We start from the raw sequence: 137,305 nt of genomic DNA on the forward strand, positions 1-137,305 counted from the left end.
TGCGTACCAGTGGTTAGTAGTGACTGGCAAATATTAAGTACTTGATGCTTTTTCATTCATTCATTCTCCTTCTCCCAATGATATTGGAGCTGCATTAAAAAATCATAAATTTAAACACAGGTACATTTTGTAACAAAAAGAAGCAACTAAGGTATTTTCTCTAGTTGACTTCATTCCTTTCTCTTACCTATAAGGGAAAGTCCCAGATATAGTTTAGATTCCACTGCCCTGAACCAGACCAGACTTTTGGGCATGAAGCCAATATGCAGGTGGTGAGCAGTCTTTGGACCACACCTGCCTCATTCATATCTTGGCCACCTAATTAGTTTTCCCACCTATGGTCCCAAGGCTTCCTTCCTTGCTTTCCTGCCAGAATCTTTTCTTTCCCAATTAAATGCCAGGGCCAAATGCACTAAGAGGATGGACGTGCCTGTGTCAGGTGAAGCAAAGGTCTAATGATTTTCTGACAAAGCTGCTGGATGCATTCAGCTGCTAAGAAAAGCCTAATATCCCTTCTGTCTTGCCAATAAAACATTATTTTAATATTGTAGAGTTTTGCCTGTAGGGCTCTACTGCTTAAGAGTGATAAATTACCCAGGGAAACTTGAAAAGAGAGAAAATTAGACAAGGGAGAAAAAATGTTTTCAAACCATCTTTTATTTGTCTCTTCCTCTACTCCCACTGGCTCTGGCCCTTACTGACTCATTCTAGATTACTGCACTAGTTTTCTAGCTGATTCTCTCTGGTTCCAGGTTCTCTCTCCAGTCTGTCCCAAATGCTTCCTCCAGATCTTCTTCTTCTACCCCTCCCCCCTCATCCATCCCTTAAGCCCTGAAAAATTTATAATGGTCTCCCATTTCCTATTATGTGGTGCAATGAGTAGTGCTAGGTTCGGCCACCTACACCTGATACTAACTATATGACCACAGGCAAATCACTTAATCTGAGACTGTGTCCTCACCTGTCAATGGAGAAAATAATACCTACAGTAGCAACTGGAGAGGTTGCTGAGCCACTCAAATGAGAGAATGTGTGTAAAGTACTCTGTCAGCTTTAAAATGCTGATATAAATGCTGGTTGTTCAGTTAGTAAATAAGGAGTTATAATAGTGTCTGCTATCGTCAGAACTTTTCAACCTAACTTTCCAGACCTTCCATGATTTGACCTCATTCTACCTCAACTTATTTCCTATTGCTCTGCCATACTTACCCACTGCTCTGAATGGCTTGGCTTTCTCTTCTCCCTATCCAATCCTACCCACCCTTCAAGATTTAGCTCTAGGATGTTCTCCAACTACCCAAAGTTCTCCATGACCTTCCCTAAATCACCACATCTTGGCCTGGCACCTTGTAGGCACCCTTCTTGTTGAAGTGGATTGAAAAATGAATCGAGTCTTCAGAAAAATTTTTAAAACTATTCAGTAATATAATTCTTCAAAAAAAAAATGCAAGAAATAAAGAAACCTCAAGCCATCACCACACACAAAAAATATTTTTACTAATGAAACCAAGTGACCCCTGGAACTTTAGTAGACATCACAGTTTTTCCTCATTTTCAAACAGTATAATGCATTTAAAGCATTGGTGTTACACAGCTGTGAACCCCAGAAAAGCCATATCCTCACCAATGAAATGGAGATGCTGAAATTTTAGGAGTCAGTACACACTCCCATCACTAACTACTAAATTTAATTCTTTAAATGACCTGCCTACTTCGCTTTCAATTAATGTGTGGCAAGTTCTGAAAAATAGCCATGTTAGAAGACACAGGGAACTGGGAGTGAATGAAAAAAACAATGCAACTACTCACCACTTTACTATGTAGGAGTGTGAATGTTGGCAGCTTCCCTCCCCCCTCCTTCCCAAACGAAACCCTGAAAGCATATTAATTTTCCTAGGTTGATAACTTGTTTTCCACATCAGCTCTTTGGGGACAGTCATTCATTCAGCAAATATTTTTGTTAACTTGAAATAGACATAATTATTCTACCCCATCAGGTTAGCCCCTGATTTTTCAAACATAAATGGAAATGAACAAGCCTAAATACAAGGAAATCCAGTTAGACTGAACCTTCGGTGCTAGTCTGGAGATCTCTATCATAAATAACATCTTTAGGGGAGTGTCTCTTCATCTTGGCAAGGATCTCATTTTGGGTGCACCTAAAGTGATTCATTCTATTTGCCCCTTTCTCACTGGTCCACTAAGAGGACAGAAAGGTCATTCTAAAGATGGTTGGTCTTCTATTCAGATCCCAGCTATTACTATTGATGAAACTGGGCACAGAAAAGGTCATATGGGTGGTAGGAGATCACCAGCAAACCCTGCAATTTGTGGCCACTGATGGGCTGGTATTCTGTGGTGAACTGGATGAGATTCTACATGATGTATTTTGTTTTGCAAAACAACTCCTCTTACATCATTCATGACAGCAAATTATTAGTCTGAATCCTGATCAGACTGTACTTTGGTATATCGTTAAAAAAAAAAAGTCAATGACTTAGAAAAAATACTGCAATGGCAAGAAGAAAGAATGATAATTTGAAAGTTATGGGGCATCTTTCATCTCTGTGGATTTCTACAAATTTAATAAATTGATTTGTGAACTGAGGTCTATCTATTCAGCAATTACAATTGTGGCTTGTGATTCATATTAACAGGGCTCAGGAATTCTTCAGTAACAGTACATGAAAGGAAATTAAATTGAAACTGAAATGTAGGTTATTTTCCATTTACAAAAAGAAAATTCATAACTAGGGAAGTAAGCACTTGTATAGGTGGTTCCTGATAATGGTGTGGCTGATCACCAAAAAATTATATTGTTCTTTAAAAACCCAGAACATTCTGCCTTGGCAAATGTTATCAAGGTTACGTGATTTCTTTGTATTATCTGTGAGGATCTAGAATGGGTATCCAATGGATGGGAAATGGAAATTACCAAGTGGAATTAAGATATGTTAGCCAAATTAGTAGCAGATTAAAAAAAATAATAGTGCCTCCATTTTCAACTGGTAATATAAAGGCAATGATACTGTCAAAATAATCTACATCTGTATTATAGAAAAATCATAGAGAATTAGGTCTGTATGTGAATAAACAGAGTCATACTCCTATATTAAAATAGCTCATGAAATGAGAGCACTCAAAACTTCATCAAATACTTTTCATTGTAAGTCTACAAATGGATTATTGTTTCTGAAACATTTTAATTACAGGGTCACCACGATGGTTTAATTAATGTTTTCCTTTGAATACTCAAGTGAAATTCCATTCACCGCTCTCATCATTATAACAGGTTATGAAATTCATTAATTCTTGAGGCTCAAGTATAGCCTGCTTTAATAATGCCTATTTTCTGTACATGTTCCTGTTCCTGAATTACTGACAATCAGATGTCGGTACTAACTATACCGATGTTCTGGTCAGGCTCAGCGTAAGATACTGCCTTACACACCATACATCTGATTTAACTGAAGAGGGCCTTGGGAACTAGGATCACTGTTACTACTACAAATAACCTTTGAGAACTGCATCAAAGGCATGTGAACTCTCTACTAAAAACTGAGGCATGTCACTAGGGGTTATGGGGGGTGGGGACAGCCACAACTTAGTCCAAGGAATTACTAAGAATGCAGAGACATAAGTGCACACATGGGAAATTCTCAACTGTTTTATGAGCAGTTTCCAAGAACTCTTCACTACGGCCCACCCTCTACCTACTCGTGCTAATTTTAAATTCTTGGAGGTGCCTTTCTCTCACGATAGCCAGGAGAAAATACTGTTCAAATGAAACGTGCCCACAGAAAACATGAGGAAGGGGGAAGGAGGAAGGAAGTACAGTCACCATATTCATATAGTTCCAAGATTCTAAGCTAAATGGACTTCACACTGCATTTGCCATTTTCCTTTGACGTAAAGAGGGAAGAAGTGCCACTTTATTCACTAGAGATGCTGTGTGTGTTGCTGCTATTAACACTCATGCGAAGGCAGGATTGGGATTCACACAAACTGAACAGCTCTGTCTCCGAACAGAACAACAAACTCACACCTACGGACAACACCAAGAAACATGCAAACACCAGAAAGAGCCTGAAGGGAAGAATGGCAAATGAATTTAAGGAATTCATATTTCACACAACTGACAGTAGTGCTGCAACAAAACACCAATGTGGTGGCTTCCTTCGCTCATGCTTTTCATGGTCCTTTGGATAAAGGGGCAAGGGTGGATGCTGACTTCTTTAAGATCCAAAGTCGGTTCTGTCTCAGGCACTAAACAGTTGTGTTGCTTTTGAGACAAAGGGATGTGTTCAGCTGTCTCTTTCTACCTTTTTTTCCCTTTGTGGAGGGCCAAGTTCAAATGCCGGAAAGCGGGATGTCTCTGGAACCAGGATATCTGACAGAAAGTGAATAGTGCCGCCCATACCTGTAATACACAAAATATTATTCTCTTTGCAAGAAAAGGTGCTATGACACCTTCTAAAACACAACCTCAAAGCACATTCTTTAAAATTCATGAATCTCAAGCACTTAAAAATAAACATAAAACTAAAATTTAATAAGTGTAGCCTATAAAATGGAGAGCACCACTCAGAATAAAGATAAATGAAGGGAACAAAGAAAAGGAAATATTTTGAAAGGCAGTGCTAGGATAAAAAATTCTTAAAGTAAGAGGAAACACATTTTAATTGGACAGGAAAAGAGGAGGGTCAAATGATGTTGAGAAAGAGATTAAATACAAAAGAAATAAACAGAAGGAAAAAATGTGAATGGATTAAATGGCTTAATAAAATTAATGAGAGTGGCAGAATGGATAAAAAAATAAAATTTAAAATCTAATTCTTCAAAGTGAGTATTCATCTTTTTTTCCTTCAGAGCATGTTTTTCAAAGCAGAAATAATGTCTAGGCTCTAATGAGGATGTAATTTAACATACAATTACACATGCTGTCTCCATTTGAAGAATGACAATGTCTTTAACTTGAATCTTAAAGCTGTAAGATGAGGCTCTTCAGCTGGCAATGGTCTCCACACCCCTGCCTCCCCCTTGTGTCTATTTACTTTGTATACATTTTATATTTCCCCCATGAGAATGCAAGCTCCTTAGGGGCAGGAGCAGTTCTATTTCTGGCTTTGTTTACCAGAGCTCAGCACCATTACCTGGCACACTTAATAAAAACTTGCTGAATTGGATTGAATTGGGGACAGGTGATATTTGTACAACAAAGGAGGGCTCTCTAGTAACTACAGAATTCTGGGAAGAAAACAGAAATGAGAACAATGGTTAGCTGACATTTCTCTAGTGCTTTTCCTGTACAAAGAGCTTTACTTATCTCATTTGGTCTTCACAACAATACCATGTGGTAGCTACTATAGGCACTGATGTATCTTCATTTTAATACAGATGAGAAAACTTGAGCTCAGAGAGGGTTTAAATGACTTGTTCCTGGTCACAAAGATTTGGTCTAATTTCCTGCCTCCAGCACCAAACTAAGACCAATGGTAGAATTCATAGCCAGGTATATTTTCGCTCATTATGAGGAAGAGCCTCCTAACGAAGGGAGCTCTAAAAAGATGAAATCGGTGCCCTCCTCTGATACCAAGCTCCCTTTTACCGGAGTTACTGAAGCAAAGGCTGGAAGAACATTTACCAGGGACACTGTAAATGGGATTCATGAGTTAAGGTAGAGGGTCAGAATTATTCTGAAGGTCCCATTGTTGTAATTTTCAGGGAGCAAAATGCAAAACTTTCCCCAAATGCAAAAATTCAACCAGCTATGGATTTTATTATCTTATTCTAAGTAAACATGTTTCCGAACTGCACTTTCTATCCTTTTAAGGCTTGAAGAGGCCTGGAACATGTTAGATCCACTGAACTGAGATGATAAATAAACTTTTGCAAGAGAGTCAATCATTACAGGCAGCCAGTTCCTCTGTGCCAAACAAACCATGTGTCCAAGTAGCCCCATTAATTCTTCGCCAGCTTTCTGCACAGCAAGAACTCATTCGCGCTCAGGTGATTGACTAGGATGGCACACATTCAAGTTTCCCAATCAAAAGGGGGAAAAATATACTAAATTTATCAGATAGAGGCAGAGTTACATTTAGAGGCAGCTAGGTGGCCTGATACTAGGTCTGGAGTCAAGATACTTAATAGCTGTGTGACTCTGGGGCAAATCACTTAACCTGTTTGCCTCAGTTTCCTCAACTGTAAAATGAGGGTAATAACAGCATTTACCTTACAGGATATTTGTAAAGCACTCAGCCCAGCGCCTGGCACATAACAGGAGCTCTATAAATGCTATTCTGCTGCTGTTATTGTTGTTGTTAGTAGCACACTATTTCCTCCTAATCATATGAAGCCTTATGGCAATTCCACTTACTTACTAGAAAGCTCTAGGCTTTGCCTAAATAGCTAATCAGAGAACATTTCAAGGAAGAAATGGGTCACAAACTTTAGGCACATTCGAGGACATTCATGTTTAATAAATTCTTGTTCAAATGGAATGATTTCCTTACTAAATACCATCTTTGACAGAGACTTCAAATAATCATTAAAATTCACTCCCTTGGCAGAAGAAGGAGGCAACAAAATCACAGATTTAGACCTGGAAGGGACCTGATAGGTCATATATAGCCCAACTTCCTCATTTTATGGATAAGGCAAATGAAACCCACAGATGTTAAGTGACTCAACCAAGGTTACAAGGTAAGAAGTGTCAGAATGTGGATGTGAAGCCAGGTTCTCTAATTCCATGTCCAATGCTCTGATCTAGGATGCATACAGGTCCACTGTTTTAATTAAGATTTTCAAGCTCTTTCAAAATCTTATGTCAATTTCCCCTCACCTTCATATACATACAGAAAATGATCAAGTCATTACTAAGACTCCACTTTATCCAAATTAAACAACTCCAGTTCTTCATAGGAAGTGGGTTTTCTACCCACATGTTTATCTTTGCTACCCTCTTTTGGACCTTCTCTAGTTTTTTTTTTCATATTCTTTAAAAAATTTGGTGCCTGAAAAAATGGACTCCTTGCTCTAACTGAAGTCTCACAAAGAAAGAGTTTAGTAACATGATGGTTGTCTTTTTTCTGCAATAATATTCTATTGCTGATTCATATTCAACTCCAAGTTGCTCTCCAGGAAGCTAGGCAGGGGGCCTGTTAATGTCTTGCCGATTTAGGTCGTTGTAAATTGGTTATCTAATGATTTGTTTCATCAGTCTTATGATCTTTTCATTTCTCGCTCCTAATGTCAAGCTGATCTAACAGTAATTACCAGGGCTGTCTTTTTGTTTTTGCAACACGAGCACAAGACCAATAAAATTCATGTCCATTCACATACACAAGCAGTATGCTACAGAGCTAATGTGAAATGTTCACCATAAAACCCTTTTACTTTAATTTTCCCCTTTTTAAGTATACTATGTCTGGTTTTAAAAAATAATTTTGTCCACACTGCTTTGGGGTTCCAGTTAGTTCAGACACCAATAACGACTGTCCCATCTTACTGCCCAGGGCTCTGGTCACTATCCTCGATCACTTATCAATTGACCATTGAGTTACGTGCTAGGCACCGTGCTACCTACTGAGGAGACAAACAGGAGGAACAAAACACACCCTATTCTCAGGGAACTTCAATTCTAATGGCGGAAACAAGGACATAAACAAACACACACAGATCAAATGTAAAGAGAATGAATACAGGGTAGTTAACAACAAAGCAGTTGGGGTAAGAAACGCTTCATGTACAAGGTGGTGCCTGAGCACCCAAAGTGACAGGGTTGGACTGCCTGGCCTCTGAGGTCCCTTTCAGCTCTGAAGTCTGAAAGAAAGGAAAGACTTTAGGGGTGACACAGGGTATTGCTGTCCTGGAATGGAGGAGCAGATGTAGGGACTGGAATGACATCCAATGAACTTGTGAAGAGTGGCTGGGGCCAGGTGGTGTGTGGCCCAAGTCGTGATATGTCTATCACTTTCAGAAAGAGAAACCAAGAGAAAGAAACATAGGGAAGTGGGGCAGCTAGGTGGTGCAGTGGATAGAGTACTGGCCCTGGAGTCAGGAGGACCTGAGTTCAAATCCAGCCTCAGACACATAATACTCACTAGCTGTGTGACTCCAGGCAAGTCACTTAACCCCAACTGCCTCACCAAAAAAACCCAAAAAAACCCCCAAAACACACAGGAAAGTGAAGGGCCTATTTCCTCAACTATAAAATAACACTTATGTCTGTATACACATTTCACAAAATAATGGGAAACTGCAATTTGCTATAAGAAACGGCTAAGTTCACATGCTTGGGCACAAATTGCAGCAATAAACTCATTTATGTCACTACTTTATTTCTTAACATTCTTACTCATGCAAGAAAAATGTCCACACTACTCATTCTCAGAGAGAAGTAATGGATCTCACCTATTCACATTTTAAAGCATAAACGTTACCTCCTTTTCTCTTGGCAATCCTTACCTTCAAAGAGTGAGTAGGGTCTGTCAGGAATACGACACCCATGTGCTCCATAATCTAAACACCACTCTGCAAACTGCAGGGGAAACAACAAGGAAAAGGAACGTGTTATACTAGAAGAGATGGATTCAAAAATACTGGTTGGAAAGGCCAATACAATGGCCTAACATCTAGTAACTTCAATGAAGGAGCAGGAAACGGAACACTGCATACAGTAACAGTAACATAGTGTGATAATCAACTTTGATAGACTTAGCTCTTCTCAGCAACGCAACGATCTAAGACAATTCCAAAAGACTCATGATGGAAAATGCTATCCACATACAGAGAAAGAACTATGGAGTCCCAATGAAGATCAAAGAATACTATTTTCTCCCTTTTTGTTTTGTTTTTTCTTTCTTGTGGTTTTCCCCTTTTGTTCTGATTCTTCTTTCACAACATGACTAATGTGGAAATATGTTTAGTATGATTGTACTCCTACAGCCTATATCAGATTGCTTGCTTTCTTGGGAAGTGGGAAGGGGAGGCAGAAAAAAAATCTGGAAGTCAAAATCTTATAAAAGTGAATGTTGAAAACTATCTTTACACGTAATTGGAAAAATATTAAGGGGGAAAAATAACGGAGGGTAGGAATTTTGAGTCTGCTGTACAAAAGGAATGGAGTGGCTATGTTGAAGTACAGGTGACAAAGCTTTATGGCCATTTTCAAAGACAGAAGAAACACCATCCAGGAACAGTGTATTTGTGTAGGCAGGCCCGATCAACCCACAGTTCTCTAAGCAGCCACAGTCAGTGGCTGGAATGTGGAGTGTGACATACTTGATTTGGTCCAAGCTCCAGAACCACTCAGGGCTCACACTTATATAGTTTTTGACAAAGAGCTCACTAACCTACACCTCACCGGTAGACCTCTAGGATCCACGTATTATCTGAATTGACTAATAAGGAAATGAGGGCTAGGGATACAGGAAACTGAGCTCTTATTGTGCGATAGCAAGCAATCACCTGGGGAGGGGGAGAAGCTCTTAATCTCCAGGTCTGTTAAGCCTTAGCATACATACATCCTGAGACCAAATCAAGTTACAGAGTTAAAAATAACTATAAAAAGATGTAATTTAGGCTTTAATGCCTTTAAAACAAGAGGCTTTTTTTCAGTGATTTCTTAAAGTGTTTTTGTCTTATCCTTCCTGGAAATCATCCATTTTAAAATGTGATATAATTTACGTTTTCTTACTGAGACTGGTGATGGTTAATAAACCGTAGTCTTCATAACTATGAATGTGGAGGTTTAAAAAAAGAGAAACATAGTAACTATATATGAAATAAGATGATCAGAAGCACAAAAAAAAAGAAGCAGGGAAACAATTTTTTTAAAAAGTACCATATTAAATCTTCTAGATAGCTCCACTGAAATATGAACCACCATTAAGTATCCGTTTCTAGGGACTGGAACCTGTTACACTATACTTATATTACAGTGGCTATAGTACATTCTTGAGCTCAATAATTCTGTCCATTAATTGTATTTCATTTCTCTTTGGGCTGTTTCATGGTCTCTTGCAGGTTTAAAGATCAATTAAAATTGTTTTTTCTAACTATTCTGTTCATTCTTCCTCACCCTTTTCACACATACTGACAACAGAGTCAACTCTTAAGAAGCTAGGAACAGTAAGTGAAGAAGTACTTTATGGAATTACACAGCCTTGCCTTAACATTGCCAGCAGGGGAGTTCAGAGGAAGAAAAAGCAGTTGATGGGAGCAGAGGTTTCGACTACTGACAATAGAGGTTTTGAAAAAAAATTTTTTTTTAATGAACTTAAATGACCTATCTTAGTGTTGTAAAATTCCAGAAACACCTGCCTCAGAACTGCAGGGACTACGAGGACAGGGGTTTGCTGTGTAAAACATCACAATTTTCTGGGAATTAAGGTTAGCAGATGGGAGGGAAGCAGGGACGCAGGCCTGGAAGCAATGGTGCAGGGCAGGGGTCAGTAATGGGAATGGTGCCCTGGCCACAGGGAGTACTCACGCCCACAGAACTGAACTGGGAGGAGATGGCCTTCTTGACAAAAGCCAATCAAAAGTTCAAAAATGTCAAAAGAAGAGACCTTAGAGACTTTAAGACAGAGAAGTTTCAACTTTCTGAAGTAACTGAGGCAGTAAGAACACAAAGAGCCTCTGACTTATTCGTGGGCTGTGTTCCAAAAGTTTCTACACTGTTTGGAAGACATTTTCCCATTGAAGTAATGTTTATAAATTATGGTTTTATTCCTAGGTAGACACATAAACGTCTATTTAACCCATAGGGTAACAGTCACATTGTATTAAAGTACTATAAAACCATATTATCATTTATGACAATGTTTTCATAAGAGAATTGTGCAGTGCTGCAACTGGGGAGAGCAGGAAACTATTTGCCTCTAATCTAGTCCTGTAAATGGGGCTTGCCCTTGAAAGAACACCAGCTCTGGAGTCAGAGACTTGGCTTCAAGTCACATCTTTGATGCTTACTATTTGTAATCGTGGGCACATAGCTTCTCCTCCCTGGGCCATGGCTTCCTCATCTGGTTGCCCTAGATGGCCTCTGAAGGCCCTTCTAGCTCTAATGTTCAAGCCTGTGAATCTTCTAGGCAAGTAAGTGATTCCCCTCCCCCAAGTCCAAGTCACCAACAGCAGCTTCTGTGGCTTGAAATATAAAATTGGTAGAATGGGGTCAGAAAGGGGGTAGGAAAGGGGAATTAGAATTGGAGTACTGAGGAAATGAAATGAAATAGAGAATACTGGGTTCCTACTATGTCATTTATTTTCTTGATTTTTTTACTACTATTTTAATGGAAACATCAGTTTTAGGAAACTAAATGATACAACCAGAGGAATGACCAAGATATGCAATTTTTAAATTGAATTCAGGTTCACTATAATTCACAAGCAAAGAGAATGAGTAGACTGTCACATTTTAATATCCCATCATTATTTAAATATAGTAGAATATTTTTAATAAAATATTACAGTAAATTAATAATTTCTAGTGGTCCCCCCCCAAAAAAAATCAATTTTTAGCAAATGTCCTTAGTCCCACCTTACTCTGTAAAAACAAATTTTTACTATATAACATCACAAATGGGGATGGGCAGGTCCCCAATTAAAAGGAAAGCACCATTTACTTACATAATAAGCACTTAACTGTTTTTAAAAATGTTAAGAACTAAAATTTAAATAATTTCTGTCACAATAAAGTTAATGATAAAAGGAGATGGTTTTCTTTTTAGACCAGCCCTTCAAGTCTAACTTATTAAGTGTTCTGAGACATCTGCCTACCAGGACTGCAAAGAGTTTTTTCTACCGTCTTGAAGGTGTATCTCAAGTTGTAGTGAAAGCCTATGCAGTGCTGTTAAAGAGCTTTGCCTTCTTCATACTCTTAGATACAGCACTTATTTTCTTAATAAAGAACCTGAGAAGTAAAATATGAAATACGTCTGGAGTGCCACGGCAGCAGAGCTGAGTGAGAAAACCCCAGGGTGCTGGCTCTCAGCAGCAGCCCAGCTGGTCTTCCTTTCATTTCTAGAAAAGAGCATTAAGAGTGAGTCCCAGAGACAAAGCTCTCATAAAGAAAGATTTTGCGTCCCCATGTGCTCTTGCTTGGCTGAAGGCCACGGCACTGGTTTATCTTGCACTGTGGCAGTGTCTGGTTGATGCTGTCGAATGGAGCCTGGGCCTTTTTGAATTTGCAGAATTCACAGAAATCACTTTTGACAGAAAAGGAAAAGGAATATTTTGTTGGTAGGTCTTTTCAATAATTATGCATAGCATGTCCAATATGTATAACACCTTATACTAGGCACTGAGAGAGACACAAAGCTGTACTAAGTACCTCACTACAATACAGGAGAGGGAATGAGAAGCAACCTCAAACGGAGTGCAAAGAGGACTGATGAGGGAGGGGAGATGATCTCTTCTGACTGAGGGGTGAACAGAGAAGGGTCTGCAGTGATGGTAACACTGCAGTGATGGAGTCTGAAAGGCAGAGAGTATTTTGGAAGGAAGGAAGGAAGGAACAAAGAAAGATAGACAGAAAGGCATTGTAGGCCAAGAGGACCAAGGTGGACAATCTGAATCTCATCCCTACAATGGCAAAGAGCTTTGGAAAGTCAGCTAAGTGTAGGCCAGTAGTGGCAGATCACAGTGAAAAGGCAGGGCAAAGCCAAATTGCAGAGGGTCTTGAATGACAGCTGAGATTTTTTTTTTTTTAAATGTAAATTGGGAAACCACTCCAGGCCTCTGAATAGGGGAAGGGAGATGATCAAAACTGTGTTATTGGAAGAGTAATCTCGTTGCCTGTGAAGCTAAGAACAGTATGTGAGGAAATGGGGGAGCCTGGAGGCAGGGACACTGTTAGGGGCATGACTACCATCATTAGTGGGTAGCTGGGTGGCACAGTGGATAGAATGCTGAGTCTGCAGTCAGGAAGGCTCTTCCTCCAGAGTTCAATGTGGCCTCAGATACTTACTAGCTTACTTACTAGTAAGAGGGAAATGGCAAACCACTCCAGTATCTTTGCCAAGAAAACCCCAAGTAGGATCATAAAGAATTAGACACGACTAAAAACGCCTGAACAACAACACTACAGTCATTCATTCAATAAACCAGGCACTAAAGATCAGCCAGAAAGGAATCAGTCCCTGCCCTGAAGGACCTTACACATTTTAGGAGGAGGCAATGAGTGCCTAGTGATGGAGGCAGCAGGAGGAGATGGAGACGAGAGAAACAGCAGTGGAAAAAGCGATCCAACGTGGTGACTAACTGGTTGTGGGAGCTGTCGGCCCTGGGTGCCTGGGAGAATGATTAATAGCCGTAAGGGAAGGCAGGAGAAAACGGGAAGGGGCTGGGGGTGAAGGACGTGAGAAAAGGACAAGGAGCCTCTATGAGCTCTCCTGAAATCTGAGGTGCAAAGATGACACCCGGGTGAGGCAGCCTTACCTTACAGGCTCTGTAGAGGTACTTTTTATCCTGAGTAAGATGGTAGAGGGATAAGAAGGAGTAACCATTTCCTGCTGTCCCATGGCAGATTCCATATCCTTTCCGTAGTAAGCCTCTCTGCCAGATTACATCACTACATTCCATAGCATCCTTCAAATATTTGTCCTCCTTAAAGATCTGGAGAATTAAAAAAGAGAAACAGATTTTAAAGGAATTTTTTTGTATTCTGATTTAGAAAATGTTTCTCTTGACTAGCTAAAAAAATGTAGGAGTTATGCTGTGAACATGATGCATTTGAAATGGCATTCAGCAACATCAAGAACTTGCCTACAGTCTCCTACCTCAGCATCTCCCTCCTCCCCCAACTCCTGCCATTTAAGAGATTTTCTCAAAGTCATTCTCAGGTCTTATTTTGGCTATAAAAGTAAAAGGAAAAAAATCTGTCAGAATCGCCTAACTGAAAAGATGCCAGTGTCAGAGCCTAACTACCCGACATAGTTTGGAATGGGACCAAATATGCTTCTGTGCAATCCATTATAATTTCCCATTTTATGTAAGAGGGCTACTTTGATGTCCTGGCTGACAGGTCATATTAACATTACCTTGCTGATGGGAGTACAATGGTACCTACACAGTGAATCCTCTGGGGAGAAATCTGTCATAATGAAAGTTGGCCGTGTTTATTAAAAAACACCACCCACTCCTGAACTTCATAAATCATGTGTTGCCATGGATGGCATGGCTCGACAGCCACAGCTCTGCTAAGCATCCACAGACGCAGCAGAGAAGGACAAAAATACGCATGTCGCACAGATTTTTTGTGTTTGTTCATACACGACAAAAGTAGCCAAGGTTGGCCCAAGGCAACACTGTGACTCAGGAACTTCCTGCAAGGGTGGGCGTTCTAGCTCCTGGAGTTCTTTTCTCCCCTCCCAGCCCTCCAATACCAGGCACCCCATATTCTCCTGCCCTCTAATCTCAGCATATTCTCGCCTTTTTGATGCATCATTTACAACTGTTGACTGATTGATTCCATTTTGTCCAATTTAGTATCAGCCCACATATTGCTGCAAATCAGAGAATTTTAGAGCTCCAGGGGAACTCTGGGGCCTTCTAATCCAATGCCTTCATTTTACAGATGAGAAAACTAAAGCTGGGTCCCACAGCTACACAGTAGCAGAAGTGGGATGAGAACTCCAGGATTCTGACCCCCCATTTTCTGTCCTGTCCATTACATTACACAGTCACTATTAACATTTGCATTTTGTCTTTTACTTCCTACTCTGAAATCAAAGTCTGCATCCTTTGCCTCAGTAACCTGGGAGGGAGAATTCTTTTGGATGAACACATCCTAAAATCCCAAGGAAGTCTGGCCCTGGAAGTAGACACGGATTCTCAGCTTAAAGTTTTCTGTGTCAAACAGAGGTGGGGGTCAGAGAGGACAAATTCCCTCAGCTTTAGCTGAGGCAGGAGTCAAAGGTCTGGTCTAACTATGGCTGATAAAAGCCGATTTCTGGGACAAGGAGGTGGAGGGGGTGAGGAGGGCAGTGGACAAGAAAATCTGCTGTTGCCATCAGTCTGCTGCAGGGATGGGGTCTGCCCTGTCTTAGCACAGGTTCTGGACGACTGGACAAAAACTTCCTTCTTCCTTAAAAAGAGAAGGGTATGCTGTGGTCATAACAAATTCTACCAAGTGAAAAACCTCATGACAAAGAGATGCTTACAAATCCCAGCCAACTGAACAGTCAGTCAGTCTAATGAATTTGTTGTCCTTTTGGTACACATTCTGAATGTATAATCATTATGGCTGAATAAAATGCTAAAGACCCTTAATGACCTTTGACATGTTTTTCAAAATATGTTGGCATTTTTTAGGAGGAAGAAACACATTTAACTTACTCTGGGGTTAATTAAACTTGTTTATAAATGTAATAGAAACTGAGTTAGAAAGAAGAGAAAAGAACCATCTTGTCTTAGATGAGGTTAGGTAAGAAAATGAAATGCAGAACAGCTAGTAGCATCTCAGAAAAATATTAAGGACTTGCAATCAGGGTGGCTTTAGGACAGAAATACCAATCTGCATCTCGAGAGAAACAGGCTAACTACTCTAAGGGCAGTAGCAGCAACACTAATAAGTCAACATTATTTTGAAATTAGCATTTAACATAAATAATAGGCAATTATGCCAAATGGCTGATAAAAATCTCCTCCCTAGTCCCCTGACTCCTGATTAACACAAGATGCAGTGTGCCACTGAGCACAGAAGAATCTTTTGTTCTTCCAAATGGAAAGATGTTAACCTGCAGTATTTCTCTTTAGGCATAACTAAAGGGAAAGGTGAGAAATAATTCCAAGTATTTCAACAAAAAAGGCAAAAATCAGATTGAGAAATGAGTACATCTCACAACTATAAATACCACTTCCCCCAAAGACTAGGTGAGTTAGCAAAATTTTCAGCTTATTCACAAGAGCCTCAGGATTGGAATATCTAACATGCTGCCAACTTGGGGTGACATTCGAGGACAAGGCTGTGAAGTCTCCCTAAATCCTGCCAGCAACTGACTCCAGCCAATGTGAGCTCTCCTTTAGTTTCCCCAGCAACAACAAAAAACATTCACTTGCTCATGGAAAAAAAAAAAGCTTTGAAAAATCATCTCCTGAGCAGAGACGCTCCCAGTAACTGGGCGTTTAAGAACTTCAGAATTAGAGGAAACAAGCACATTTCAGCATTTATTCATCCTTTCTTATTTCTGGCCCAGAAAAACTGGACAGAACCATGTCTAATTTGTTGACAGGTAAGAGAAGGTGGCTGACTTATGAACAGGCCGCTTACGTGAATGTCTGTCTTGGCTAGAGACTCACCTCCCCACCACTGCTGGGGGAACCTGAGGTCACCATCCGTGTCCTGATGCTGCTAGGAATACTGAACCCTTCACTGCTCCCCCTTTCCCACGATCCGCCCACCCAATGATCCCCTTACAAGCCTAACTCCTGCTCCTGCAGCCTAATGCAGCAAGGGTGCGGCTGAGTGCTTATTCTAACATCAAACAAAAGGTGAATCTACTGGTTTGAAAACAAAAGTAACCAAGCGTCCTGCTTATTTCTACCTTCTTGTTTGTATCTGGCTTGGACTTGGGGCTGCATTTGCTGTTTTAACTGCACTGATTACCAGTGCAATTCTTGTGCAAGTACTCACATTTTTGTTTCAGACAAATTATACTGTTTCTCAGCTTAATATTTGCCCTACGTTTGTTTATAAAAGGTATTTGTATCCAAGGGGTAATCTCCTCTTCGGTGACCAAGTGCACTAGGCAGTTAATCTAAGTCATCCAGCAGCTGAGCATTGGGTGCATCTGTCTCACCATGGCCACTCGCTGGGTCACGGGTGATGGTACCAACTGCTCTGGTGACAGATGATTCGTTGGGCAGCATGATAGCCTGACTGCCTGTTACCTGCCTACTTTCTCTAGTCCACTGGGAGACTGAGATCAGTGACAGAAACAAGGTGGGAAGGAATGCCAGAGCCAGGGATTGCTTTTCAGCAGGGCAGAGCGCCCTGTTGATACACGCCATCCTTTAAAAGTGAATGTGAAATAAGGTTGCGGGCACACAGAAATCCATTTAGCAGTCAAGCTGCCTAGACTCTATGTATATGCTGCATATTGAAGGACATCTATACAGATAATATAAGGCTGAAATATATCTTTGGATGACTGTATCATGGTAGAAATACAGCTGCAGTTAAGCACAGGGTGGTATCTTTAGCTGGCGTGGCAGGACTAAGCAAAAGAATGAGTAAGATATTTACACACGTTAATACTGAGAAGGGATGGGCTGGGTTAGCATTTAAATAGAGGAATTTCAAGGGAAAAAGAAACCTGGGTAATGTGGATTCCCCAAATACTCCCTTAGCTATTTCTTCCTTATACTAAAAGCCAATGGCCACCCAAATACTCCTTCTGAGTTATGTGAAACCTTTTTCTTTTGTTTTATGAGGATTCTCTATTTAAGGCCCTTCAGTAAATGCCCTTTTCTCCTGATTATTCATGAAGACTTAAGAAAGGGAAAGGAGATGGATTCTGGTCTTCTTTGATGGCAGATGTTTTATTTTCTTTTACGTTATTCTCTTAATTACAGGAGAAAGAAAAGGAGGCAGGCAGTGGCGTACAGTGGGAGGGCCAGCATCAGGAAATTCTAAGTGGGTTCAAGGCCTGCCTGTAAAACAAGATAGCAAGCCCTGTGAACCTCCCAATGCCTCAGACCATTCTAAGACTGTCTAGGTTGTGAAGGAGGTCCAGTCCTGCATCAGTGGAGGGCATTTCCTCATAAGGAATTCCTAATGGCAATGAAATTGTAAAAAAAAAAAACTGAAAAAAGAAAAGATCTGAGAACATCAAGCTCCAGTTCTTTGCCAAGTTCACCAAACTTTTAGCACTTACCATTTCTGGTGAAAATGTGAATGATTACTCTCTTAGTTATACTGCTTTTTTGCTCCTTTATCAAAAAATCTTGCCATATAACCATAACCCAATCCTCATGGAAACAAATGAATTGCATGGTTGTTGAGTGATGTGATTCAGAATACTACCATCTCTAGTGAGAGGACTGTCACAAATAAGGATGCAAACCATGGAAAGGAAGGCTGGACAAGAACCACTGTTCACTTTAACTTACATGTGGCAATTTGTTCAAGCTGTTTATCAAATACAGTATTGAAAAAGGCCTAGAACTTAATGTTACTTCCACTTATTTCCCTTAGTTCTCAGGCAGACACTAAAGCAATTTTAAATAAATGTACAAAGTTCCTGAACAGCAATATTGTATTAAAACCTTGTCAAAGGTAAGAAGGGATAAAAAGAAAGTCTGTGAGCCTGGATGATTAGAAGTAAGCCAAATATTGGCAGCTGGTGAAATTTTCTAGCCCCTCAATTTGTTGCAAGCATCTCAGCAGAATGAAAACTATGCTGTCATTAGGTTTTCTACCATTTATTAATATGCTGCCAGTTAGTGAGACACAACAATAACCCAACTAAAAAAATAATTCCTACTTTCTTTGACAGAATGTTAACTTGGAAAGGTCTACGTCCTACCCAAAGTCAAAACGAAAATCTACTTCTGTGAAGAAAAGGTGGTCATCTTTACACTGGATGTTCATTAAGAAAAGTGAAGACTGACCTTATAGGCTTGTAGAAGCACATGTATAACCCCTGGGGCACCATGGCACCAATGGACTAATCTATCCGTTTCATTGCTTAACGACGATGGATAATTTCCAGATCGGAATTTTTTATGTCGCACATAATCAACACTTGGTTTCACCAACTCTGCCAAGGTTTCCTGGTCCACGTTAGATGCTGGCTTTAAAACAAAGCAAGACACACATTTATAATATATTCTTTTAGCATTTAAAAAAGATAACTATGTCATAGTAAACAGAATAAAACTTCAACTGCTTAGAATATTTGGCAAATAAAGAGGTTACGGTTATTTTAATTATCTGGTTATCTAAGACTTAATCAGGAAATCCTTTTTATTGAAACTCCTTTTATTGGAAAAATCACTTTCCTTAAGAAAAAAAATGAACAGGAATACAGAGACACATTGGAAGGCTTATAAACTGATACAAAATGAATCAAACAGAACAAAGGAAACAACACAATCACTCCAACAATGTAAATGGAAAGACAACAACAAAACAGCTGAAACTAAACGCTCTGAAATTTTACAGAGAGCAGGCTTGGACTCAAAGAATAGCTGGGAAGACACTTCCATTTGTTTTTACACAGGTAGAGGACTACGGATGTGGGAAACTGCAGATAATGTCAGACTTTTTTGATGGTTCATTAGTTTTACTGAACTGGGCTCTGCCCCTCTCCCTCCTCTCCCCCCTTTTCTACTCTTTGTTATAAAGGATGGCTCTCTAGGAGAAGAAGAGTGAGAGGATACTCTGGGAGAAACAGGTGCTGGAGATAAAAGTAAATACATCAGTACAGAAGTATCCTCCACATCTCTCATCCTACATGTTGCTTGCCTGTTTTCCCCCTAAATTCCATATAAAGTAGCTTCCAATGAGCCATTCTCCTTCTTGTTTATCTTTTAGTATCCCAGACAACCCAAGTGTAACCCTGGAAACCCCCACTGCTGTATCTCATTTTTGGTAAGTGACTGTACCAGCTCCTTTTCCAAGTATACATGTTCTCAATATTGTCTTTGTCAATCAATCACCAGGGATGTATTAAGTAACTACTCTGAGCCCAGTACCGCGCTAGGCACTGGGGATACAAAGACAGTTTCTGTCCTTAGCAAGTTTACATTCTAATGGAGGAGATAACACACACATACAGAAGTACATACAAAATATAAACAAAACAAAAACAAGGTGATCTTGGGGGTGGTGGAAAGAGGAGCTCCAGCAACTATGCAGAATTGAGAAAGGCCTCATACTGAAAGAAACCAGGAATTAAAAAGACAGAGATAAGAAAAGAGTACCTACCAGGCATAAGGGACAGCCCAGGTAAAGACCCAGAGATCAGATATGGAGTGTTGTGAGTAAGGAGCAGTTAAGAGGACCAGCATGGCTGGACTGCTGAGTACATGGAAAAGCAGGATTAGGACAGATTATGTAGTACTTTAAATGCTAACTAGTGGAGTTTCTATTTAATCTTTTGAAGGTATAGAGAGACAGCAGAGTTTATTTTAGAAAAATCAATTTGGCAGCTATATGAAAGATGGATTGGAGTAGTGAGAGATTTGAAGCAGGGAGGCCAATTAGCAGACTATTATCATAGTCCAGGCAAGAGGGGATGAGGGCCTGAACTATCATTGTAGCTGTGTGAGTGGAGAGAAGGGGGCATATGCCAAAACCGTCAGGGAGGCAAAAATAAAGAGCTTGGCAACTGACGGGGTAATGTGTGAGAATTAAGTGACACTGAAGTTGCAAACTGGGGTGACTTCGATGCCACTTCTTGCAGTCAGCTTACACTCTTCTCTCTATCACTCTATCATCCACTGCATGTGCACCTGCAGACCTGGCAATGAGCACTTATAATTAAGCCTAACAGCTCTCCCTATACCTCTTACTCTGCCTATCGCTCAGTCTCTTGTCTCTTGGTACACGTGCCTATGACTGCGCTGATTGCCTTCTTTTTTCTCTCCCATCTTTTCCCTTTTCTTTCTCCTTCTCTCCACCCTTTAATAGCCACAAAGTAGACATATTTATTGTTAAAGTGTCTTATATACTGAATAGTTTTAAAGAAAGTAAATATAATATTTAATATTTTTTAAAACTTCATAATGCATATTTCTCTTTTAAAACTAAGTTAACAACTAAATCGTGATGCTTTTTATTTCTATGGGATATAATATAATCCCTTGACAGAAAAAGATTCCCCATGTCTCATGCAGAACTGTAATTGTCCAGGGAATATAGAAATGAAGTAACTATTCTAAATGCAAATGGTATTTTATTTTTTAAAAGGCACATGACTTTAGTTATTCTGAAGATTTGTATATACTGCAAAGGATCTGGCAGGCTGGTCCATTTTCACACTTATCTATCTTGTATAATTATAGCAGGTAACTAAATTATAGAGGAATAGATTGAGACCTGTGCTGGCATTAATTTCTTATCCTCAAAATTCTGCTATGCAAGAATTATTTATATTGGTACTTAAAAACAAATGGGCAAAATTTAGTGTTTTACACTGCTGCTTGGGGCATTATCTATACCTCATTAATCACAGAAGCCACCACAAATACTGCATCCTGGTAAGCCCTATTAGTTCTTGAATTAATAGGTACTTTTAAAGAATGAATATCACAAAAAAGGTCAATCATTTTCTAACAAAATTCAACATTAAAGCAGATGGTCTGTTAGTTGACACATTTCCTGGAGTAAAATAAACCTTTGCTTAAAGGTACCTTCACATGGTGCTTCACTGAAATTGCAGAACAATAACCACTGAGAATTTCTCGTCCCAAAATGGAAACCTAAAAATCAAGACACAGCTAAACCTGCCCCACCCCCCCAAAAAAAGATTTTTCTTTGGCAGAAGTAGGCAGAAGAAGCAACAGATATGACATTGAGGTGAGAGAGTGAGCGTCAAGAAAGCACTGCCCTAGAAAGCATGTCCTTGAGACCCTATAACTTGGAGGATGCACTTGGGGGCTTGTGTTTGATTAATTTTGGATTATTTAAGGATGATTTTTGGTGTGATCTACCACTCGTGGTATCTAAACCAGCTGAAAGTATTCTCCTCTGGCAGGTTCAGGATGAAGAATATGGATGGAGAGGATGGGAAGGGCTCCCAAAAAAAGAAGCTGATGCTGTCACTGAACATATGCTGACAGATGTCATTCCTTCTGTCTAAAGTCTCTATGACTCATTGTAGACTGAAGGCCATACAAGGGCTGTATCACTTATGTGTGTGTTTCCAGGGCGTGATTGCAGAAATGTGGCTCTGAGGACTTAGAGGCAAGAAGCAGAGACATTTGGACAATGACATTTTCACGAGGAACTTAACCAGCTGAATGTCTGCAGCCTGTCCAGAGTTTTCTACTAAGGCTTCACCCTTCCCACAAAGGTGGATCTGCTTCAGCAGTCTCGGCCTCTAATGACCATCATGAGTGCTGGCTTAGACTTCATTTTAGTATTTCCTGGCTAACAAATGAACAAAGGAGAAGTCTGAGTCTAAAGTCCTTGTTCTTATGTCTGAGAGAAGCAGCAAATCTTTGTTTCTAAACTCAGAATGGGGGAACAAGCTGTATGAATCACTTCAGGAAGCAGTGGGTCCCCCCTTCTTGGAAGTTTGCAAACAGAGGGCGGATGGCCACGTATTGGTCATATTGTAGTATATATGGGTCAGATGAGGTAGCTGCTGAAGGTGCTCCCAGCTCAGAAATTACGGAACCTTATACAGCCAATGCAGCTGGAGAGGACTAGGAAATTAAGAAGTCATTGACACTCAGAAGTACCTACTGCCTTCTCCTCTTGGGTTGTTTCTAAGTGAGCTACTACAACAGGTGTGTGTGTGGGGGGGTGTTTTGCGAGCAGAGATGCATTCCTGGCATGCAAAATTGGAGTTAAAAATGCATCTATCCATTAAAAATAACAACAACAAACATGAAAGTCACTCAGAAACATGTAGCTGGGATAGTACTTTGAGTTTAATTATAAGTATAAGCATCATTTGTGAGCAGGTAAAATCCAAACCCATTTATTAGCTGGGGACTTACATACAATATAGTCTCTTAATAAGAAGTAAATCACCAGGCTTTGGGGAGGCCAATTCTGTTACGTGACAGTCTCTGCAGAGGAGACTAGACACTAAGCAAATGAGTGGATGGCCGAATTTCACCCATGGCAGCTCATCTGCAAAAACCTAGACCATCAGGCAGTTTGGTATAAATAATATATGTATTTTCAGTAGCATCTAGCTTGTGATCCAAGGAGAATTAATTCATCTGTGATTCAAAGTGAGGCAATGAAATCATATTTTCTAAAAAATACCAGTTTCACATGAGGGGTAACAGTAAGTCTCTAGTTTCATACTGTATAAGACCAATAGGCTTTATTAACATTTGGTGACCAAAATGGCAGTGTGATCAGTCTACTGTGCTGCCAAGAGAGCTCGATTCTAGAACACACTTACCTGCATTAACATATAGTAGATTCCGGCCACACCATGAGCTGCTCCAACATACTGCTTCCTGTGCCACTGGAAGAGCAGTGGGCAGCGTTCAGTTTTGCGCTCTTCCTTGGATAGATTTTTACCTGATTCGATGATGGCATTTACTACCTAAAGATGAGACAACACGAATCTCAAAAACTTGTAATGACTTTGTTCCAAATATCAATCTCTTTATTATTAATACAATCTAATCTAAGGTAATAATAGTTCTCTAGAATTATATAAATTCTTTACATGAAAATTTCCTGGTACTCAGCATACATTACTTCCATTTGACAGATTAATAAACTGAGGCTCCAAGCCAACCAGAGACTTTCCCTGTAATGAAACCCAGGACACTATAAAAACGTCAAAAGTAGTTTCTACAAATGGCTTTTGTGGTACTTAGAAGGAATTACTACCTAATAGCTTACTATTGCTCTTTCCTGTCTCCTCTATTGATTATCAGTCTGAAGTGGGTAGTAGATAAGAAATCAAATAATTCAAACCACTTTGTTACTGTTCTTTTCTAGTTCCAACTTTACTTTTTTTTAATAGGAGGAAAATACAGAAGTCTAGAAAATAAACCTGTTCAGATAGACTGGAAAACTGGCATAGTTAGGCCAGAGAAGAGACAGCTAAGGGAAGGTCAACTATCTTTATCATTAGTGAGGATGAACAGGAACAAATAAGATAAATTACAGCATAAGGAATTTATGTTAAGCACTAGGAAGAATGTTTTGAAAGGAAAGGCTGCTAATAGGTCAATGGAGGAAGTAGTTGATTTTAAAAGTTTATTCAGAAAGAAAAACAGGAGCTATTTCTCATGTGTCTGAGAATGTTCAGCCCAGTACAAGGGAAAAGAGTACTGACTCTGGAGTAGTCAAAAGTCCTTGGTTCAAATCCCACCTTTAATGTTTACTTATTAAGTCATGTTGGGAAAGTCACTCAACCTCTCTGAGCCTCAGTTTCCTTTTCTGTAGAATGAGAGAGTTGGGATAGATTGCCAGGAGGTTCCTTCCAGCTCTAGACCTAGGATCCTGGTCACTGCCAGATTTTAAACAAAGAGATGAGTATAACTCTTGCATAGCTATCACGTTTGGCAGTTAGCTCCTATAATCAATACCTCTTTGATAGTTGTCTCAGACACTGTGTTTGGACCAATCTCTGTATTCAAGTACAGTAAGGCATACAGGTAACCTGCCCGTCCATAAAGGAGTTCATCTGGAAGGTCTGAGTCTGGACTTACGACTGTTTTCTGTAGCTGCAAAAGTCTAATTAAAAAAAACAAAAACAAAAAATAAAATAAAACCAAAATCAATTTCCTCAGAAGAGACATGGAATCCCCTTTATTAAAAAGAAGTTAATCCCCCACATTCACATATTCTTGGGACCTGATGAATGGGGTCATCCCTGATTCGAGGCCCAGATTAAAAACCCTCCAAATCCTTCTCTATCCCCACTAATTCTTCTCCCTTAATAGATCCCAGTTAGCAAGTCAGCACAGAGCCCTAACCCAGGCTTTCATTAAATGCCAGCTAAGGCATCTGAGAGAAAAATATTTAAGTGGCTTCGACTACGACTCAAAGGAACATGTTTGTTCCCTAAAATATAAACCAAACTCATGTCTCAGCTACACAGATCACTCCAGTGGAACTCTGCCCACAGAAGACAGAACTTGGTTGTCCCACTATGATGGGACAGGGCACATTATAAAAGTTTTTCAGTTCCAGAAGTGGCACGTTGGCTTCCCTCTGTCTCATGTAAGACAAGCACAAAAGCAATTTTTCTGAGGTACTTTTCCACAGCAATAACCCCAACTAGGAAATGAGAGAGACTTTGAGCTTAACTCACCTTGTGATGCACTCTCTGGACTCGCTGTCACTCTTTAGCTTGTGGTACACCACAGCACCTACAGCGAGGGGCCCCGCATCCCCACAGAGAAAAGTGACCCTCCGGCCGCTGAGATTACGAAGCGTTCTCTTCACATAATCCAGGGATCGCAGCAGGTAGGCCTGGTCCGAAGTGACACGGTACATCTGCAAGTACAGAAGGGCTATGCCTAGAATAAGCCCCCACCCCCAAAAGAAAAGTGTTATTACGTTTCCCTTCTGCCTCAGCCCCAATAGCAGTATTTAGAATCCACTTCCAACATTCTTTGGCACAAACTCTTCCCACTATATTAGGATAAGAAACAATCTCTGGAATTGATAGTTGTGAATAAAGAAGACCAAGCTTCCGAAGTAAGAGGCACAATATACACTGCTAAAAAGCTTTACCTTAGACTAGAGCAAGGATGTTACAAGCAGCCACTCAGCAGATTTCTATTCCCTCTTTCCCACCTCCAGTCTGCTCTCTATCTATTTAAAAACCAAGACAGATGAACCTCCACTTAGCTGGCTCTGCGACGAAAGGAGCAACTAGAATCCACATCCCTCAAAACCAGTGTGATGGGTCCACTGACTATAACTAACATAAGATCACTGAAGACAGCACTCACCATGAATGTTTCTTTTTTTATTGTTGTTTTAAATTTACACTGAGCTTACTGAAAGTAGACAGAGTTAACTATGAGCAAACTAAAAAACACAGCAGATACAATGCAAGGTTCTATTTAAAACAGCCTTAATTTAACTATGTGAGGCGGCTACAATATGATTGACAACGCAATTCTTAAAATAGGGTACAGTTTTGGGTGAGCAATGAATCAAAAGCCAAATGCTCTTCAGACTGGCCAAATGGAATCTTTTAATGACAGACACAGCTAGTGAGATGCCAAGGAGCAAGTATGCCTGGACTGGAGACCATTAGAGGTAAACAAGGGCAGCTAGGGAAAGAGGCCTGTTGCCGGCCCTGCTGTGATTCCTTCTTAGATATACTTTTGTTTTTACTAGTTAAACTCACTTTAGCCAGGTTAGGTTCATAACTGCATTGGGGATCGGTTTTCCTTACTGTATGCATCCGTCTGGCCTCCTGCATCTGTTTACTATTGTTGGCACTAAATAATTTTTATTGATGAAAAAAATGAAATATAACTACTATAATCAGCACTTTATGGTACATTGTTAACTTTAGGGGGCAAATGGACTAAGGAATGACAGAACTGTTGAGTCAGAAGTGACCCAAGCCATTCTAACCTGTTTTGGAATAGGAATCCCTCTCCAATACACCTGACGAGTGATGCCTAGTCCTCCTTGACGATCTCCAGTGACAGGAAACCCACGGTTCCCTAAGATGGCCCAATTTCCCTTCTAATTATTAAGAAATAAGTTTGTCCTTATATAAAGCCTAAACTTATGTCTCTGAAACTTCCAAAAACTATCCTTTTTCAGGCCAAGCAGAAAAAGTCCTTCCACATGTTGGTCCTTCAAGTATTTTAAGCCAATTATCACAACTTCTCTACTGCTGGCTAATTGTTCCTACTCCCTTCAAAAGATCCTCACGAGGATAGGTCCTCAGGGCTAATATCTTCCTAACCTTGCCTCATTAAAAGCCTTCCTAAAAAATGTCACCAAAGCAATCCTGCTATTCTAAATGTGGTGTGGCCAGGGTAGTACAGAGGACCTATCAGCCAGCATTCTATATACGTTATGCTAATCTTCATACAGACCAGGATCACATTAGCCTTTTTGGCTGCGATGTCACAATTCACTACAGTCCCCTAAAATTTGCAGACTTGCCTACCAACACCTCCCCCATCTTACATACATAGAAAGCTAATTTTTAACCCAATTGTAGAGGAAGACTTACAACTACAAATTTATGTCAGCTCATCTCAACTAGGCCCTCACTGCAATAGAGCAAGCCTTTCATTCCTTCCTTCTTGATTCTCTAGAAACTTCTCACAGTAGCTGTTTCAAACCCTTTTTTTGCTCCTCCAGATTCCCTCCCTCTTCCCACCTGCTCTCAGCAGAGAGCACCCTCACTACATACCTCATAGAGAAAGAGGGTATCAACTCCAAGCTCCTTCTCCACTGCTCTATATTTCAAAACCCCTTGCCATTAGCTTCCATTTTCTATTCTTTAACTCCACTCTCTAATGCAGATATGGGCCCCATCCTCACCATGCCAACCTCTCTAACTGAATCTTTGATTCTCTCTTCTTCCTATCTCTACCAGCAGACTGTTCCCATAATTATCCTCTCCTCTTAAATCTTTCCCTATCTACTAGTTCATTTACTACTTCCTACAAATGTCCAGATCTCCCCAAGCTTTAATTACACATCCCATCCCCATTTGACTCTCCCAACCTTTCAAGCTATCCTATACCAAGTCTCCCTTTGACAAACTCTCTGTCTTCACTTCCTCTCCTCTCACTCACTTCTCAACTCCTAGTAATCTGGCTTCTGACCACCCCACTCAACTGAAACTTCCCTCCCTTAACTGCCAAATCCAATGGCCTTTTCTCAACTCTCATCCTTCTTGACATCTCTCCAGCACTGAACACTGTTGACATCTCTCTCTTCCTGGTTACTCTCTTCTCCCTGGCTTTTCTGACACTGCTCTATCTTGGGTCAACTTTGATCTTTCTGTCTGCTTCTCTTCAGTCTGCTTTGTTGGACTTTCATTCAAGGACTACCCTCTAAGCTGAGGACATACAGCACAGCTCTGTCTTAGGCCCTCTTCTTTCTCTCTGTAAACTCTTCTATTGATGTCTTCAGTTACCTTGGTTCAGTTACCATCTCTACACAGATGACTCTCCCACCTACACACCTGTCTTAGTCCCTTCCCCATACTCTCTAGCCCGGCCAAACTGGCTCTCTTGCTGCTACTCACACATGAAACAGCAGCCTGATTAAGCCTGTGTACCGGCTGCCCCTGCAACGATCTCTCTCCTCACCTTCACCTCTCAGGATCTTGTTTCCTCCCAAGCCCAGCTCAAACACCACCTCTTATAGGAAGCCTTTCCTGGGCTCTCCTGATCTCCCCCCACTCAGCCCCAGAGGCTGGGGCTTCCTCCTTGAGTTATTATATATTTATTTTTATAAACTTCCATGTATACACACTGTCTCAGCAACTGGAAGGTCAAGCTCCTTAAGGACACAGACTGTTTCATTTTTGTCTCTGCATCTGCAGCATCCAGGCACAATACCTGACAAAGAATCGTTACAGTAGAAATGTATGATTTATCTGAGTAGATGTAGTCCAAGGAGATATTTCTGAACACTGACTCTTTCAACAAATGTGTCAATTATCCCTTCCAGTTTGTGTCAACTGCCAATTTCAAAACCAAAATATCTCCCATTATCCCTTAACTGCCAGAAACATTAGAGCTAAACATATTGCTAACATGTTGAAAACACTGATTTCTTCTTTACTTAGATGGTCTCTATTCTATCTTTAAATATAACAGAATCTAAGAACCTTAATATTGGACAGTGCTTACGAGGTTTTCCCATTGGATTCTAATCTTTAAGTCAATCACAGCTTTTGTCCTTGGCATAGCATTTGCTGGTTTTATATATTAAATTCAGTCTACAGGTTTATAATCTTCTTAAAGGGCTAAAAGGTTTTGATTATGTTATAGTCATCAGCAATTCTGACAGCAGAAAGCCAGCCACTGCTAACTCCCTAAGACCTGGGGTAGTTCTTGCCAATATCTATGGCTATTTCTCAAATTCCCCCTTATCGTCATCAACTAAGCTTGAGTTTTCTGAGAACAAAGACCTTATTCTGATTTCCTTTGTTCCATCATTGCACTGACTGAATTACTACTTATACATGAAACAGATACTTACAAGCTGAATCAGTGGAATATTAGAATCTAGAAAAGGACAAATCTTAATCTAATCCATTTACAGATTTCAGGAGATCTGTTAGTTTGGAGAGACAAAAACATTTTTTTCACTAACCTTTAACTGAAATATAATTTTTATTTCAATTATTAATTTTTAAAAGAAATATTCTAAGAAGGGCTCCATAATCTTCCCTAAGCTGCTAAAGGTTAAGAATCCCTGCTCCAAAGAATTCTTCTTGCTATTCAACAGTTAATGTTGGCTGCTTTCATCTATTAACGAACAGATTCAAATTTCCTGTTTTCAAAAGATGGCCTCAGTATTTCACTCACTTTTAAACTAGTGTAGATGGGCATATGAGAGTAGCTGATTGCTTAATCACCAAAAAATCTATTCAACCATAACGAGCCACAAAGGCACTGGGGTAGGGGAAGGCAAGTTAAGACATTATTATTGTTTTTAACTTACATTCATAGTTACAAAGTGATCTCACAGACATTATCCCATTTGATACTCACAAAAATTCTGTGGAGGAAACAGCAGTACAAGTATATTATCCCCATTTGATAGATGAAAAAATTGAGGCACACAGTAGTAAAGAGGTTTGTACAAGGTACAGAGATAGTAAATAATAGCCAGAACCCTAAGTCTGGTCTCATTCTGCCTCAAAGATCAGAGATTATACTACTGCTATTATGGTATGCTTATGATAAAACAGCATGGGCAGTTAGTTGCAGAGCTAAAAGTCAGCTCAAACAAGATTCTTTTTAATGAATAAAGTTCAAGTGTTGACTACCTAGTCAAAAATCCTTAACGCACAAAAGACCTTTGTACAAGTGTAAAGCACCTGATCAACAAGGAATCAGTTCAAAGTAATAACTTACATTTCTTTAACACCCTGAGGTATAAAAAGTGCTTACCTCAAACTCTTATTTACAAATAAGTAGTTAATTATTTTAAAAGGGGGAGAGACTAAAAATCTAGCAAAAGGAATAAAATGAAAGAGATTCCCAAATGCCATGCTCTAGACTTACCTGTCCAGCCAGTGTATGCAGAGCAGTCATGAGGATCAGCAGTCTTCAGGCCTTCCTCCATCTGTTGCAGGAGGTCCTTGATTTTGGTCTGGATCCTCTTTGCAAAACTGGAGTTGATCTGAAAACCCAAGCAAAGAGGTAGGAGAGGGTCATGCAGCAAGAAATTTTTAACACTAATTTTTTTTTCTAAAAGGAACATAGAAGATACTCATTCTAGAACACCAATAAAAACGACAGCATTTTTTTTTCTTCTCTAGCTTTTAGCCAAACTTGTGTTCATGAGGTACTTTACAAAGTACAAAAGCACTACCCTGGAGTCAGAAAACCTAGGTTCTAAGGCCTAGATCGGCTTTACCAGCCATGGGACTGCTAGCCAATCTTTTATTGTTTCTGAATGAGTTTCGTAGATTCACTGATTATTGGTGCTGGAAGGAACCTTAGAAATCATGTAGTACAACCTTCTGAATTTAGAAACAAGGCCCAGAGATACAGGATTAATTTTCCAGTCACAAAACTGGTGGGTTAGGAACAGAGCTGAGACTTGACAAGTCTTCTGACTCCTTGTCTGAAGCTTTTCCCCACTAGAGTTTGCTCATCTATTATCAGCTCCTCATAGAGCTGATAGCTAACTAGATAGCTAATTTATTAAGTGCTTACTTTGTGCCAGGCACCTGTTGGAAACAAAGAGAAGCAAGCAAGACAGTCCTGGTCCTTAATGAGCTTTCAGTCTAATGAGGGGAGCTAGAAAGGGGGAGGTCAGACAAATGGGGGGGGATGGTATGGAAGAGGCTCAGAAATAGTCTGCAGGCCTGGTTCTGAGAAAAATGAGGCAAAGCAAGGTTCACCTATCAAAGTCCTCTGTGCCAGAGGAGCAGTCCAAGGCACTGCAGTGAAGGCTGAGAAATGTAAAATCTTATCTGAGTTTCATAACAATCCTGTGAGGTAGGTAATTTTGCTAGGAAAACATTAGGATCTCTCTATGTAGTAACTATTCAATGAATAAAGTGTCCCTCAGTCCACCAGCCCTTGGACTAGCTCTTCTCTACAGAAGAGAAGCTTGCCATGCCTGCCCTTTCCACCAACATGGTAGCTGGGAACCAGCAAGGCAATCTGAGGAAAGGATGGGGGCCCTGTGTGCTGGGCACATCAAATCACCACCACTTCTCTTTGCACCCCAGTGGACACAAGCCCAGGATTTTGTGCTCAAGAGTCCTGGGAACAGCAATAACCTCTAGAACAGTGGCCCTGCTTCTGGTCTGTCCCCGTGGCCATCAATCTTTATGGAGAAAGGGTCTGCCATGTCAGTTACTACCAACACCAACTAGCAACCAGTTTCCACCAATGGCAAGCAAGCTTAGGAGCTCCAGAAGCAGCACAGCCTCCCACCCAACCCTCCACCACTAGCCTAGGTTGTAGCCCAGCACCAAATCAATGGCCAGGTGAGCAAGACTTGTCATAAGGAAAGCCTTTCCTTTTCAACAGGAACTGCTACCAGACACACACAAAAGAGAAAGTTTCCTTGGGAACATCAAAGAGTTCAAAGGATGTGGTTTTATTGTTGGAAATGACACTAATAATAATAGTAGCTAACATTTATTAAGTGCTCACTATGTGCCAGCGACTGTTTTAAACACTTTATAAATATTATCTCGTTTGATCCTCATAAGAACCCTGGGAGAGGTTAGATGCCATTATTAGCCCCATTTTACAGATGAGGAAACTAAGGCAAACTGACTTACCCAGGGTCAAATTGCTCCTAAGTATCTGAGATCAAATTTGAATTCAGCTCTTCCTGACTCTAGGCCTGGCACTCTATCCACTGTACTGCCTAGTGGCATTACCCTCTGCTTTGCCTCTGTACCCCATCTGCCATGAAGCCAGACTCTCCTATATGTGTTTTCTTCCTCTATCAGAAGGGAAGCTCTTTGAAAGCAAGGATTGTTGTGTGTTTAAATTTGTGTCCCTAGCACTTAGCACAGTACTGGGCGCATAATAAGAGTTGAATCAATGTTTTTCATTAATTAATCCAAATCCTACAATAACTTTGCAGTTGCACAATTCTTTTCATTCTCTACTCCACCCCCACCCCCACCCCCTTCCCACTAGCTTTAAGGACTAACTAGGATGCCAATGTTTTTAAGGCTAACTTTGGTTTGCTTTAAACTGTGCCCCAGTCAGCACCCACCAGCCCCCTGTGGAAACCAGGTGGGCAGATTCCTACTCAAGTCAGTGTTCTGAACAATCTATTCTCTTCTTTGCCCAAGAGGAGAGTGAGCAGGCCACAGGCATCTAAATTCAAACCTGCGCCTTAGACAACTCTCCTTCTCTCAAAGGGCTCCAAACAAAAAGATAGGACCCTCCCAATCCCAAATCCACAAACATGTACACTTGATTCTAATGATGCTACAGAGCAAAAATGTTATTAAAAGGTGTAAAGTTGCCCTGAAATGTACTGAGCTAAACATTTGGGGACAAATTGCCCTTTTAAAAAACATTTTTTTAAATCTCTTCACCACTATCCTCCTCCTCTTCCCTTCCTATCAAGCCTTTATTTTTACTAATTTACATTTTACCATATACATTTGCAAAAGGATTTATAACCTTTATTTAATCACAACAAGAAAAAAAAAAGCCCAGAAACCACAAGGCAATGGGAAGAACAGGCATATTTACAAGATGCCTAGCGGCCCTGGTTCTGAGACTTATTTATAGTGATTGCACTGCTGTTGGAAGGAAAATGCTTCTGTTCCATAAGCTAGGCAATTTGTACAAACAAGGAGGCCCCTATGTGTTATAAAGCAAGCATATATTAGTATGAACACTAATCGCTTGTGGTTAAACTCCTCACAGTGCTCCAGTCTGTTAGAATTGAATCTATTATTCCAAATGGCATATAATAGATGTTTATAGGAAGATTTTATTTTTGTATTCACATTATTTCTCATGGTAACAGATATTATTAGCATTGCCACAGGGTTTTGTTTTGTTTTTTCCTCCCTTCTAGCAATTAGAAGATTTCAAGTAATAAGCCATATCTCTCTCATGTTTTCAGAACTGGCTTTAGTCAATTCAATTCAATTCATTTCCTCCCTGGCCACCATATTGCTTTTACATAATGTTTTAGGAGAAATCTAAGGCAGAGATAAGTCTTATCATTTTTCATTAACTCAAATGGAAAAACCTAACACTCATAGCACTCCTCATCCCCCACAGCTTTCAATCTCTAACAATGAGGTGTAAACTCATACTCAGCATTAACAAAAGCCCAAAGAATTTTAGGGAGGAGTCTTATCCTGCAGGGAAAAAAAAAAAAGACAACAAAAAACCCCAAGAAGATTTGTATATTCTTGCATCTTTTAAGGCAAGAACATTTTTTGTTGTTGTTATTGTTGAGTCTTTCATGCTAATTCTCTATGACCCCAAGGACCATACCATCCATGGGATTTTTTTGGCAAAGATACTGGAGTGGCATGCCATTTCCTTCTCCAAACAGAGGATGTGTCTTACCCAGGGTCACACAGCTGGGGAGTGTCTGAGGCCAGATTTCAACTCAGATATTCCTGACTCCTGGGCCAGAGCCACCTATCTACCTGCAGTGTCCAAATAATTAGCAAGACCTGCATCTTTTACTGTACAGTTCTAAAAGTGAGGGTCTAACAATTATTAGTCTACAATGAACTAGTCAGTGCAAAGTCCTCTTCCCTGAAATGCAGATATTGACGAAATCATGGAATTAAACTAGAAGTGTCTATAAAATTGTTAACACTTCCATGATTATTTGTCACTAACAAACTGTTTGCTGGTTCCAAACAAGGCACTGCACCTCCTACTCTAGTGTGTTTCTCATTTCTGTAATGTTCTTCCTTCACATACATCAGCAAAAGTGCCCCTTCCTGAAGCATTTCCTGAGCACCCTGTTAGCACTCCCCCTTGGGTTGTTTGGTTTTCGTGTGTGTGTGTGTGTGTGTTGTGTGTGTGTGTGTGTGTGTACACACACATATTTATCTTTTGTATTTACTTATCTATACTGTATAGAAGGTTTTTCCTACTATTAGACTGTAAGTTACTTGAGTTCAGGGACTGTTTCAGTATCTTGCAGTCCTTCTGGACATCTCAAATGGTATGTCCATAGGTATCTCAAACTCAATTGGTCCAAAACAGAATTCACTATTCTCCCCCTCCCCTCCCAAAAAAAACCTACCTCCTTTCTTCTTCCCAATTTCCTCATTATTATTAAAGGGAACCTCCCAGTCACCCAAGCTTGCAATCTCATCCTCAACTCCTCACTCAATGTACACTGTAAAATAAAATTTCTACCTTTCCAGCATCTCTAGCATGTGCCCCTTTCTCTCTACTCATATAGTCACTCATCACTTCTAACGTGGACTATTACAATAGCCTTCTAATTGGTCTCCAGACTCAGTCCCTGCCCATTCTAATCCATCCAACACCCAGCTGCCAAGATGATTTTCCTAAAGTATGGATATAACTGTGTCACTCCCCTGCTCAACAAGCTTCAGTGATTCTGGTTATTCCTCCATCATTCATTCCTCACTCTGATCACAGTTCACAGTGTGAGCCCATCTTCTCTTCCCATCACACAACTCCTTAATGATTGCTTTCGCTCTTCTTCTTTGAAGTTCTTCATTGCTAACAGGTTGGAGCTTGCTCGCCCCACCACGTACCTCTCCTTTGCCCTTTGGGTGATATTTATTTTTAATTCTTCTACTAATGTTGCAGGTCATCAGAACAGCAGTAATGTTGCTGCACCAAACAATTTTATTTCCAGAGGAAGCTTGGCGTCATTAAGGGAACTCTGTAATTTCATGAAGGCAATTCAGCCCACTCTCCTCTTCCTGTTCGACTATGGGTTCAACTTATCTATCTATCCTGTCAGTATCAGATATATACACTGACAAACTGACAAACTCTACAGATTGTTAATCCAAATGCATATTATAATCAAGTAACATACATTTCTTTTACCCACTTGGTCTTTATTGAATGAATGGTCAAGCCAAACTCTTGAATGCCCTGGAAAGCTCTGCAATGTTGCTGGGCTACATGCAACTAATACAATATTATTCACAAAGAGGAATATCTGGAATTCATTGCTTCTTCACCCAGGAAGCAGTATTAATAAGGCCTAAAAAACCTAAACCCAAACATTAAAATCAAACTACTGATAAAACATTACTTATACTTGCAAATATAAATTTCAATGCTCACAGTTTAACAATTCCAAAAATAAGATCTTCTATAGTGAATTACAAATTTGACAGATCTTACAATGTAAACATTTCATTTGGTCCAGAGAAAATAACACATACACATTTTATATATGCTACGTAATGTAACAATACCAAAGAGTTCTTAAAAATGAATAACTAATAAGAACAATGCATCATAATTATATAGTGTCTTCAAAATTAGTGGAACAAAGGCACTGCAGATGAATCTTCAAAAGCTAATATTTAGCATGCACATCTATGAACTAGAGGGCTAGCATGGCATAGTGCATTAAGGGCCACCATTAGAATCAGCAAGATCAAGGCACCAGTCCTATCTCTCACCTGTTCTAGTTAATGTGTCCAGGGGCAAGCCATTTCACCTCCCAGTGCCCAAGGCAGTTCTCTAAAGCTATAAATAAGAGACCCCCATGGAAGGAGGTTCCACACAAAGAGTACCCTACCCAGATGGGTGCTGGGCTTGGAGCTAAGTATATCTGAGTTCAAGGCCATTCCCTAGCACTTCCAAGGTAGGTAAAGAGGGGCAAGTTACTTCATCTCTAAGTCTCGAGCAGCTTCCTCGGTGGAATCTTACTTTATGCCAAGAAACCCTGTCATTTAGGACTGAGTGTTAGAAAACCAGTCGTTTCAAATGGTTATAAAAACACTTCAGTTTTTATGAAGTACATAAATGTATACGAACTGGTTTTTAATATTTTGGGCCTATGATTTTAGGGATCTAGTTTAAGAAACACTATAGGACTTTGAAAAAGTTAGACTTGGCAAATGAGGTTAAAAAAGATACTAAGAAGCAGTTTCCCAGACAGTTAAAGCTCAAACGGACACTAAAAAAGGGACAGGTGTATGTGTACCTGTGCGTGTACAATGGATGAAAACCAGCTGTGCTAGGAAGCTTAGCACTGTCCCTGCTGTAGATCTCTTCCGCGGAGCTGGCCACGGAATGCTGACGGGGAGACCAGAACGGCAAAGGGAGGTCAGGGCAGGGCCTGGGGAGGAGGGCTGCAACCAGGATGCCAAAGACTTTAAAAGTCAAAAGAGTGTAGGGGGCCACTGGAGCTTCCTGAGCAGAAGAATGACTAGACTAGGCCCATGGTTTTAGAGTATCCGTCTGGCAGCTACACAGAGGACAGAGAAGAGAACTGGGAACAGAGGAAATGCTTAGGAGGCTACTACAGCCAGGCAGGCCAGAGGGGAGAAGGGACAGAAGAGGACGATGTCCTCTGGAAAACATAATCAATTGATGGTCACATTTTTGTCTCTCCCCAGCATCTGGAAGAGTATCTACCATACAGTTGGTGCTTACAAAATGCCTGATGATTGGTCACTTGATATGCTTTTAAAACAAATAAGGGAACAAAATGCTCACTGATAAGGCTGGATAACATTAGGGTCAAAGAGATATTCAATGCCAGGAGAAAATTCTTCTCTGACTATTCTGGTTCTTTCCTCTGACCACAATGACAGGGAAGGAGCTAAAGAAAAAGACAAAGAGCAGCTAGAGGGTGAGGGAAGGAATGCTGAGCTTCAATTCACACAATCCATAACCTCTCTGGGCTTCACATCTTCAACAAAGCCACCGTCAACAGGTTCCATTTGCCAGAGGACATCACTCTTCTTCCATGCCTTCTCCCCTCTTGCCTGGTTGGCTGCGGTGACCTTCTAAGTGTCTCCCTCAGTTCCAGGCTGTCTCTTCTATCCTCCACACAGCTGCCAGACACAGATCTGATCATGTCACTCTTCTGGGAGGGTCAAATGAGATAACACTTGTGAAGCATTCTGGAAACCTTCAAGCACTATAGAAGAATTAATAACGTATACATACATACATACATATATATATATATACATATACACACACACACACACACACAGAGGGGAGAAGGCTACTTGAATCAAGCAACGTTTCAGAGGAATAAACCAACTTGCTGCATTCCATGGACTGAAGCCTAGGAAAGGGGCTTAACACTACTAAGAAGGAAAAAAAAAAGTCATGTTTGTCATACTAAATTCAATGCAATTCAATAACTATTAAATGCAATCCACTACATACTTAGCACTCAATTTGGTGTTACAAAGGAAGCAAAAGAAATATGACGGTTCCTATTCTCAAAGAATATATAATTTTATCTGTAGAGAAGACGAGGCACATGAAAGCAAACTCCATGAAAGGTATGTTTGTGGCTGGGTAGCTTTTGGATATATTCAGCTCTTGAAGAACATGAAAATTCTGCCTCAAATACTATAAAAATTGTAGCAGCCTATGTACATATTCTATGCATGCTATAATTGCATCCTACAACATAACCTAGCTAATATAGTTGAGATAGTTATTGAATACACAAAACTCTGGTTTTTTCTAGGTTCCATTATGAGCATTTAACTTATAGAAATATTTCCCAATGCTTTCATTTGACCCTCAGAAAGCCATGGCTACACCTGCCAGATATGCATTCGGCTGGGCTGCTAACAAAGTATCTTGCTTGAATGATTTCCAAAATTCAACTGGCTTTTACCTCAGCTCACGGAGAAAAAAACAAAACAAAACAAAACACTACTCTATGGGCACTGAGCTTCCCTGAACATATGTTTACCCCCTTGCTCCAAAACAGATGAAAAAACCCAGTGCTCTAGAGAAATGAAAGGTGTTAACACTTCTCTTAAAGCTAGTCAACACAGCAGCTAAACAGCTTTTAGCTTCCATAAAATGTATATAACTATTATTCCTGTCATTTTCCTTTCCTCTCTGTGTAAAGTGGGAAATGTAACGCCACCTTTTTCAAGTCTCCCTCATCTACCTTCCGTTGGCCCCTCCACCAGATTTTCTTTCTATAATGGCAAACAAAATAAAAGGTGGCTGAAGGCTCAGTTAATAGTAAAACATTCACTGAAGCAGCAGGATATTGATTAATTACACAGAACAGTCTCTCCACACTATCTTTTGTCTTGAATGAAGACTTTAGAATTAAATTCCTAAGCATGAGCAAGAAAGTCAACTATGCTTGTATATTCTAAAGTGTACTAAAAGTAAATTCATGAGATTGAAAATATCACTTTTAACAAGCAAAGAACAGACAACGGAAAGGAGCATCTTAAGATAAACACTTCCAACAGCAACTCCTCATGCTGATCATGCCAAGATTATATAGGTAGCAAGTTAAAGTGTTCCTATTAGGGAGCACTTGCAATAAATAGTTTAGATGGTAGGAAATCAAAGTCAAATTGAAGCAGTTATTTTGAAAATAAGAGGTTTGAGGTTAGGAAATTAAATAAAAACTTCAAATGACAGTTGTAAGAGAACAATCTTCCTGCCTAAATACAAAAGTAGAATGTTATATTTCTGGAGAACAGGGACTGCTTCCCTCGGATGTCTGTCTTCCAGCACCCACCAGGGTCCCTCCTACCCAGTGGGCACCTATACATACTTCATGATTGTGTAATTGGCTTGCCTTTAAAATTAATGAGTGTTTGAAAAGCTCACTGCTAAGGCTGGACTAAACTACAGTAAAACAAATATTCAGTGCTAGTAGAAAAACCTTCTCTGATGATTCTGTTCATTTCCCCTTACCATAGTGAAAGGTAAGGAGCTACAGAAAGAGCCCTTGACAAAAGCAGAGGGGTGCAATGGAAGGAATGCTGAACTTGGACTCCAACTGTGTAACCCAGAGCAAATCACCTTACATCTCTGGGCTTCAGGTTCCTCATCTGTAAAATGACAGGGGTGGCCTCAATGACCTTCCAGCTCTAGACTGATCACTCCGTGAAATCCAATTAAATAAGGTCCACCTTATTTAGAAATAACTCTGCTTTCATCTGTAAAACAAAGGGGAAGATGTCTAAGATTTTGCCAACAAAGCCAAGATACAATGAGCTCTGTTATTTGGCACTAACACTGGCATGAATGACAAGCCTTGGTTTCAGATCCAGACAGCCTTTTCCTAGCTATGGAGCTCAGGCCAAGCCTTTTAACCTCTCAGAGCCTCAGTTTTTTCCATCTGTCAAATGATGATGATAAGCACTCTGCTTAAGCACCTTTTAAAACTGTAGAAATGTGGATTTCTTATCAACCACCAAAATATTAATTGGCATTTTCTACACATCTATGAGATAATCATAACTGATGGTAAGTGATGGAACCCTAAGACATTATAACCAATGAACTGATCAACGAACAAGTTTTATCAAACACTCAATATGGGAGAGACACTATTGGGCATAGGAGATAAAAGACCGAAGCCTAATGGTCTCTGCTATCACAGAGGTAACATTCTACCTAGGGAGACAAATCTGTCCTAATATAGGTATGTATAAAACAGAAAATAATTTGGGTAAGGGGGGGGGAACTACTAAAAGATATCAGGGAAGGCTTCATGTAGGAAGTGGCATTTTGAGCTGAATCTTGAAGGAAAGGAAGAATAAGAGGTAATGCATTCTAGGAAAAGGGAAAGCTAAGGTAAGGCTTGGTTAGAAGAGATGGGGTGTACTGTAAGTAGAACAGTAGGAAAGCCATTTTGGCCAGACTACAGAGTAGGTGGAGGGCAGTGATGAACCAGGGGTCCCCAAAGTGTTAGTGCAATTTTAGCTACTAAAGTTTAAGGCTGAACCAAGTAGACTGGAGACATAAGTTGAGCCCAGGTTTGAAAGAAGATGTTCAAATGCCAAACAGTGGAACTTTCAGTAGATCTGAAAGGGGCTAAGGAGTCACTGGGTTACTGAGTAGTGGAGTGACATGGTCAGACTTGTGCTTCAGGAAAAAATCCTCAAAATAATTAAGGCACTCAAAGTAATTTCTGAGTCATTAAAATAGGTTAAATCATGTCCAATCTCAGTTTAGTGTGGAACATTTTACCACCTTTAATTGAAAAGTGAAAACCCTCCCATTTATTAAAAAAAAATGAATTTAAGAGACTTAAGGTAATTTGTTCTGGACATAAAGTTTCCGTATTTATGCACCTAAGAATCAGCCCAAATATTTCTCAGCTAACCAAATTTCCCAGATTTTTAGGAAGAGAAAAACAAGCAAGGGCAAAATGCTGCTTTAGGGCATTGGTTTTTACCCCTTTTCTCAAGACCCAAATTAAGATCAAGAAGGGTCCCCAAGATCAAGGAGGGAGCTGAAGAGAATCTGGCCAATGCTTAGGGCACATCAAACACCTGGTAATTCTTCTCCATTATTTTCCCTTCCCTTCCTTCTCAAGCAGGCAGGTAGAGGGTAGGGTCCAAACTTCGGAAGGTGTAGGGGCAGATGGGAAGTCCAAGACTCTCCAGGGGATCTGTAATGGAAGCCTACTGAAGAGCACTATTTATTGTCATTAATTTTTTTCAAGTTATTCTAATTAGGTGATGTGACCAAAAAAAGAGATGGAGTACTAGACATCTTCTCTGACCCCCTCAAACTCTCCAAAACAGCAATTATGCATGAAAGATAAAACGATTTCAGCTATTGCCATGGTCTAGGGCAACAAGAACCCTAACAAGGTAACAATTCAATAATCTAATAACAGAGAAGGCTAATCCCTAACTTCTATCATTCACTTAGGACCCCTCTGCCCCACTGGCTGGGCAGGGTACACAAACCAATATGGCTTGCAATAGAACTCTACCCTATGTCCCACCCCTGCTATCAGAGAAAACCACTGAAGCTTGCTTGGGGCTGGGAGATGGCAATAATCTGTGTTGCAATGGAGATCAGCCAGAGAGCCAAGGAACAAAGGGAAATGGGGCAGGACCCAGGCATGGGGCTGTGTGGTACTCAACTAAGCAAGATGGAAAAAGCCCAACATCATTTTAGAAGGTATGGGGGAGAAGCCAAGACGGCAGAGTAGAGAAAGCTGAGCTGTCCCAACATGCCCCTCCACACAACTTTAAAATAACGCCTCCAATCAAAATCTGGAGGGGCAGAGCCAAAGATCAGCGCAAGACATTCTTCCGGCCCAAGACAATGTAAGAGGTTGGAAAGAGAGATCTGTGATACAGGCGTGCAGACTGGCTCAGAGCCCATATGGATGAAGCACCAGATGGTGGTGACAGAAGCAGCAGCAGCTTGGGAAGCTCTCAAACCAGAGATGGTAAGGAGATCTGGCAACCGGTCAGAAAGAGATTACAGGGTACCCCTGGGCTAGCACTGGATGCAGGACTAGACACTGTTTAGCAACTACACTGCCTACCCCCACTTCTGGGTCATAGTTCACGGGCAGAGATAAGCACTGTCAGTTAAGGAGTGAGAGACTTGAGAGGCAGTATCACTTCTGACCCCAGGGGATCAGGGATCCTTAGGAATAATATAGTTTCTGGTCCCAAGGGAGAAGGGCCCCGAAAAGAAGTATCAGTTGCAATTCCAAGGGATCAAGGGTTCTTCCTGGGAAAGGACCAGACTGCAGACCAAGAGAACAGTGACCGCAACTCTCCTCAGATCACACCACAGGACACATGTGGGGGCTGTGTGGTGCTCAACTAAGCAAGATGGAAAGAGCCCAGCATCAACTTAGAATGTCTGGGAAGCACTGAAAACTTCCAAACCCTCAGAACTAGCTCTGAATAAAGCAGTGCAAAAAAGCCTGAAGCTTGAGACAGAGCACCTCCTCGATGCTGGGAACAGAGCCCAACTTTAACATTAAGTTCTAAATGAAGAAATAGGGTGGGAAAATGAGCAAACAAACACAAAAGAACTTGACTATAAAAAGCTACTACGGTGACAGGGAAGATCAAGATACAAACTTGGGGAAAAAAAAGATACAAACTCAGAAGAAGAAAACTAAATTAAAACAGGTAAAAGCAAAGCCTTAAGAAAAGATGTGAATTGGACACAAGTCCAACAAGAATTCCTGAAAGAACTAAAACTGGCTTTCAAACTGAAATAAGGAGGAAAAATAGGTAAAGAAATGAAAGAAAAAGAAGAAAATTATGAAAAGACAATTAACAGGCACAAAAAAAATGCAAAAATATTTATAGCAGCTCCTTTTGTGGTAGCAAAGAATTGAAAATTGAAGGGATGCTCATTAACCTTGGATAATTCCCAACATCTTCTGCCTTAACTCCTACACACAAGCTGCTAAACAAAGCTGGAGAAAATCACTAAACCATGCTAGGACAAATTTATGTTACATAACCTCAACTGAATCCTCACTGCTAGAAGGCAATCCTCTTAAAGCTCCCTAATTAACTTGCTATCCTTCACTCACACCACAATGGCTCTTCCAAACTTTTTCATCCCTCCTCAAAACTCCCATAGTTCCCCCTCCTCCAACCTTGTCAACTCAGAACTTTGCATTATATGTTACTGAAAAACTTGAGACCATTCACTAAAATTCCTTCTCCCTACCCCCTTCATCTCACATCACCAAAGTGATTGGTATCAAATTCAAATATAAACAGGGCCTATGAAATCATGCAGAAGGATCCCTGTGGGCCACATATTGACTAGTTTTAAGATGTAAAATTATCCATGTTTTATTGTATTTTTATTCATTTTGTTAAATATTTCTCAATTACATTTTAATCTGTTTCCAGCAGCACTAGAGAAGGTTGTAGGCCACGTGTCTGATACCACCAACTCAGATGCTTCTGCATTACCTTTTCCTATACCCCTGCTTTCACATAATGAGGCTACCCTTCTCCTTATCAAGGCAAAATCTTCTCCATGCACAAGTGATCCCATTTCATCCCTTCTCCCACAGACGGGGACACCTTCTCTCACTTAGCTTTAACTTCTCCTTGTATACTGGCTGCTTCTCTACTGCCTACAAACACGTTCATGCCTCCCTCATCCTCAAAAGAACCCTCACTTGATCCATCTGTTCCTGTTAGCTATCATCCGATATCTTCTCCTCTCACAGTTAAACTTGAGAAGAATATCTATTAAAAAAATGGCTCTCCTTTCTTTCTTCTTACTTTCTTCTTAAATCTCTACAGTCTGACTTTGGATCTTATCATTCAACCAAAATTGCTCTCTCTAGTTCCTAATGCCTTCTTTCTTTCTTTCTTTCTTTTTTAACAGTATCTTATTGTTTTTCAATTACATGTAAAGATAGTTTTCAACACTCATTTTTTATAAGATTTTGAATTCTAGATTTTTCTCCCTCCTTCCCCTTCCCCACTACCCAAGACAGCAAGCAATCTGACACAGGTTATACACATGCAATCATGTTAAACATATTTCCACATTAGTTATTTTCTGAAAGAAGAAACAGGAAAAAGGGAAAAGCCACAAAAAAAAACCACACACACATGCAAAAAAAAAAACACAAAAAAAGTGAAAATCATATGCTTTGATCTTCATTCAGACTCCACAGTTTTCTTTTTTCTTTTTTTAAATAAATTTATTTATTTTCAGTTTTCAATATTTACTTCCACAAGATTGAGCTCCAAATTTTCACCCCATCTCACCCCTTCCCCCACCCCAAGATAGCATGCATTCTGAATATCCCTTCCCCTAGTCTGCCCTCTCTTCTATCTTTTCCCCCCTTCTCTTATTCCCTTCCCCTTCTATTTTCCTGTAGGGCAGGACAGACTTCTGTACCCCATTTCCTGTATTTCTTATTTCCCAGTAGCATATGAAAATATTTTTTAAGCATATGTTTTTAAAACTTTAGATTTCAAATCTTCTCCCTCCCTCCCTCCCCACCCACCCTCATTGAAAAGGCAAGCAACTCAATATAGTTTATACATGTGCAGTTATGCAAAACACTTCCATAGTAGACATGTTGTGAAAAACTAACTCTATTTCCCTTAATCCTACCCTGCCCTCCCATTTATTCTATTCTTTCTTTTGACCCTGTCTCTCTTCAGAAGTATTTATAACCCCCTTTCCCAACCTGCCCTCCTTTCTATCATCCTCCTGTTCTCTTGTCCCCTTCTCTCCCTTTTTCCCCATAGGGTAAGACAGATTTCCTTACCCAATTGAATGTGTATGTTATTCCCTCCTTAAGCCAAATCCTATGAGAATAAGATTCACTCATTCCCTCTCACCTTTTCCCATTTCCCCTCCACTGTAAGAGCATTTTCTTTTCTGGGTTGGTTTGTGTGTGTGTGTGTGTGTGTGTGTGTGAGATAATTTACCCCATTCTACCTCTCCTTTCTTCTTCTCCAAATATAATCCTCTCTCATCCCTTAATTTTTATTCTCCGGATACGACCCCTTAATCTTCAACTCACCCTGTGCCCTCTCTCTATCTATCTATCTGTCTACCTATACATACATATAATTTTTTTCCTCCAACTACCCTAATACTGACAAAAGTCTCATGAGTTATAAATATCATCTTTCCATGCAAGAATGTAAACAGTTCAGCCTTAATAAGTCTCTTATGATTTCTCTTTCCTGTTTACCTCTTCATGTTCCACTTGAGTCTTGTATTTGAAAGTCAAATTTTCAGCTCTGGTCTTTTCATCAAGAATGCTTGAAAGTCCTCTATTTCACTGAATGACCATTTTTTCCCTTGAAGGATTAAACTCAGTTTTGCTGGGTAGGTGATTCTTGGTTGCAATCCTATCTCCTTTGCCCCCCAGAATATCATATTCCAAGCCCTGTGGTCCCTTAATGTAGAAGCTGCTAAATCTTGTGTTATCCTGATTGTGTTTCCACAGTACTTGAATTGTTTCTTTCTGGCAGCTTGTAATATTTTCTCCTTGACCTGGGAACTCTGGAATTTGGCTACAATATTCCTAGGAGTTTTCCTTTGGGGATCTCTTTCAGGAGGAGAGCTGTGGATTCTTTCAATTTCTATTTTGCCCTCTGGTTCTAATATCAGGGCAGTTTTCCTTGATAATTTCTTGAAAGATGATGTCTAGGCTCTTTTTTGATCATGGCTTTCAGATAGTCCAATAATTTTTAAATTCTCTCTCCTGGATCTATTTTCCAGGTCAGTTGTTTTTCCAATGAGATATTTCACATTTTTCTTTTTTCATTCTTTTGGGTTTGTTTTACAGTGTCTTGATTTCTCATAAAGTCACTAGCCTCCAATTGCTCTATTCTAATTTTTAAGGAAGTATTTTCTTCAGTAAGCTTTTGGACTTCCTTTTCCATTTGGCCAATTTTTCTTCTTAGGATATTCTTCTCCTCATTGGCTTTTTGGACCTCTTTTGCCATTTGGGTTAGGCTATTTTTTAAGGTGTTATTTTTTCAGTATTTTGGGGGGTCTCCTTTAGCAAGCTGTTGATTTGTTTTTCATGATTTTCTTGCATCACTCTCATTTCTCTTCCCAGTTTCTCCTCCTCTTCTCTTACTTGCTTCTCAAAATCCCTTTTGAGCTCTTCCAAGGCCTGGGACTGATTCATATTTTTCTTGGAGGCTTTGGATGTAGGAGCTTTGACTTTGTTGTCTTCTGGTTGTATATTTTGATCTTCTTTGTCACCAAAGTAAGATAATATAGTCTGACTCTTTTTGCTCTGCTTGCTCATGATCCCGGCCAATTATTTGAGTTTTAAACTCTTTGTTAAGGTAACAGTCTGCTTCCAATGTGGAGAATGTACTGTCCCAAGCTTCGGGGGTTTGTATAGCTGTTTTCAGGGGATACTTGTAGGGACCTGTACATTTTCAGTTCTTGCAAGGTAGTATGATAAGGGGCGAGGTGTTTACTCCTTTCCTGGCCTGTGCTGTGGTCTATTAGTGACCACAAGCACTCCTTTCTGTCCTGGGACTGTAAGGAAGGTTTCCTGTCTACAGACACTACAAGCTCCACTGTGCCAGTGCTCCTCCTCACCCCAGGACTCCCGTCCAGAACTGTGATCCAGATGCAAGCACAGGCAAAGCAAGAGATTCCTGCCTCAGCACTGGCAAAGAGATCCCTGCAATCCTTCTCTGATCAGCCTCTGGATTCCCCCTCAGTCTGTGGGCTGGAAGCTCAAGAAGCAGCTGCCCCGCCCCTCTCCCCCACCCCGGCCACACTCTTGGGGAATGGAGCTGAGACCCCGCCCTCCTCTCTCAGCATCGCAGAAACAGACTTTTCCCACTGACTTTCTAAGCTATCTTTGGCATTCGTGGATTGAGGAGTCTGGAAACCTCCACAGCTGCCCGCAATTCAGTCCACTGAGGCCTGCTCCAGGTTTGCTGTGCCCTGCGTGCCCAGGCCATGCTGCGCTCTGCTCCCAGCCCAGCAAGATATACCTTTCTGATCAATCATCCAGATTGTCTTGGGCTGGAAATTTGTTTCACTCTGTCTTTTTGTGGGTTAAGCTGCCTCAGAATTTGTTTAAAGCCATTTTTATAGGTATTTGGAGGGGTTTGGGGGACAGCTCAAGCAAGTTGCTGCTTTCACTCTGCCATCTTGACTCCACCCTCCCATAGTTCTTTCTCTGGATATGGATGGCATTTTCCAACAACACTTTTTTGGAATTGTCTTAGGTCATGGTATTGCTGAGAAGAGCTAAGTATCATACTTGATTATCACACAATGTTGCTGTTACTGTGTACAATGTTCTCCTGGTTCTGCTTACTTCATTCAGCATCAGTTCATGTAAGTCTTTCTGGGTTTTTCTGATGCTTTTTTAATTGCTAAATCCAGTGGCCTCATCCTCAACCTGGTTTAGTCTATCTGCCAAGCCAGTTTTATTGGGGTACGGCCACTGTACATGCTTCTTAGAGCAACAGGTGAGAGTTGGGTGAAAGGTGGATAAGCAGCCCTGAAAATGACTCGGCAAGTCCTCACACCAGAGGGGTGCTAACACCCCATACAGCCTGGTAGTTAAGTAAAGCTTGGGTGGAATCTGGGAAAGACTAGAAGCAAGTAACCCAATTAAGAAGTTACTGAAGTACTTCAGGACAAAGTCCACCACCAATGTAGTGGCCATGTGAATGGCCAGAAGAGGACACTTATATGAGATGTGGCAGAGGAAGAATCAACAAGACTTTGGTCCCTGACTGGATGTATGGGGGACAGGGAGAGGAAGAGGAAATCATCAAGAAAAACCCCAAGGTTGTGAACCTGAATGACTGGAAGGACAGTGGTGCCTTGTCAACAGGGAAGTTTGGGAGAGAAGTGAGTTTAGGGGGAAAGCAAGGTGCTGTTTTGGGCATTTTCACTTTGAGATGCCTGTGGGATATCCAAGTAGAAATCACCAGCAGATACTTGCTTATGCAGGACTGGCACTCAGGAGAGAAAGGAGGGGCTACATACATACATATCCAGATTTGGGAGCCATTTGCATGGAAATAATGAGCCCATAGAAGCTGAAGAGATAATCCAGAGAGTGTGTGTATGTGTGGAAAGAGAGAGACAGACAGAGAGAACATAGCCTCAGAGCACATACATGGAGCTAAGTAAAAACCAAAAGCTAACAGAGTCACGAAAACCAAGGGAAGAGATGGTCACCTAAAGAAAGGAGTGGGCATCAGTGTTGAACACTGCAGAACGCTCAGGGAAGACTGAGCAATAAACCAACAATTCAAAAGCCCTGTTAAGGATAGGAGACTGATTATTAGTAATGTGTGAATAAAGCATTAGAAGGTTTTTAATTTTAAAATACAAAAATACCTGTAATCTTCCCATCCACCTATACCTTTTTATGTATAATTTTCAAACTCATTCTTTTCCTCACTATTACAGGAAACTATAAGGAGAGAGAATACAATTATAAAGGGAAATGGCTATACAATGTTTTAATGACTACAACATCTTTTATTGTAAAAACTTAAGGCACCCTATTAAAATATAATAATACTATTTTGTGGTTGTCTCATTAAATATACATGGGTCTCTTTCAATTTTCACCTTTGGGTTTCTTCTTCCCCTCTACTATACTGACAGTGTTAATTTGTATTTGCCATTATTGTGACAATCCCATTCTTTATATTTGATACCCTCACACACAGACCAAATGTTGACCCTTTTCCCTCAAAATGTTTCTTCCACTCTTCATCTTTTTTCAAACTAAATTCCTAAGAAGCTAAAGGCTCCCTGATCACACTTTTTTTGTTATTTATATCTTTTGTTCTTCTGACACCTCTACTTCCAAATCTATTTGTACTCCCTTTCCCAGAAAGCCAGCCATTCTTCGTAACAAAGAATTAAAAAAAAAAAAATAAGAGCACCTGAACCAAAATCGAGTCTTCCCCTTTCAAACCTCCTCACCTCATAGCTATTGGCATTTTTTCCAAAAGGAGCAGAACTGAGTAGTAGAGAGTAGGGTTATTAGAACTCATGGATAAATTTCAAAAAGTGGGAATTATTGAAGCATTTTTATTTAAAGATGACTGGGAGAAATGGGGCACTGGTGGCTCACCAGAAGGCAGAGTCTAGCAGAGTGCCCCTAAGGGTCCTAGCTCAACCCTCACCCACCCCTTGTGCACCACACCAGCAGACCAGAACAGACAGTCATGGGACCCAGTTGTTCTCACCCACCAAGATTCCACCAGGATCTCTGCTTCCCAAAAGTACTGGACCTGGCTACAGGATGGACATGGGGCATTTTTAATTTTAACCTTAACTCCTAGGGTAATATTATTATTGATAATGTGATGATTAAAAACGATAGCTAGCATTTCTGTTGTGTTTTAAGGCTTGCAAAGGATTTTACATGTGTTATCTCATCTGATTCTCAGAACAACCCTCACAACAATCAGGTGCCATCATCACCCCCGTTTTACAAGCTTAGCTATTCCACAGCAACCACAATCCTTGTAGTTAAGATAGACAATCACCAGCCCTTACAACCTGCCCTGCTACTGTGCCATTGTGTCTCCCCCAGGCCTTGAATCCACCCTGCAAATGCCCCCTAAAGATCATCAGCCCTTTCCATTGATTCTGTGGCTGAACTCTCCTATGTGTGTTGTCTCTCTAACAGAATATGAGCTAGGCTTGCTTTTGTATTTGAATTTCCAGTGCTTAGTACAGTAAACATTTCAAAGGTGCTTTTCCACTTCATCTGTCATCTTTCATCCTTGCCACTGACTTTTTATCTTCTTATCACATATTTCCCTGATAAATGATGCTATAAATTAGATACTTCATAGAGTTGCTCAGTCAGCAATTTAATTACAAGGTCCCTTCTAGCTCAAAAACTTTGCAGGCTTCAAATACGATAGAATATTTTGATGATTAAATAAAACAAATGAAGTTTCTAGATTCATCACACCTCCAATTCCATTGTGCACATGTACATATATTCTTATGTGTCTTATAAGGTAAAACACTTAAATTTATCATTCTGCAGTATTTATCAAGACAAATCACATATCCTCTTTCCCTTATGCCTTAAATGAAATATAAAAACTACCTCTGAATAACATGAATAAGAGTTTCTCAAATTATGTTCTATAAAATCCTTGCACATCACATGATATAAATAGGGAGCTCCAAGAGAAATTTGAGTAGTATCACAGTTTTAGATCTGAAAGGGACATTTGAGATCATCTAGCCCAACCCCCTCATACTAGTACAATTTTCTAAAATATTAAATTTTTAAATAGCATACTATGAGAACATTTATGTACAGCAATTTAAAGAAAGTTACGTGAAATACAATGAACATATCAATTATATGAAAATAGGCTTAAATCTGTTTTGTTCTAAAATTTCCCTCTTCCCTCAATGATATTCTAAGTCCTCCAGGACCAAGGTTGTATCTACAAAAACATCATATGCAGAGTAGTGAGACATAGCAGATAGAATCCTAGGCTTCAAGTCAGGAAGATATGATTTATATCTAACCTCTGATAATTACCACTTAACCTCTAAAGCCTCAAGAAATTCTCTAGGAGAACTATGTGGATGGATTGTGACATGCAGTGATGGAAGAAGTTCCAATAATGGGTGTGCCCCACATTGATAAAAGCGCAAATACTTTACATGTATGACATATATCTCATATTTCAAGCCCCAAGGTGTTGGTGTACCTAAATCAGTTTGAGAATGACCAATATGAATAATTTTCCTTTTGGAAGAATAAAGTCTAATAAAACTAGAAATATACTTGGCAACTATTGTATATTTTGCCTGTGATGGCTTATTTTTGGCCTTGATAAGAATGAACATGTCTATTACTGGTAGGAACCTTGATGACATTCTCAGAGAGTAGCCGATTCCCTTCCGCTGACAGCATACAAGAAAGTTGCTTCTCCTGTGGACTGGGAAGCTAGAGACATTGCCATGGTGCTTCCAACTAACTTTGAAGATAAGGGGGAAAAAGCTGGTTCCTGATATTGTCTTCACCAAAGAGCTCCATACAGGTCAGAAATACCAACAGGTCACTCCATCAACACAACGCTGGGATCTGGCTCACTTTAAGATCCGGAAAGCCTGTCAATCAAATCTTTCTGGAGCAACTGATACGAACGTGTTGGTGGGATTAACCTTGGTGCTACACCGGTTGTCTTTGGACCATGCTCTGTTTGGGTCTTACACCTTTGCTCAATCTGTAGTAATCTTTGTCATCAGCCAATTAGTATTGTTGGCCTTTGAGAGCTCCTTATAAAAGCACTGCAGGAGCATGACTTCTTTAACTGGGCTCAATACATTATTTCTTTTTCTACTTACCCATTTGAGGGGGAAGGCAATTTAACAGGTCAAGTTTTTTTCTCTCCTTTCTGGGAATTTCTATGTTTGTGACCAACAATTTGTATCAAACTCTTTGGTTATAGTTACAAAATGAAAACACTAAGTAGTAACTCCAAATTAGATAGTTCAGACTTGACGCCAAACTTTTGATAGTGAGGATGCTCTAAGGTTGTTTTTAAAAAATCATGCTTGTTGGGGCACCTAGGTGGCACAGTGGATAGAGCACCGGCCCTGAAGTCAAGAGAACCTGAGTTCAAATCTGGCCTCGGATACATAATACTTCCTAGCTCTGTGACTCTGGGCAATTCACTTAACCCCCATTGCCTCACTTAAAAAAAAAACATACTTGTTGAAGCTCTGTAAACATGGGAATAAGATACACTGTGATAGAATTAGTGGAAAATCATCTTCTATTTTTTTTTAAGCTTGAAATATAAACTTTAAGAGGTTGAAGGGTTTTTTTGCATTTGAGCATCTGAGATCAATTTCTGTTGTATTCCTGACATCTAGTCTAAATCTGTCTTCATTATTTCTTTCAATATGTTAATTTGGGCTGTCAGTCACATACAAAATAATTCAGAAGCACACACAAAAATAGGCAGAAATTTAGCATTCTAAGTCAAGTTTTAGTAAATAAAAAAAAAATAAAGCTTATTTACCATGGAGCAGAGGAGAGGCAACATGGTACAGCAGAATACCCACTGGATATAGAAGCTGAAGACCTCTACTCAATCCTGACATTGTACAAACCTCAGGTGTTCTGTTTTCTCACCTGTAAAATGAGGGAACTGGACACAGGATCTCTACAATCCCTTCTAGTTCTAAATTTATCATCCAGTAAGAGTAGTAAAAAGCTATCTGTCTTTCTGTCTTAGAGCTGCACCAACACTCTCAGTTCCTATTATAATCTCCATGAAGGCAGGCAATGTCTTAGATCAACTCTGTATCTCTCCCATCAGCTAATACAGAGCTAGAAGAGAGCACAGAGATCTTGTTCTAGTGCCACAATCTCTTTTACAGACAAGAAAACTGAGGCTCAGAAAGCTCAAGTGTACACCTCTGTGAAATGTCAAAGGTCACAAAATATTAGGTAGCAAAAGTGGGATTTGAATCCAAGTCTTCCTGCAAACTCATACGTTTCAAAATACCACATCATAACATAGGAATAAATGAAAATGTAAAAGACAAAACTAGGAACAGATATCAAATTTAGCAAATTTTGAGAACTTAAATGACAGAAAATGCAATGGGGGAGGGAATAAGCATTCTGTAGTGTCTACCATGTATGGCCAGGCACTACGCCACATGCTTTACAAATATGATCTTGTTTGATCCTCATAACAACCCTGAAAGACAAGTACTAAAGGAAAAGAAAAGATTAAAATAAACAAATCTGTGTCATCCCAATGGTTTGTAAGGTAAGGCATAATGAATTTTTCAGGTGAAAAATATAGTTTTCCCTCAAGAACCACGCTTGTGTGGGGCAGTCTTAGAGGTCAGGGATCACAGATTTAGAGTTAAAAGGAACCTCGGAGGTCACATAGTCCAATCCATACTCAAAAAGAATTCCTGTTATAACAACTTGACAAGCGGTCACTCAGTTTTTGCTTAAAGACCTCCAAGAAAGGGGAACCGGACACCTCCAGAAAGCCTTTCTCACTCTTGGACATTTCTAACTGTTAGGAAGCTTTTCCTGACGGGCCCAAATCAGCCTCTTCGAACTTTCAACCACTGCTCCTGGTTCTGCTCTCTGGGGTCAAAAAGAAGAGACCCAATCCCTCCTATCTGAAGACAGCTATATTATTGATCAAGAAACATTTATTAAGTGCCTACTATGTGTCAGGCACTGTGCTAAGGGCTGGGGATATAAAAAAGGGCAAAAAAACCCCCTAACAAACAAAAAAAAACCAGTCCCTGCTCTCCAGGAGCTCACAATCTAATAGTCCTTCCTGAATCTTCTCTTCTCCAGACTAAAGGTGTCTAGTTTCTTCAGCTAAACCTCTTAAGACATGAACTCAAGCTCTTTACTCTCCTAGATGCTCTGTGTACAATCTCCCCCTTATCAACGTCCTTCAACTCTGGCGCCCAGAACTAAATAGGATACTCTAGATGAGGTGTTACACAGGCAAATAAAAGTGAGACTGACATCTCCCTAATGCCTGGAAGCTAAGTTTCTCTTAATGCAGCCCATGCTGGCATTAGGTTTTTGGATGCCACATCACACTGCTGACTTATACTGAGCTTGCAATCCATTAAAACCTTCAGATCTTTTTCAGAACTTCGGTCTAACTATTCTTGCCCAATACTGCACTGGTGAAGTTGATGTTTTTGTACTCAACATGTAAATACTTTTTCATTTATCCTACTAGATTTCATATTACTTAGGCCAATGTTCTAACTTTTCAAGACTTTTTTGGATCTAATTACATCTCAGCTTTGTCTTATCCAGTTTTGTCTTTATTCAGGCCACTGATAAAATGTTAAATAGCTTGGGAAGAAGTACAGACCCCTGGATACCGCATTGGAGATCTACTACCACAATGACATTGAACCATTAAGAATTACTCCTTGAGTTTGGCCATCCATCAAGTTCTGAATTCATCTAAATGTCCTATCCTCTAGTCTAGGGCTTCTTAGTTGGTGTTGTGTGGTCTGAGAGCATATGCAGTGCAAAGTGTGCATGCTCTGTGTTCAGAACCAAGGCTTCAGTTGAAGTAGCTTGAAGCAACACAGGCAAGCGCCGCCAGAAACACCTTGGATTCATTACGTGTTTGATTTTGAATTAATTTTTGGTCATTGTGCATTCAGAAACCTTTTACTGTTGCCAAACTTTTTGTGACCCCATATGGGGTCGCCACCCACAGTTTAAGAAGCGCTGCCTAGTCCACACCTCTCCATCTAATCCACAAGGATTATATGGGATACTTCTTCAGATTTGCTAAAATATACATGAACTCTATCTACAGCATTCCCTTCACCTACTAGTCTAGTAATCTTATTTTTAAAAAAAAGGAAATTAGGTTAGTTTGTAGGACCCATTCTTGATGAAGCCATTTTGGCTCCTGGTAATCACCATTTCCCTTTTTAGATATTCACCAAGCATCTCTTTAATGATCTAGTCTAGGATTTTCACAGGAATTAATGTCAATTTCATTGGCCTAAAGTTTGCAGAATCTGTTTCCTAGGATAAAAGTTTTCAAGTAATTAGTCGTCAATTTAAAGCAAGACAAATATCTTTTAAATTAAAAGTCTTTTGCTACAAATTTTCATAAAGCCACTCTGCATATCATTTCTTCCAATGACATAAACTTTCTGCTATTGAAAATGTTACTGAACAACATAAGTAAAGAGGTACCCCATATCTCCTCCTCCTACACTAGCTGCAGGAGACTACCAGGACTGTGCCATATAGTAGTTTCAGGATGTTGGGTGCTGGGCTCCACCTCCCCATGTCATGATGAGTCCCAGCAGGGGGCTGGTGGCTACCATAGAAACAGATAATTTTATTTTTCAACACGCATGTAAGGCTGAACACTAAGTACTAACATTTCAGTATATCGCTGCTGTGAACAACTGTTACCTATTAACAGCACAGGAGGGGGAACAAGCACCTATATAAAGTAATCAGAAGAATGCTCAACTGCAGGGAAGTTTGGTGTTCTTTATTGTCTAATGTGGATGTTAGCAGATCGACTCAAACAACTAAAATTGATTTTTCATGGAATGGTAAATCTGTTGTATGTCATATTAATTAAGGAACAAATGTTCCATTTTATATTTTATGTCTGTGAATATTCATTATACCTGCAACTTCATTTTCAACATTTCATGAATTAAAAATAGAGAAATCTTTTGTTAATTAAAATACTATCCATATAGATAGACTAATGTCTTTAATCAGAATATCTTTCTTTTCCACCTACTATCTTTTTTTCTGATATGAATTCTCATTTTCATCTTCAACCACTCATTTTCCCCTGGTTCCGATTTCTCAGAATATATACATGACCAATATGAAGTTCATAATATACCATCACTTTGAAAATCTAACCTAATTTGAATATACCAATCATTGAGAAACTGCCATAGAAATGGCCCAAACCTATCTATCTCTACATCTATTTCTCTTGCTTTCCCCCACCCCCCTCCTCCCTTGCTGTCTTTCCCCCTAAAAAAAAAAACTGTTGGGGGGGGGGTCCCAGGACTCTGTCCTTGGCGCTATATTCCTACAAATTATATTAAGAATTTTGGTCCATGTCATCTGATCCCATGGGTTCAAGTACCATCTATACACAGATTATACACAAATGCCCAGATACCTAATAAATCTACACTAAATGATCCAATTTTCTAGTTTGTTAATAGAAGGCCATAATAAGAGAACCTTTTAAAATTATATTAAATTTTGTGATCAAAAACATAAACATATTTTAAGACTTTTTTTTCTTCTTCAAGCTGAAAGCATTTTAAAAATACCTCCCAGACAAGTCACAGGAATCCTATCATTTATTCCAGCTCCTGTCAAAATGAATCAGCCATTTTGATGCTAGCTCCCCCTCTAAAACAGCTAGTGCTAAACCTGAAAAGGATTACAAAATATACCAAACAACTTCCAAATGAGAAATCTACTCATAATTTAAACATAACTGCAATCTTTAAATCTTCCTTTAAAATTGTAATTCTTTTAAAAGTGTAAAATCAGTACCTCAAGAAACGAAAATAATATTTACCTACAGAAAAAAGGTTAATGAAAACTACTACAAAACCACGATCATCTATCTTGAACAAATTCAATTCAATTCAATTTAATAAACTAGGATACAAAGACAAAGATGAAACACTCTCTACCCTCAAGGAGCTTACCTTTCACTAGGGGGAATAAAACTTGTACAGAAATAAAGATAAATGATTCACTTTAGGGTCACTATTTGAAGGAATCAGGAAAGGCTCTGTGTAAAAAGTTCTACTTGATCTGAACTCTGAAGGGAAGATTCTTGAAAATGGCTTAGCTTCCAGACCCATAACTTTAAGGTGAGGAAAACAAGTTATTGAAGTGGAGTTATTCAAAGTAGTAGGGTCCAGGTCTCCTGACTTCAGTAAGCTGTTAAAGTTACACACGATTTTAGCCAATATCTAGCTTTAAAAAAAAAAATCTGAACCATGGAATTAAGAGATTATCAATGTCTCACCCTTTTTTGATAAGTTGACTAATTTTGCCAAATTGTTTTGTTTTTTCTTTTCCCCTCTCTCTCTCTCTTTTATTCCTCCCTGTTATAAGGGTCAAGTCTCTGGGAGAGAGGAGGTACACTGTAAAGTACAAATAATGTAACAAAAATATCAAAAAAAATCATTAAAAAAGTATCAATGCAAATAGCCTCGTTCAGTATGCCTGAGTATAAAAGGGGGAAGGAGGGAAGGAGTGACTAGTGAAATTTTTCCTTTCTGATAAATAAGGATAAAGATTTTTGTTGGATCAGAATACCATGTCACATGTGAACAACAAATAGGGATGTGAAAGGAGTGGTAAAGCTAAAGAGACACAATTGTACAATACGGCATTTATTAAATGCCTACTAGTCCAGGGATAAAAGGTTATTTCTTTAAAATGATCAGATGTTAACGTCAAGATTTCAGTACTACAATGCTTCTTCTTTGGGGGTTAACTGGTCATCATTTGACGGACTGCGGGTGAGGGGTTGGGGGAACCCTAAGGGCTTCCCTAGAATAAGAAGTAAAGGGAATGGATGCTAAAACAGTCAACCACAGCGAAATCTTAACCGCCCAACTACCCCAGGAAGCCACGCAAGGTTTGTGGAAGAGCAGGGTAGTTCCTTCAGCTAAAGCCGCATACTGAGATCACCTGCCTCAACACCTGCCTTCCGACAGCTTTGGCTTTCAGGAGAAATGGGTCAGCATAGGAGAAAGCAGCACAACATAAAAGAGGTGGGAAATCCAACAGGCCCGAACAAAACCCTCGCAAACTTGGGGGGACCGCACGAGGAATCCTATCTGCAGGCTGCTCACACCTGCGGCGCCCTTTTGCTCACTCCCCACTTCCCTGCTCCTCCTTTTTCCAAATCTAAAACCAGCGGGTTAAAAATGCAGCTGCCGCCCGCGGCTCTGAACCCAATTTTCCGAATCTAAGGAGCTGGGACCTAAAACGAGGAGGGTGAGAGACAGTAGGAGCCCATGTTTTTGGAAGCTGAGGCATGGGCCTTGGAAGGTTCCCCGGGGAGGGCATGGACTCCCCAACCACGATGCTTCGGGCGGCCTGAGCTGCGCAAGCGCCCAAGCTCCAGCTGAGCGGCGAGGCCCAGTTACTAGGAGACAGTGACGCCAGCGCCGCGTCCGCGAAAGCCAGCCAGGGGCTGATGCGCGGGACCGCGCGCGGGTGTTCTGACTCACGAAAAGGGGCGGAGCAGTCGGACCGTACCAACCTGCCGCGCTCCCCTGCCTCCTCTCCCTTCCCGGGCCGCTCCTTGTGGGCCGGGACTACTCACCTTCCCGTCGCCGTGAAATGGGAGGCCCAGATTATTCCCGACGGGTTGGGGAGGCTCTTCGGCAGCAACGCCGGCGGCAACTGCCACAGCGGAGGCGGATTCATAGTCCGCAAAGGGGTTGGGGAAGGCCCGCTCCTCCATTTCTGCCTCCCCTCCCAAATGGAGCTTCAGCCTCTTGGACATGGTCTCGCCCATCTCAACGTCCGCCCCTCCCCCTCGTGCCACGCGCTCTCAACCACACACTCACACTCTCGTGCCGCGCGGCACGGAGGCCTGGCGGGGACAAAAAGCTTCCAGAGGAGGCAGGGAAAAGAGCAACGCTTTTGAGCCCGGGATATTAGCAAGCTCCTGTCCCCGGGCGTCGCCGCCTGCTAAGGAGAGCAACCACGGGCACAAAAGCGGGTGCTGCAACCAGCCAAAGGAAAGGGGGGGAGGAAGGGCGGGGCTTGCAGGAGGGGATCTGAGCTTCCCAAAAGAGGAAAGACGCCGGGGTCAGGGAGGAGAGCTGAGTCCCGAGCTCTGAGTCCAAACTGTGGCCGCTGCTTCCCGGCACATGTGGCTGCCTCTTCGTAGGGTCTACCTGCCCCCGACGGCTGCGCCTGCTAAGCCTCGGCGGAGGGACCCCTGCCTCGCTGCGCCCTAACACTGCGGGCACACCCTCCCCTTGGCAGGGGCAGCCCCGAGTCCCGGGCGGCGGCGGCGGCGGGCTGCGGGGCGCATCCCGGCTGCAGAGCCTCCTCCCTGGGCAGATGCGGGTGAGCCCCCGACGGGATTCCGCCGACCCGAGCTGCACCAGATCCAAGCAGATGCCAATCCCGAATCAGACTGGCGCCTCCGGGCCCCGGGGTCTGCTGCCTTCTGCAGTAGGAGCAAGAATGGTCCCCCACTCCCCGCGAGGAAGGAGACGTGCACTACGTGGGTACCCCGAGAGAACAATTGGTGGTCGTTCAGGGCTGGGCATGGGTTCCTTAGCAGAGCTGCGAGGTGGGGGAGAAAGAAAAGAACGTGCAGTCTTCGGACTCTCCCATCATGTGTCTGCCTTTATGGGCTGGCTACGGTCCCCTCCCTGCTAAGCCCCGGCTTCATTGACATTCAGCTTTCATTCAGACTTAGCTTCTGGGATGACTGTAGCACTGGCTCCGTCCCGTGCCAGGGTTAGAAAGAAACAGTCGCTTCCAAAGGGGAAAAAATATACCCAAACAGAGCGTATGCAAGGTGCCAGTCCGTCCGCTCAGATGAAGAAAGGAGGCAGGTCTTTGTTTCTGAGTCTTCGAACACCTAAGATTCAATGTTTGCCTCAGAGCCCATGCCACTTTCCGTCTCTTATTTCATGCCCCTTTGCTCCAAACGAAGGCATAAATCTTGAGCTGCAACCACACTCAGTCTTAAAACACAAGCGCATACACACAAACATTTGAACTGCAACCACAGTCTTAAGACACCCGCACGCACACATACACATTTAAGTCAGCCCCCAAATTGGCTAGCCGGTCCAAAAAAACAAAAAAAATCGCCCGCAGGGCGCAAACCATACAGGGCACAAGCAAACAAAAGTGACTTGTATTCACCTAATCAGAATAACTAGTTTAATAGCCTTTTTTTTCCAATCCTGTCTCCTCTTTTGTTCTTCCCCCCCCCCGAGTTATTCCTTTGAACCGAGGGCTGCAAGTTAAATTTTTTTTTGTAGCATCCAATACTAGCTCTGATATAATAATGGTTTTTGCTTTTACATAATATGCCTGCCTTATTTTTTATTCAATCCATGCTAAGGAGGCGAAACAGATTTCTGGACTCCGAAACCCAATAACAGAAATAGAAATGTTTTAATATCCTGTTTCTCTGTAATCTTTTGCTTTCTGGGCAAGGAACTTGATTTCAGCTTAAGGCCATCCATCCCTTCCTTTCTTCTTGGATTATGTTTCTATTTCCAACCTACAATTCACACAATTAAAATTTTAATTATTTAAAAATCTATAAAGTTTTCAATTTCCTTTACCATGAAATCCACTAAATGATTAAAATTATATGTACTGTTATGTACACAGTGTATTATAATAATGCTAGACATTGATAAAAAAAGTAAAAGCTATTTTACTCATCCCTCTGACAATACTGTGAAATTGTTTAACCACCATTCTTTTACTAGTTTAATAAGCTGCGACAGAACTTTAGTGATGGTTTGCTAGAGTCCAAGCAAAATAGCATTTGAATTTAACTACAACCTCCCACATCCCAATACACCATGAGTGGGGATCATGAAACTTACACCTGACCTCGTTTGAGAAAATAAGCACAGAAAAGAGAAGTGACTTGTCCAAGGTAACACAGGTGGTTGAGTCAGCATTGTATGCTAAAACAAACCAACTAGTTTATTTTCCTGTTTCCAAGTGTGATCCAGAAAATGCTTTACACATAGGATTGATTGTATTTTATCCAATTTCTTAGGTGAACCAAAGAAGGTCCACCATTGCCTAGTAATTAAGTAAGCTAAAATCCTATTTTGCCTGAGTCATCTAGACCCACTTCAAATTTATTGGGTATGCAAGGAGTCCTTCAATGTAGAACTCTTCCTTGCTTCATTTATACCTTAAGATAGTATTTGTTGAATACATCAACAAGAACTGGAAACATCTCATTAATTAAGAATTTAAAACAATTCAGAGAGATAAGTGAAAAGTTCAAAGTGGAAATATTTTAACTGAAATTAAGGTTTTTTCTTTCAGATGAAAAGCAGTCCATTCAATGTTGCCTTCATTTTCTTCTTGGATTAATAGATAAAAATAATATGCAATTGGGGCATAGATTGGATAACAGTGGACACTATAAAAATACTACTGAGTGAATTTGACAACATTTACGTATTGGTCTTCACTTTTAAGTGGGGGGGAACTTTCTTCTCAATACCTTATTTTTACAATTAATTTGCCTTTTAAATCTTTTTCCTCCCCTTGGAAAGGAAAAAAGGCAAACTTCAGTGCCACATTGTCTTTTTTATTACAAAGCACAGACTTCGAGACTTGGAAGGGACCTCAGTAGCTATCTAATTCAACTCGAAACTGAAAAAAGAATTCCCACTACAACCAGTAAGGCAAGTGATCAACCAGCCCAAGCCTGAAGATTTCTACTGAGTGTAAACCCACTGCCTCGAAAGACAGCCCTTCTCACTTGTGGATAACTCTAGTTATTAGTTAGCAAGTTATTCCTTGAATCAAGCCTAAATTGGGAACTTCCACCCAGCATCCATGGAGACGAACAAAACAACTAAACACTTGAAGACAGCTGTCATGTCTCCCCTCCTGCCCAAATTAAACAATTCTGTCTCCAACAACAAATCCTCATAGAATGTGTGCTGGAGACCTTTCACCATTCTGGTTGTATTCCTCTGAACATTCTACAATTTATTAATGCCCTTTCTAAACTGTGATAGTCAGAACTGAACAAAATGCTCCAGATGTGAGCAGACAAGGTCAGAGTACAGTTTAACTTCTGTACTCATGGGAGCCATGCCTCCTTCAATGGAGTCTAAGATTCCCTTAGCTTTTCTGGCTTCTTATGAGTCTATTGACTTAACCTCTAGATTTTTTTCATGCAAACTGCTGCCTAACTATACTTCCACCATCTTGATCATTTTTTTGATTGAGCCAAATCAATCAATCAACAAATACTTGTTAAATTACTACTATGTGCCAGATATAATGCTATACACACACACACACAAAACACACACTACATGCTACACACACACTATAGAGAGAGAGATATAGTGTATACATCTATAGATATAGATAGATAGATAGATAGATAGATAGATAGATAGATAGATAGATAGATAGATAGATAGATAGATAGATGGCAGTTTTAGGAGAAAGGCTGGTAGGAGAATTAGGAAAAGCCTTATGTGGAAGGCAGTGTTTGACCTAAGATTTGAAGATAAAGAGGGATTTCTAAAAAGCAGAGGTGAGAAGCCTCAGGAAGGAGTGCATTCTAGGCATGAGGGACAGCAAGAACCAAGGTGTGGAGAAGGGATATGCTGTGTGAGAAGGCCAGTTTGGCTCAGTTGAAGAGTTTAGGAGGTGGAGGTAATACATAAAAACACTAGAAAGGTTCATTGGAGCCAGGTAGTGAAGAACTTTAAATACTAACCAGAAGAGTTTTAAATTTAATATGAGGTAGTGGGAGCCAATAGAATTTATTATTATGATTTTTGTTGAGGCAATCAGGGTTAAGTGACTTGCCCAAGGTTACACAGCTAGTGAGTGTCAAGTGTCTGAGGCCAAATTTGAACTCAGGTCCTTCTGACTCCAAGGCCAGGACTGTATCCACTGCCCCACCTACCTGCCCCTAGAATTTGTTAACTAGGGGACTGACGTTTTCACACTGTTGTTTTTTGTTTGTTTTTTTAAGAAAATCATTTTGGCATCTGTATGGAGGCTAGATTAGAGAAGGGGTACTTTTGAGGTAGATAAGTAATTTAGGAAGCAATTGGAATAGTCCAGGCAAAAGCTGATGAAGGTTTAAACTAGAGTGATGGTCAGGCGAATAGAAGAAAGGTCATAGAGGGAGAGATGTTTTGGATTTGATAACTGATTGCATTGGGTGAGGGAGAATGAAGAATGGTGGTTGACTCATTAAGGTTATGAACTTACATGACTGGAAGTATGATAGTATCCATGACTGAAATAGGGAAATTCAGAAGAAAGGTTTGTTTTGGGGAAAAGACGAGTTCTGTTTTAGATGTGTTGAGTTTCAGATGCTGAAAGGACGTCCAATTTGAAATGCCCAATAGGTGTGTTTTATGGAGTATGTCACCTACTGCTGCCAATTGGGCTAGTCCACATGTCTCCATCTTTTCCACAAGATTCTGTGAAATACCTCATCAAACACTTTGTTGGTCAAATACAGCATTCCCTGATCTAATTGTTTGGTGATGCAGTTAAAAAAGGAAACAGGTTAATCTGATATGATCTGTTTTGTTAAAGTCATGCTGGCTGTTTGAGAGAAATTTTTCTTCTGATATACGTTCACTAACCATCTCTTTAGATCCATTCTAGAATTTTGCTATGAATCTAAATTAAGCTCACGGGCCTATAGTTTACATACTATTCTTTTCTCTCTTACTTTACCTGTTTCCAATCCTGTGGTAGCTTGATGCCCTTCCACATATGAGGGGCAATGGCCTAGCAATTCGTTTCAGCATTCCCTTCCCACCCTGGAGCATCCTTCACTCAGCTGTCAGAGTAATCTGCCTAGAACAGAGGTCTGACCACTTATACCTCCCCTTTCCCCAACCCCTTCAATAAATCTCAGGGCTTCCCTATTGCCTCCAGGATCAAGTGTAAAATTCTCTGTTTGGCTTTTAAAACCCTTCATAACCTGGTCTCTTTCTAGTCTTCTTCAGTCTTACTCCCCTCTACCTCTCTGTAATTCAATGACACTAGTTTCCTTTCATTTCCTACCCCCCAACACATCTCACAATTCTGCATTTTTACTGGCTGTTCTTATGTTCCTTGGTTTCCTTCAAGTCTCAGTTAAAATCCCAACTTCCATAAGAAATCTTTCCTAAGCCCTTTAAGGCTAGTGTTTTCACCCTGAGATTATCTTCAATTTATCCTTTGTATAGCTTGACAGTATAGTAGTTCTTTTCTTCATTAGACTGTGAGCTCCTTGAAAGCAGATACTGTTTTGCTAGGGGTTTTTTTGTTTTTGTTTTTACTTTTTTTTTTTTTGCCTTTCTTTGTATCCCTAGTGCACAGTACCTGGTAATCAATTAGTAAACATTTATGCAGTATTTCAGTCACTGGGATATGTACTTGAGTACTGTGCTAAATGTCAGCATATAGTAGGTGCTAAAAAAATGCTTATTGACTTGATTTAACTTGATATCCAAGGATAAAGTTCATCTGAACCGGATCATTTGATTCACCAAGGGCAATTCTGTTCTCTTACAAGCTCTTTCTCCCATTCATAAAAATGCAAGCTTTAATCTCCCAATTCAAGCCATCTCTTTGCATCATTCCCCCAAAGCATGGACTGTAGGGATTAATAAAATTGATAACCTGTATGTATCCAGTATAGGAATTCATTTGCCTTTTCACAAGAGCTCTGTTTCTAGTGTTTCTACTTAGACCCTGTTCTGCTCCTTTAGCTCCCAATCACTCCCTCCTTGATCATCTCATTGCAATGACTGCCCACATCTGGATCTGAATCATTCTCCAAAAGGTGCATGGCCTTGCCATCAAATCTTAGTGAAGCTTAAGCAGTTGGGTGGGCTGTTTCTATTCTATTTCCCATTATGTTTCTCCTCTTATTTGCGATCAAAGACTCCTGAGATCTATTCTGAAAACCTCTTTCACTCAGGCATTGACCTTCAGATCTTCCATCCCAGCTTTTTGAACCTCTGTCCATATCTAGAACTACGCTTGCTCCCCAAGCGGCCATGGAGTGATGAGGGTTACAAAGTTATACGTGATCTGGCTCCAGTCCACTTCTCTAGACGTTTCATTCCTACCTCTCTCATCCATCCACTTTATGTACCAGCCTAATTAGACTAGCTGTTTCCTGAACTCAGTATTTCATTCCCCACCTCCACATTTCTACCTTACAAACTTCTACCGTGTCAATCTGGAATATACTCACTTCTCACTTGCACAGTCTCTCAGAATCTGTCTCCATTGAAGGTATATGTCAGGTGCCACCTTCTACAGAAGTCTTCCTTGATAACTCCCTTTCCCTCCACCCCCAATAATTCCTCTCTCCCTCCTCAAATTACCTTATATTTGCCTATGTACATGTTATATGCCTTCATAGAAGCTTAGGTCCTTGAGGGCAAGGACTCCTTTGTGGATATTTTTTTTAACTTTTATCCTTTTACAAGGTATGTCAAGCTGGATGGATTTAGAGGGCAGCTAGGCATTGATTACCTGAATCATCATCCAGGCCCTAAATGATCTGTTAAAAAGCAACACAGGTTAGTCAAGGAAGGAAAGAGATCTGAGGAGTGTGAGCTCTGACAGCAGAAAAGAAAGCTAGTTATGGAAGAACTCAGCTCTTGAGAGGGAATAGAACTTTTCCTCTTGGAGGAGGAGGGGCAAGCTCTCATTTCTGACACCCCCACTCCCACTGTTGACCATGGCCTCTTGCTGTAGAACTACTTACCCAGCAATAGACATTATAAGAGCCGGCGACTTACAATATCTATCACCATTATGATGACGAAGCCACACAGGGCAGTAGAGAAAGCATAGCATCTGAGTTTCATCATCTACAAAATGGGGGTGGTGGATGGGGTTGCTCTGTATGTCCTTGAAGGTTCCTCCCAGCTCACAAATCTAGGATCTTATGACTGTGACAAGCTATTGAACACTAGAGATCCTTTGACTTGATATGTAGGAATGGAAGCAAGGAGGCAGTGACAACAAAGGAGTTATTGTGGGATAGCCCCTAATCCCCTTTTTCCTGCTGGGTCCTGCTTGATTCATACATCTAACCCAGGTTAGCTCATCAATCCCTCCCTCACACTAAGGCTATGATTAACAGCTTCAAAGGGGGATTGGCAAGGTATACAATCAAGGAGCCTTGGGCACAATGGTCTTCAGGCTGGATGGAATGTGCAATGGTCTAGGATTCCTTAGTCCATATGTCAGGGCAGCTCCTGGATCAGAACAGCCCATGTATTTTATAGGAAGAGCAGGGGTCTTGCTCAGATCCATCTGATTGTTTTCCCACCCAGCTAGATGGTGTTATGAATTCAAAACTTGCCTCAGATACTTCATGAAAGAACCTGGACAAGACGCTTCATTTCTCCCAGATTCTGTGTCCTCTTTAAAATGGGGATAATAATAGCACCTACCACACAGGATTGTTGTAGGATTGAACTGATGTAAAGTGCTTTGAAAGCCTTAAAATGCAGTATATATGCTAGCTATAATTATTATCGAGGTCCCAGGCAGGGAGAAAACAATCAGCTAGAACACTGGAGGTTTCTGGAACAGAACAAGAATTTCTAGATATGAGGGACTCCAGAAAAGGGGCAGGAGAGAAAGAAAGGGGGTACCAGTTTGGGAAAAGGGGTGTGGCTGGGCAGTAGACATCCTACTCATCAGAAAAAGAGATTGGGCCAAACAAAGCCAGATGGTTTTTCTGGCCAACAGGAGCAACCCACTGGGGAAGAGGTTGTTGGCTTTAAATGCCCTGTTAGCCATATCTTCAGCTAATCAATCAAAAATTTTACACACAAAATTTCAGTGAGAGGGAAGAAAGACTATTTTGTCTGCCTTTACAGTGATCAACAGACCAGCTGAAAAATGCACTCTGACATGTCAGACATGAGATCATTCACGTGGTGAATCAGATATTTAATCAGGCAGACGCAGGTTAGTTATTGATTCTCATAGGACTTGACTGTGCTCACACGGATCAGTCCATTGCCTCTGCAATAACTCTGTCTCTCCAGAAAGGGACAGCCTGTTTTCTGAAAATGGATTAAAATTAGAAGGCAATAGTAAAGCCAAGACCTGACCACATATTTCAATTGATTATTGCTAATTGTACTGAGAACTCTCAAGAGGCCATGTTCCACAGGTAAGCTGAATTCCATTTCCAAGGAAATACTGATCAAACTGGCCTGCTCCACTTTACCTATAATTTGCCATATATTTAGTTAATTTCATTCTGGAAGAATCAATTCCATTACACTGGGAAGCCCTATACTTCAGTGAAATAAGTCATAAAATGAAGTCTGCATTGTTTAGTTTATTAATTCATAGCCAATTCTGAAAAATCTGGTTGATGGAAAGATACGGAACAAACCTCCTTGTAACTCCTACGTTTCAAGTTGAGAAATAGTCTCTTTATTGCCCATCCTCAGCTCCCTATTGCCTACCAACTTCCTAGTCCACATTCAAGGCCATTGGCAATTTAGCCCCCATCTACCACCCCAAACCCATGTCCCCATGCCATCCTGAACTAGATGTGATTTTTATCTTCTCTGAACTGACAGAATGTTCAGACCTCCCTCATTCATCTTGGATTAGAGTTGTTTGTTATATGTACAACGTCTCCCCTATTAGATTGTACATTCTTTGAGGGAAAGTATCATGTCTTAATCTTCTGAGACACCTCCCTCCCCCAATACCTTGCATATAGTAAAGAATCATAAACTCAGATAATCCTAGAGTTGGAAGAGATCTCGGAGGTCACCTAATTCGACCACAATCAGAAGCATGAATCCCTATTCTATTGTTAGATGGTGTAAAGGGGCCATCTGGACAGGCTGACAACAGATTGTTATTCGGGCTGACATCTATTATTTTTTTCTCCAAACCTGGATTCAAAATAGGGAAGAATTTTAAACCATCAGCCAAGCATAAATAAGGGGTTGGCCTGCCTGCCAAAGATAGTAGGTGGTGCAGTTTCCACTCCATAGCCCTCTCCTGGATGCTGGCATAAAGGACCATAGGCTACCATAATCAGTGCAGTAAAGGTCCCTCATTATTAGAGTCAACTGTTGGCATAGGCTCTTCATTCCCTACCTGCTGGTTGAAGCAGCCTGCAACCACTTTCAGAAGAAAAGGGGCTGAAGTCTTGGCACCCCACATTAAAAATACTGCCAACCCTTTGCATAAATATTATACCTCCTATATTGAAATGACTGAGAATTTATCTTAGAAGTTTTCATTTTATACTTCCAAGCAGTTTTTACTTAAAATTTCATAATAATTTATAGTTTATACATTTTATAATTTCATTTTTAAAATTGCTTGAACTTAATAATTCAAAGAATTATTTGAATTCTCCATTCAAATGTGCTTTTCAAAATGTGTTTTTAAAAGGATTTCAAAAGCTGTGGCCAGCGCCCTTGTTCCTTTGAGTTCTTAGTCTTTTAAAAATGCTTAAAAGTAGGAGTACAGCAATAATTGGTCCCTCTCACCTTATGTGATGAGCATCATCAGAACCTTTATATTACGAGCATCAATCTCTGAAAAGGATGCCATGATGCCAGAACTATGTAGGTCCCTCTGTGCTAGCTTCTCATGACTTTTCCCCTTCTAGGGCCTTTTGGCCTAGGGACCAAGAATGGGGAGTAGCTTATAGGCACCAAGTCAAGTCAACAAGATTTACTATGAGTTTTCTATGCTGTGATAGAGATATAGTAAGCCATGTAGGTCAAACCAAAGACAGATGGTTTGTCAAACCTAATCAACCAGTTCTTTAATTGTCATTTTGCCAGTGTTCATACGATAACAACTTTTCCCAATGGAAAAAAGGATCTTTACATTACATTAGAGGTATCAAACAAGGAGTATGGGCTACATTGGACCCAAAACACTCCCAGTGCTTCCAAACTAGATTAAAATAAAATTGGAAAATATTTAACAAAATGAACAAAATAAATTAATATACACTAGAACATAGATAAAGGTAATATGTGGTTTTCTAAGTCAATATGCACTTTATGTAGGGACGCCACTGCCTTACATCTTTGTTTACAATATAGTTGGGAGGCATAATAAATGTAAATTAATACCTATTCAGTAATCGAGAGCCATATAATGATGAATTTATTATTTTAATGTAAATTAATAAGGTATATGATAGCTGCATCTGTGTGTCTTCCTCTATGTTCAATGAAGACCACAGATATGGGTGGCTGGCAGTCAGTTCAACATTCTGCAACACTTCTTGGGTCCTTATCTATTCTAGGAGTCAGATTTATTCAGTCTCTTGCTTAATATTTACCTACTTTTCTTTTTTTTTTCCATCCCCATGTATCAATCAAAAGCATCTATTCAAAGGATCATTACATTAGTAAGCAGTTTGATTGAATTAGATTAAAAGAAAATAACATGTAATCAATTGAGATGGCCTTTGAGATTACTTCCAGTCCTAAATCTATGATCCTGGGACATGTGCTGCTCAAAAATGTCAATCATATCAATTCCCTCTAGGCCCCCTGAGTGAAACCTCACTCCCATTGCAGTATAAAAACAACAGTTCTTAAAGTAAAGCTCTGAATTCCTTCCATGCTCAGGGAGGAGCAGATGTGGTCACTCCTAATAAGCACCATTGAGAAACTGCTATTTTCCCGTTGGTTCAAATGGATATAGGGCCTTGATCATTACCCTTGGCCCTCTCATTGGTTGAACTGGAAAGGGACTTGCTTACCTCACAGTAAGCATCGCTGCACATACCTGCCCGCTTCCATTGTTCATGGAGTAGGAAACTTTCCTACTCAAAACTATACGCCCAGGCACACAGAGATTCCTGTCCCCACCATCACCTTGTTGCTGTATCTCTCAGTTTCTCCAACCTTCATCTTAAAAAGTCCAAGCTGGACTTATATCCCTTCCTTTTCCTTTGTCTTCTTCATCTGTTCCACCCCAGGGCCTTTCTACAGAAGGCAAACTGAGACAGACAAGGCTGGTCAGGATATCTGAGTCCTGGCCAGGATTCTAGAATGCCTTTGTTATAGAAATAAAATACTAATGGTAACACAGAACCACTGTTTTCTAAATTAGAGCCTCGGGGCAAATCAGGCAACAGTAAAAACTATCATCTGTGGATGGAAGCCCCAAGGAAAAAGAAAAATGTGATTTCCTCCATTAATGAAGATTAAGTTGATTTTGTCGTTCTAAAAATTTAAAGAAATGGATATTTTTACTATCTTTTTTTAGTCATACAGCTCCGTGCAGCTTTTAAATAAATTTTGGCAACAATTACTCTAGAAGCACATCTAGATGAATTCTAACAGCACTTGGGAAGAGAAATGAAAGAAATACAGGCTCTGCAAATTGGCCTCAGACAAAGCATAATAAAACTCTCACCATGATACATGACTATGCAAGTGTGTCAGTGGGCCCCGCCGGCCATAGGAGTCTGGATGAAGAGTCATTTCCGCTTGGCATGGAAGTGGTGAAATACCTAGAAAATATATGAAATACCTTTTCAAAAATACGTGAGTTCATGTGAAACGGAGTGGTGAAATTTTGTTGTTGAGTCATGTCCGAATCTCCGTGACTGTATTTGGGGTTTTCTTTGTGAAGACAGTACAGTGGTTTGCTTCTCCAGCTCATTTTATAAATGAGGAAACTGAAGTAGGCAGGTAAATGACTTGCCCAGGGTCACACAGCTAATAAGTGTCTGAGGCCAGATTTGAACTGAGGAAGATGAGTCTGGAGTAGTGAACATGGTGCTGCAAATCAATGTTCTTGAAGGGAAACTATAACAAGGAGGCTTTTAAAAGTCAGACCCAGAATGCCTTTTTCAGAATATTTGTCACCTCCCTGGATGAAAGACTTTTCTACCTTTGATGAGTCAATGCTATAGTCTAGCTAAAAGTGACTCTTCTTAAGTGGTTGAAGGTACTTCTTTTAATAACTACCCAATTTCATAGAATATCCTAAAAGCATATTAAAATTGATCAAATTATATGGTTATTATGGGGTAAGGACAATACTGAGAAGACCTTGAAGCCAGGGTTAGAAACCTTTTGCAAAGCAGGGCCCAGAAGAGGCATTCCTGTTCTGATAGTCACTAGATAGAACTTTGAGAGAGGAAGGGGAGGGGAGGGGAAGAGAGGGAAAGGAAGGGGAGGAGGAGAGGGGAGGGAAGGGGAGGGAAGGGGAGGAAAAGGGAGGGGAGGGGTGAAAAGGAAGAAAAAGAGGATGAGAGGAAGAAAGAGGGAAGGAGGAGAGGAGGTAGGAAAGAAAGGAGGAAGGAAAGGAAGAAGGAACTTTCCTGGGACAGCTAGGTGGTACAGGGGATAGAGTTCCTGTCCTGGAGTCAGGAGGACCTGAGTTCAAATCCAGATTCTGACACTTACTAGCTGTGTGATCCTGGGCAAGTAACTTAACCCCAACTGTCTAAGCAAAAAAAAAAAAAAAAGGAACTTTCTATCTCTATACCCGTATGATAATAACTGATGAAAGATACTCTAAAGAGTATAGTGTACTTTCCATAAATCAGCTTTTTCCATCCTCACAAGAGCTCTGCTTCTGCGAAGGGGCTCCTGGGTCATGCTGCTCTCTGGCTGCTTCTTCTTTACCCATCCAGAAACTGCTACCTGCTCATCAGGCATTCCAGCCACTCCTGTGGCTATATTCTATGGCTGCACCTTTCAGCTTCATGCTTCCTATCTTGCTCCCCTCCCTACTAGTCTTTCCAGGATCTTGTTCAAGGTCACTGTTTGCTCAAGACACAGCCTTCTGTTTCCATTCTTGATCCTCATCCTACTTGGGATCAAAATTTTCCTGGATTACTTAGCATAACTGGTTTGAGTGCTAGAGTAATGTTGGACTCTTAAAGTGAAGATTTCATGTTTTCAAGATTTGGATGTAGGTAAAAACAAAAACTGAGTTGGTTAGATCATTGGGGAATGAACAAGAAATAAGGTTGGAAGTCTCTTCAACCTAATTACCTTCTAGTCGTTCATACGTAGTCCTTAAGTCATAGGATTTTGAGCCATAAGGGACCTCAGAGACCATCTAGTCCAACCGGCTCATTTGACAGATGAGGAAACTGAGGCTTAGAAAGGTTAAGTGATTTGCCCAAGGTCAGATAGTTATCTGAAGCACCTTAGGTAGGAAATGAATTCATAATTCTCTGACTTCAAAGGAAATATTCTTCCCTAGCCCCAAGAGGGCAAATCACTTGTCCAGGTCCCACAGGTGAGTGGCTGAGTCAGGATATGAACCCCAGTCTTCAGTATCTAACACTACCTACTGCACTATGGCGTCTCCCATAGAGTGGACCACAGGTCGAGAAGTTAAACTAGAATGATAGGTTCATCTTCAAATACAAAGTACTATTTTAAAATGAGTAGGTTATTAGCCTTTAATTTTGCTAACTTAGAGATAGGGAGTGTGGGCTGGGGACGCCATGGCATGAAATTCCAAGATTCCTTCTTTCTAATATGAAAGAATTGACTCAATGCTTTTCTCCTTTTCTTGTGCAGCCAGTATTTTCTTTTTTCTTGCCACATCACCCCTTACACAAAGCCTTTCCTGATCTTTCATATCCCTGAGGATTAGTACTTTCCACCTCTTCTGAAATTACTTTGTGTCTATATTTTATATTTACTTTTTTGTGGGCATCCATAGTTCCCCGAGTAGACTCTGAGCTCCTTGAAAGTAGGCCCTGCTTCTCATCTTATTTTTGTATCCCCAGTGTCTAGAACAGTGCTTTGCACATAGTTGGAATTTAATAAATGTTTATTGAGCTGTCTTGATCTCTTAATTCTAGTCAATTATCATGTATTTGCTTGGTGCTTTTAATCTTTCAACTCAAATAAAGCAATTGACAACCTGTCTCTAGGATGTCCAACAAGGTATTTACATTCTGAAAGGGAGAGGAGCTCCCTTTTCCCTCCCATTTATTGCTTTATGTTCTATATTTATATTCTAGTCTATATTTTATATTCTATGTCTTAGAGCCTATTTAATATTCAGAAAGACTCCCTCGCTGCATACAGCTATGACTAAAACCAGAGAAGTCAGCTACTCAAAAGTCATGAAATTATAGTTTCCCTGATGACCTGGCTATTTTAAGGATCCTCTTTCTGCTTGAAAAAGCTTTGGAGGTAATGAGAAATTTTCGAAATTAGATGCATTTTCCCTCAGGATAATCTCCCAGCTGCAGTTGTAGATAGCAGACTTGTATGATACAAAAGACTTAAAACTCTCTAGTTACTGCAAAATAGAGAGAAATTAAACTTAATTGGGAAAGAATATTCAACAGATGAAGGTCTTTGATGCCTGAACTGTGTCTGTTTCCTCAGCATGGGTCCTGCAGTGGTAACTGTCTTCAAGAAGAGGCATTGTGGTCAGTCAGCAGTCAGTTGACAAACAAGCTTTATTAAATGCTTACAATGTGCCAGGCACTGTGCTAAACACGGGAGCTACAAAGAAGGTCAAAAGCAGATCATGATCCCAGGAGTTCATATGATATGGGAGAGACATGTAAACAGTTATATGCAATATATATTTATGCAAATATCTGTACATAGGTGTACACACGCACACACACATATACATACATACACACAGACACACATATATGTGCATGTATATATATGTACACATATAGATATTGGAGATAATTTCAGAGGGATGGCACCAGCAGTGACAGTGACCCAGAAAGGTCTCTTGAAGGTGGGGTTTGAACTGGGTCTTGAAGGAAACTGGGAAAGCCATGAGGCAGAGATAAGGAAGGAGAATGTTCCACACTTGAGACACAGCTTGTCAGTCTCCCAATCAGTGCCTCAAGTCTCTCCCCACTTCCAGCCATCCTTCACCCCAATGCCAAAGTGATCTTCCTAAAGTACAAATCTGACCATGTCACCCTTCTGTTCCATAAACTCCAGTGCCCCTATTACCTCTAGGAGTGGATATAAAATCCTGTTTGGCTTTTAAAATCTTCCACAACCTGTCCCCTTCCTACCTTTCTGGTAGTGTCATACCTTACTCCCCTCCTCGTATTCTACATTTGTACGTTCTAGCTTTCTTCTTGTTCCTCACACACAACACACAACAATCCATCTCCCTACTCCATGCGTGTTACAATCAAAAGCATCATGGTATAGTGGTTAACATGCAGTACTAGGAGTCAGATAGACCTGGGTTCCAATCCTGTTTCTGACACTTACTAGCTATGTAAATGAGTAACTAGCATCTGTAAAATGAGACGGTTAGACTAGACAACTCCCAAGGTCCTTGCAACCTTAAATCTATGATCCTAGAATGTTATTTAAAGGATTTTCATGTAGAAGATGATTAGTCTTGTTCTGTGTGGCTCCAAGCAGCATAATTAAAAACAGTGGGTAGGGGCTTCAGATATTGACTTAATGTTAGGAAATCTTCTTAATAATTGGAGCTGTTCAAACATGAAATGGGTTGCCTAAGGAGGTGGTGAGTTTTCCGTCACCAAAAATCTTCTTTGCAAGGACTGGATGGCTGCTTTTTAGTGATATAGGGGGGGACTTCTTTTTTTAGAAGGGAGTGGACTAGAGGGGTCTCTGAGATCCTTTCCAACTCTGAAATTCTGTGATTCTATGAGCTACTTCAAACCATTTTTATTTTAAAACGACTGAGCTGGAACAAAAATGGAACATTAAAATATTCCCTGGACTGCACCTGAAATCATCCAGTATTTCATTTGGTTTATGTGCCTGGCAGGGAGAACCTGGAGGAGCTGTACAGGTTTATGAAGCACTCACTGCATCATTTAAATTGTGTCATGCCTTTTTCTTCATGCAGGCTTTTTCGTATGGGGCAAACTCAAGACTAATGAATCTTAGTGCACATCATCAACAAGGCCATTGGTTTATTTAAGAAAAGGAGCAGCCTAGCTCTCACACAGGGGCATTTGGGAATAACTGGAATGTAGAAGGCAGTTCCTCTTCCCTCATACTTTGTAATCAGTCTCTTACATTTTTATCTGCCCTATGGTGACCATGTATCTTGGATACATGATCTGATAAAAGGAGTTTTTTCTTTCTTTTCTGATTTGTAAATGAGATACAAACGACAATAGAGAGCTGTTAACCTGAATGGGCTACTGTGCTTATCCAAGGATGACTGGAGAACAGCCAGGAAATTTAGTTGTAAAAGGAGGTGGGCTGGTCACATGACATAGGCAAGACCATTGCATTGAGCCCTGGAACACTACAAAGTTTCTTCAGTCAAATCTGCAGGAATGGGATTTGGTTTAATCATCCACACCAGAAAAACAAAGTAGATTTAAAAAACATATTGTCTATTATAGGTTCCCAAAGTAGGTGATACTGCCCCCCTGGGAGTTGCTAAAATGATCCATGGGGAGGGGATGGTAGTAACCTAGAGTACAATTGGGAGCGTTGAATAAAAATAATGGGGCCGTGGAAGTGTAAGGAAAGAAGAAAATTTTGAAAAACCGTTAGTATGTGTTTCATCTGTATAACAGAGTTTAAGTCATAGTGATTACATTATTTTCCAAATAAACACACAAAATGAAAGTTATAACCAATAAGTGGTCAAGTTGACTAACAGGTCTTAACAAGCAAGTATTGGCATATGAGCATGTTGCACATTGTTGGGAAGGCCAGCATGTATTACTAGGAATATATGCTTGTAATGACTTATTTACAATACAATACCAGACGGTTACATAATGCAATATCACATCGTCGAAATTCCATTGCAGGGAAAACCCCACAAATTTACAATAAATTATTAAATTTAAGCTGCATCACTTAAAAAATATTTCATATTTTTTGCAAATTTCAAAAACAAATGTTAAAGGTCTAAAGAAAGTAGATTTCCAGGGGGCGCAAAGTAAATTGCTTTTTTTTTTTTTTGCAAAGGGGGTGGTAGGCCAAATAAATTTGGGAACCTCTGGTCTAGACTGTAACCTGTATAGACAGTTGAACTAATAGCTGGTTGGAATTCTAAAGTGGCAAGTAATAACAAAGGTAAGACTGTAAAACAAAAGTAGAGCTTGCCAACCCTTCCAGCTCTACTGACTCTTTGTTCATGCCCCTAGATTTATTTGTATGGGCACCTGAAACAATGGAAGTTTTGGGGAGGAAGAGAAAAACCATGTAGTCCCGGCTCCACATGGCTCCTTTGTGGTTTTGTTGCATAAAGTCCTTAAAACAGACACTAGCCAACAACTGGGGATTTGACAGGACATGGAAAAAATTTTCTAATCCAAATTAGATAGGAGACTGGGGCCAGGGAGCTCAAGTCAGTATTAGCATAATAGCGGGTCAAAAGAATAGACATGGACAGCAGCACTCCTAGGCTCCTAGAGTCAGGAAGGCTTGGCATCAGATACCTCCTAGCTGTGTGCCCTGGGCAAGTCATTTAGCCTGTGTCTGACTCAGTTTCCTCTCTGAAAAAATGGGGATGATAATAATAGTATCTGTCTCCTAGGTTTATTACGAAGCTCAGATGAGATAATATTTGTAAGAGGTTTTCCAAACCTTAAAGTATTATATAAATGCTAACTATGGCCAAAAACAAAACAAAACAAAACAAAACAAAACAAAACCCACTAGGCAGCTAGGTGGTACAATCAAGAGTGCCAGGCCTGGCATCAGGAAGACTCATCTTTCTGAGTTAAAATCTGGCCATAGATACTTACTAGCTGTGTCCCTGGGCAAGTCATTTAACCCTGTTTGCCTCAATCTCCTCATCTGTAAAATGAGCTTGAGAAAGAAATGGCAAATCACTACAAGTATCTTTGCCAAGAAAATCCCAAATGAGGTCATGAAGAGTTGGACACCACTGAAATGACTGAAAAATAACAAATGGCAAATACATGAGGGCACTTATATAGGGATATGTGTGCCCACGCTGCAGATGTGGCTGGGAAAATCCATACCTCTGACACTACAGATCTCTAGATACCCACTGGTAACATCATCATCCTGTTCTCTACTGGGCACCGTCTACTTACTCTCAACTGGTTGTCAGGGTGTATCTGGTATGTATTATGTCTATTTTGCTGAGTGTCTCTGCGGCTCTTGAGGTCTGCTGCTGTCCGTCTCTGCTGCTATTATTATTACTGCTGAATCTTAGCCTATCCATGGCTTCTTCTGGCTTTGAGAATTGTCTGGATAGGTGCTGTAACTCATAGTCATCAGCTATGCACCAAAAGAGCTTTAGCCCTCCCCAGCCAGGAAGGGATGATTCTAATCATCCATACTGAAAAAAACAAATGGATTAAAAAACCATTCTGTCTAGACAATGACATGTAGTGAGCCCAAACTCTGCCTCCTCCTCTTTTTTTGTCTTTTTGCTGGATAAAATGCCAAGCAAGGACCAGAGATATTGCTGGTAGATATGCATAATAAGGGAAGGAATGCAGAACAAAGGTGTTAACTGCTCCTCAGCAAATAGTAGCAGAGGGCAGCAGAGGGGTTCAACAGCTAAAAATGAGTCAAAAACAGCTCAGTGAACCCAAAAGCAGTAGAGACAGCAGAGTAGAGACATGACACCTGGCAAATACTATCTGACAAGCAATTGAGAGTGGGAATATGGCACCTAGCAGAGAGCAGAATGATGATGCTGCCAGAGGGCACGTGGAGATCTCTAATGTCAGAAGTATGTATTTCCCCAGCTAAACCTGCAATAGAGCTACACATGTCCTTATATGAGCACCCTCCATGTATTTGCCTTAATCATACCCATTCATACAATGTGTATGTAATGTAAAGTTATCTGGCAGCATGTATACCTTACATGCGTGCCCTTTGTAGATATTCCCTGGTTACATGAGTTCTGCATATTTTCCCCTTATTTTCCTGATTACAAGTGCTCTCTGCATATGTGTCCTCTCCTGCTGTTGGTGTGGTAACCTGTGGGAGACTGTGCCCCATATATGCATGAGATGGATCATTTCTTGTCTCTTCTGTTTCTATATGGTTTGTCTTGATATTTGCCTTTTGCTTTAAACTTACATGTTCTCTGGCCTTTTAAAAGTAAAAGCACTGATGGGGGGCTTGAGAGCTATGGTTTTAAGTAGAGGCTGATTCACAAAGTATTATAATCCTAGAATTTTTTTCTGGGGCATCCACTGTGCTACAAACATATAGCTGGCAGGTCATTTCATTAAATTATAGTTCATCAATATATGTATCTTGGAGAAGTCTTGCATGTAGACATTGATCTGGGCCCTAGACTGAGCAGTAAGAATACAACTGTCTGTTGACCCAGCAATACTACTATCTGGTTCTATACCCCAAATCCCAAAGAGATCAAAGAAAGATGAAAAGTCTTGCATGTACAAGAATATTCATAGCAATTACCTTTGTGCTGGCAAAGAATTGGAGGCTAAGGGGGTGTTATTGATTAGGGAATGGCTGAACAAATCATGGCTTATGGATGTAATAAAACATTACTGTTCCATAAGAAATGATGGAGTTGTTTTTCAGAGAAATTTGAGAAGACTTGTATGAACTGATATAGAATGAAGTGAACAAAACCATGAAAATGATTTATACTACAATAACAACAGCACATAAAAATGAGCTATTTTGAATGACATGAGAACTCTGGTCAATGCAATGATCAACCATGATTCCAGAGGACCAGTGTTGAAGGTCAGCTCACCTCCTGACAGAGACATGACAGACTAAACACAGATTGAAGCACGTGGTTTTGGATGTGGCCACTAGCGGATCTTGTTTTGCCTGATGCATATTTGTTACAATGTTGTGTTTTGTTTTGTTTTCCAATGGTGGGAGGGGGAGATGGAAGAGAGAGAAAACAAACATTTAACTTTTTAAAAAATCAGTAAATTAACTTCTAAAATTTAAAAGTAAAATCTGGAATATATTTGAAAAATTGTATGGGGCTTTCCCAAACAAAGCTCATCTCTTTAACAGCAATATTCTTCTGGTGATGCTCTGTGGTTGTGAATTATAGGATGTCACGCTCTCTTAAGAATCAAAACTACAAATCACCTGAAGGGCAATAGAAGATGCATGGTGGGCGTTAGTAGGCTGCAGCATACAACCTTTGATGACTTGCACTCAGTAAGTGATGCAAAAGACATTATGGGGGGACGTGGTTGGCTGTATAATGAGGCAGGGTGCTAGTGTATCAAGAGTAAGCAACCACAGGTTGGAAAGCCTGCCTGACCTCTCCATGGGGACCCTTCAGTTACTGAAATATTGAGAGGAAGTTAGTCTTATAGAAAGCTGGTTCATCCTTTTAAGTGGAATGGTGGAAATGCAAGAGAAAAAAAAAGGTATGGAAGGGTTTTTAACAGTATTCGTGAATACAGGGCCCACACTGCTGAAATCACTGATTCCACAAAGTAGTGAAGCAAAGTTGTAGCTCTATTTCTGATGCCTTATTTACTACAAAATTTAGGTTAATGACCCTGTCACAGCATCTCTCTGGGAGAGAGGCAGTGCGGTATACTAGATAGTCTTCCAGATTTGGAAACAGGAAAATTGGGTTCAAATCCTGCCTATGACGCTTTCTAGTGGTGGCATCACAGCCAAGTCACTTAATCTATGTGAGTTTCAGCTTTATCATCTATAAAATAGGAATAATGGCACACACCTCACAGAGCTATTGTGAAGCTTAAGTGAATAAAGTATGTGAAGTGTGTAGTGAACTTTGAGAAGCACTATGTAAATGTCAGTCTTGCTTTCCCCCCGCCCCCTCCACTGCAGCTAATCTATATAACACGCCCCTTCAACATTTTTTCAGTGTCTTGGGTAAAGGCGAAAGTGCTGTGCTGATAGATGACATGAAACTCAGAGGGATAACTGACATGTTGGGTAGTAGAGTCAGCATCCAAAAAGATCTGGACAGCCAAGAATGATGGGTGGCTAGAATAATGGGTCAAATCTAATCTGATGAAATTCATTAGGTGTGAATGTCATATTCTACACTGTGATTCAAAAAAATCAGTGACACAAGAACAAGATTATAGACTTAGAGTTGGAAGAAACCTTAAAGACCACATTTGTCCAACCTCCTAATTTTACAAATGAGAAAACTGAGGCACAGAGAAGTTAAAAGGTTTCCCTGAGGCCACAGGGTGGCATGTATCTGAAATAAAATTTGAAAATCTAACTCCCAAGACAGTATTCTTTCTACCATATGCCATACTACCTCCCTGAAGGGAGAATCGTGGCAAGACATTAGTTCTTATGAATAAAGATCTGAAGGTTTTGGTAAACTATAAGTTCATTCTGAGTCAACGGTAACAGAGCAGGCTTTAAAGTTAATTTGACTTTTAGTTGTTTTCAGAGAGGCATAATGTCTAGAATACGGTAGATGATAGACTTAGTGTATTCTGCCTTCTTGGGCCACATTTAGAACATTATGTTTCATTTTGTGCCCCACATTTTAAGAAAGATGCTAATAGTAGTATGTCCAGAAGAATGCAAACAGAGTGATCAGGGGACTAGAGAAGGTTGCTACTTTGATGGATCTGTGATCTTGTCAATGTGAAACCTTCCTGCAGGTGGACACATTGCAAACCTTCCATACTTCTTTGATATGTATAGCTCTTCTCCATATCTGCATATAAACTCTCAGTATGGAGTCCACTCAGCATCCTCAGCTCTAATTTTCATGACTTTCCTTGGATACCAGTAGAGCATGCAGGCTCTCTAGAATGTGGGTGGGGATGGGAGCAGGAAGTGGGCATAAATAGCTGTTGCAAGTATTTGAAAGGCTTCATATGGAAGAGAAATGAGACTGGTCCCTCTATAGCACTTGACATCAGTACCAAGAATAAAGGGTAAAAGTTGCAGAGAAGGGCATATTAGCCCTGACCATCAGTGCTGTATAAAAATAGAATGAACTGCCTTTGGAAATAATCAGTTTCTTAGGGCAGCTAGGTGGAGTCAGGAGGACCTGAGTTCTGGCCTCAGACACTTGACACTTACTAGCTGTGTGACCCTGGGTAAGTTACTTAACCCCGATTGCTTCACCAAAGGAAAAAAAAAAAGGAAGCAATGAGTCTCCTCTCCCTGGAAACCTCCAATCCAAGACCAGATAGCTATTTCTTAGGGATGCTGTAGAAGACATTCTACTTGGGATATGGTTAGGATTAGAAGATTGCCAAACCTTTTTCTAACTTTGACATTCTGTGAATTTATGTAAAATTAGCTAGTGGGCCTTAGGCTGGATACTAAGCAATGAGAAAGTTCAGAAGTAAGAAGCAACTGTGTGGTTCTGTCTTTGGGAGTGAAGCAGATCTGGGATCTCACCTCCTGCTTTCAAGCCTGACTGAAGTTTTCAAAGGAATAAGCAGGGCAGAAAACCCAGATCAGAGGAAAGCCTGAACTTCTGTCCCTCTAAACCAGTAGAGTTTGCCAGATGGTGGATAGTGACTCAATCTTGCAGTAGTCTGCAGGAATTAAAATCAGGGACAAACCCACAGGTATATTGCTCAGATTCAGACCCAGATCAGGAATTTGAAGAGCTCAGACAAGGTGACTTTATCCTGGCTTAGAATTGGGTTCATTGGAAGTTTACAGGTCCCAAGCTTTAGTGGTCCCTAAGATCCTGGCATAACATGCACATTCAATACCCCTAAGAAAGCAGCAGCAGTGCTCAAGAGGACACAAGCTCAGCCCAGATATTATACCTGGAACTGAAAAAAGCCTAGCCCTGACATAAAGTTCAAAGTCTGGAAAAAAGCTGGTAAAGTGAGCAAATAAAAAAGAATCCCACTACAAAAAGTACATAATGATGAAAGGCATGCTCAAGGCACAAACTAGAAAAGAATAATTCCAAAACTTCTAGAAAGCCTCAAAGAAAACGTAGTTTAGGCAGAAGTTCAACTAGAATTTCTGGAAAAGATGAAGCAAGAGCTTCAAAAGGAGTTTAAACATTTTTAGAAGTGAAATGAGAGCACTAGAGGAAAAAATTAGAAAATAAATGAAAAATATGGAAGAGTTGGAACGAGAATTAGGAGCTTGGCATAAGAGATTAAAAAAAAAACAACCTTATCCAAGCAACAAATGCCCTGAGAATTAGAATGAACCAAATAAAAGGTAAATGAGTTCATGAGACAGCCAGAAACATTTAAACAAGTTCAGAAGACTTTAAAAAAAAAAAGAACATGTAAAATATCTCCTAGTAAAAACAACTGACCTAGAAAACCTAAGAAGACTGAGGCCTAGAGAGGCTCAAACTAGTTTAAATTCACAAAGTTAGATTGGGCAGTTAGGTGGTACAGTGGATAGAGTGCCAGGATATGAGTCAGGAAGTCTCATCTTTCTGAGTTCAAATCTGTCCTCAGACACTTACTAGCTTGAGTAACCCTGGGCAAGTTACTTAATCCTGTTTGCCTCAGTTTCCTCATCTATAAAATGAACTGGAGAAGGAAATGGCAAACCACTCCAGTATCCTTGCCAAGAAAATCCCAAATGGAGTCACAAAGAGTTAGACACCACTGAAACGACCGAACAACGACAGCAAAATTTAGGGATAGAGCCGAGCCTTCTGACGCCCTGTAATACTACCTCAGAATACCTGCGCTTCTACTTAGCCTAAGACCTTTGATATTGTTACTATACTGCAACCCAAAAGATACATAGCTGGACAGCCTTGTTCTCCAGTTCTATACTGAAACTCATTCATTTCTGCCCATTGGTCTCAGGTTTCCTTCATATTATTTTAATTGAACTGAACAAAAGGTACTGACCAAAGATATAATGTGACTACATACTTCCACCTTACAGAAACTTTATACATGTGCTATTGTGTTACAGGGCCTTCCTTAAATTAGATTCATTAATACTAGCCCTTCTTTGCCTTTGTTTTTATTTTTGTTTTTTTGTCACCATTTGGAAGGATATATTTGTCTCCCTCTTTAGGGTAAGCAAATATTAGAGAATAAAAATCTGAAATCTACCCTCCTTCGTTAGAATTGTTGCCTAGGGATGCAAAAATATCAGAGTTGCATCAGCTGTACTGAGCAAACTAATCCAGATTCTTGGCTCCTTTGGACTGGGAGTTAAATGAAATTCAAAAGTTTCACTTCAAGGCAGAAATTCATGTTATAAAAGGAAGCCAGATGGCTAGAATGTAAAGCAATTTTTAGATGGTTTCTCTTTGACTATTTACTGAGGGCAATAAGTCAGTATTGGTATGTGTGGAGACAGTCATGAGCAAATTTAATGCCATTATGTGTGATTCAGATGATCACATGTGCCTGACTCAAAGTGATAGCAAGTAGCAACCAGGAAAAAATAGGTTTAATTAAGCTGTTTGTTTTTCTTAATTGCCACATACACCTTGATCATTCTGTTAAACAGGGACCATCTTACTGTGGAGTCAGACTAACCATGAATAGTAGAGTAGGCCAGGTTGCTGAGAGAAATCTTTTTCGGGTGACATGTTGATCATCTTGGATACTAAAAGACCTGAGCAATGAGGTGTTGTGGAAAGAATGTTGAATTTAAGACTTAACTCAAATTCATCTTTTCCATGGAGTCTCTCTCTCTCTCTTTCTCTCCCTCTCTGTCCCTCTCTCCCTCTCTCCCTCTCTACCTATCTCTCCCTCTGTCTCTCTCTCTCTGTCCTCCCTCTCTTTCTGTCTCTCCTCTTTCTGTCTCTCTGTCTCTGTTTCTGTTTCTGTCTCTCTCTCTTTCTCCCTTCTCATATTGAAAAATATCTTTTATTCCTCAAATTGTTCACTGCATTTTATCTGGACTGCACATTTCACTTCTTTCCCTCTCCCTTGCAGCACGATTATTTGTGCTTTTCCCTAGTTGGATTATAAGCTCTTTAAGAACAATGTCTGTGCCATCTTTCTCTCTTCGCTTGCCCAGGATAATATCTTGCTCATCGCAGGAGTGTGATAAATGTTTGCTGAATTAACTTGAACTGAATCAATGCCCTTTCCTACTTAGCAATCTATTTATTCTCCTCTCTTCTTCTCTCTAGCACATTCCTCATATTTGTTATTCTTAGCCTTCTTTTTTCTTTTTAAATCTTCAATTATTCTCCCCCCTTCCCTCTGTTTAAAGCTTCTTCTCACATGTAGAAAATACAAAGACTATTAGGACCATCTGGTTTCAGTTCCCTCTTGGGTTCTTATTTTTACCTTAACAACAATAACAATAAAAATAATAATGGCCACCACAAGTGACCCTACTCTGTTTACAAAGTGCTTTGGCATTACTGTTCAATTTTAAGATTATGAAAGATGTGTCCCACTGATCACAGAGCAAACAAGGTTGAAGAGCATGAGAGTTACTGGCTGTGCGACTATCAGTGATCAGCTTAACCCCTTTGAAACTCAGTATGAACCATCTTTGCCAGTGTCGAAAACCAAGGATAGCACATTCTCACTGTAGAGGGCGTGGGCTCTGAAACTGTGATTCAGTGATTAAGCCTGGCTTCCTTTCCCCTCTCTTCTTTGCAAAGGCGAGGAACTAAGGATGTGGAACATTGCATATACTGTAAGACTTTGTTGGCTAATTTATCTGAGTTAACAAAACCAAACCAAAAATTACAAATGGTACTTGAGATTAGACAATCTCAAGCTCATTTATATATTACTTCAAGGTGTTTTTGTGATAACCATTCTATGAAGTGGCCTTGGGCAAATCACATTGTTTCTCTGGGTCTCAGTTTCCTTCTCTGTGAAATAGAGAATTAGACAAGATGGCCTCTAAGGTCTCTTTCAACCCTAGATCTAATATTCTATAAGAAATATTATTCCCATTTTCTAAATTAGGAAACTGAGGCTCTAAGAGGTACCCTGACAATAGCCACAGGGCATATAAGAACTGTGAATTTGAACTTGGAGGTCCTGACTCAAAGTCCAAGGCTCCATTCTGTAGACAACACTACCTTTGGGGAAAAAAAAAAAAACCTGGCCTAATGAAATCCAAGTCAGGTCAGCATCAAAGGAGTGAGGGAAGACTCATGATTAGGGCACAAGTCCAAAGTTAACAGGCCTAGATGATGGAGCTCTGGATGAGGGACCTTAGTAAAATGATGCAGAATTGATACATGTAATGATGGGTCTGAAAAAGGAGACAGGACAAGAACTTTAGGGGCACTTGGTTCATGTCACAATTTTGTATTGGTCACTGTTTTTAGATGGAGGTAGCTATGTGGCACTCTGGACCTGGAATCAGGAAGATCTAAGTTCAGATTTGGACTCAAGACACTCACTCACTAGCTGTGTAAACCCTTTCAGGAATAATAAGAGTTCCCAACTCCCAGGGCTCTTGGAAAATCAAATGAGATAATATTGGCAAGAGTGCTTCGCAAACCTTAAAGTGTTATGTAGATGCTAGTTAATACTGTTAGCTACCAAAATAGTTCCACAGTCGAGCCTAGTTCTACAAATTGAGATAGGACTCAGTTTCCAGGTGTTGATTAGAGATAGAAGGAAAGAAAAGTCTCTTGCCCTTTCTGCTAAGATGACTCATGGGACTGAAGAGTCTGGAAAGAATTTAAGTAATCCAGTCCTCATTTTTCAGATGAAGAAACTGAGGCCCAGAGTAACTTGCCCAAGGTCTCACAGGTAGTTAGTAGCATTGGCAGGTCTCCAGACTTGGGGGTTCTATCATTACACTACTGGGATAAGTGAGCTGGCTTGTATTTTGACTTGGTTTCTGGGAAGAGAAGGGAGAATGCTTTAGTGATCAGCCAAGAATACCCGATGAGAAATATAGGGATGGAGAGGGAGTGGAACTAAGGAGACCCCTGGAAAAGCAGGGGTCCCTATCCACCTTTGTTCAGTACTCGGATCCATGGGCTCCATCTTCCTTAAAAGAGCTACAAATGAGAGTTTGGCCTGAAAGATGAGCTTCTGCTCCTCCCAGCTGATGGGGCCTCTGACCTAGGTAATCAGGGTCACCTTCCTCTCCCTCCTCTTTTTTTTTTTTCCTCTTCTCTGCTCTCCAAGGCTATAGCTCTGAAGCATCTCAGCTATATCTCGCTCATCAGCTTTTTATCTCTTTGAATAAAGAACACTTACAGGCCATGACTCATCCTCCCCACTGAGCCTGCTGAGGAATTGGCAACCATGCTTCCTGTGACTTGGGGAACTACTGTGGGGGAGGACTAAGGAATATGTCCTTCTTACCTCCTTCTCTTCTTTATGCCTCTTTCACTCCTGTTCTTATTTTCCCACCTACAGCACAGTCTGAATCTAGGCTCACTCTGGGTACCAAAGAAAAAAAAGTCAATAAGTCCATATAGAGGGAAAAGTGGTTTCTTTCTAGTGGGAAAAGCCCACTGGATGCTAGGGTTTCTGGGATCGAAATATGTGTTTCTGAATGTGTGCCTCTTACTGGGAACATTCAAGAAAAAAAATGAGGACAGGCACCTGTTGGAAAATGTTAATGAGCTTGTAAACTCACAGTCTCCCAGTGATCTGGTGCTAATGAGATCCACTAACAGACATTTTTTTTCTGCCACTGAGGCCATTGTCATAATAAATGATGCCACACACTTGACTTAAAAGGCTGCTCACCCAGAGTAGAAGGAACAGGGTGATACTTGCTCCTTTATGTGCACTTGAAATGTAGGTGGCTGTCCTGCTGTCTCCAGGGAAGCCTTATGATCATCATCAGAACTGACAGTTATATGGCACTATTGGCCTTCCAGTGTGCTCTGCATACGTTATTTCATTTCTTCCAAGGAGAACATAAACCTTTGGAGAGTAGGGGCCGCTGTTTGATTTTCTCGATCCACAGTACCTAGCAGAGTACCTTGCACACAGTAGGTCCTTAATCTATATTTGTTGAGATGAATTGAATTGATCTGACTTGAATTATGGAATCACAGGATCCCAGATATAGAATTGGACCATAGAGGTCATGTAGTCCAACCCATTGCATTTTCAGCCAGGCAATCGTTTTTCTTTGTGTGCCACGCTCTGTCTCCAGTCTCCTCACCTTTTGCATTAGCTGTGTCCCATGCCAGCGATGCTATTCCTTCCTATTTATTGACAACTCTGGCTTCCTTTGAGACTCAGCTCAAAGGCCACCTTCTATAGGAGACGTTTTCTGATCCTTCTATCTGCTTGATAGCCTCTAAGGCAACTTTCCTTCTACTTTGTATGTATATTATATGTACCTGTTTATTTACATGTTATCTCCCCAATAAGCCCTTCACTTAGGCCTGGCATATAGTAGTTGTTTAATAAATGTTTATTGATTGATTGATTAGTATGTAAATTCCTTGGGGACAGGGACTGTTTCTGTGTTTTTGCCTTTTCTTTGTATACTCAGGGCTCAGCATGGTGCCTGGCACATAGTAAGTACTTGTTAAATATATGGTGATTGATTGAGTAGAGATAAGGAAATTGAGGCTCAGAGAGATAGACTTGCCCAGGACCACACTTTTCCAAAAGCAGAATTAGAATCCTGGATTTCTGACTCCCATCCCTCTCTACTGGCCCAAAGCTTTCTTTTTAGTCACTTCCTTATCTCTCTTCCAAACTTTTTTCAAGATTGTTCTTCATTTCTAGACTCCTCCTACCCCCCTCCCCTTTAAATAGGATATGGCATTTCTAGAAAATATTTCTGAAGATAATGGAGTACTTGGGAGGGTTGGGTTCCTAGTTAAAAGTCATCAGTGATCCTTAGTGAATAGGGAAGCTCAGCACTACTACTGAAATGAACATGAAATGCCCAATTTAACATATTTTAAGCAAGACAGACTGATTCAATTTAGGGAAACAGCCGTCATTGCTTAAAGCCAAAGTGCAAATTCTAACAGTTTTAGCTGTCATCCAAAATTGGCAAGCTCCATATTCCTTAAGATAGGGCTGACAAATGTGCTATTACTCTGTCTCCTCAGGGCTTTTAAAACCAAATTGCTACAATGAAGAAAAGTCAATACATTGTCCAGAAAGAAAAGTTATGGAATTTCTTCTTGGCCCAACAATTATTTCCATATATACATTATGCGTAAGTGCCCATCAATTACGGAATACTTTAACCCATAGAAGAATCATAGAATATGAGAGCCAGGGAGGTCAGTAGTCTGAGTGACGAAGAGAGAGCATTCCATGCATGGAGGACAACTGGAGAAAATATCTGGAACCAAGAGATGGAGGGTCTTGTTTGTGAAACATTCTAGCGTCACTGGATTGAAGAACATGTATCAGGGAGCAAGGTGTAAGAAGACTGGAAAGGTAAGAGGGGGCTAGGTTATGAAGGATTTTGAGCACCAAACAGCATTTTGTATTTGCTCCTGGAGGCAATGGAGAGCCATTGGAGTTTATTGGGGTGGGGGGGGGATGTGTGTGACATGATCAGACCTGTGCTTTAGGAAAATCACTTTAGTGGCTAAATGGAGGATGGGTTGGAGTGGGGAGAGATTTGAGGCAGGCAGACCCACCAGCAGCTATTGCAATAGTCCAGGTATGAGGTGATGAGAGTTTGTACTAGAATGGTGGCAGTGTCAGAGATGCTGCAAAGGTAAAATCAACCAGCCTGGGAAACAGCTTGGATATGGGGAGTGAGAAATAGTGAGGAGTTGAGGATGACTCCTAGGTTGTGAGCTTAAGGGAATAGGAGGATAGTTGCCCTATAGAGTAATAGAGAAAGTAGGAGTCAGGGAGGGTTTAGAGGGGAAGGTGATGAGTTCAGATTTGGACATAATGAGTTTAAGATGAACATATACATATATAAGTTCTATGTTATAATTCTCTCTATATATATATAATTTATATTTAAGGTTTGCAAATTGCAAATCGCTTTTCAAATGTTATTTCATTTTATCCTTACCACAATCCTTGGGGGTAGGTGCTATTATTAGCCTCATTTTATAGATGAGGAAACTGAGGACGTAGAGGTTAAGTGACTAGATCATTCAACTAGTAAGTATTTAAGGCTGGATTTGAACTCAGATCTTCCTGACTCCAGGTCTACCATCCTAACCATTGCACCATCTAGCGAGGGAATTAACAGAAGAGTGTTGGGTTTTAGGGGAAATTTGAGTTCTATTTTAGATCTTGTGATTTAGAGATGTTTAAGAATCATACAATTCAAATGTCCAACGAATGAGGGAGCTCACGAGAAGGATTGGGACTGCATCTATAGACATGGAAGTGATTTGAACAGAGGTGACAATTAAACAAACTCATCAAGTGAGAGAGTAAAGAGAGAAAAGAGAAGGAGCCCCAGGATAGAGATTTGGGCATCCCTGCAGTTAGGGATCTGGGATGACATAGAGCTGAGACGGGAGGAGGGATATAGAGTGATAGCATCAAGAGAGGGTTTTATAGGGATTCGTGAAACTTGAAAGTATTTTATAGGTAAACAGGGAAGGAGCCAATAGAGTAGGAGGGATTGAACATGAGAGAGAAGGAGAGAGAGAAGGAGGAGAGAGGAAGAGAGACAGAGCAGAAGAAAGTGGGCATGATAGTGGAAGCAAGTTGCTGGAGAAGACAGGAAGGGGTTGGCCTTGGGAAGGAGAAAGGCCACTTCTTCATCAGAAGTGAAATAAAGGAGGGGATGGTGGAGAATGATGTCAGAGGGAAGTGAAAGGAGAAGGTGAGAAGAAAATCTTGGCAAAAGGCCTCTTATTTTTATGAAGCTTGAGGTGAGGAAGGATGCTATGGGGAATCTGAGGAAAGAAGAGAGAATTGAACAGCTGCTGTGGTGAGTGGGACAGAGATGTTTTTACGGAAGGAATATAAGGATTGCCTTGCTGTAGTGAGAACCCATTTGAGATTAGATAACAGATTTGCAGTGGACCCAATCAGCAGATCTGCTGGCCACAAATCCATTGCTCTTTTCCCTGTAACACCTTACCTGATGGTCATTATTACATCTCTTCTAAGTCTTTTATTTTCAAGGTTAAAAATTCCCAGTTCCTTCTGATCTTCGTGAGATGTGGTCAAATCCTCTGGATATACCCAGATTTATTAGTTTCCCAATTACAGTGTGTCTCTCAAAGCTAAAAACAACACTCCAGAGGTGGACTGACCAGGAAGGAGTACAGCAGGTCTCTTCTCTTCTTTGTTCCAGACACTATGGTTTCATTAATGAAGGTAAACACTCATGACCTTGCCAAGTAGAGAAACATAGAATCCAAGAGTGATAGTGATTAAGAAAGATTCATTTGTAAATTCTTATGAAGGAGAATGGCAGAAGATCACAAGCAGTATTGTCTCAATAGGTATCAAGAGGCAGTTGAAGGAAGAACAAGGTCACAAGAGACGTGGCAAAAGACTAATGAAGCCAGATCATCTTGAGAATGTTTGGTATGAAACTGGAAGGAGAACAACAAATGGAAGGAAAATGGGGGGAAATAGGTTATGACTGTAATAACAAACTATTACTTCAATGACTGTGGAGCCACCATACTTGAAGTTCTAACATGACAGTTGCTGACAAGCCACATGAAGTAGAAAAAGCAATAATGACAACAGATACAGGAGAAGAGAAGCTAGAACTGACCAGACATGGAGGTCTGTGCTAGAGGAGACACAGTTTTGAATATGCTGAGGGATCAATAAGGAAAACTGAGTGCCAGAAACTGTGACTTCAGGTGTGGTGCTAAAGAAGACGTTTGAGAGTCCCTTGGACAGCGAGAAGATCAAATCAGTCAATACTTAAAGAAATTAATTCAGGATATTCACTGAAAGGTCTAATACTAAAGTTGAAGCTTAAATACTTTGGCCACATAATGAGAAGACCAGACTTATTAGAAAAGACCCTGATTTTGGAAAAGATTGAAGACAAAAGGAGAAGGGGATGACAGATGATGAGATGGATAGATAGTGTCGTGGAAATAATGAACATGAACTTAGACAGATTTCCAGAGGTAGTAGAAAATAGAAGGGCCTGGAGTGCTATGGTCTATGGGGTCAGACAGGACTGAATGACAACAAAAATAACAATAACAACAACAACAGAGGGATCAGTTTTCAAAACATCTGAAAGTGGGAAGGATACATAGAACATGAAAAAATGCAGGTGTTATTACCACTGAAAAAGGTGATTGAGAAAGCTTCAATAATTACCAACCTAAATGCCTATTTTCTTACTTCTACAAAATACATGTGAAAATAGTCTATAAATGTACTGAGATTATCTTTGACGAACAAATGAGAAAGTATAGAAGGCAGGCTTTCAACAATTACATTCTATAAGAGACCAAATCTTTCAATTCATACAATTGACTAAAAGATGCACAGGACACAAGAACCTATTGTGGTGTTTTTTTCCCCCTGAAATTCTCTTCAAATGAAGTGCTATCAAAGCCTTTTCAGGCCCCTGTGCAGTTTATTGTTTTGTCCTAACTATAGCATCTTTGCATTTATTCCTATTCAGTTTCATTTTATTGGTAAGGCTCATTATTTCATCTTGCTGGGATTTTTATTTTAATTCTGGCTAAATCATCTATCATATTAGTTATCCTTATGTTTATGTTATTAGCATTTGATAAATTTATCTTTTTTTGTACAAGTTGTTGTTTAAAATAATATTGAATAAGACAAGGGCAAATCCAGAGTTCTGAGGATATTCCATTAAAGACCTCTCCCTCCAAGTTTATATTAACCCTTAATTAATACTCTTAAGATAGAGTTGTTCAACCAGCCATTTACTTGCCTTAATGTACTAACAGCTCATATTTCTTCATCTTTTCCTCTATGATTTTATGAGAAACACTGTCAAGTAACTTTGGTGAAAACATAAATGACACTTTGGTGTAACTTTGGTGAGAATATAAATGATGTAGAATTTTCTTGATCTGACAGTCTGACCCTGCAAAAAGAGGAAATAATCTTGATTTGTACTTCTTCTGGCCCTGGAGACAAAAGCAACTAGGTCTACTCTTTTATTAATTTGTCACTCATTTAATTACTTCTTGATTATGTTTGGCCTATCTTCTCCAGTGTGAAGAGTTGAGTTCTGCTTTTTCTTTATCAATTTTTAACATTCGTCATTTATTCCTAAGCAGCCTTTCCTTATACATATTGTTCAGAACAAAACTAAAACAGCTCTTGTATTCTCCTCTGGATGTTTTTGTGAGTTCATATTGTTCTGGGCTTTAATCTTCCTGATATCTTTTTTTGTATGTTTTTGAAAGAGCAATCACCTTGGAGTTAGGAGACTTGGTTTCAAATCTCTACCATTTATTAGCTGCTTGAACCTCTCTGAACCTTAGCTTTTTCATCTGCAAAATGGGGATAAGACCTTGCATTACCTACCTTACAAGGATGTCGGTAGAAATCCCCTTGAAAAACCTTAAAGTGTTCCAAAAATGTTTAATTATTATTGTGTCTTTTGCACATGTCATTTCCCCAATCTGTACTCACTAGAGAGGTCCCAAGTTGGCTTCTTTAGATGCTTGCCCTCTCTTTTTTTTCAGAGGGATCATTTATACTTACATGATAACAGGTTTTTTTAAAGTTTCCCATCCCTCTTGAATGTTGATACTTCTTTTAAAGTGTCTGGCAGGCAAAATGTGGGTAGTATAGACTAACCAAAGGGAAGGAAGGCAGTTACCTTGAAATTTCTGCCAAAAGGTCTTGAGTGCGTGTATTCAGAGAGAAAAAGTGTTCATTGGCCATATGCATATATATCTTCTTTATCTGTAGTCCAGAATTTGTTACATTCCATGATGTGGAGAACATGGAATCATTGAACTTTACCTTTCAGGGAGAATATGAAGACATGGGTAATGTAGCAAATAGAGGGCTGGATTTTGAGTCAGGAATCACTGGGTTCAAATCCCACCTCTGACAGCTACTGACTCTGTGACCACAGGGAAGTCCCTTGACCTCTTTGAAATTTAGGCAATTAAGATAGGGGTTCTTAACTTAGGTCCAAAGACCTCCCACAGTGAACTTGGATGGGAAAAAAGACATCTTTATTCCAAAATAATTGGTCTCCTTTTATTCATTAAAAAAAATAATTCTGAGGAGTCCACAGGCTTCACCAGACTTCCAAAGGTATATCGTTTTGAATCACTGTCCTAAGACCAGTGATAGACAAACTGTGACCTGCATGGGCAGCGGTGGTGGTAGTGGAGGCAGTAGAAGGTCCCACAATGATGAAATCACTGGTCTTCGAAACATTGATGTATGAAAAGAGTTGTTTATGACAAATAAATTCAGTCCTAATAGATTCAGTTCAATAAACATGGCAGCTGGTTGTAATGCTTATTCTAGATAGGTGGTTTTCGTGGCTCTGTGGCTTAGGAAACACAGTGCAGTCTCCATTGGTCCAGCAAGCCGTATGGCTGCTATATGCCCGGAAAAGCCGTTTGGAGCTTGAGAGCTGCAGCCTGATGGTCTTTTCTCGCGACTCATGCAAGTGCTTTATCTGAGTTCACTTACGTCAATGCTTGAAGGACCTATGATTTTTTTTCTCAGTGTTGCTGGTCCCTACCAGCGCAAGGACATAGCTGCCAAACCCCTGTATACTTAGTTTTTGCCCCCCAAAAATTCATCACTTGGTAGTCAACCCAGCAGCTAGGTGGTGCAGTGGATAGAGCACTGGCCCTGGAATCAGGAAGACCAGAGTTCAAATTTGGCCTCAGACACTTACTAGCTGTGTGACCCTGGCCAGCCACATTTGCCTCAGTTTCCTCATCTGTAAAATGAGCTGGAGAAGGAAATGGCAAACCATTCCAGTATCTTTGCCAAGAAAAGCCCAAAATGGAGTCACAGAGAGTCAGACACAATTGAAAAGATTCAACAACAACAAAAAGCCGAACTGGCCATGAATTTAGTGAGCCTAGTCTTCGTACAGTAATCCAACAGACCCCACTGGGACCATACGTAAACTCTTTCTAGCCTAGTAGGACCTGCCAGGCCTTCTGCTGGCACAAATTTTGAGAACCTAGGGTTTGGTTGAATATAAACTGCCAGAGGGAAGACACTGTTCATTTTTATTTTTTTCTCCCCAATATCTAGCACAGTTCTTGGGACATAGTTGGTGCTTAATTGATCAATCAACAAACATTTATTAAGCATTTATTATGTGTGCCAGACACTGCTAAGCACTGGGGATATGACAATGATGATGAAGGAGGAGGAGGAGGAGGAAGAAGAAGAAGAAGAAGAAGAAGAAGAAGAAGAAGAAGAAGAAGAAGAAGAAGAAGAAGAAGAAGAAGAAGAAGAGGAGGAGGAGGAGGAGGAGGAGGAGGAGGAGGAAGAGAAGGAGAAGAAGAAGAAGCTCGTCAGAAGTTAATTGAGTTCATGCTCTTTCCACCTTCACAAAGGGGCATTAGAGCTGAGTTTTATTGGAAGAACTGAGTTTACTGAACAGCATTTTAAAGACTGTAGTTTGCAGTTAACTCTTCATTTTTAAGGCACTCTATACCGATGGTACAATATGCTTGGCAATTTTTAAAGGTCCCATTAAGAGTACATGAACTGTGAGATTAACCTTTCCTTTTTTCATTTCTCAGGGTCTGTCTTTGCCTAGTCCTTTCCAACAATGTGTAAGCTCCCCAGAATTCCTCTTTGCTTTCAGTTACCAGGACTCCGTGGGCCCCCATTTTTTTTAATCTTCTTTGAAATATCCCCTACTCCAGGGCTGCTTTAGGAGTCCAGACATAGGGTACTTGCTCCAGGCTCCCCATCCCAGGGGAAGGGTCCTCTGCCTCCAATTTCATAATAGTGCAGAAACACATGCTAGATGTGGGAGGTGTTGGGGGCTGGGAAGAGAAAGGCAGTGAACAAGTTTTATCCTATTAGCATGAAAGAGAAACAGCTTATTTCCCTTGGGGATTTATGGCAACTTGGGCCAAGAGTGGATGATATATTTGAAGGATGAAGAGCAATATAAAAAGAATTATTTAGACCTGACACTTCTTTATTTATAAATTTTTAAAATTTGAAACTTAACAAACCAAATAGCTTTTCCATACACAAAGTGAAGATTAAACATGAAACAGCAAATCTATTACAAATATACTTAAAAGGAGAAGCAAGCTATTTGTAATAGTCATTTTCAGTCTTGGGATTTTCTTGGCTTAGATAACTGGAGTGAGTTGCCACTTCCTTTTCCAGCTCATTTTTACAGATGAGAAAACTGAGGCAAACAGGGTTACGTGACTTGACCAGGATCACACAGCCAGTAAGTGTCTATGTCCAGATTTGAACTCAAGTCTATCTTGACTCCAGGCTCCTTACAACATCACTCAGCCACCTTATTTGTGATTCTTTTTTGTCATAAAGTTATAGGATTATAGGCTGCAAAGTTAGGAGGATCCTTAGAGATCATCTCATACTAATGCCTCAATTTGCTGAATGAAGAAACTGAGGCCCTGGAGAAGGGAATTGAGTCAGAAATAGAGGCATACACTTGACAACACATACTCAGCCCTTCTCTGTTTTCTGAGATGTACCTGTACAGGGTCATGAAAGGAGTTCTCAGAGGGGAAGCCATGAGCAGCTGGAGAGACTGGGAAAGGCCTCTGTGTCAGAGATCATGGGTCCCTTGTATTTAGAGGCCACGGACCCAGACAGCAATGAGTAATGTTCATTCAATTCAATCCTGGAGCCAGGCCTTTTGTTCTGCCTTTGGGTTCCTTGACTTTTCAGTGTCTCTGGTTCTCTATCTGTGGGGGGGAAGAGATAACAATACTAATAACACTTACCACCCACTTACCATACCTCCCTGTGGAGAGCTGTAAAGATTAATGGGACAGTGTTTGGAGAGTGCTTTGAGCTGTCTGGAATAAAGCTGCTCTATTAATACCACCTCTTATTATTTGTGTTAAGGAAGACTTTTGTACTGAATAACCAAAGGCTTTATTTCACAGTGGCTCTGTCTGCTGATGGGACTTAAACCGCGTCAGTCTGTCTCATCTCCTGACCTTGCGTCTCGGGCCAGGTGTGAGCCCTTGGAATAATGGAACTTGCCTATTTTTTATTGACTCTGTCTCTATGCTCTCTCAATTCTTCAGCACTTGCTGAAGCAGGGGGCCTGGAGAGCTAATGAATTTAACGCCAAACATCCGTCTTGTCCGGTCCTAGCCAAAGACCTCATTATTTGTTCCCTGTACTGATTGTGGTTTCCAGACCCATGAGGGTATTTGGATTTTGAGTCTTGCTCAGTCAACATCTAGTTTCATTAATTGTGTCTTTGGCCTCTGAAGCTGTCTGTATATTGGTTTCTCATTCTTTTTTCACTGTGGTTATTTGTCCCTGAGGCTTATCTCCTCCTTAGAAAGGGAATATATTTTCAGGGGACCCTGACAAAATCATAGATATATGTAGAATGGAAATAACCTTGGAGGGTCATTTAGTCCAACCTGGTTAATTTTACAGATTAGTAAATGAGAATTTATTAAAGGCTTTGATGTGTCAGGCACTGTGCTGGCATTGATTAGAAGTTTCAGTACTGAGAAGGAAAGTCACATAGCTAGTTCAATTAAGAAAATACCACGTTCAACAAACATACTATGCTAAGTAGTGGGAATACAGAGACAAAAATGGAATAGTCTCTGCCCTTATGGAGCTTCCATTAAACTAGGGTCTGGGCATGGGGATGGTCAAACCCACTTTGTATTCTCTTGGCAAAGATACTGGAGTGGTTTTCCATCTCCTTCTCTGGCTCATTTTACAGATGAGGAAACCAAGACAAACAGGGTTAAATGACTTTCCCGAGGTTACACAGCTGGAAAGTGTCTGAGGTCAGATTTGAACTCATGTCTTCCTGACTCTAGGTCTGATGCCCCATCCACTGTGCCACCTAGCTGCCCCTAACAACGTGTAAACAAGCAAGTAAATGCAGAGAAATACCTGGTCATTTCAAGGTGGAAAGCATGCTCATAACTGGAAAATAGGGAAGGCTTCATGTAGGCAGTGACATCTGGTCTGGACTTTTAAGGGAGCTAAGAATGCTATGAGGTGGGAGTGAAGAAGGAGGTTATTGCCAGTACAAGGGACAACTTGTGCAAAATCACAGGGAAGGGGGATGGAAAGGCAACAAACAGCTGTCAATCCAGTTTGATAGGAATGGAACATTCTGGAATAATAACTCACATTTACATGGAGCTTTAAAGTTGGCAAAGCAGCTTTTACATATTATCTCATGTGTTCTAACAAGCAAAATAGGTACTATTAATATCCCCATTTGATAGATGAGGAAACTGAGGCTGAAGGGGTTAAGTGACTTGCTCAAGATCACCCAACCAGTAAATGTCTGAGGTGGGATGTGAACCCCACTCTCCCTTATTCCAAGTTTGCATGCTCTCTAGCTCTTCTATGTCCCATCATGGGCGTAATATAAAAAACGAACAAACTGAAAAGGTAGGTGGAAGCCAGATGGAGGTGGGCTTTACATGTAAGACTTGAGGACTTTGTATTTTATCCTAAAGATAATAAGAATCCATGGAAGATGTTTCATTAAAGAGACATTATGGTCAGGTAAGTGATAGAGAAGGAGCCAAGACTAGAAACTAGGGTTCTAGTTTCTCATTCCAGTGTTTTTTCAGTTACACCAGACTGTCTCTTAGTCCTGGAGCCTGATAAATGGTTACTTAAAAAAAAACTCAGAGCAAACAGAAGTAAATTTGGGACTAGCATTACCTGAAATAATGTGTTTCATCTTAATGCATAGTGGAAAATAGCTCCTTGGACAGTTGTCTGCCTGGCACTCATTTCATGTCTTCTGACATGCTCTTTCCAGCCCTAATTGTCGAACTATTTGATTCTCTTCCCTTTTCCCCTTAGCAGCCATAAAAATCACAAGACTGAGCCTTAAAATGAATTTTGGAGGTTTATTAGTCCAATATCCTCATTTCACAGATGAGAAAAGTGGAACATAGAAATGTGAAATGACTTATCCAAAGTCATACAGAGGTTAAATAGAAGTTCTGGGATTCCAAACAATAGACTCTCACATTTGGAGGGGCTCTCGGTCCAAACTGTACCTGGATAGGAATCTCCTCTACAGTTCCCCTGATAGGTGATCATCTACCATATGTTTGAAAATCTTTAGTGAGGGGCATCCCACTACTTTCCAAAGGAGTCCATTTCATTTTGGGAGAGTTCTAATTGTTGAGAGGTTTTTCCTTGTAGTGATCTGGAGTCTATGTTAACCTTTCCTCACTGTTCCTATCTCTGCTGTTGGAGGGTTGTCTGGATTTTTTTCTGTGTTACAGTTCTTAAAATATTTTTAAAATAATCAGGCATTGAATGAACATGATATGCGCCAGGAATTACGTCAGGTGCTGGGGATACAAAACCAAACGTGAAACAGTCCCTACCCTATAGGAGCTTGCCTTTTATTTATAACTTAAGTTTATATATAACCTAAATTTACTCTTCTGCAAAAATAGGCTAATGAAGGGGAATATGGAGGGCTAAAGGGCTAGAGCTCAGGAGAAAAGAAAAGACTATTTATTTAGTGGGAGCAGGAAAGGTGAAATATTGGAGGCTGGTGGAATACAGGATTTCAGAGTCTGAATTCAAAACCTTGGTCCTGCTCTCCTAAAAACTATAGCACCTCTTGTCAGTGGTCATAAATGCTCCTTCGAGGTTGGAGGATCTTCCTCCTAATTGGGATCTAATTCTCAGAGATCAGAATTTTAGGTAAGAATATAAATAGGAAGTATGAAAGAGAAGTAATTTACTTCCAACATTCTCTGTCACTCTATGACATGGAAAAGGAGGAAAGGAACCCTTAAGCTATGTAGGGGTGGGTGTCAGGAATGTCAGAAACCTTGGGGAGCCCTGTTTGAGGATATTGTCAACATCTTGCCACAGAGTGTCAGTTGTACTAATGATCAAGGCTGATTGTCTTAAGAGGCAATTTACCTGAATCCTGGGCTTAAAAAAAAGTTTGTTAAATTGAATTAAATTTCTTTGACTTCTTCCATGGACACAGATCAGAAGACTTCAGTCAATGGTTTTCATGAGTTGCTGTGGCCAAAACATTTTATCAATTGGTCACCTCTTACTGGTGATGAGTTTTAGCTAAACTAGTCCTGAGAGCATAGACACAAACCAAGGTTGGGAACATATAAAGAATCTTTCCAGATTGGCAGATCCAGCTAGAATATAGAATCTAATAGCTTAGCCTTCTTAGAATGAGTATGAAATGTCAGAGTAGGACTTTTACAGAGGTTGTGAAAATAATACTTTATCTTCTTACATTTTTTTTTTACCAAATAGATTAGATAGACAGACAGACAGATAGAGATAGATAGATAGATAGATAGATAGATAGATAGATAGATAGATAGATAGATAGACATGTATTAAATATGTATTGTATACCAGGCATTGAGGGTAAGCTCCAAGAATACAAATGTAAGCAAACAAGATAGTTCCTGCCCTTAAGGGCTTTACATTTTAAAAGGGGGAAGATAACACAAAAAGAGAGGTTAGAAAAGGGGGGCAGAGGAAAGGCAAGATGTAGAGATGTCCCAGAAGTGTGGTGGAATCCTGATCCTAGGAAAAATAAGGCAAAAGCCTTCCTAGCAGAGCCTGGTGTCCCAGGGGCAGAGTCCAAAGCTGGGGGGGGTGGGGAAGGAAGATGGGGATGATGCTCACAGGGGAGACAGCTTGATGTGAAGATGGTCAGGAGGCATAGAGGCCTGGTTGGGGAGCAAGATAAGGTGAAAGGTCATCCATTAGATCCAGATAGAATGTAAACTCCTTGAGGGCAAGGACTATGTATCCTTAGCACCTAGCATATGGTCTGCCACACAGAAGGCATTTAATAAATGTGTATTAATTAAATGATTGAAAGAACACTATTTAGAGTCAAGGTTTGAATCTGCTACTTACTGCCTGTGTGACCTGGGACAAATCATTTCTCTGCTCTAGGCCCTGGTTTCTTCCTCTATAAAGTGATGATCCTGCCCAGCTTTCAATCCTATGCATAAGCCTATGGGATGATTTGATTTAAGAAACTCTCTATTTATTAAATACCTGTCTTTATAAAGTCAGGTTAAAACTCACTACAAGGAAAACACGGTTTAGAAATAGGGCTGTTCCGTTCAAGATATGTTTAAAATGTTCAGAAAAGAGAAATTTTTTTTAAAGAAACAGATTCACTTAGAAACAGATTGAAGTGCTAAGTATTATGAGCCTGTGGCCCAAGAACCATCATCTGTATTTTTATTAGAAAGGAGGGTTAACTGATAAGAGTGGGTTGCTGGGAAACTCCTTTATATCAGCGAGTTAGTTACCAAGGTAACCATAACCCTGATTAGAAGATGACCTTCAGGAGAGACTGCACTGTTTTGTACCCTATGATCTCTTAGGGCTTATATTTTTCCTCTTCTGGGACAGGAGTGGAAAAGAACCAAATAGCTAAATTTCCCTGGTAGAGACTTCGTGGAGAACAATAAGGGAAGAGCTGCAGCAAAGTCTGTCTGGAACATGCTGCCCTGCTGAGTACTGCCCGCCAGACTCCTGGAGAAGTAATTAGGGAGTAACAGTTCAATTAAAACAGCCAGATAAAAGTGTCTGCAGGGCTTTTGCTGTTTGCATCATGGAGGAAAGCAGGTAAAGGTCTGCCAGGGAAAGCTGTGCTCTGGTACTAATTAGCAGAGTTAGGAGGCAAAAGTGATGCCTCTCTCTGATGGGATCAGCAGCTTGTGAAGATGGATCATGACAGCACAGAGCTGAGACTTTCAGAAATTTAAAGACTTTTCTCAGAGAGTAGGGAGGAAACCAAGTAAAGCTAAAAAAAGAAAGATGAACAGTGATTTAAATGAACTTGAAAGCATCAATTCACACTGGATGTTTCTTTTTTATTTTAATTAATTAATTTATTTTTAGTTTTCAACAATCACTTCCACAAGCTTTTGAGTTTTAATGGGTGGTTTATTTTTGTCTTGTTTCAGGTATATCTCTCTGTTTCTCTCCACCTCTTATGAAGGATAATTAAATAATACATATGTTACCTTAGTAAAGAGTTTATTTTCATGGAAAAAGTAAAATAAAATGGATTAATACCTTGTTAATTCCAGAAATAAGGAAGTAATAATCCCATTGTGCCCTGCCCTTGTCAGACTACAACCAGAGAATTGTATTCAATTCTGGACACTAGAGGTAATGACAGACATTGATGGGCTGAAGTGCATCCAGAAGAGGGCAATTGGGATAGCAAAGGGCCTTGAGTTCATGACATACAAGGATAGATTTAAGGAATTGGGCATGTTTAATCTGGAGAAAAGAATATTAGGGAAAGGGTTGTAGGTAGAATATGATAGCTGTATTCAGGTATTTATTTGAAGGGCTACCACGTGACAGAGAGATTATTAGACTTGTTCTATTTAGACCCAGAGGGCAGCAAGAACCAGGAGATATTAAAGGCATACAGGTCAAGGACAGAGAGTATCCAGAAAGACAGGATGGTCAAGGGTGTCAAAAGCTACTGAAAGGCCAAAGAAAATGAGGGCCAAGAAAAGTCTGTGGATATGGAAGAGGTCCTTGGGGATACCTCTTACAGAGATCAATTTCAGTAGATTGCTAGAGCTTTCTTTGTCAGTCCATAAACACAGAACTCCATACACGATTTCCTCTGTGTTTCCTCTTCCTGTAGAAAATCCCTCACCCTGTCACACATTCATCTCATCTTTCATAAATAAATACATGAACAACAGCCACCAATAAACAGTGGAGTTAACAAGGAAAAAAGCCATTCAAGAGTAGCCAGTAAAGGAAATGGGATTGTAGAGTGTAAAGGCAGATTTTTCATCTAAAGTCTCCATTAGATCACAAACTCCTTGAGGGCAGGGCTCATTTTTGTCTTTACCACAGTGCTTTGCACAAAAATAGTTGATAACCTTTTGTTGAACTGAACTCAAATGGACAGCTAATAGTATGTAACTTGAAACAGGAGCTGGAAGGAACCTTGGAGACCACCTAGAAGTAACTGATTATTTTACTGATAAGAAACTGAGGCCCAGAGAAGCTATGATTTGCCCAAAATTCTCACCAGCTAGTGGTAGAACCAGGGTCAAAACAAGGTCTTTTGACTCTAAACCTAATGCCGTTACCTCTGCCTAGGAGTCAATCAAAGAAAATCATTCCTTGAGAAGTACAAATTACTCTGGATTTGCTGCTAGAACTACTGCCAATGTGGCTGTCTCATAAGATTGTCCCATGTGGGTTTTTCTTGCAAAATGCAAAGGGAAAACACATCCTCTCATATCTTCCCTACTCCTCCAGTGGACCCAAAGCCAGCGTCAGAGGGAATATCTGCACACTGTTGATTAATTTTTTATCTCTATTGTGTCTGCCTCTAACCATTTTCTTGAACAGGCAGAAAATAATATCCTGCACTAGAGAATGTCAGATTTGGACTGTTGGATCGTGGCATTTTGTTTGTTCTCTACATCCCCCTACAATTTCTTGCCTGCAGTTCCTTAGGGACATTAAGACTTTTTTAAGAGGATCATAGTGGGGAATCTCGCCACATAATTCTTTCTGTAGGCAGACCCCCACGCCCCAAGAATGCTTAAGTATATCAAAAGGCAATGGAATTAAGTATGAGGAATAATGGGAAGTGAAGTGTGGCTGATAACTGTAATTATTTCTTATGAGTCAGAGAAGGATCTAAATTCACAGTCTGTAATCAGAGCCAGGGAGGAAATGCCAACTGCATCCAGGTAGTGAATAAGTATGTTTAGCACCTTTATTTGTCATTATAAATGTACCCGGCAATGGGGGAAACAATGAAGAAATGCCTCCCAGAATGGCTTGATGTTTTGGGCCTAGATTATCAGGCCAGAAGCGGCACAAAAGATTCCTTCAACCTTTCTTATTCAGATGAGGTGTATATACTTCTGAACTTTATTTAGATTCAAGCCTATTTGAATTTTTGCTTAATTCAGGTACAGAGTTGTGTTTTGGCTTCTACCTAGGTTTTAAATGCTTTGTAATTACTGGGTAGCTAAGTGGTGCTGGGGATAGGGTGCTGGGCCTGGAGTCAGGAAGACGTCTTCCTAAGTTCAAATCGGGCCTCAGATGTTTGACTCTGGGCAAGTCACTTCACCCCATTTGCCTCAGTTTCCTCATCTGTAAAAAGAGCTGGAGAAGGAAATGGCAGAGCACTTCAGTAGCTCTGCAAAGAAATCCCCGCAAGGGGTGATGAAGAGCTGAACACGACTGAAAACATATGAGCAAAATACACACGCACACAGTACACACAAATGTATATGTATACATATATAACTTAATAGAAATGTATATATACGTACTGGTGGGCAAGGTCTTTATGTTGTCCATCTAACTCAGGAGTTTGAAACCTTTTTTTGTATCATTGACGTCTCTGGCAGTCTGGTGAAGCTTATGGACCCTTTCTCAAAATAATGTCTTTAAATGCATAAACTAAAATACATAATCTTACAAAGGAAGCTAATTATATTAAGAGAAAGCTATCAATTTCTTAAAGTCCAAGGAGTCCAGGTTAAGAGCCCCTGATCTTGACATGGCGTTATCAGGGCAACAAGCATGCTTCATCCACCCGTTTTCTCCTGTGTAGACGTCTAGGCCTAACTCTTTTAAGTGCTTGGGGATCTTGTCTAGGAGGCTCTGCAATGTTTGGGGGGCTTATTGCAACCAATGCAGTGCCATGTGAAAATGGGGGCAGGGCAGTTGAGAGGAACAAGCATTCATTAGGCCCTACTATGTGCTAGGCGCAGTGCTAAGTCCTTCACAAATATTACTGCATTTGGAGGATACTTCTCCTGATATTACCATCAGATCATCAAATAATGTTATCTCTGTTATTGCAGCTTTCAAGGAATCTTGCACGATTGTGTTGCATGCATTTTAGTGTGAAATACCTTATGAGAAGAGATGTTTCAAGGTGGCTGTACTGAACCAAATGCTTTTTTGATGGTCAGCAAACAAGCAGAGTGAGGAGTGAGATTTTGTTTTCTCCACATCAGTCAAATGTATGATGGTAAAGATTTGATCTACTGTGGAAAATCCCTTATACAAGCCTGTTTCCCTGGGGCAACTAGGCAGCGCAGTGGATAGAGCTCCCGCCTTGGAGTCAGGAGGACCTCAGTTCAAATCTGACCTCAGACACTGGACACTTACTAGCTGTGTGACCTTGGGCAAGTCATTTAACCCCAAATGCCTCACCAAAAAGCCAAAAAAAAAAAAGCCTGTTTCCCACTAACATCCTGTTTGAGGATATTCTTAATCCATGTTTAGAGTCTTCTCGTTAAAAAAAAATTACATAGATGGGAAAGTGGGGATGAAGTGCAGTGGGTGCTCACTCTGGTTTTACCCTCCTCTGTTTCCCTCTTTTGTTTTGTGAGACTGTGTACTGTTCGTGTTCTTCCACTATTCTCCATAATATCTTACAAATGAGTTTATATTCTAAAATGGTGTTGCCCCTTTTGGCCATATATGCCAGCCCAGCAAATTTCAAGTGTCTGTATTTGAGATTCTTTTGGTCTCTTAGCTATGGCAATTAATTTACATCAGCTAAATTTCTATATGGCGTTATGATAATTGATGTCAACGTCCTTTCTTCCATCCCATATCCTGTTTCCAGCATCAATACCTCGCTTACATAAGTTAGGTTGGTATTTATTTTATTGCATGTCATACCTTTTTCCTATTTCTATTTGTTCTTCTAGCATTGGTATTAACTTTGATCCTTGTTCTAATAAACTGGTGATCCTCTGGTGTGATGGTCCACAGATCCAGCTGCGCCATCGCCAGTCATCTTGTTCGTCTTGCCGCTGGCCCCTGATGACTCTGGAGGAGAGAGTGAGGCTGATGACTTTAATTCAATTCACGCACAAGTCAAGACATCACCCTCATCGTGTCATGGGTCCTCTTTGAGAATGAAGGATGAACAACAGGAAATGCAGATCCAGGAATGACTTTACTGTCTGTTAAAATATAATCAAAGCCCTGCGGCCAAGAAAAAGCAGAGTTGGGATTTGGACCCAGGTTCTCTCACTCCAGAGCTCATGATCTTTCCATGACACCACAAAGTCTCTTACTAGACATAGTATACCTCCTCTAGAAGCTGCTTTAAGAATTTCTTTGGTATTTGAAAGGAAAGGCATGTGACTTCATTCTCAATATAAGGAATATCAGCATTTTTCTAAATTGCTAAAGATTGCTAAAATATTATTTTTAAATTTCTTTTCAAATTGCCCAACTTATCTAGGTTGAAAGCAAAATAATAATAATAACAATAAATAAGAATGGTCATGTAAATACAGCTAATCTACAAGCATGAGATTGCCCAAATATAACATTCTTATTCTTTTAATCCTCTCCTTTTCTATACCTGCTCATACAGCTATTGAAGGTGGGGTTTCATTTCCTTCCCCAGCTCATTTTACATATGAAGAAACTGAGACAAACAAGGTTAAGTGACTTGCCCAGGGTCACACAGTAAGTGTCTGAGGCCAGATTTAAACTCAGGAAGATGAGTCTTCCTGACTCCAGGCACAGAGCTCTGTGTACTATGGGGCCACCTCGCTGCCCCTTCCCAATTTGTAAAATGACATTATTGGATGAGATGACATTGGATGAGGTTCTTTCTAGCTCTATAGCTATGGTTCTCTAATCCAATGATCTCTTACCATGAGAGGGAGTGGATAGGAAGCAACCTCAGAAGACCTGGATTCCAGTCCTGCCTCTGACACATACTGACTTCTGAGACTCTGTGCAAGTTACTTAACCTATTTTAAGTGCTCTGGGCAACTAGAGATTAAAAAGAAGATGCCCACCTGCACTGCCAGAGGGAGTTTCCTCAGCCAGAGCATTCCCTGTACCAGTGAAATAATAGGTCCATGCTTTGTAGTAAGAGTGTCTAATCCTCACGATCTCGCATGAATCATTGTAATAATTTCTTAACTCATAATCCTGCTTCTGATCTCTCCTCATGCATGTCTGACTATGCTGCTTCCCTGTTTAAAGCCTTCAGCCAGTCCCTGTTGGCCATAGGATAAAATTCAAACTACTCAGCCCTGCCCTACTGGCAGTCATCACTCTCAAAATGGTTTAGAGTATTTTGGCTGACTCCTTCCTTTTTCCCACCATCATTCTTATTTGTGTGTATGTGTTACCTCCCTGTTTCCAGTGGACTGGTAGCTGATTGAACTTAGGGACAGCTTTGTATCATGTCACTAGCACCTGGTAAAGAAGCTGTCACTTAGTAAGTATTTAAATGATTGTTGAATTAAATTGTATTAGAGAATGGTTGAATCTTTTTGAGACCATTGTAAGATTATGCTCTGTTTTAGAAACTCTTTGTTACTCGGATCAGTTTCCAGAGAAGGGAAAGCCAGATTCTATGTAGGAACTGAATATCGGTGACATTCACTAAATTCTGGAAATGTCATGATGACAATAATGAATCAGAGAAATAATGTAACATGTTTCTTGAAGCAAATTACAAAGGACTTCCTATGCATCCTTTCCTTGGATACTCAAAATGATCTAAAATTTAATGAAAACTGTCAATGTAGTGGGGCAGCTAGGTGGTGCAGTGGATAGAGCTCCAGCCTTGGAGTCAGGAGGATCTGAGTTCAAATCCAGCTTCAGATACTTGACACTTACTAGATGTGTGACCCTGGACAAGTCACTTAACCCCAATTGCCTCACGAAAAAGGAAAAAAAAAACTAGCAATGCGCAGTAAAAACATCTCTCAGTGTTAAGTATATATCAGTGAGTATATATCACGTTTCTCCGACAAATGTCTTACATGATCATATTTTCTCTTCCTTCTACTTCCCCCATTGACAAAGAAAGATAAACAAAGTCCTTGTAACAAATATGCATAACAAACAAAACAAATTCCCACATGGTGATGTCCAGAAAAAGTGTGTCTCATTCTGCATAAAGAGCCCATCACCCCTCTGTCAGGAGGTAGGTAGCTTTTCTCATCATTGGTCACTTTTCCCCAAATGTATAAGTTTATATTCAGGAACATAATATAAATTTAAATAGTTTTATATATACTGTATAACAGCCAATGGCCTGCTGTTAGGTCTGCCTGCCACAAGTCTATCCCGATCCACTCCATCCTCCATTCAGCTGACAAAGTGATCTTCCTAAAGCTCATCTAGCTATGTCATCCCCTCCCTTCCACTTAATAAACTCCACTGGCTCCCCATCATCCCCAGGATCAAACATAAACTCCTCTGTTTGGTACTCAAAGCCCTTTATAACCTGAACCTTCCCTACTTTTCTAGTCTACATTGCCTCCATGTATTTTTCAGACCAATGACAACGGCTTCCACTCCAGCTTCCATCCCAGAGCATTTTCAATGGCTGTCTCCCATGCTTGGAACTCTTTTTCTCCTCCTCTCTGTATCCTGGCTTCCCTGGTTTCCTTCATGTCCTAGCTAAAATTCTGTCTTCCACAGAAAGCCTATCCTGATCACCCTAAATCCTAGCGCCTGCCCTCTTTTGGTTATCTCCAGTCTGTATCTTGCTTGTACATCATTGTTTGCATCTTATCTCCCCACTAGATTGTGAGCTCCTTGAAAGCAGGGACTGTCTTTTGCCTTTCTTTGTATCCCTGGAACTTAGCACGGCATCTGGTACGTAGCAGGCATTTAATAAATGCTTATTGGCTGACAAATCATAATAAAAATAATCGGCATGGAGAAATTTATGGTGATAAACATATTACAGATATAATTTCTATAAATAAGGTCTTATTTTAAAAGAGGATAATTTTGGATCTACTTTTGATCTATTTCTTATATGATCTATTTCTATATCAGGAAAGGCTTCATGTAGGAGGTGGCCTTGGGTACAACTAGGGATTTCAAGACACAGAGATAAGGAGGGAGAGCTTTCCAGGGCTGGGGTATATCTGTATAAAGGCATGGAAGTGCCAAGATTTATCTTAAGTAGAGGAAGATTTGAGGACTATGGTTACTAGTAAGTAAGGATTGAGGAAAATCTCTTAGATTAAAATGTATTGAAAATATTTCCCGTGACAGTAACTAAAGGAGATTGAATGTGATGGAACAGTCCTTAAAAGGTAGGGCCAAGCCTCACAGAATCAGAATCTTAGAGCTATGAGGACCCAGAAGCCATCTAATTTTAAGAGTGATCCTTAACAGTTCACTTGTCTGGAGTGTGTCTACTTCTGAGAAAAGCACTCTTTCCATGCCTAAAATCACTTTGCAACTGTATGGAAAATATAACTGTATTACGGAAAACTAGGCTGGATTGCAAAATCGTGTGTAGCATGTTATATTTAAAAGCCTAGTTTCTTCATATAATAATCACATATTTACCTATGGAATTTACTCTTATGTTTTTTGTTCATGCAGAAGGGGCTGCTGTGAGAGGTAATACGTTCTCTGTCCTTGCCTATTTCAAGGAGAGGTTGAGCAATCAACGACTTATTGGATATATTATAGTGCGGATTCCTTTCAGGTTTGGGTTGAACTAGAATTCATGGGTGAGGGAGGGCCTTGAGGCCATAGGTTCCTTACTCCTGGACTAGATCATTTTTTATTAAACAATTTATTTATTAATTTTTAGTTCTCCACATTCACTTCCATAAGACTTTGAGTTTCAAATTTTCTTCCCCACACCTTCTCTTCCCCTTCCCCAAGACGGGCGTACAATCTGATATAGGCTCTACTTACATTCATGTTAAGCATATTTTCACATTAGTCATGATGTAAAGAAGAATTAGAACCAATGGGAGGAACCACAAGAAAGAAGAATCAAAACAAAACAACAAAAGAAAAGGAGAGCAAATGATACGCTTCCATCTGCATTCAGATTCCACAGTTCTTTCTCTAGATGTGGATAGCTTTTTCCATCATGAGTCTTTTGGAGTTGTCTTAGATCTTTGCATTGCTGAGAAGAGCTAAGTCTATCAAAGTCAGTCATCGCACAGTATGGCTGTTACCGTGTACAGTGTTCTCCTGGTTCTGCTCACCACTCAGTATCAGTTCATATATATAAGTCTTTTCAGGTTTTTCTGAAGTCCACCTACTCACCATTTCTTATAGCACAATAATATTCCATTACATTTATATACCATAGCTTATTCAGCCATTCCCCAACTGATGGACAGCCTCTCAATTTCTAATTCTGGGCCACCGCAAAAAAGAGCTGCTATAAATATTTTCGTACATGTGGGTCCTTTTCCCATTTGTATGATCTCTTTAAGATACAGCCCTAGAATTTCTATTGCTGGGTCAAAGGGTATGCACAGTTTTATAGCCCTTTGGGCATATGGACTAGATTTTTTAATGAGGCCCCTTTCAACTCTCATCCTCTGATTCTGAAGCATACACAGTAGTAAAGGGTGTATACACACTAATAAAATCATGGAGCCATAAAAAAAAATTACCATAGATGCTTACCTATTTGGACAACAGCTGTCTGAAAACATGTTATTAGTGTAAGAAATGTTTCACACGGCTTGTGGATATAACCCCGTCTCTGACGTCAATCAGATCTAATCAGTTAACAATATAATGAGTGCTTATATACTTTTATCCAGTTGCTGGCCAATCCCCATCTATGATGTTGACTTAATTATTAAAGCCTGTCTCTACTTTTTATGCCATTAAGTGATTATTTTTTCTCTAGCATTCAAACATGTGGCCTATCCTGGTTTTCCTGGACCATGTAACAAACTAAGAGGTAAAGGGAGCTTGTTTACCTCTCAGTTTCCAGACCTCCAATAATAATTTGTTTGTTGTTATTAGAATTTTAAAAATCCAGTATTTTTCAAAGATATGAGAGGGAAGGAGAGCAGGCTGATAGCTAGGAAAGAAACTAAAGCAACTGCCTTCCACAGAGACATTGCTATACACTTCTTAAAGGCATGCTGAATCAGCAATGAGAAGGCCTCAAGTGCTGGGTCCATTGGCAATTACTGTCTTGAATTAGCAGTATGATATGGTCTTCCCAGCCTACACAGGGGAACAGATCATGGGTTAGGTTATCTGAAAGCATGAGACGTTTCAGCTGCTACTGTCTATTAAATTAGCCCAGCTTAGAGGTAAGGCAAGGATTGCATGCAGGAGGCATCAAGGAGTGCACTTGTATGGTTGACCAGTTTACCAGAACCGGGGGCAGGAGTGGAGGAGTCCATTTGAAGCCAAGACTTGGTAGGAGATTCTTCTTCAGTGAGTTGGACACCAGCCCAGAAGCTAGGGGAGGGAGGAGGTAAGTAGGACTGACTCACTCACTGTGAGTAAACCAGCACTAGAAAATGTAGCTATCCTGGAGCCATCCAAGCAAGATCCACAGCCACCCCAGGAGACCCTTTGTGTGATGGGCAGGGCTGTGGGAAATGTTTGAGAGAACATTTTATACAGCCTTGAGTCACTCCTCCCCAGGGTGTGGAAGAGCTAACGTTATTAGATGCTCCCCCAATCCAGCTGCTTGAGAATGGGCACCATCTTCTGGCAAGAATTAGCAACTACCAGGGAGCAGCATCAGAAGGAAGGTCATGGGGCAATGAGCATTTGGGAGGGAGGGCTGATCAGCGGTGAGAAGGAACATGATGTTGACTGGGAGAAAGGGAGGGTAACAGTGGCAAGAAGGACCCTGACTGCAGGGAATGATGGAGCATCAGCTGAGGAGAGGCTGACAAGAGTCAATGAGGACCAGAGCTCTGACACGGAGAGGTGAACCAGAGGCTTGCTGGGGACAGTAGGCTAAGCTGTGAGGACTGTGCAGGCCCAGTGGATGCCCACTGGGAAGGAAGGGAAGACTCTTGACTGTTGAATTCTGTAGCCTGTCTCCTAGCTGGAGGACCTAACAAGGGAAATATATTAATAATACCAGGAGGAGGGACAAAGGAATAATAATGGTGTTCCTATGGTGCTTTAAGGTTTATGAAATGTTTTACATATGCTCTCTCATTTACTGAGAATTTCTCACTTCCATTTAAATAAAAATTAATTATACAAAAATTAAATGAGAATTTCTCATTCTTATTTCTCTCATCCTGGGAGGTAAGTACTGTTATTATCCTAATTTTTCAAATGAGGAAACTGAGACTAAGAAAGGTTAAGAGACTTGTCATGAGGTCACAGAGCCAGGAAGTGTCTGGGAAAGGGTTTAAACTCAGGTCTTTTTAACTCCAAGTCCATAACTCTATCCAGATAGCTGCCTCCATACCATGCTAAAATTATAAAGGCCCCAGGCAAGACACTGAAGATCTTGAGGACTCTAGGTAGTGTTTTCATGGCTACTGACAATTAAAGGAAGGGACTTCAGGAGAGAAAGGCAAATTTGGAAAGCAAACAGCTTGCCAAGAAGATGATGTCTGAGAATGGGATTTGAATTTTTGGACCTCTGCTTAAAACACAAGATTATGTATTCCATTGTTCAGAAGAGGGAAAGTGGGTATAATAAGGGCCTATAAATACATATTTGCCTAGAGTCTTTCCACATCTTTTAAATGTAACCAAGAGATAAGTCTTTAAGCTACAAACTGAGGATAGAAAAAATTGCCCATATAGATCAGACAAACCTTGTACTACAAAGAATTACCTAGTACAGTACCACAGGAATAACAGCAAAGGCGAGGACTGATTACTAATTCATAAAAGACAATGACCAAAAAGAGAGCTAGCAATAAAACCTGTCTATGTACAACATATGTATATATACAACTAATATATAAATCTGCAAAGTATAGGTAAGGAAAAGCATGAATTAGAGCTAAAGGTGCTAAAACAAGGAGGCCAATTTGACATCAAATGTTGATACCTAAGACTTGGTGGGACAGGAATCACTGTCAGAAATTTGGTTCTAGAATACTATGCTTCATTCAAAAGGAAGAAACTATTTTAAAGGGGATGGGGTGGGTGGGATAGAATTATATAGTAAGACTATACTCTAATGAAGAAAGCTAGGAATTTGAGGGGAGGAACATGAGGAAGTAAGGCTCCAGGTGAGGTTCAATTGGGGTGAAAGTGGACTCAAAATTGTTCAAGAAGGAGACCTCAGGCCAACTGGATGGAGGAGGAATGAGATGAGTTTAGGAAACTAGAGTGAAAACCTAGTACAGAAATGTTATACTATGGTGATCAGAGACTTCAACTACCTACATAGTTACTGGTGGTCTCTCTTCGCCAAGAGCAGAGCAGTTGATAGATTTGTGAATTGCCTTTATAATGATTTTATTTGTTAACAGATAAAGCAAGCAACAAAGACAATTGTTATTCTTGACCTGCAAAGAGAAACTGGATGCTGAAGGAGGAAGGGCAAAAACTGGCCAGGGGGTGAGAACTGAGGGGGATGGGGGGAGAGGAGGAGAGGTGATGGCTCCATCACAGAGTTTGAGAAAGAGAAGAGTATGAAAACTATGCAGCCATGTATAATTGATATCATATTGTGTGCCTTCTCAGTGGGTGTGGGAAGGGGTGGGAGGGAGGGAGAGAGGGAGAGAATTTGGAACTCAAAATTTAAAAAGAATGTTAAAAATAAATAATTGGAATGTAACAAAGAAAAAGAAAAAAAGGAAAAAAAAAACCCTCCAAATCTGACATTAACTCCAGATTAGGAAGAGCAGATTTCAAGGGGTTTATAGGATTCAGAAGACAAATAGGGAGAGAAGTGGAAGGAGCACTATATCTGGACTCAGAGGTCATTTTCATCTTCCTGACCCCGTTTGCGGTTTTCTTGGCAGAGATCCTAGAGTAGTTGCCATTTCCTTCTCCACCTCATTTTGCAGATGAGGAAACTGAAGCAAATAGGGTGAAGTGACTTGCCCAAGGTTATGCAGCTAGTGGTTATCTGAGGCCAGATTTGAACTCAGGAAGATGAATCTTCTTGACTATAGGCCTTGACTCTAACCGCTGTACCACCTAGCTGCCCCCCAAAATCAGATGATGTAGGTTCAAATCTCACTTCTGAGGCTAGCTGTTTATATAACCTTAGAAAAGTTACCCAGCCTACCTGGCTCGTTGGAAAACACCACTATAGAAGTAATTAAGAATGAATACAATGAACAGCACTGTACTGGAAAAAAAAATTCAGTTTCCTGATGGGTAATGGTGACAATGCAGAACTAAACAACTATTTTACTTGTTTTCTCTTCCAAAGGAAATGTTCTTTGGGTCAGAAAGAACAAAAATGTTAAGTAGGGAGTAGAAACCTAAGATAAATGAAACATGGTAAAACAGCATCTAGATGTGCTAAATGAGTTCAAGTCACCAAACTACAGTCTAGAACAGTGGTATTGATGAGACAGAGTGAAGGCCAGTTACAAAATGGAGTTACTTTGGTGGGGAGGGGGGAATCAAGAGAGCCAATCTTATGAACATTGACTCCATCTTGTGCTGCCACAAGTATTTTCCATCTTGTTGTTTTTCTGTTTTTCATGCATGGGAAACTAGATAGGATAAGCCATGTATTGTTTCATAAATGCAAGTAGATACAATTTAATCAATATCTCTCCATTCTATGAATAAAAAGGCCCAGAAACTTACTCATTCCCCTCTTAATTCCACTGAAACTCACTGTTTTCCCTTCCCAACTTGGAAAGCCTCTAATCTTTCTTCCAATTGGAAATTAAATTACCTATTTTTGTATCAGTGTTTGTATCCTGATTTTCTTATAATTAATTGGTCTCATGTGATTAATTGTTTTTAATGTATAAAAATCTGTTCTACTCTATATTCAGTCTTTGGACTGACTGGGGAGTCCACTGAAACATTTGTTATGCCTGCCTAATAGCTAATAGCTGACAAATTGTTTTTGTTTGGATTGTTTCCTCAGTTACTATTAATTAACAGTCTTAGTATCATACTCAAATAGAACTGGAGGCCACTGAAGCATATATAAGTATCCTTGTGAGTTGCATAATGACTTAGAAAACCACTTATCAATATTATCTGTGTCTTGCTGTATTTTTATTTTATTTTGTTAAGGATTTCCCAATTACCTTTTAATTTGGTTTTGGGGGCACTTGGGAGTGTTTCATGTTTCAGGCAGTAGGAGGGATATTTGACACCTCTGTTCTGGAATATAGAAAGACCTGAAAGATATGATTGGTGATCTTTGTTATGATCTTTGAAAGAGATTGGAGAATGAGAGAGGTATGAAAGAATTGGAGAAGGGCATATGTTTCCATTTTCAAAAAGCAAAAATAGAGAAGAGGGTAGAGTTTGCAAGCAATCAGCCAGTAAACTCAATCCTGGCAAAATGCTTTGTTGCAGGGAGAGGAGAGGTGTCTGTGAACCCATAGAAAGGAAAGCGGTGTTAAGTAATATTGAGTTCATCAAGAACATACCGTTTCAAACTAATCTTCTTTCCCTTTCTGATGCCTTTCTGATACCTGATCCACCTTTCTGGTGGATCTGGGGAATGCTGGAGATAGTATACTTGTTTTTTTTTCTTAAAAAAATTGTTTTGCCCCTAAAGCGCAGGTCCAATCATGTCATCTTCCCTCCTCCCTGAATAAACTCCTATGGCTCCCTATCAGCTCCAGGATCAATGCAAAAGGCACGGTTCGACATTCAAAGCCCTTCATAGTGTAGTCCCCCTCCTCCTTTTCCACTCTTCTTACATCTACGACTGCACTGGCTGAACAACAACAAAGATTATCCAGGTCTGATGACTTGAATTCATCAAGAACAACTAGGTGCTCTCTCAATATCCCTCTATTCATGCTGGAATTTGACCCACAGTCAACTATTTTTGTTATATTTTTTCTAGTCTAAGGATAATACTCCTTGGAAGATAAAACAGAAGGAAAGTTAGAGCATGACTTTCCATTCATATCATTCCATTCACCCTGAGTAATGTTCCTTTTGCCTCTTTGGGCCTCAGATTTTTAATCTGGAAAATAAAGGGATTAGAATAGAACTCTAAAGTCATTCCTAGTACTAAATCTTATAAGCATTTTACTATTTAATTGTATTTTCACTATTACCCACTTCTACAGAGGAAAGAATGATGGATTTGGAGTTGGGGTCCTGCTTTACCACTTATTAATAGTATCTAGTAAGGTTCCCAAAGTCCTTTACAAATATTATCTTATTTGATTTTCACAGCAATCCTGGGAGGTAGGTATTAATATTATTCTTATTTTACAGATGGGGAAACCGAAGCAAACACAGGTTAAATGACTTGCCCAGGCTCACATAGCTAGTAAGTGTCTGATGTGAACTCAGGTCTTCCTTATACCAAGTCTTATACCAGCTCTCTATGCATTGCATCATCCATCTGTCTTATGACCTTTTGGACTTTGAGAGCAAGTCACCTGACCTCCCTGGCCTCAGTTTCTTTACCCATAAAATGAGGAGACAAAACCAGATGATGTCTAAGCACCCTTAGCTCTAGATCTAAGATCTTCTATTTCTGAGATTCTGGATCATGTCTCTTTGCCTCCTATTTTGTTTCCATCACTGGTAATGATTTTTCTGACAATGAAGTAGAACATATTCCCTTTCTTAATAAAAGCATTTTTGCGTAGGCCAGGTGACACTTTCCCAGCTGGATGCTGAGTCATAGGGATAGTTTCCATCTAAACCTTTCCCATAAAACTTACAGGTTCAGAAGCTGCTGTGATTTAAAAAGATCATTGGAAGGATTCTGCTGATTCTATGAGGACTGCTTATGGAGTCTATAAAACTGTCTATAATTCAGAAGTTACATAATTTTAAAAGGTTATTTTCATGTATTAGAAAGGATACTAAATTTGGAGCCAGAGAATAAAGATTCAAATGACCTAGTGGATAGAGCACTGGTCTTGGAGTCAGGGAAATCTGGGTTCAAATCTTGCTGTAGACATCTAAATACATATGTTACCTTAATAAGAAACTTAACGTTTCTGGACTCAGTTTCTTCATTCATAAAATGAATGTTGGGCTAGATGATCTCTACAACCCTTTCCAACTCTAAATTCTCTGGATGGGTGACGTTGGTCTGCAGGCAAGAAATTCTAAAGGCAAGTAAAAGAGATCAGAGATCTGGAATGCAGTTGTTATAGCAAAGTTGACAGGACCTCCTTTTTTCCTCCTCAGTTATTAGTAGAGGTGCCATTCAACTAGTCACCCTTTTGTTGAAGGGAGTGACCTGGAAAATCTATTTGCTTTGCAGTTAAAAAGTAAAATGGCCTTTTTCAGAAAATGTTCTTGCCTGGCCCAGGATGTGCAGCCATGCCATTGTTTCGTAAGACAAAAGCCTAAACTTAGCAAAAGACAGATTATCTCCTAGCTCTTGCTTTGCCCAGATCTACAATCCACAGGCCCATCCTTTGGAAAGAAATTCAAGTGGCTGAAAATCAATGTTTGCCTCCTCTTAGAACAGTTCAGGGAGTGTTTGGGTAAGGAAGTGTGGTGTGGGTTGGGGGGAGAAATGAAGAAGGTGCCTCTGATAGAGCGGTTCTTAATCTGGGGTTCATGGACTCCCAAGGGGTCTGGAGATAGGTTTCAAGGAGTCTGTGAACTTAGATGGGAAAAGAAATGACATCTTTATTTGCATTAGCCTCTAACTTCAATTTAGTATTTTTTTTTCAATTATTTACAGATGTTATTCTGAGAAGAGGTTTGAGGGCTTAGTCTACCAAAGGGTTTCATGACACAAAAAGTAGCCCTGCTTCCTTTAAGTCCCGACTACAATCCCATCTTTTGCTTGTATCCCCCATTAGGTTGTAAGCTCCTTGGAGGCAGAGGCTGTCTTTTGCCCCCCTTTTTTTTGTATCTCCAGTGCTTTGATAATAAGCTTAAAAATGTGTTGATTGATTGAGTCTCCTAATGGTATATGTAAGAAACTTGTGGGCCCAAAGGAAGTTGTAGGTTAAAGGGGAGAAAAAAACTTGACTCTCATTACCTTGTATTTCTACTGCCCCACGCTGATTCTGCTATATGCTGCCTTTGTATAGCAGTGTTGGCATTGCTAGCCACTGGCTAAACTGGAAACCACTGGAGAAAAGGGGAAGAAAATTGGAGAGAAATATGAAGGCAAAATTAACAGGGTTTGACAACAGGTGGTATACTGGGAGTGAGAGTGAAGAGTCAAAGAGGACGCCTAGGTTTTCAAGTCTGGGTGAATTCAAGGATGGTGATGCCCTGGACAGTAACGGGGAAGTTAGGAAGTCAAGGGGTGGAGGGTGGTTTGTGGGGAAAGGTGATGATTTCAGTTTTGCATATGTTCCATTTCAGATGTCAATGAAACATTTGGTTGGAGATTTCCGATAGGCAGTTGGAAATGAAAGTCTGAAGGTTAACAGAGAGGTTAGGGATGGATAAATAGATAAGAAATAATGTAACTCACCCTCACTACAAACAGTTAACTAAAAAAATCGGTAAGCATAGTGGACATTCTTAATATGGTACAGTGGATAAAGAGCTAGTCTAGAATCTAGAATAATCTGCATTCAAGTCTTTTCTCTGGCACATACTGGTTGTGTAACCCTGGACAAGTCATTTAACGTCTTAATGCTCAAGGCAACTTGCTAGGACTTGAAGTTGTCAACTTTTATTAGATTGTGAACTCCTTGAGAGCAAGGATTGTCTTTTGCCTTTCTTTGTATCCCTAGAATTTAGCATAGCGCCTGCCACATAGTAGCTTCTTATTGATCAACTGATTGACTTCATTAGTAGAGGGAATTCCCTATGGCAAAGAAATTCCAGGTTCACTCCCTATGCCTTATCCTGATATGCAATGATCTGTGCTAGGTACTAGGGAAACCAAGGCAAAGAAAAATATAGTCCTTGCCCTCGAGGAGCTTATAGTCTACTGGGGAATACAGTTTACCCACAGCTAAATCAATATACAGGGTATACAAAATAATTTCAAGAGAGAGAAAAGGCAACTTATTTGGGAAAGGGAAGAGATCTGTAGAAGCTTCCCACAGGAAGTGGTACTGGGGATTCTACAAGTTGAGGAGGGAAGGCTTTATACATATGGCAGAGCCTCAGAGACAGGAGATGGAGCAACTGGAAAGAGAATTCAGGAAAAGGATTAAAAGGAAATGACTAAGGGGCAGCTAGGTTGCACAGTGGTTAGAGCATCGGCCCTGGAGTCAGGAGGACCTGAGTTCAAATCCCTCCTCAGACACACAACACTTGCTAGCTGTATGACCCTGGACAAGTCATTTAACCCCAATTACCTCAAAAAAAAAAAAGAAAGAAAAGAAGAAAGGCTCCATTTGGGGGCGGCTAGGTGCTGCAGTGGACAGACACAAGTGGTCTCAGACACTTGGCACTTACTAGCTGTTTGACCCTGGACAAATCACTTAACCCCAATTGCCTCACTGTAACAAAAAACAAACAAACATAAAAACAAACAAACAAACAAGAAAAGGAAATTACTGAAAAGTAGGCTAAGAACCAAACTATGATAAGGATAGGAATGGGACCTGGGATAGTCTTTAAAAGCCAAGTATGTGCATTAGCACTGATGTGTGAGGCAGGGAGCTCCATTGGGAGGTTCTTGTCATAAACGAGGCAAGACGTGATGAGGGTCTGAATGAGGTGGTGGCTGTACGAATGGAGAGAAGAGGTAGAATTGGAAAAAAAAATAGAGTAGCAGTTAAGTGAGCGGAACCAAGAGAACATTATACGTAGTATCAGCAATATTATTCGATGATCAACTACGAATAACTTAGTTGTCAGAAATACAATGACCCAAAACAATTCTAAAGGACTCGTGATGGAAAATGCTATCCACATCCAAAGAGAGAACCGGTGGAGTCCAAATACAGATCGAAGCGCAACATTTTTCACTTTCTTTCTTGTTGTCGTTCTTTTATTTTGGTCTGTTTCTTCTTTCATAACATGACTAATATATGCTTTACACGATTGCACTACATAACCTAAATCCAATTGCTTACTGTCTTAGGGAGAGGGCGGAAAGAGAGGGGTGGAGAAAATTTGGAACTCAAAATATTTTTAAATGAAAGTTAAAAATTGTTTTGACTTAGAATTGAAAAAAAATACTATTTTAAGAAAAGAAAGATACAGTCAAGGTAGAAATGGCAAGGAGAGGGGCCGCCTCACTCTTAGAGGCTAGAGGAGAGGAGGACAGGGTGGAGAATGCCACCAGAGAGGTTAAAGATGAAGAAAGGAGGGGAAAAGAGAGCTCATGTTGAACGATCTCAGTTTTCTCAGTGAAAAGGTGAAGTACGAGATCTTTAAAGGAGAGAGAAAGAGTTTCCATCAAGAAGTGGCACCTGAGACGAGCTTTGAAGGTAGCTAAGAATTCTCCAAAAGAGATCAGGAAGAGATATGGTCTGGCCTACGTGATAGACTGCGCAAAATTACAGAGGAAGGGGATGAGGTGTGGAGTTTGGGGAACAGTAAGTCCAGCCAGTTGGCTGGAATATGGCGTGTACCTCAGGACTATTTGCTCAAACGGTTCCCTAATGTGGTGGATTACCAATTATCTCTGCCTCCGGTATGTGAAGCGGATCAGAAAGCATTTGGAATTTGTCTCCCTGATAAAACACTCAGCCCAGAGGCCAGTCTGTAAGAGAAAAAGCAGGCATCCATAAGTGAAGCAGTATAAGAGAGTATTCACTGCCATCTACTGTTGGGTTTTTTGTTCACCGCAGTACTATTGAAAATTCAAATTTATTCCAGAACGGAAACTTAGCTAATCAGACTGCATTTCAGTTTCTGTCAGTCATGGTCGTGACCCCAGCCTGTGGCCCCTTTAATAATCAAGGTCAGAGACGGCTGCCACATCAGTGCCTGATTCTACCTCGTTGTTTGATTGCTTAACTCAGTGTAATTCAACAAACATTCATTACTTACCTCTTACGTGCAAGGCGTCTCACTATGCTCTGGGGGTACAGAGCAAAGCTGACATTGCTCTGCTTTCAGGACTAGTGTCTTGCCTCAGCCTCTGCTCTCCCTCCTCTGGGACATTGCTAACTTCTCCACCATGCCCCGAGATAAACTCCATTATTGGGAAGACCTCATCATCTTGAAAGATCTCATCGACCTTGGGTCTTTACCTCCTCACTACCTTCTACCTCTCCAACTGGAGGGCGGAACCAGGAATTCCAAAACCTTCATTTAAGGAGGGAGCTCAGGTCAAAACATTTCATTTCTCTCCTGGCTACGCTACTCAGAATACTTATGGCTTCTCCATCACACCCCCAAGTCAGGTATCTCCCCACTCCCTTTCCTGCGTTGTCTTCTCCCACGTAGTTCCTTGAGAGGAGAGATTGTCTTTCTTTCTTATTTTTAAAATTTTGTATTCCCAGCACTTAGCATAGAGCCTGGCACATAGTAGGTACTTAAGACTGATTTTGATCTCCCCTTTCTTGTTCTGCTAAGTTTGGTTGGCTCTGCTCTTTATCCTGCTGGCTTGGTCAGCTAAGGCAGAAGAAAAATGGCTTCCACTTGGATTCATTTCCTTGATTCTCACACGTTGACTCCCCCTTCTTTCACCTAGCTCTTTACTACCTCGGTGTCATTGGGTAGGTCTCCTCCTCTCTCTGGAACTGTTTTCTCATCTGTAAAAAGAGGGAGCTGGATTAAATGATCTCCAAGATTCCTTTACTCTAAATCCTATGATCCTATGAGCTCCCATGGATGTCAAAGCAGGCAGTGTGACATAGGGGATAGAGTCATGGACTTGGAATCAGGAGCATCTAGGATCAAATCCTACCTATGACAATAGTTGGGCAGGACATTTACTAACCATGGACATGTCATGGTACCTCCCTGAGCCTCAGTTTCCTCATCTGTAAAAAGGGTATATATGTAGTACCTACCACACAGAAATATTGTGGGATTCAAGTGAGATGAATGAATGAGAAAGTACTTATTAGTCAGCTAACAAGCATTTAGCAAGTGCTCACTATGTGTTAGGCACTGTGCTAAGTGGTGGGGATACAAAGAAAGTCAAAAGACAGTCCCTGCCCTCTTACTACATAGAGTGTCATAGGCATTGCTTTACTGGATGAAGACTGCAGGGGCTAGATTGAGATTAAAATCAGCACCTTCAAAGGCACTGCTATCCTTGGGGCTGTTGGGCACAGCAGAATCTTGGACCGCCTCCTCGAGAGGTTGAGGGGAAGTGGTGACAATGATTTGGTCCACCTGGCATCTGCTGCCTCTGGTCTCTCCCTCAGGGTGGCTTATTGCTATGTAGGTGATAATGTATATGAGATTAGTTATCAAATAGATGTCAGTTATGACCACAGCTTGAGCTAGGACCTCAAAAGGACCTCATCAAGCTCTATCACTCAGCCAGATTGTTGACTGTTTAATCTTTTGATTCTGACCATGCTTAAATTGAATTCAGACAAAAAAAGGCAAAGGGGTGACCCTTCCTTTGGAGGTAATGGAATTGTCCCTGAGGACATTTACCAAGAATGTTAAATAGAAGTGTGCTGGTAAATTTTTAACAATCCTCTCTCTGAAAAAAAAAATACATGTATATCATATACATACATGTACATATACATACAGACAGACACACACGCACATATACCTGACCCACTTTAAGTTTAATCTGCGTTATCAACATTTCCCTCCTTACCTTCTTAAGTCTAGACAATGAACAAAACAATAAATCAAGTCTTGATTTGTATTATTTGCTGATTTTCTGAGGTGTAAAACCTTGCCTTACAATTTTAGCAATGGGCTGTCCATAGCTGGCTCCAGCACCGTCCTGTTCAGGACTAAAGGTGAAGTTTAGGATAGTTGTGCAGAACAAGGCAGGAAGATGACTTAGCAATGGTAGAGAGGATCAATGAGGAAACTGAAAACAGAACAGATTCAAGAGTACTGTTTAGAGAGTAAATAGGACCCTTCCCTCCTTCTCCCTTTATTTAAGGAGAAAGAAAGAAGAATCCCTGAGGGTTCTCTACATCAGGAAATCTACCACTTATGACCATGGCTAGGGAGAAGATGCTAACTCTTGAGTCCTAGAGGAGGCGACATACTAGGCCCTTTTCTATACTGGCTCCCTCCCAGTCCCTTATTGCTCTATCTAATGGAATCAAAATAAGAAGAAACTAAAACTCAGAAAAAGGAAAAGTAAGGGCCTTCAGAGAGGAACTGTGGGAAGCTGGGAGCAGAACCTCAGAGCTCTGTAGGCCCTGGTTCATGAATTTCTAAATGCCTATGTGTATGTCTAAAGACCTGAGCAAGTTTAGGTTTTCTTATGAAGCTTTGGGGGCTCCCATTTAGGCAAATTTCCCATGACCAGTTGCAGGGAAAGGAACTCACATTTATACAATGCTTCACAATTTATGACCTGTGCTTTCCTTACAACAACCTTGTGAGTTGAGTAGAGCAAATAACATTATCTCTTCTTTATAGATGAGGAAATAGGAGACCCAGAGATTGTGACTTGCCTAAGGTCACATAGTAAGTAGTGGAGCTGGGATTCTTACCTATGTTCTTAATTCAATGATCTTTCTACCAACCATTCAGGCATTCTTCCCTTTGGTCTTTTAATGCCAGATCTGGACAGGTGCCATCAGCATGCCTTCAGGGGGACAGATATAGTTCCCACCCATAGGTAGGTTTCAGTGCTTAGCAATACCTTAGGGGATGTCTTCACATTTATAATATTTCATTTAAGGTCAGGCACTTGATCCTAATGTTAGAGCTGAGTAGCAACTTAGAGACTCATTTCACTGATGAGGGAGGTGACTTATCTGGCCCGAGTTACATAATGTGTTGGTAGAAGAATCTGGGTTAGAAACTAGTTCTCCTGCACTGTCCCTCCCCATTACAGAGCCTTTTCAGATTCATCATCTTTTCTGATCTTCATGAGAGCCCCAGTCAGACACCCTTATTATGTGGAAAATGTGGCCCAGAGGCATTAAATTACTTGTCCAAAGTTATAGTACTAATTTGTGGCAAAGGGGAGGGTGAGGGAATAAACATTTATTAAGTGCTTATTATGCGACAAGTGCTTTACAAATATTATATCATTTAACTCACACAACAACCCTGGGAGGTGGGAGCTATTTTACAGTTGAGGAAACTGAGGAAGGCAGAGGTTATATGACTCAATCCTACTATCTAGTCCAAAGTACTCTGTCTCCTAGAGGTATGACTCCAAGACCCTTCTTAGAGTCTTAGGCTCATTCCTGACAAGGCAGTAAGATTTGAGAAAGGGAAATAAAGATAAGAAAAAGTAGGACTATATCCAAAAAGTCCTCTCTGAAGTTTACTGCCCTACCCCAACTCTTCCCCAACCCAAGATAATTCCATTTATTGTTGTTTTCATTTTTCTTTCTTTTTTTTTTTTTGAATAGGTGTTGATTAGTTTCTGTTCTGGGCCAATGTTATGGGAGCCAAGGGAGGGTGGCTGATCCTTCTATGTCCTCCAAGGGTTTCCACATCCTGTTCTCTGCCATGAATCCCGTACTCTTCAAAAAGCACTCTCTGTTTCTTTTTTTTCTTTTACCTTTCACCCCCCCATCACTGTGTATTTATATGTAAAGTCATTGTATACACACTTCTGTTATCCATTTCTTCATGTGCACTTCTTTACCTTGGCCAGCAGGGGTCATCTCACTTAGACTGAGGTGCAAGGTATACAGGCAATGCATTCCCAAGGTCAGAGGACTTCCATAAATCAAACGAGGGATATCCCTATGAGCTGAGGCAAAATTTTCATTGACTCACCCACTGCTGCTCTTTAAGTGTCTCAGCTATCTCTCATCAAAGTGCAGGCAACAGTAAAATTGCCACCCTCCCTCACATCTTTTCATACTTTTCCATTACTGAAGCACCTGGCAGAGACGGGCCCAGGTTTCATTCTGGATGTTTCTCAATAATTTAATAATATTCATCTGAATCTTCCCCCACCTTTCCCTACCCAGCATCACTATCTGGCTAATTCTAACTTCCCTCTAAGGGTATATTGCAAACTATCTGACCCTTTCATCATGTTTAATATTTATTTGAAACAGTCAATATAGTGAAAGTACCTCAAAACCTAAGTCACAGAAGGGGCTAGAACCCTAGTCGTTTGAGGAAATGCAACAGAGGGTTAGCCTTCACCACCCTCTTACAAGAACAGCATGCTCTCATTCTCTGTGAACTCATGACACCAATTGGGAAAGTCGCCAGGGCCTGAGTCTACCATGGTGGGCCCTATGACAAGGACACATTCTAGGTTCCCCCACTTGCCTCAGGTACTGCTGTTTGCATTGATTGCTGCTTTCATCCTAGCTCAGGCCTTTTAGTTCCTGTTGGATCTTTATAGCACCTGAAGAACTGGGCAGCCTCCAAAGTTCATGCTTGGCTCAGGTTTTCCTCTCTGGCCAGGTGACAAACTGTCCTCCTTGTCTGTCTAGACTGACCACTTTTCACTGTCCTCTCCCCCCTACTCCCCCTGCTGAATGGACTGCTTCATTCCCCCAGCTTCTTCCCCTGATCCTAGTAAACCCTTCCTTAATGATGTTCTGCCATACACATTTGGTCCTTAGCATTCCAGAGGACAGTCTTTTGTTCCTACTCTTTTCTTCCTCTGCTGTTCTCTGAACACAGACTCAACTGCCTGCCCTACCCCCATTCCAAAGGAGGGCAAAGAGAAAAGAAAACAGGTAAAAAAATACTCCTATGTATGTGTGCTATCCATAGTTTTACAGAGTCTTAGCATTAGGACTTTAGCAGTTCCGTAATATAAACCTCTAATATAAACCTCTACCCTATGTAATCCTTTTCCAGGATGTTATGACCTTTCACTACAGGTACAACCAAGAGAATCATAGGGAAGCAGAGTGTAACTAGGAATTCTAGTACTTAGAGCAAATTCAGTAGGGGTAGGGGACATTTTCTGGAAAATTATCGATCTTACATATGGTTGAGTTAGCCTGGAGACAAATCATAGAAACTAGAGAGGGTGAAAAACTGTTAGCCTGGGATTTTGAAGGAAAAAGGAGTTGGGGAAGAGAGGAAGACCATGTGTGACAGATATTATCTATTGGGGAACACAGAGGGTGATCTGGAAGTCTATAGAGGAAAGCAAGGAGGATATGGGTGGGATGAAGTCATCTTCATTTTTTAAATGACCTTATTTTCATTACCTTCATTTCCAAATATATCACTCCCTATATATACACCCCCTGCCTATCTGTATCTTTATGTATATCGGAATTGACATGTCCCTTCCAAATATATCCCTAGTTAGTAAGGCATCCCTTAAAACAAAGAAGACAAAAAAGAAAGAAAATAAAAGTTCAGCCAAACCAGCCAACAGTTAGATATAGATGACAGTATACCGTCATCCATAGGAGGTAGCTAGGTGGTCCAGTGGACAGAGTGCCTGGCTGGAATCAGTAAGACCTGAGTTCAAATTTGGCCTCAGACACCTACTAGCTACGTGACCCTGGCAAGTCACTTAATCCTATTTGCCTCAGTTTCCTAATCTGTAAAATGAGCTGGAGAGGGAAATGGCAAACCACACCAGTATCTTTGCCAAGAAAACCCCAGATGGGGTCATGAAAAGTTGGACATGACTGCAATGACTGACCATATGAGATATTCTATGCTTATAGTTCCTCCAACTTATCAAAGAAAGGAACAAGGTGCATATTCTCAATTTTTCTTTCTGACAAAGTTTCATGATTATAATCATAGAGCATTCATGTTGTTATTATTCATTCTATTGATGTTGTTGTAGTCACACATGTCTTATTTTCCTGGTTGTGCTTTCTCTATTCTGCATCAGTTCATAGAAGTCTTCTAGGTTAATCTACACTTTGATTTCTTCATATTTGCCATTGCTTACATAGCAATATTATCCTGTTATTTTCCCACGCCATAATTTTTTCAGCCATTCCCTCAAGCAAAGGAGGGATTCCCAGTTCTTTGTTACCCCACACAAAGTATATTATAGGATACTGCTAAGCAATGCTTTGGGCATAGGCACTCAAAAGGGTGAAGGAGAACAACTAAATCTTTGCCACTGAATATTTTGGCACATCCAGGTCTCATTTTTCTGTCTTTGACTTCTTTGGATATATGTCCAGCAGTAGGGTCTCTAGGGCAACGAGAATGTGCATTATAGTCACATTTTTAGCATAATTACAAAGGAATGCATTTTAAAGAAGTAGAAGTGATCACTGATTTTATGGAAGAAGGAAGATCCTCCCCAGCTCTATAGGGAAGGGCTCAGAAGGTGTGAAAGCTGCAGCTACTCTTGATCTTGTGACAGAGTCATCACTGGCTAAATCTTAGGAGTTTTTTTTCCATATCAACAACCTCTTAGGTGGCTTGCAACACAGCCCAATGTCTAATACTTGTGCAGGGACACATATAACAAATGGGAACACAGACGTAAGAAAAACCACCCAGAGGCAAGTAGATGGCTCAGTGGATTCAGGCAAGATCTGAAATACCAATTCTTTCTAAAAGAAAGGAGGACCTGAGTTCAAATCTGGCCTCAAACACACTATACTTACTAGCTGTGTGACTTTGGGTAAGTCACACAACCCCAATTGCCTCACAAAAAAAAAAAAAGAAAAGAAAAAGGAAGGAAGGAAGAAAAAGAAAAACTACCCAGGACTTTCAGGATGACTTCACTCTCAGAGTTACAATACTCCTCTCCATGAAGGGGTTTTATCTGCCTCCCCTGCTTTCCCTCCTTCCAACCCATAGCTCTACTATTTTGGAGCATAAAAAGCAAGCCTAAACACCAGCCTAGAGGCCTAGATTCTCCGTCTGTATTTTCTGCTTGTAAGCAGCAGCAGCCTCAGAATGGGAAGGGTGCCTATCCTGTCATTAGGACTATTGACTAAAACATCTCTCTTCCTACTCTGTCAGCTCAATTGCCCTATATATTTGATTGTGGTAATAGCTTCTATAATATCCTTGGGGTCTACTGCATTATGGGATACCACTAAATTGTGCTAGTCACTCTAATGGATGAAGGGGAACAGCTAAATAAATCATTGGTTAGGATAAGCCAGCAGCTACAGTGTTAAAGGCTCCAAGGATTCTGGAAGGATTCCATTTCTTACTTGACGCAAACACAGACATCTGAAACTAATCACTCCATTCTAGCTACAGCCCTATCTGCCTTGGTTCCCACGCTGTCACCACAGAACTAGAAGTGATTAACACTTACCTGAGAACAAATAGAGTATGCTCTTCCCTGTCCTTGACCTAGATATGGAGAAAGACCCACCTTTTCAGCAATACCTCTGCTCGACTCAGAACAAAGTGGAAAGTGAGTCTGAGGTTATTATTGAGGTAATTATTCAAACCCCAAACACCTTGATTTCGTTTAGTTCTATGGTTGAGGGAGGAGTTAGGGGATGGCCTATGATCCCCATCTGTTCAGCACCCCTTTTAGAAGGCAAACTCTTTCAGAATAGGGATTGTTTCATTCTTTGCATTTATGTTCACAGCACCGGATAACGTCCCCAGTATATGGCAGGCACTCAACACATTTTATTGATTGGTTATTGAACAGAAATGGAAATATCAGCATATAGTCATCAATTTTGATATTTGATGGATCTTTTGATATAACATGTTGAGAAGTATTGAGTCTGAAGGTCGGCATGAGCTGTTCTTTGACTTTTACTTTTAAAAATTTTTAAAAATTAACATCATCTACTCCAAAGTCTTCATTTTATGAATGAGAAAACGAAGGCCCATTGAGGTTTTAAGCAAGTGAACCAAGTTCATGTAGACAATAGCAAACATGCTTTGACCCCAAGTTTAGTGATCTTGCCATTACACCCCAATGTCCTCGATAAATATGGGACCTTGTTTGTACCAAGTGTATATACAAATGTTGTCAATTTCTCTGTTTTCTTCACTCTTTCAACTCCTATTCCCCTTCATCTTTGGTATTTTCCAAGGCCCAATGGCCTTCTGCTGTTCCTTCTCTTATACAAATCTCTTTTGGTGACTCAGATTCAGCTGTTCTCCTCTTCAGATGATTCCCAATTCTGCATCACCACACATACCCAAACCAGTTACCCCTTTCAATATTCCTATTCCCACTGATGATATTGCTGCCAACCCCCTTCTCACCCAAGTTTGAAATCAGTGGTTCTTCTTCGACTTTTCCTTACCATCAGTATCTAGTTACCCAGTCCGAGACCTCAAAGGTTATTTAGTGCAACCCTTTCATTGCATAGATAAAGAAATGAGGATCTAAGGAGTTTAAATAATTTCTCCGAGGGCACACAGGTAGGAAATAGTAAATCTGGTATTTAAATCCAGCCTTCTCTCTTCTGTGGCATGTAGCCAAGGCAGGATCATCACATAAGTGCTAGTTTAGAAGAGATTGCTTTGTGGGAAGGGACTTTGGAATGGATGATATCTAATCTACCCAGAAAGATGAATAAATATGCATTAAGAACCAGCTGTATGCAAAGTACAATCCTGGACTGTCAGGATTCATAGAAGTACATAACACAGGGGTGATAAGAATTTGGAACTCAAGAATTTGTTTTAAATGAATGTTAAAAATAAATAATAAATTTATTTTTTAAAAGAAGATGTACATAACACAGTATTCCTCAAACACTTACTAAGTGTGTGACCCAGGGGAAGCTGATTGGTCTCTCTCATCCTCATCTTCCTCATCTGTAAAATGGGGATAATAATAACACCTAAGAGGCAGCTAGGTGGCTCAGTGCCTGGCCTGAAGTCAGGAAGACCTGAGTTCAAACCCAGACTCAAATACTTACTAGCTGTGTGATCCTGGGCCAGTCTCTTAGCCCTGTTTGCCTCAGTTCTCTAATCTGTAAAATGAGCTGGAGAAGAAAATGGCAAACCACTCCAGTATTTTTGCCAAGAAAACCCAAAATGGGGTCACAAAGAGTTGGACATGACTGAAAATGAGTCAATAACAACAACAATAGCACCTGTATCAGAAGGTTGTTGTGTGATTGACATGAAATACTTAGAGTTTTACAAACCTGAAACTCTTATATGAATGGTAGTTGTAGTTGTAGTAGTAGTAGCAGTAGTAGTAGTAATAGTAGTAGTAGTAGTAGTGGTAGCAGTGGTAGTGGTAGCAGTGGTAGTAGTAATAGTAGTAGCAGTAGTAGCAGCAGCAGCAGCAGCAGCAGCAGCAGTAGTAGTAGTAGTAGTAGTAGTAGTAGTAGTAGTAGTTACCCTTAAGGTGTTTACAATCTTCATTACAAACAAGATTTAGATATTTGAAAAGTCAAATGACAAATTTTCTTCCCAGGTTTCTCTGAAATTAGGTTTTTTTTTTTAATAGAGGAAGGAAATGGGAAGAACAGGAAAAAAATTAACAGTGAAAATAATAGTTGTTTGGATGGCAGCTGTTCAGAGATCAATGATACAATAAATTGCATCAAAAAGTGCATGGTGTCCATAGTCTGGCTAGATTGTACCGGGGTCAGAATACACCTGGAGTATTGCCAGGGGTATAGTGAGGTCCAATTGAGGTAATGGATGAAAATTGCTTTGTAAATATTAAAGTACTATGTAAAGGCTGTTAGCTGCAGGAGTAGTAGCAATAGTAGCAGCAGTAGTAGTAGCAGTAGTAGAAGCAGTAGCAGCAGCAGCTTACAGTCATGAGGCCTCCAGTCAGGGATGAGTTCATTCTCTGAGCTGCAATCCTACTGAGCTCAAGGAATGTACATAGGGCATTACAGGAGTGTGCTGGCAAATGTTTAACAACCAGACTCTCTGGTATGGACACACAATTTCTTAAGTCTAGACAATCAACAAAACAATAAAGTGAACCCTAATTTGTGGTGATTGAGTGCCTCTCTTTAAAAAAGGTATTGTGGGGGAAGCTAGGTAGCGCAATGGATAGAGCACAGGCCCTGGAGTCAGGAGGACCTGAGTTCGAATCTGGTCTCAGACCAGATGCTTGATGCTTACCAGCTGTGTGACCCTGGGCAAGTCACTTAATCCAGGAAGACTCATCTTCCTGAGTTCAAATCTGGCCTTAGACACTTACTAACTGTATGACCTTGGTCAAGTCACTTAACCCTGTTTGCCTCAGTTCTCTCAGCTGTCAAATGAGCTGGAAAAAGAAATGGCAGCACCATTCCAGTATCTTTGCCAAGAAAACCCCAAATGGGGTCATGAGGCATCGGACATGACTGAAGCAACAGAACCACAAACTGTGTGCCAGGCACCACCTAAGCGCTTCACAAATATTGTCTCATTTGATCCTCACAACGACTCTGTGAGGCAGGAGCTGTCATTATCCCCATTTTAGTATTGAGGTAATTGAGGTACACAGGGTTATGTGACTTGCTCAGGGTTACACAGCTAGTAAGTGTCTGAGGCTGTATTTGAACTCAGGTCTTCCCGATTCAGGCCCCGTGCTCTATCCACTTAATACGACTTCAGCTGCTAAGTGGAAGTGGAGGTTCCTCTGGATGGGGAAGGGTCTGGAAAATCATGCCAAATGATGATCATTTCAAGAATCTCAGGATATTTAGGTTGGAGAAGAAAAATATGATAGGTTTAGTGACAAGGTCTGTGATTTCATCGGTATAGGGGACTTGCAAGTGGGGAAACTCCCTCAACCAATGTAGGTAGTTGCTTGTTGTTTTCTTTTTCCTTGCAAATTATGGTCTTCAGAGAGTTGACAGGGAACTGAAGAGTTAAGTGATCAGCCCAGAGTCACTCAGCCAGAAAGTGTCAGAGATGGGACTTGAACCCAGATCTCCCTGACTTTGAAGCTAGCTCTCATTTGAAGTACTGTATAAGATAGATTTGGAGAAGGAAATGGCAAACCACTTCAGCATCTTTGCTGAGAAAACTCTAAGTGAGGTCACAAAGAGTTGGACACGATTGAAATGACCAAACATCAACAACACAAGAGAGTTTCGATGTCTTCTATAGGTTAATCTACACAAGACATATTAGATATCTCAGTCACAGGGGTCAGAACTATAACTATGGAGTGGGAAGTTGGCAGAGATCAAGATTTCAGTTTGATGTAAGGGAGAGCTTCCAAAATGGAATCCATGTTTGAGGAAGCAGAGGGCTCTCTCAGTGGAATTCACCAGTCAGAGATTCGATGGCCACTTGCCATCTATATTGTAAAGGAAGCTCTTTGTCCAGTGTGGATTGAATTAAAACAGGGGATCATGAACCTCCAAGAGGTCCATGGATAAATTTCAGGGGGGTCTGTGAACTTCCATGGGAAAAACTACATCTTTATTTTCCCTCACTTTTTGCTGAAATTTGGCATTTTCTTCAATTATAAATGTAGGCAATAAAACACCATCCTGAGATGGGTCCAAAGGCTTTACTAGACTGTCAAAGAGGCCCAGAACACAAAAAAACAACTAAGAACCCCTGGACCAGATGGTCCCCGAGGTTGCTCCTAACTCTGAGACGATGTCATTATTGAAGACTGGGACATGAGAATTAAATTCTATAGCTAGTATCTAAAGCAGCTGTGGGGTTAAAAAGACCCCCCCCCCCCAAGGATTCTGGAAGAATGCCATTCCTTCCTATAGCCAAAAATGCACATCTGAAATCAATCATGCCTCTGGTCTCAGCTTAACCTCCTTCACAGTTCCCACACTGTCACTGCAGAACAGAAATCAACTGGTAGCTGCTGTTATCCTCAGGCTTAAATTTGGGGTTCAAGAGTCCTCAGACAACTTACCTAAAGGTCAAGCTTGCCATCCCCTGTCCTGTCAGCATGGTGTTGACAAAGTCACCCCCAAGGGTGCAAGCAGGCCACTTAGAGGGGTCCAAAGGCCAAATTATCAATTGAACCAAAAAGAGCAGTTTCTAAGAGCCCCTGGTGTGTGGGTAAATGTTTAACAATTGGCTCTCTGGGGGGAAAAAAAGTACACTGGACTGGAAGTACACTTTTAAGTTTAATTTGCCTTATTATTAACACTTTCTCCATCACTTTCTTAAGACTAGACAATCAACAAAACAATGAACTCATTTTCTTATTTGTGGCATTCACCAATTTCTGGTGTTAAATACTCACAGTGAAAATGTAACCATGGCTGGTTTGAGCCTAGTCATCAAACATCTATCTGCTCAGGGCCAACTTCCCCCATGTAGTTAATACCCTTTAAATTAAGGGGAGAAAAATTGTGCAGGAACTATTTGCAGTTTAGAAATAAGTGAATGTTTTCATTATTTACTATGAACCCAAGTTACAGTTCTAATCCTTCATCTGGAAATGTGTGGTCCTGGGCAAGTCACTTAATTTCCCAGTGTCCTCATCTGTAATTGATCAACAAGTATTTATAAAGCACTTACTATGTGTCAGGTCCTGTGTTAACCTCCGAGGACACCACATCAGCAACACATATGGAGAAGGGCTTGGTGTTCTTTAGAAATTTGGTCCTCTCTTCTAACAGCTCAAATTAAGCATGTAAGAATTTTCAATGTGAGACTGCCAAAATATTCAAGTAAAACTATCAGTAGAGATGTCGAGGAATTTTTGCTCAACAAAAGAATCCTAGTAGAAACAGATTTTGCCATGCTTTTCAGCTTACCTTAGGAAAGCTTCAGTCATACTATCCTCCTATCTCCCTTTTCTCTTTCCTGATCTTTATTTTCCTTGTTTCTCTCTTTCCCTGTACCACCTTCTGTTTCTGTGTCCCTGCTTCTTGTCTCACTCTCCCATCTCTCTTTTACTGCTTCCTCTCTTTTTTCTTATTCCGCTTTGCTCTGGGTGATTTGGTGGCTTAGAAACTTTCAAGCTGCTTTTAGAAAGAATTGGTATTTCAGATGTTGCCTGAATCCATTCCCTTTTGGGAGAACTAACTCACAGTCATTGTTTCAGTGAGTTGTGATCAATGTAAGATCACCCGTCTCTAGATGAGCCAACTGTCTTCAGGCATTGAGGAGACTGATGCATGGTCTAGGACCTTCCTTCAGGAGCCAAAGGGTGTGAGTTCTGTTCCCAGGGGGTGGGTTTGCCTTTAGGAAAAATAGCTGTGAGCAGGTATTTTTAGCGAGAGAGGCTCTCTCATTTTATCATGTCAGATACTAGGAAAGTGCCTTTACAGGATCATGCCATTACTCCAAAAATGACTCAAAAAAATTGGGCAGCTCCATTCTGAAGATCAGTAATGATTACACCTACAGGGAGACAAAAAGGAACAAACTACTAACAGGTGTTTGTAAATGCCGGGGCCTCTAGATGAGTAGCTACAGCTTAGTGAGAAGAGAACACAGTAGCATATGTCTCAGGCTATTTCCTCCCGGAAGACAAATTATCAGTTACCAATGGTCATGATTCTCCTCCCTGGTACTTCCCTGACTGTTCTTTTTGTACTAGCGAGCTTTGGATTTCTTAGCTCTTGGATCCAGTTTATGACTTTCTGCTCAGGCAAATGTCAACAAGTGTCTTTTAAGTACCTCTTTGTCTGACAGCGTGTTGGCAACTCTTTTTTTATTTACTTGATAGATAGTAAATTTTTTTCCCATCTCCTTATTTTTATTTTGTGTATGTCTGGTTTTTAAAATGTGCTTCTTGTAAGCAACAGATTGTAAGCTTTTGTTTTCTTATCCAATCTGTCACTTTAATTTTTCATTTTACTGGGCTATTTAATCCATTCACATTTAAAATTATGAGTGAGGTTTATATTTTACTCCACCTGTCTCTAATTTTTTTTCAAGTTGAGATTCCCCACCCCCTCCGCTATATACACAGTATTATGTTTGTTCGGTTCAATTTTTTTTAAGGTGGCCCTGTTTCTACTGGCTCTCTTCCCCTCACCCCGATCCTTTCTTCTTGTTACCCCTTTCCCTTTGGGGTATTGTTTATTAGTTCCTCTTTCTCTCCTGCTTTTATCTGGTGATATATTTCTTACCCTTCTTTTTCCTTCTCAGTCAAGTAGATTCCCCCTCACCTTCTTTTTAGCTAATCTTATTCATGAGATTTATTTTTATTTTATTTTTTGTGCCCCTTTTTAAAAAAGAGTTCTTTTCGTTATTCATCTTTTCTTTCACTTTACTCCAGATCCTCATTCTCTGATTCACACACCTATAGTCCTCTAGCCTCTCTTTTTCTCTGTATTCTTCATGCAATCAAAGCATTCAAGGTCTCCATTCTAGGATCTTCCTTCTAGGTGCTCTCTGCTACTACCTTGTAAGGCTCACCCCACAGATTCCCCTTTTCCATTGTGCCTCACTCCCAGAACAATGCCAATTATTGCAATATCAGAGAAAACACTGCCCCAAGGTAGGACTCAAAGAGAGCTAGCACTTCTTCAGGTGAGGACTTGCCAGGAACTTTTCGGAGCTGTTCATTTACCTTTGGTGTCCACCTGGCACTCAATTCTCATCTGTGCCTCCAAAAAGCTATGCAGTGACTGTGGTAAAACCATCTCAGCAGATGGGCTAAACCCGATTGTGGGACTCAAAGCCATTGCTGAGTTAGGGGATGTCTACTCCAAGTATGTGAATACATCCTACAGCAGAATGGGCATTTCAATAGCCATGAAAGTGGCTAAAGTAACTGCTATGGAGTGCTTAAGTCTTGATCAAAAATTGAAGACTTCAAGGTCATTACTGTATCTGGGCTATCACCAGTCATCTTGACTTTTGTCTTGCCACTGGACTTCTGATGACTCTGCAAGAGAGAGTAAGGCTGATGACTTTATGCAACTCTGTCTCACTTAAATCCAACTCACACAAGTTAAGATATTACCCCATGATGATATTGGTCCTCTTTGAAAACACCTACTATGCACTGTGCTAGTTTCAAGGGCTATAAAGATAAAAATGAAACAGTCCCTGCCCTCAAGGAGCTTACATTCTAATTGGGAGACCAAATATTTAGAGGAATGGTAACCAGGGAAAGGAACTATTGTCAGGGAAGTTACAAAGATGGTCAATATGGCAGTTGATTGACATGCCTTTTTTAGAAGCCATAGTTATGCTAAGTCAATTAGCATTTGTTAAGTTCTGGGAATACCAAAAAAAAAAAAAAGGTAAAAACAGTCCCTGCCATCGTGGAGCTCCCCAGTCTGATAAGTGAAACAACATGCAAAAAATTATGTACGAACAACATAAGTGTGTGTGTGTGTGTGTGTATATATATATATATATATATATATATATATACTATATACACACACATTTATGTATATATGTATTCATACACATACATGCATATATATGATAAATTGGAGATAATTTCAGAGCAAAGACACTAACATAAATGCTTCCTGCATAAGATAGGACTTTAACTGGGATTTGAAGGTAGGCAGGGAAACCTGGAGGCCGATCTGAGGAGAGAGAATTCCAAGCATAGGAGAGAGCCGGTGAAAATGTGCAGTCAGGAGATTCTCAAAGAGAACTGATGGCATCAGGAGGGTGATGTCTTGACTTGCAAGTGAATTGGATTTAAAAAGAGCAGTCTATTGGAGAAGACAGGATTGAATGAGATCCATGTGAATATAGATGGGTTTGCCAGTGATAGAGGTAGAAAGGGGAGGGGTGCTCACTCAGAAGCAAGGCAGGAAATGGCATATGTAGAGGAGGCCATATGGTCCAAAGGAGTGCTGAGCTGAGTGACTGAGCTCTTCCTAGGCATGATCCAGTTAAGTGCCGGGGGTAGCAGCAGGCATCAGAACAGAATGTTAGGGATAAATTATCAGCTAGTCCCACAGCTAGGGAAAGGGGCATAGGGAAATGATTTCTATACCTTGGGCTCTGTTTGACCTCCTTTCTTTGCTCCCTGTCCTCATTCATGCTTACAGTGTCTTCTATTTCTGAGTAAGACAAGTAACCTGTACTACCACCTAACCTTAGTACAATTACTGCCCTTTTACAAACCTGTTTCACGAAGCCAAGTGAAACCAGGCTCTACTTAACTTCAACATCTTCTTTGGCTAAGTCATGGAGGTCTTATCAGGGTCAGGGGGCTTGAAACTACTAACCTAGATGTGGCAGGGTTGGTCTTAATCTTGTTTTATGTGTCAGGGTCCCTTTTTGGTATGCTGTTGAAGCCTATGGACCCCTTTTCAGAATAATGTGTTTAAATTTTTAAAAAGTATACAAGATTACAAACAAACCAATTATACTGAAAGATAGTTATCATTTTTTTAGAACAAATTCACAGACTCCACTATGAATCTCTATAAACATGGCCTTAATTCTGAGAATCTGCTTAATCAGAGGAGTCAGGGATATGCCTGGTTCCCCTCTTGAAAATTCATACTTAAGTCTGTAATCCCTGGACAAACTTGCGCATTAAAGTGGCTTTGTTCTATGCTAAATGTTGATTCACTGTCTGGAAAGCAGTGAATAATAAATCTATGACTGAACCTTGACTCTGTGTAAGTTCCCACATTGGTCACCATTGGCATCAGTATCAGGTCCCAAACATTTCTCCGAGTCTTGTGAAAAAAATTCTAAAAGGTGTGTCCACCAGGGGGCTCTCTTACCATGTCACTCATGATGGAGCCAACCCTGAAAGGTGGGAAATTATCTGAGCAACTGTGACTTGGTCATTGAGGAATTTATGGGAGCAGAGTTGATTTAGGCCAGGAACTCATTCCAACTATTCTGATTGGCTCAAAAGTCCTTTTGGCAGCTGAAAACAGCTAGCCCAAGGTTGGGAAGCATGTCTAAACATCTTCCACCAGAACTATTCTATTTCTACCTAAGATGAAAGGCTAGAACTTACCATTAGGAAATGTTTCACAATGGAATGGAATACTGCTTTGGGACTTTAATGTTTGAGGGAAAGCCCTCCCCCTTACTCCCTCACTTCCATTGGGGGATTCTCTACAGGTAGATTTGGTGGGTTGCAACCTTAGAGGACATGTAAGATTTTTCCAGCTTGGTGGGAACAAAATTATGACTAAGATGCGGTGACTTGAAAAGCTTTGGCAGATCAAGGAAAAGAAATGTGTTTTGCAAGCCCTATCATACCTGGAGATCTGTCCGGAGGGAGAAGGGGGGTAGAGGGGAATAAGGGAAGCCAGAGGATCTGATGAGAGAGATCTTTGAAAATAGGAACTGGAACATTGCAGTCACAGTATCAGAGATCTAGGGCCAGGATAATAATACTAACAATAATGACATTTCTATTGTACTTACTGTGTGCCAGGTACATGACAAATATTATATTATTTGCTCCTCACAACAATCCTTTGAGGGAGGTGCTATTATTATCCCCATTTTACAGATGAAGGAACTGAAGCAAACATAGCTTTAGGTGACTTACCCTGGGTCACATAGGTAGTAAGTATCTGATGCTGGATTTGAACTCAGGTCTTCTTGACTCCAGGCCCAGCACTCTAACCACTGAGCCACCTAACTGCCCTTAGGCAGCTCCTAGAAGAGACCTTGGCGGTTATCTAATCTAACCCTCTCATTGTGCAGAAGAATAAATTGAATCCTATTAAGGTTGAGTACAAAGGTTAAGTAAATTATAAAGGCAAAATTTGAATCCACGTCCTACGACTCTGAATCTTCATGTTTCGGAATGGAGAAATTAGGACTTAAAAGAAGGAGTATGGGTCCTGTCACTGTTGATAAGTAAGATTTGCTTGCCCAGATTAGTAAGATTTGCATGTAGGCAGTTCTTATGTGGAAATACTAGTCCCTCCCATGGGCACCTCTACTGATCTCCTGCCAAGCAGCGGGGCTCACATATACTATACTGATTTTTTTATTTTTTATTTTTTGGCTAGGCAATGGGGTTAAGTGACTTGCCCAGGGTCACACAGCTAGTAAGTGTTATGTGTTTGTACTATACTGATTTTAACACAGTTTGTGGACGGGTCAGAATTTACTCAGGCCAAAGCAGTACACTTAAGTGTGCTAAATTTTAACATTTGCAGTGTGTGTGTGTGTGTGTGTGTGTGTGTGTGTGTGTGTGTGTGTGTGGTGTGTAGGTGTGTAACCATGTGGCTCTGGATCCCTTTTCAGGCCCCACCCTCATCCCCATCCCTTCCAGCAAATAACATTTCAATAAGATGAAAGTTGATCATCTGGTCCAACCTGCTCTACTCAACAAACTCATTCCTTTTTACTTTAAGATTCCCCAAACGTTCACATCTCCAGGGTTCTTTATTTCCCTGGGCTCCCTTGATTGATTCTGTGTGATGTGGGATTTTAGTAAGTATAAAGAATCTTGGTTAAAGCAGTTTCATTCTCCTGACCTGATCTGGGTCCTGTGTGATGACCTTCAATCCCAAGATGACTCCCAAACCAGGACTATATTAATCCCCTCCCTCCTCGTCCACCTCTCACCAAGCCACTAGTGTCCTCCTTCGTGCTCAATTTCCTTTGATATGTTTTTTATTTATTTATCTATGTACGTGTCATTTCCCCTTGGACAATGGAAACTCAATGTCAAGGACTGTTCTAGCTTTTTGTTTCTGCATTTCCAGCAACTAGTAGTGTGCTTGGCACATGAGTAATAAATGCTTGTTGAATGAATGAACAAACGAATGAATGAACAAATGAATTAGTGCTTTGATCCTGATTAAGTTGGCTCCAAATTTACGGGGAAGGTTAGATGAAGTGGTGGGAAGAAGCATATCAGGCAACTGAATTGAATTTAATTCAACAAGCATGTATTAAGTATCTACTAATGTCTTGGCATTAGGGTCACAGATGAAAAAACAAAAAGCAAGGATCCTACTGGATGGAAATGTATAGAGTCATGCTCATCTTATTCATTTAAAGGACTTTAGTTCACTTTTTTTTTATTTTAACATTTGTACCTCTGGCTCAAATCGTAGCACCAGGAAGGATGAGGCAGCTGGCTCCAATCCTGACATCCCAAACTGAATTAAGCTCTGGAAGCCAGATTCCAATTTTTTTTCTCATGGCCTTTCCCTACACAAGGTATCCATGATGAGATGAAGATCATTGGATAAAATTTCCCTTATGGCATTTCCTCTATCCAGCATTAATTAATTCTCTCCTCTTCTTCCCCCCACCCCTTTATTTCTTTAGTTTAATTGAATGAGAATCATAAATTCACA

General features: G+C 40.5%; 1 protein-coding gene across 1 annotated transcript; it reads right to left on the reverse strand.

Moving 5' to 3' along the window:
* Positions 1-1,476: 1,476 nt before the first annotated feature.
* On the reverse strand, positions 1,477-58,470 carry LANCL2 (LanC like glutathione S-transferase 2). The gene is made up of 9 exons (XM_020981281.2): positions 57,114-58,470; positions 29,878-29,995; positions 24,963-25,170; positions 24,235-24,382; positions 23,091-23,237; positions 18,616-18,798; positions 13,441-13,617; positions 8,467-8,539; positions 1,477-4,420 (listed from the first exon to the last, which is right to left on the reverse strand). Exons 1-9 carry the CDS (start codon positions 57,306-57,308, stop codon positions 4,305-4,307), a joined length of 1,365 nt encoding a protein of 454 aa, XP_020836940.1. The 5' UTR covers positions 57,309-58,470; the 3' UTR covers positions 1,477-4,304.
* Positions 58,471-137,305: the final 78,835 nt, after the last annotated feature.

This window comes from Phascolarctos cinereus, unplaced genomic scaffold (genome assembly GCF_003287225.1).
Source record: "Phascolarctos cinereus isolate Bilbo 61053 unplaced genomic scaffold, phaCin_HiC Scaffold_4;HRSCAF=312, whole genome shotgun sequence".
Classification (NCBI taxonomy): Eukaryota; Metazoa; Chordata; class Mammalia; order Diprotodontia; family Phascolarctidae; genus Phascolarctos; species Phascolarctos cinereus.

What these genes read in the sequence shown, in the direction of transcription:
- LANCL2 (XM_020981281.2), bottom strand. Translation starts at nt 57,308, where the DNA reads ATGGGCGAGACCATGTCCAAGAGGCTGAAGCTCCATTTGGGAGGGGAG. An exon ending in TCCAGAGAGTGCATCACAAG is followed by an intron (nt 24,383 to 24,962) that starts GTGAGTTAAGCT and finishes TTTTTTAATTAG; the next exon opens with ACTTTTGCAGCTACAGAAAA. An exon ending in TCTACTATATGTTAATGCAG is followed by an intron (nt 18,799 to 23,090) that starts GTAAGTGTGTTC and finishes TTTGTTTTAAAG; the next exon opens with CCAGCATCTAACGTGGACCA.